Here is a 141,547-nt window from a genome sequence, read left to right on the forward strand (position 1 = left end):
AGGTGCTCAGGTGCCAGGCCCCAAGGTGCAGCTGGGCCTGGTGCTCGGGCAATGGGCCAGTGCCCGGGCTCACCCGCTGCCGAGCCTTGTGGGGAGGCGGTTGAGTGCCATGCAGAGGAACAAGATGGGGGTGCGCGAACCAAGCACTCCCCACTCTGGGTTCCTCTCTGCTCTTTGTGCTGGCGACATACTCTCACTGCCCCTTTCCACCATCTGTCTAAGCAGAAGAATCTTGCTTGGCCTCTGGCTCATTCACAGGAGTGTCCCAAGAAGGAAGGAAATAACGTCTGGGGTGTGCTCAGGTCTCTTTGGAAGATGTTTTCCTCTCAATCAAAATGCCTTTCGTGCCACATGATACGCACTGAACCCCCTGTATACAGACACCCTCCAGATGCCCACCACCCCATAAATGTGTGTTTCCTCACAGAGGGCCACGAAGCACCCCTGGCCTTAGCTAAGCTCATGTCTTCCTCTTCTGTACCGGAGAGTAGCACACAGGTCACTCCCCTGCAAACAGGGTTGGAGAGTCACCCTCAGGTGATCACATGACACTGTCAACATCACCCCCTCCCCTCCCTGAAGTGAAGCATCTTTGTGTCCAAGACATGGGCTTCTCATATTCCAGTGTCCTTCAGTCAATAGTGAGTGCTTCTAGGATGAGTGATGCCAGAGAATTAATCGGTATACTCCGATTTTGGCGTGGCGGTTAAATAGCTTTCTGATGATTCCAAAGTGTAGTTTGCAAATGGCTGTGGCTTGCTGTAGAACCAAACATAATCTCTTGGATGCTTCACCAGCAGGCACATCTGAGGAATTCGCTGAAGGCAAGAGAAGCCACGGTTGGTGGGTTAAGCATGTCGGGTTAGTGGTGCTGTGTGGTCTGGTGGTCACCTTACAGTCCATGTGGCACTGGTCCCCAATGGTCAGTGTGAGTCGTGGAAGAAGCCAGGTTTCCCGGGCTCTTTCAGACTCTTCACTTCGTGCTTGAGTTGGCATTTGCAGGTTGAGCTCGAACGAGTCCCCGTTGGCCAGCTCTCTGCACTGCCGTGGGCGTGGGAGGATCGGCAGGGAGACCCCGACATCCGTTTAAGATCATGTTCAGCGATGCTTGGGATTTCACGGCAAACATGGGGGCCAAGCGCAGTGTAGCAGCAGCCTCACATAGCAACGGCCACACCCCTTTCCCTGGGCAACTGAGCTTCCACTTAAGGAATACTCAGCTGGAAGTGCGTGGCTGGACGCTGCAGCCAGGTTAGTGGAGAACCCAACCTGAAGTGAATCGTGCTGGGATAGCCAGTCTAGGGAGGAGCCAATGCGTATTCCGTGAACTAAGAGTACACCCAGGTGTGAAGAGGATGAGTGAAGGGGATGAGGGTGATTGCAGCCTAGAGGAGGAAGTTGAAAGACGTGCAAGGCGAAGCCTGCATCTGTCCTAGGATGAAATATTGAAAGAAATGCAAGTGCGGAAGGGAGAGCCAGCCAAGGCGTTACACATCTGCAATCTCTTCTTTTCAACGGAACCAACAGCTCTTTTTCTGTAATCTTATGTATAGGCCCCTTCAGAACTGGGTCAAATTTGGCACCAATTTAACACAGACTTGGGTCCCACATCAGATTCACTTGGCTTGCACTTTCTGCAAGCCAAAAAACCTTTTCTTGTGGAAATACAGGATGGTTAGATTCATCCTTCAGTTTGGTTTCTCTTATGCAAGATAAGCGAGTTCACAGATCTCTTGCACAACATTGTGCCTAGACATGTTTTCAAAATGCTATGCCAGAACTGGAAGGAATACTACGTTACGTGATCAGTGAAACTGTGCGAGTGTAGGAAGAAGCAAACTCAAGTAGAAAAAAGAATGCTTGTGCGATGCTTCACACTGATAAATCAGAGAAGACGTACTTGTTCTTATTCTTAAACGCTCAAGATGAAACGAACCCTTCTGCCAAATATGGTAACCAAGTGCACGAATTGGAATTCTTAAAATTGATCTGAGTTAGTTTCTGGGAGAATTGGTATTGTTTAATGTAGAGCATTAAAAGTTTCCGAAATTCCATTTTGTTCTTTTCAGTGAAATTTCGCCATATTCAATTAAAGTAAGCAATTACTTATCAGGACATACCGATCAAAAGAGAGCTACCTTAATTTTAAATAACTTGTAGTCTAAAATATGAATATTTTGTGGAAGTAGAAAATCTACACACTGACACAATCAGAAGTGAAGGCATTTCTGATTTGCAAACATGGAGACATACAGGCCCCGAGAAATAGAGCTTGCAGCTTCAAGTCTACAATTTCAGCCACGGGCCAAGTGCAAACACAGAAATAATAAAACTCCCTGGTCCAGGTGTCAAATAGTTGATGTCTTCCCAGAGGGCAAGAAATGCCTCATTAGCTTGACCTGAAAATTTGAGAATCCACCAACAAGACCGACAAACAGATTCTGTGTTGGCTCCCACCCAGCAGAGAGCAGATGTCTACAAATGATCAGTCTACTTAAAGAGAGATCCAAATGGTCAGATCATGAAACAAATTCTCAGAACATGACCAAGCAATTGCACTTTTAGGTCCATACACAAGACAGTTGAGGTGATGTGCTCACGGAAAACCCTGCACACACATGTTCATAGCAGCATTATTTATAATAGCCAAAAGGAGGAAATGATCCAAATGTCCACCAACTGATGAATGTAGAAACCAAATGGGATGTATGCGTACAATGGACTATTTTAGAGTCATAAAAATGAATGAAGTACTGATACACACTATAATCTAGATGAACCTTGAAAACGTTATGCAGAGGGAAAGAAGCTAGATGCAAGGTGCAATGTGTTGCATGATCCAATTTATAAAAAATGTCTAGAAGAGGCATACCTACACAGACGTTGAGTAGATTAATTTTCGCCAGGGGCCAGTGGGAGGAGAGAATACGTTTGGCTGCTTAAGAGATATGAAAGCTTTTTCGGGGGTGGGGGGTTGAGGAAATTATCTTGGAATCGGATAGTGATGATTGTTTCACAAGATTGTGAATGTAATGAACAAGAAGACTGAATTGTACACTGAAAATGGTTCATGTGGAAATTTTCATATTACGTGAACTTTACATGAATGAAAAAAAGTGAAGCCCAAACCAAATTTCCAACCATGGTTATCCACACTGATTAATAAGTTATCGGCTGTAAACGAACCGTAAACAAACCAGGAACTCTAAATTAGTAAAGAGGCAAAGACAAATTATTAAAACATTACCAAGTACCATCGGTGCATTGGACTCACACAGGAGAGCCAGGGAAAAGGCATGCTTGGGCTTGGATCGTGCATGTGGTTCAATTCTGTCATTGAAGGTGATGTGGCTCTAGTAGGACATATAAGCGCATCTTCCAAATCAGGTAGACAGAATTACCAAAGAAGCATAAAATCGTGACGCTCATACAGATATGAATAACATGTTATAATATTTATTAGGTAAGGAAATTGACAAATATCCTAACCAGTTCAAAGTACAATCCAAAGTACAGAAACAGGATTACTGAGATGTATATGTAAACGGAGGCAAAAGAGGTTTGATTACGGTGTCAGAGGGCAATAAGTGAGCCTCTGCTGGAGGTTGTGCATGACTATCAGGGACCTACAACTTAGAGAGGGATAGAAAAGAGCTCAAAGAAAATGCAAGACTGGAATCAGATGGAAAACCTGGAGTGGTGTTGTATAGAGTAGGACAAGTTTTCCATTCCAACACAAACTTTTTGCTAGAAGGTGAAAGCGAGGGAGCAAGTTAGAGTTTGGTCAACAAGAGGGCCCCGTCACTAGCTGACCAGGTTGCTATCATGGGCATTTCTAGGCTGAGGACTGCTGAGTGGGCAGCCATGACATCACAAAGTCTAGGTTGTCACAAAGGCAGCTCCCTGACCCATGAGGGACTGCAGCCTGGGCCTACAGTGGGCCATAATAAGCACTGGTATGTTGAGAGACCCAGGCCAGTGGGAAAATCAAGCTGTGCCAATAGAAGCAAAATCTAGCAACCATCATGGCTGGGAGTAAAGTCAGCAGGAAATCCAAAGGACATAGGGGGCGGACCCTCTCCCGCTCCTCAAGAGCAGAGTTGCAGTTCCCGGTTAGCCGTGTGGATCGCCTCCTGCGAGAGGGCGGCTACTCCCAGCGCCTGAGCTCGTCCGCATCTGTTTTCCTGGCAGCAGTTCTCGAGTACCTGACAGCCAACGTCCTGGAGCTGGCGGGCAAGGAGGCCGACAACTGCCGCAGGAAGCGCATCAGCCCACAGCACGTGCAGAGGGCATTGGACAGCAACCAGCAGCTCCAGAGCCTCTTTCAACATGGTACCGAACCTCAGGTCAAGGAGATGCCTAAACGCAAGAAAAAGTAGCGCTCGCTGGATACCAAGGCATGGCGGGACCTCATCAACAGCCCCATCCCACCTCCAAAACTCCCCTAGAGGAGGAGCCAGTGCTGCTGCCACCAGGAAATGCTAATAAATAATGTAAATCCTGGGCAGTGCTCCTGACTCCTCTGATTTTGTCTTTTGAGATGGAGGGGTCCCTAAGACATCGAGCGGGAGCTGTCCCCCTGAGAGTTGCAGGGTGGAAGGTGTGGTCGGTGTGGGGTGTTTGAATCATTGATTTCAGAGGAGCCGTGTCTGATGGTGACAGTGCGGAGCGTGGCCCTGGAGGGACGAGCTGGCGGGGCTAAAGGGGAGAGAAGTGGTCCTCACGGGCCTCGTGGGGCCAGGAATTTGGCGGGAGGCTCCTAGGCAAGTTGATTTCCCACCACGTCGCGAGGAACTGGGGTGGAGCTGAAGACTGTGACTGGGGTGGGGAAGGATTTGTTCCCAATAGGGAAGGTCTAAAGTCAGAAGGCAATGGCAATGGCGTGGGCAGGAGAGGGTGGCACACTGGTTGGCACGAACTTGGTGGGATGGGGCTTTTCCACGGAGATTGAAGAGTGATGGGAAACCACGAGGAAATAAACAAAAGGGAATCGTGGTCAGGTTGATTTCATTTCTTATTGATTTGTAACCTGCACATTCCAAAAGAGGACTTGGCACGCGGATTGGGGGCTAGTGCTGTGATCCTTTGTGTGGTATGGATACGGATCCTCCTGTCCTCTTGTGAACACTGGTGAATTCAGTAGGAATGTTATATCAAAGCTACTGTCTGGCCTCAAACAGGCAACTCAAGCAGGTCTTCCTGCTTAGGAATGATTAATGAATTGACTTCTCTGTTAACGTGTTCCATCACGAACACGATTATCGATCCCATTCTCAGATGAAACACCTAAGCTGTCTAAGATCGTGTATTTCTTAGAACAGCATAGATCTCTCAGTAGCTGAATACGCTGCGAGAGAGGCATAAGTATACGCTGTGTAAATTTTGTCCCAAGGGATGGACCCGCGACTCTTTTTAAAACTTTCATTGTGCTGTTCTACGTTAGAAATAGATGCCACACGAAGTCCTCTAGCAATCTGTCCGCTCGCCTGTGGGCTCCCTGTTCATGGGGCCCAAGAGGGCCTTCCTCTGCTGCCTGCTGGCCTTTCATAGACGGTTAGTCCCAGGCTACCAAGCGACTTCAACAACAGGTCAGAGGACCTGGGTTTCAGATCCCAGTTCACCTCTTTCTTGTCATGTGATCTTCGGCATTGTTCATCTATTCCCTCTGAGCAGCGGTTTCCTCATATGGAAGAGGGTAGTAAGACTCCCTCCATCGCTGGGTTTTCCCAGAAATTAAGGCCACGTGTGCTATAAACTGCTGCTTTGCATGGCTTAGGGCCCAGGGCAGAACTTCATCAGCAGCGGCGTCAGTGTCCTCCACTTACACCAGGTGCTCAGGTGCCAGGCCCCAAGGTGCAGCTGGGCCTGGTGCTCGGGCAATGGGCCAGTGCCCGGGCTCACCCGCTGCCGAGCCTTGTGGGGAGGCGGTTGAGTGCCATGCAGAGGAACAAGATGGGGGTGCGCGAACCAAGCACTCCCCACTCTGGGTTCCTCTCTGCTCTTTGTGCTGGCGACATACTCTCACTGCCCCTTTCCACCATCTGTCTAAGCAGAAGAATCTTGCTTGGCCTCTGGCTCATTCACAGGAGTGTCCCAAGAAAGAAGGAAATAACGTCTGGGGTGTGCTCAGGTCTCTTTGGAAGATGTTTTCCTCTCAATCAAAATGCCTTTCGTGCCACATGATACGCACTGAACCTCCTATATACAGACACCCTCCAGATGCCCACCACCCCATAAATGTGTGTTTCCTCACAGAGGGCCACGAAGCACCCCTGGCCTTAGCTAAGCTCATGTCTTCCTCTTCTATACCTGAGAGTAGCACACAGGTCACTCCCCTGCAAACAGGGTTGGAGAGTCACCCTCAGGTGATCACATGACACTGTCAACATCACCCCCTCCCCTCCCTGAAGTGAAGCATCTTTGTGTCCAAGACATGGGCTTCTCATATTCCAGTGTCCTTCAGTCAATAGTGAGTGCTTCTAGGATGAGTGATACCAGAGAATTAATCGGTATACTCCGATTTTGGCGTGGTGGTTAAATAGCTGTCTGATGATTCCAAAGTGTAGTTTGCAAATGGCTGTGGCTTGCTGTAGAACCAAACATAATCTCTTGGATGCTTCACCAGCAGGCACATCTGAGGAATTCGTTGAAGGCAAGAGAAGCCACGGTTGGTGGGTTAAGCATGTCGGGTTAGTGGTGCTGTGTGGTCTGGTGGTCACCTTACAGTCCATGTGGCACTGGTCCCCAATGGTCGGTGTGAGTCGTGGAAGAAGCCAGCTTTCCCGGGCTCTTTCAGACTCTTCACTTCGTGCTTGAGTTGGCATTTGCAGGTTGAGCTCGAACGAGTCCCCGTTGGCCAGCTCTCTGCACAGCCGTGGGCGTGGGAGGATCAGCAGGGAGACCCCGACATCCGTTTAAGATCATGTTCAGCGATGCTTGGGATTTCACGGCAAACATGGGGGCCAAGCGCAGCGTAGCAGCAGCCTCACATAGGACCGGCCACACCCCTTTCCCTGGGCCACTGAGCTTCCACTTAACGGATACTCAGCTGGAAGTGCGTGGCTGGAGGCTGCAGCCAGGTTAGTGGAGGACCCAACCTGAAGTGAATCGTGCTGGGATAGCCAGTCTAGGGAGGAGCCAATGCGTATTCCGTGAACTAAGAGTTCACCCATGTGTAGAGAGGATGAGTGAAGGTTATGAGGGTGATTGCAGCCTCGAGTAGGAGGTTGAAAGATGTGCAAGGTGAAGCCTGTGTCTGTCCTAGGATGAAATATTGAAAGAAATGCAAGTGTGGAAGGGACAGCCAGCCAAGGCGATACACATCTGCAATCTCTTGTTTTTAAAGAAACCAACAGCTCTTTTTCTTGTAATCTTATGTATAGGCCCATCATGACTGTGTCAATTTTGGCAACAATTTAACACAGACTTGGGTCCCACATCAGATTCTCTCGGCTTGCACTTTCCGCAATGAAAAAATGTGTTCTTGTGTAAATAGAGGACGTTTAAAATCTTTGTTCCGTTTGTTTTCTATTATGCAAGGTAAACAAGTTCAGAGATTTGTTGTAGAACATTGTGCCCATAGTTATTTTCATAATGTTATCAAAGAACTGGATGTAAGTCTACTTTACATGATCAGCGAAACTTTGTGAGTTTTCGACGACACCTAGTCAAGGAGAAAAAAGAATGCTTGTGTTATGCTTCTGTGTTTAAAAACCTGCCAGACATAATGCATAACGTGGAACGTCATTAATGTTCGCTCATCTCTCCTTATAATTGTTTCCTATTGGCTTTCCTTCAACCCACCTCTATTGGTGACAGCCGTAGGTGTCATTTATTCAATGAAGAAATAGTTTTTGACTCTAATTTAATAAGTCTGGCTTCTAGTTGTTGCTGTAGCACTAAGTGACCTTGAGAAAAGGTCACTTTCTTTCTTTTTTCCTGTTCTGTTGTCATTTCGCTTGTAAAATGAGCATGTTGAGATGGATTACTAGAGCTCAATCCTTTTGTTGCCACAGACACATTTTATAGTGTGGACCCTTGCCATTCCAGAGATATATGTCCTGAAAACTTTGCAAACACACACATTTATAAATATCTAATGTGGCATGTAGCTTTTTCTCACTAAATGCAATAAAGTGTAACAGGAAGATTCATATGACCCATTTAGAGGCTTGATGATTCTGAAATACAGGACTAAAGTCACTTGCAAAATCATTAAAATAAATGCGGGAGCTAAAATAAATTCAACTGCATTAGGTTACATCATTACTCTGGTAGCACGGACAGTGCATGTCCCGTACTCTGTTTGATACACAAGAGTAGGCATTTAAAAAAAAAAAAAAAAAACTAATTTCACAAAGACTCCTGAATAGGTGACTTTGAATAAAGAACAATGCTTTTGCAGCACAGGTATCGTTCTTCACTCAGCTTTGCAGTGTACACCATAATGTGTATGCTTCAGCAAAATTACACATTCTAGAATGAATCTGGGTGGTAATTCTCCAGTATGTATATTAAAACGAAGGTTCTGCTAGATCCTGTGTTTTCAAAGATTTAATCTCTCAAACCGTATTTATTAATAATTCATTTCTTTTCCCAATTGTGTTTGGCAAAGACATACATCGTTGCTGACTTGTTTCTTATCAGTGCACAATAATTAGCATTCCCATGATGAAATTATATGGGTCCTATCAAAAGCAAAGAAAGCTAACATTCATTTTTTAAAAAAATTAAGCAGACATATTGTGGATTCCATTAGGTCTGGTTAGGAGCCAACCGATTAAGAAGTTTTTCAAGGTCCCTTCCATGTACCATTCTGTGATCCAGACTACAGGAAGAGGTCCTTTCATTTTGGCTGGAACCACAGAATCAATACTTATTAAGCTGTCTGGGGCTAATGGCCTGGTATAGCAATTAAACCTTCTCAGCCTGTCTTCCTTCCACATCTCTTATCTCCCCCACAGTGTCGGCCTGTGCTGGGGTGAGAAATGAGGCATTATAGGGTCAACAGACATTTTTGGAGCCCTTGCCATGTGCCAAACACCATACCACAGACTAGGGGAACAAAAGTGAACAAGATACAGTTCCTGCTGTTGGGTTGTTTGCACTATCCTAGGGGAGGCAAACATGGAAATAGATCATTTAACCTGATTCTGTATAAGTGCTGAGGTTTGTATTGGGAGTGATGGGAGCTCAGGGGAGGGATTCCCAGTGCTACTTCCAGGTTCAGGGAAGGCTTCCTGGAGTAGGCAATGCCTAAGGTCAGTTAGGCCAAGAAAGGTGGGAAGCTTGTTCCAAGAAGAGTGAACCACATGGTCAGTCAGAGGCATGGAAGCCCTGCAGATGGTTTGGCTTTACTGAAGTGAAAAGCTTCAAGCAGGAAATGGGGGAGAAGAGGTGGGAGAACAGTAGGAGCTGGGTCACAGAGGGCTTTCTGTGTCATGCTAAGGCATCTGGGTATTAGGGAACCATTTAGCAATTTAAGCGGGGGAGTGAAATGGTCAATGTGATTTTATGGCCTTTCTATGATTTTAGAAAGGCCACTCACTCTGCTACAGAATGAATTTAAGGCATGGCAGTCCTGAGGGCAGGAGGCTATAGCAGTCATACAGAGAGGATGACTAGAGCCTGAAGGAGGACAGCAGAGGCAAGGCCTACCACATGTCCGTCCTTCCCTAAGCTGGAACACCTCCCTCTCTAACATGCTCTTTGCTGGGGGTCTAGAAGGAGGGCCTGCTCTCAGAAGAAAACTGTTATGCAAAAACAGGTTGAATGTCATTACACAAAACTAAAAACCAACCAATCCACAACAAAAACACTTCTATTGGTTCCCTATTGCTTACAGAATACGGTCCAAGCTGCCTAACTGGATTTGTGAAGCCATCTATAACCTGAACCCAGTCTCCCTTCTCCCCCACTGGCTTGTTGGTTAGAACCCTGCCCCCCTGGCCTTCATGTGCTTTCTTCCTCTTGACTCCAAATCTTCGCCCCTGCTCATCTTGGTGCCGAGAACACTCTCCCTACGTCACCTTGGGCCTGCGGTTTCCTATGCATACTACAAAGTCCTGAAAAAGCCCTAGTTCCATCAAAGGCATTGCCTGATTGTCTCCCTCAGGAAACTTCTACTTTTCTGATCCCTCTGGCATTGTTGATAGTGCCATTCATTTTATGTCCCAGTGGCATTATGAACTACATGTCCTACTGTGTATGAGTCACACGTGCATACGAGGATACTTCAAAAAGTTCAGGGAAAAATGGATTGAAAGGTGATACGAATCTTTCCATGAACTTTTGGAACACCCCTTGTATTTTTATCTGCCTTTTGAGACAGTGCCTTTTTGAAGGGCAGGAGCCATGTTTGGCATTTATTTTATATCACCCAGGGCCAGGACTGGCTACATAATTTGGGGGCTCAGTGCAAAATAAAAACGCAGGCCCTTTTTAGAAAAATTATTAAGAACTTCAAGATGGCAACAACAGAGCATTAAACACAGCATGGGACCCTTTTAAGGGTTGTCGACTGTGGGCCTGCACAGGAGGCATGCCCATGAAGCTGGCTTTTCCTAAGGCTGTGCATACAGTATCAATGACCACTTTCAAATGAATGGATATAGTCAATGAATGAATGTAAATTTTAAAAGGTTAAATACTTTAAAAATCATCCTTTAGTTTGTAGAAGATACTTTGTTCCTGAAACTGAAGGAGGACAATGCTATAGATAACTGTTGTCAGTGTTTGACTGGAAAACTTTGGCTGAGCAGAGCCTGTTGCTATGTAAGTGTTAATTACAGAGAGTATTAAAGGATAACTTTCAAAAGAGGAACAAATCATGACTCTCATACAAATATAAAATGAACCTATGTCAAACATTTTAGCTCATTAATATTTTTATTTTAATTTATCAATACACAATGTAGTTGATTTTTGTGTCCATTTACCAATTCCTATTTTTGCTCACCCTCTCCTCCCTCCCCCATTAACATCATACATGTTCACTTATTTTAACAAGTTCAAGGAATTGTTGTGATTGTTCTGTCTTCTTTTTTCCCCCCTCCCATTTATTTCTTTGTATAACTATTTATTTATTTTTATTAGCTCCCACAGATGAGTGAGAACAACCAGTATTTCTCTTTCTGTGCCTGGCTTATTTCACTTAATATAATTTTCTCTAAGTCCATCCATGTTGCTGCGAATAGTAGTATTTCGGGTTTTTTTTTTTTTTTCATAGCAGAGTAGTATTCCATTGTGTAGATATACCACATTTTCCTTATCCACTCATCTGATTATGGGCCCTTTGGCTGGTTCCAACTCTTGGCTATTATAAATAGCCCTGCAATAAACATGGGAGTACAGGTATCCCTTCCACATGATGATTTCCATTCCTCTGTGTATATACCCAGCAGTGGAATAGCTGGGTCATATGTTAGATCCATCTGTAATTGTTTGAGGAAACTTCATACCATTTCCAAAAAGGCTGCGCCATTTTGGAGTCCCACCAATAGTGTAGGAAGTTTCCTTTTTCTCTGCATCCTTGGTAGTACTTGTTATTCTCAGTCTTTGTGTTATTAGCCATCCTAACTGGAGTGAGATGGTATCTCAAAGTGGTTTTGATTTTCATTTGCCAAATGCTGAGTGATGTTGAGCATTTTTTCACGTGTCCGTTGGCCATTCACATATCTTCCTTTGAGAAATGCCTATTCAGTTCCTTTGCCCATTTTTTAATTGGGTTACTTGTATTTTTGCTGTTAAGAGTTCTTTGTATGTTCTGGTTATTAACTCTTTTTCAGACGTATATTTTGCAAATATTTTCTCCCACTTTGTAGGTTGTCTTTTCTCTCTGTTAATTGTTTCTTTTGCTGCACAGAAGCTTTTCTGTTTGATATAAACCCATTTGTTTATTTTTCTTTTGGTTGCCTTTGCTTTAGGGGTCGTATTCATAAAGACTGTGCCCAATCCTACTTCTGGGAGTGTTTCACCCTATGTTTTCTTTCAGGAGATTTATTGCTTCAGAATGTACATTTAATTCTTTAACCCATTTTGAGTTGATTTTGGTATATGGTGTGAGGTACAGGTCTAGTTTCATTCTCCTACATATGAATGTCCAATTTTCCCAGCACCATTTACTGCAATCTCTTCCCCAGTGTGTACTCTTAGTACCATTGTCAAAGAACAGATGGCTGTAGGTGCATGGGATGATTCCTGGATTCTCTATTCTGTTCCATTGGTCTGTGTATCTGTTTTATGCCAGTACCATACTGTTGTGGTTACTATAGCTTTGTAGTATAGTTTAAAGTCAGGCAGTGTTATGCTTCCAGCTTTTTTTTTCCCTCAGGATTGCTTTGTCCATTTGTGATCTTTTGTTCTTCTATGTGAATGCTAGGATTGTTTTTTCCAATTCAGAGAAAAATGTCAATGTAATTTTGATGGGGATTGCATTGAATCTGTAGATTACTTTGGGTGCTATGGACATTTTCACAATGTTAATTCTTCCAATCCAAGAGCATGGGATATCTTTCCATCTTCTTGTGTCCTCTTTAATTTCTCTCAACAGTGATAAATAGTTCTCATCATAGAGATTTTTCACACCCTTGGTTAAATTTATTCCTAGGTATTTTATTTGTTTGGTGACCATTGTAAATGGGCTAGCTTTCTTGATTTCTCTTTCTGCTACTTCATTGTTGCAGTATAGAAATGCTACTCATTTTTTCATGTTAATTTTGTATCCTGCAACTTTGCTGAAATCATTTCTCAACTCTAAGAGCTTTCTTGTAGAGTCTTTAGGCTGTTCTAGATATAGGATCATATCATCTGCAAACAAGGACAGTTTGACTTCATCTTTTCCAATCTGGATGCCCTTTATTCCTTTCTCTTCTCTGTTACTCTGGCTAGTACTTCCAACACTATGTTGAATAGGAGTGATGAGAGTGGGCATCCTTGTCTTATTCTTGTTCTTAAGGGAAAAGCTTTCACCTTTTCCCCATTCAGAATGATATTGGCAGTAGGCTTGTCACATATGGCTTTTATTGTGTTGAGATACTTTCCTTCTATACCCTATTTATAGGGAGTCTTTATCATGAACGAATGTTTAATTTTGTCAAATGCTTTTTCAGTGTCTATAGAGATGATCATTTGATTTTTGTCTTTGATTTTATTGATGTGGTATGTCAGATTTATTGGTTTGCATATGTTGAACCAACCTTGCATCCATGGGATGAATTCCACTTGATCATGGTGTATAATTTTTTGTATGTGTTGTTGTATTCTATTAGCTAGTATTTTATTGAGGATTTTGGCATCTGCATTTATCAAAGATATTGGCCTGTAGTGCTTTTTGTTGCTGTTGTTGTTTCTTTGTCTGGTTTTTGGTATCAGGGTGATGTTTGCCTCATAGGAAGAGTTTGGGAGAATGGCCTCTGTTTCAATTTTTTGGAATAGTTTGCAGAGAATTGGTATTAATTGTTCTTTAAAGGTTTGGTAGAATTCTGCAGTGAAGTCATCCGGTCCTGGGCTTTTCTTTGTTTGGAGACTGATGATAACAGCTTGAATCTCTTTGATTGTTACTGGTCTGTTCTGATTTTCTACGTCTTCTGGGCTCAGTCTTGGTAGTTTGTGTGTGTCCAATAATTAATCCATTTCCTCCAGGTTTTCAAATTTGTTGGTGTATAGTTGTTTATAGTAGTCTCTAATGATTTATTTTATTTCAGAAGTATCTGTTGTAATATCACCTTTTCCATTTCTAACTTTTGTTATTTGTGTCTTTTCTCTTCATTTTTTAGTTAGCCTTGCTAATGGTTTGTCAATTTTATTTATCTTTTCAGAAAACCAACTTTTTGTTTCATTTATCAGTTGTATCATTTTTGAGGTCTCTATTTCATTTAGTTCTGCTCTGATTTAATTGTTTCTTTCCATCTACTAACTTTGAGTTTGGATTGTTCTTTTTTTTCTAATTCTTTAACATAAAGCATGAGGATGTTTACTTCCATTGTTTCCAATCTCCTGAAGTAAGCATGTAATGTGATAAATTTCCTCCTTAGTACTGCTTTTGCAGTATCCAACAGGTTTTGGTATGATGTGTCATTTTTTTCATTATTTTCAACACATTTTTTGATTTCCTGTTTAATTTCTTCTTGGACCCATATATCACTAAGTAGAATGTTGTTTAACTTCCATGTATTTGTATAGTTTCCAGACTTTGTTTGTTATTGATTTCCAGTTTTAATCCATTGTGGTCTGAAAAATACATGGAATAATTCCAATGATTTTTAATTTGTTGAGACTTGATTTGTGACCTAACGTGGTCTGTCCTGGAGAATGTTCCATGTGCTGATGAAAAGAATGAATATTCTTAGGTTTTTGGATGAAATGTTCTATAGATAATTTGCTAGGTGCAATTGGTCTTAAGTATTGTTTAGGTCTTGTGTTTTTCTGTTGATTTTCTGCCTAGATGATCTGTCCAATGTTCAGAGTGGTGTGTTCAGGTCCCTTACTATTATGGTATCAGTGTCTATCTCTTTCTTTAGGTCTGATAGTGTTTGCTGTATAAATCTGGGTGCATATATATTTATGATTGTTATTTCTTCTTGTTGCATAGATCCTTTTATCATTATATAGTGGCCTTCTTTATCTCTTTTTATGGTTTTTGGTTTAAAGTCTGTTTTATCTGATATAAGAATAGCTACTCCAGCTCGTTTTTTGTTTCTATTTGCTTGGTTATCTTTTTCTTTCCTTTCACTCTTAGTCTATGTGTGTCTTTACAGGGGAGTTGAGTCCTGAAGGCAGCATATTGTTGGGCCCATCTTTTAATCCAGTCAGTCGGTCTGGGTCTTTTGAGTGGGGAGTTCAATCTTTTTACATTAAGAGTTATTATTGAAAGGTGTTGATTTACTCCTGGCATTTTATTGATTTTGTTTGGATGTTTTAAATATCTTTTGTTCCTTACTTTCTGATTTGATGTTTGTCTTCTGTGTTTGTTGGTTTCTTGGGATGGTTTTGATAAACTTCTTTTTCTCTTTGTTGTTAGCATTTTTATTCTACTGGTGGGTTTTGTTCTTTCTTGATTATTCATGGTAGTGATGGTTGTTTTTCAGGTACCAGACACAGTACTCCCTTGAGAATTTCTTGTAAGGCTGGTTGTGTGTGTAGTAGTGAACTCCCACACTTTTGGTTTGTCTGAGAAAGATATTATTTGACCTTCATTTCAGAAGGATAGCCTTGCTGGGTAAAGTATTCTTGGGTGGCAGTTTTTCTCTTTTAGTATTTTGAATATATCATTCCATTCTCTTGTGGCTTTTAGAGTTTCCAATGAAAAGTCTGATGTTAGTCTGATAGGGGCTCCCTTATAGGTGACTTGACACTTCTTTCTTGCTGCTTTTAAGATTCTCTCTTTCTTTTTGAATTTTGCCCATTTGACTATGATATGTCTTGGAGAGGACCTTTGTGGGCTGAATATGTTTGTGGATCTTTGAGCCTCCTGATTATGAAGATCTGTATCTCTCCTGTACCTGGGATGTTTTCTGCTATTATTTCACTGAATATATTTTCAATGCCATTTCCTTTTTCTTCCCCTTCTGGAATATCCATGATTTGGATATTTGAGTGCTTAATGTTGTCTGTTATCTCTCTTAGATCTTCTTCAATTTTTAAAATTCTTTTTTCTTTCTTTCTTTCTTTCTTTTTTTTTTTTTTTTTTTTTTTTTTGTCCGCCTGTGTTATTTTGAACAGGCCATCTTCAAGGTCAGAAATTCTCTCTTCTGTTTATTCTAGCCTGCTAGTTAACCTCTCTGTTTTGTTTTGTATGTCATTGAATGAATCCTTCAGCTCAACAAGCTCTGCTACATTCTTTTTCAGGGCATTGATTTCTTTCTGCATTTCCTCTTTCAGCTCCTACGTATTTTTTCTCATTTCATCTTGTTGTCTAACTGAGTCTTCTTGTATCTCATTTAGTTTCCTTAGAATTGTTTCTTGAAATTCCTTGTCAGTCATTTCAAGGACTTCCTGCTCTATAGGATCTAGAACTTGAGAATTGTTATGTTCCTTTTGTAGTGTCGTAAATTCTTGTTTTTTCATATTTCCAGTTTCTCTCCACTGGTGTTTATTCTTTGTGGCGAAGGCTTTCATGATTCACTTGTTCTACCCTGGTATCTGCAGCAGTGGCAGGGAGTTTTGCTGTCACCCAGCTGCCTGTTGCTGCCTCAGGGCCAGGTTGTTGTCACTTCAGGCCTCCTCGGGGCAAGGACTCACCTAGCCGGGATCCTGAAGGGGCTGACATGTTGGAGCTGCTGCCTCGGGGCCTGAGGGTCATCAGTTCTAGCTCAATAATTAATGAGTTGACCAGAAGGGTGTTACAACTGGTCCAAGGTAAAATATAAAGAGCAGACACATTTATATAGGTTATTAGGAATGCCGAAATGAATGAAATGTAGTGCAAAACTGGCTTCTTCCACAAAGGCAGAGAAAAGTCAGTTTAGCCTCTACCAGTCAGAATGTGACTTTCTAGGGACAGGGATTATTTACATTACTACAAGTTTTCCACCAGGTAATTTCTAACTCTACAGAACTGTAAAATAGCCTAGTCAAAGCAATGAAAGGTGAGATAAACCTGATGAATAAGCTAGTCAAGTTACCACATTTCAGTTTTTCCCAGTTTTTACACAGGACAAAGGTAGGCTACAAAGGAGAGAAAGTGAGCTTGTATTACTAATCTCCTCCCTGAATATGAACAGCTGGAACTTGTGGAAAATTGTTTCTATTAATAGCTATCTTGTCTCTTTGTTTCTGTTCCTGCATTTATAATTGATACTTGTTGTGTTGACAAGTTTTGAAGGAATATATTTTTTCCTTGGAACAAGCAAGTTGGGAAGGACTCACTTCACAGCTCGAGTAGAAGTCTTGGCAAAGTTGTTTGGGAACATTGTTGTTCTGGGAAAGACTCCCAGTTTTGCTCTTCAGAAAAGGTATATAGTTATGAGTACTTAAACATTACAAATTCTGAACCTTGGTAGGGGAATGGGTAAGCTGTATAAACATTTGGCCATTCTAAATAGCTGTATATGTACAATGCTCACCAGAGTACGCATCATTAAATATTAACCCATTTGTAAAATAAATTATGGGTTTTATCAATCTGTGTACTTATTTCAATTAAAACGCTGCTCTTTCTCTAGAGGCCAACCCTGTAATACAATTAAAACAAACTAAATCCCACAGGGAAGATAGGACTTCCCCCCCTTGTATAACATTCTATATAGCCTTGCTACTCAAAGTGTGGTCCCCAGAAGGGTGCTCGTTAGAAATGCAGTATCGGAGGCCCCACCTCAGATCTATCATATTAGAATCTGTGTTCTACCAATACTCAGGTGATTCCTGAGCCTTTTACACTTCGAGAAGTTATTCTTTATATTATTAAGCCCTGAAAGTCACCTCTAATGTCTTTGATATTTTCACAGTAATTGCGTATCTGTTTGCCAAAGCTAATCTGGTTTCCAAGAAACCACAATACCTAGACACATGCATCCGGTGTGGGGAATTCATGTGGCGGAAGGGCCTGCTGAAGAAGGGGCCAGGGATTTGCCATGGCATAGCTGGCAGTGCCTATGTCTTCTTGCTGCTGTACTGGCTCACGGGAAACTCTAAATACATCTACCAAACACAAAGGTCAGCTGTTCTTCATTTTGTTTTTTTCCAAAATTTTAATCTAATTAATGTTCTGAATTGATATAGTCATAGGGTCTTTAAAAGTGCAAAAAAGAACACATCCATGTGCCCTTTAGCCATGTAATTGACTTCCCTGCAGACAATCAGCATTACCAGTTTCCTGGTTATCTTCCCAGAAATACTCTGCACATACAAGGGTACTTCAAAAACTTTATTGAAAAATGGAATTAAAAGATAATACAAATCTTTCCATGAAATTTTTGAAGTACCCTCACATATGTATACACACATAAGTAATATGTGTGTATATGTATATTTTCATAGGCTCTTACTATTTTGTATGTATAACAGTACTATGCATACTGTTTTCAGCATATAACTTTAAAATTATTTTTTAATTGGCACATATTAATTGTGCATATTTATGGGGTACAGAGTGATATTTTGATACATGTATATTATGTGTGATGATCAAATCATGGTAATTAGCATCACTTTGAACATCTATCATTTCGTTGTGCTGAGATCATTCAAAATCTTCTCTTCTAGTTATTTGAAAATATGCAATAAATTGTTTGTAATTATGGTCACCTAACCGTACTATAGAATACTAGAACTTATTCTTCCTATGTAGCTGTATGTTTGTATCCATTAATCAACCTCTCCATTACCCCACTACCCCACACCTCCTCTACCCACTACTTTTCCCGACCTCTAGTAACCACACTTCTGCTTTCCAATCTATGAGCTCAATTTTTTAGTTTCACATGAGTGAAAACATTCAGTATTTGTCATTCTGTGCCTGACTTATTTCACTTAACATAATGTCTTCTAGGATGATCTATGTTGTCACGAATGACAGGATTTCATTACTTTTTTATGGCTGGGTAGTGTTCCACTGTGTATATATACTACATTTTTAAAAAATCCATTCATCTATTGATGGACAGTTAGGTTAATTCTATATCTTGGCTATTGTGAATAGTAATTGCAGCTTACAATTTTAAATGAAAAATTTTTAAGGGACATTCTTCATTTCAATTTGTATAGATCTATGTCATTGTTTTAAATGTCTGTGCATTCAGAGGGGGGAGACTTGCGGCCAGGGAGGCGGAGACTCGACAGAAACCACACACCCGGTGGGGTCGCCACTGCACGATCTAACAGCCTGGGCCAGAGCACACGGAACGGGGAGAAGTCCTGTACAGAAAGTGAAAGCTCAACAGAGATCACACACCCTGTGGTACGTGATCCACCAGCCCAGCAGAGTACAAGCTGACCAGAAAGGTGGATCCCCGGAGAAGCCCAAGACCCGAGGCAACCACACACACAAGACACTAGAGGCCAACTGAGCAGTCACGGCGGGAGCCATACCAAATTGGCAACCACAGCAACATCCTAGTTAGTCATTAGTCTTAAACCGGTGGACTGTGAAACCCCCTGCCACAATGAATAAACACCAAAAAAAAGACACCAGAAATACAAAAAATCAAGAAAGTACACCACCAAAAGTTAATAAATCTCATACTCTAGATCCTATAGAACAAGAAGCCCTTGAAATAACTGACAAGGAATTTCGAGTGATAATTCTAAGGAAACTGAATGAGATACAAGAAAACTCAGCTAGACATCATGATGAAATGAGGAAAAGTATACAGGATCTGAAAGAGGAAATATACAAGGAAATCAATGTCCTGAAAAAAAATGTAGCAGAACTTGCTGAACTGAAGAAGTTATTCAGCGAAATAAAAAACACAACGGAGAGTTTAACCAGCAGGCTTGTCGAAGTTGAAGAGAGAACCTCTGAACTTGAAGATGGGCTGTTTGAAATAACACAAGCAGACAAAAAGAAAGAAAAAAGAATCAAGGACATGGAAGAAAATCTGAGAGAGATATCAGACAACCTCAAGCGCTCAAATATCCGAGTCATGAGTATTCCAGAAGGGGAGGAAAATGGAGATTCCATTGAAAACATATTCAACAAAATAGTGGCAGAAAACTTCCCAGGTATAGGAAAAATCACAGATCTTCAGATCCAGGAAGCTCAACGATCTCCAAACGTATTCAACCCAAAAAGGCCTTCTCCAAGACATGTCATAGTCAAATTGGCAAAACTCAGAGACAAAGAGAGAATCTTAAAAGCTGCAAGAGAGAAGCGTCAAATCACCTATAAGGGAGCCCCAATCAGGTTAACATCAGACTTTTCATCACAAACCCTAAAAGCTAGAAAGGAATGGGATGATATTTTCAAAATACTAAAAGACAAAGATTGCCAGCCAAGAATACTCTACCCTGCAAGGCTATCCTTCCGAAATGAGGGGCAAATAGTATATTTCTCAGACAAACAAAAACTGCGGGAGTTCACTACCACAAGACCACCCTTACAAGAAATCCTCAAGGGAGTACTGGGTTTGGTTCCTGAAAAATAACTACCACTGCCATAAAAACCTAAGAAAAATCTTAACCCGCTAGTACAATAAAAATGGCATTCATGAAGAGAAAACAAGCTAACAAAAACACTATCTACAACCTAAGGAACCAACAAACAAAGAAACCAAACAGTAAATCAGAAAGCAAGGAACAAAAGACACCTAAGACAACCAAACAACCAATAAAATGCTAAGAATAAATCAACACCTTTCAATAACAACTCTTAATGTTAAAGGCTTAAATTCCCCAATTAAAAGACACAGACTGGCTGACGGGATCAAAAAGCAGGACCCAACTATATGCTGCCTACAAGAGACCCACCTCACCCATAAAGATTCACACAGACTAAGAGTGAAAGGATGGAAAAAGATTTACCATGCAAACAGAAAAGAAAAACGAGCTGGAGTGGCTATTCTTATATCTGACAAAATAGACTTTAAACTAAAAACCATAAAAAGAGACAATGAGGGACACTACTTAATGATAAAAGGACTGATCCATCAAGAAGGCATAACAATCATAAATATGTACGCACCCAATGTTGGAGCAGCCAGATTTATAAAACAAACTCTATTAGACCTAAAGAAGGAAATAGACACTAATACCATAATAGCAGGGGACCTGAACACTCCACTGTCAATATTAGACAGATCATCTGGGCAAAGAATCAGTAGAGAAACACAAGATCTAAACAAGACTCTAGACCAATTGGAATTGGCAGATATCTACAGAACATTCCACCCAACAACCTCAGAATATTCATTCTTCTCATCAGCACATGGATCATTCTCCAAGATAGATCACATATTAGGTCACAAATCAAGTCTCAATAAATTCATAAAAATTGGAATTATCCCATGTATCTTCTCAGACCACAATGGATTAAAACTAGAAATTAATAACAAACAAAACTCTGGAAACTATACAAACACATGGAAATTAAACAGCATTCTACTTAATGACATATGGGTCCAAGAAGAAATCAAGCAGGAAATCAAAAAGTTTATTGAAACTAATGAAAACAATGATACATCATACCAAAACCTGTGGGATACTGCAAAAGCAGTATTGAGGGGAAAATTTATTGCATTAAATGCTCACTTCAGAAGAATGGAAAGATGGCAAGTGAACAACCTAACACTTCACCTTAAAGAACTAGAAAAACAAGAACAATCCAATCCTAAAGTTAGCAGACGGAAAGAAATCATTAAGATCAGAGCAGAACTGAATGAAATTGAAAACCAAAAAACAATTCAAAAGATCAACGAATCAAAAAGTTGGTTTTTTGAAAAGATAAATAAAATTGACAAACCATTAGCATGGCTAACAAAAAAAAGAAGGGAGAAGACTCAAATAACAAAAATTAGAAATGAAAAAGGCGATATTACAACTGATTCATCTGAAATACAAGGAATCATTCGAGACTACTATAAACAACTATACGCCAACAAATTTGAAAATCTGGAGGAAATGGATAAATTTCTGGACACACACAAGCTCCCAAAACTGAACCGTGAAGACGTAGAAAATTTGAACAGACCAATAACAATAAAGGAGATTGAAGCTGTTATCAGAAGGCTCCCAACAAAGAAAAGCCCAGGACCAGATGGATTCACAGCAGAATTTTACCAAACATTCAAAGAGGAATTGACACCGATTCTTTACAAACTATTCCAAAAGATTGAAACGGACGCAAATCTCCCAAACTCATTCTATGAAGCAAACATCATCCTGATACCAAAACCAGGTAAAGATATAACCAAAAAAGAAAACTACAGGCCAATATCCTTGATGAATATAGATGCAAAAATCCTCACTAAAATACTAGCAAACAGAATACAGCAACACATACGAAAAATTATTCATCACGATCAAGTGGGATTCATCCCAGGGATGCAAGGTTGGTTCAACATACGCAAATCAATAAATGTGATACACCATATTAATAAACTCAAACACAAGGACCATATGATCATCTCTATAGATGCTGAAAAAGCATTTGATAAAGTTCAGCACTCATTCATGACAAAGACCCTCTATAAGTTAGGTATAGAGGGAAAGTATCTCAACATAATTAAAGCCATATATGACAAACCCACTGCCAATATCATCCTGAATGGGGAAAAGCTGAAAGCTTTTCCTTTAAGAACAGGCACCAGACAAGGATGCCCACTCTCACCACTCCTATTCAACATAGTGTTGGAAGTACTAGCCAGAGCAATCAGAGAAGAGAAGGAAATAAAGGGTATCCAGATTGGAAAAGATGAAGTCAAACTGTCCCTGTTTGCAGATGACATGATCCTATATATCGAACAGCCTAAAACCTCTACAAAAAAACTGTTGGAATTGATAAATGATTTCAGCACAGTAGCAGGATACAAAATCAACACACAAAAATCAGTAGCATTTCTTTTCTCCAATAGTGAACATGCAGAAGGAGAAATCAAGAAAGCCTGCCCATTTACAATAGCCACCAAAAAAATAAAATACTTAGGAATTGAGTTAACCAAGGAGGTGAAAAATCTCTATAATGAGAACTACAAACCACTGCTGAGAGAAATTAGAGAGGATACAAGAAGATGGAAAGATATTCCATGCTCTTGGATTGGAAGAATCAACATAGTGAAAATGTCCATACTACCCAAAGTGATATACAAATTCAATGCAATCCCCATCAAAATTCCAAAGACATTTTTCTCAGAAATGGAAAAAACTATTCAGACATTTATATGGAACAATAAAAGACCACGAATAGCCAAAGCAATGCTGAGCAAAAAAAATAAAGCTGGAGGCATAACACTACCTGACTTTAAGCTATACTACAAAGCTATAATAACCAAAACAGTATGGTACTGGCATAAAAACAGACACACTGACCAATGGAATAGAATAGAGAATCCAGAAATCAACCCACACACTTACTGCCATCTGATCTTTGACAAAGGCACCAAGCCTATTCACTGGGGAAGGGACTGCCTCTTCAGCAAGTGGTGCTGGGATAACTGGATATCGATATGCAGGAGAATGAAACTAGATCCATACCTCTCACCGTATACTAAAATCAACTCAAAATGGATTAAGGATTTAAATATACACCCTGAGACAATAAAACTTCTTAAAGAAAACATAGGGGAAACACTTCAGGAAATAGGACTGGGCACAGACTTCATGAATACGACCCCAAAAGCACGGGCAACCAAAGGGAAAATAAACAAATGGGATTATATCAAACTAAAAAGCTTCTGCACAGCAAAAGAAACAATTAAAAGAGTTAAAAGACAACCAACAGAGTGGGAGAAAATATTTGCAAAATATACATCTGACAAAGGATTAATATCCAGAATATATAAGGAACTCAAACAACTTTACAAGAAGAAAACAAGCAACCCAATTAAAAAATGGGCAAAAGAGCTAAGTAGGCATTTCTCTAAGGAAGATATCCAAATGGCCAACAGACATATGAAAAAATGCTCAACATCACTCAGCATCCGGGAAATGCAAATCAAAACCACATTGAGATACCATCTAACCCCAGTTAGGATGGCTAAAATCCAAAAGACTATGAACGATAAATGCTGGCGAGGCTGCGGAGAAAAAGGAACTCTCATACATTGTTGGTGGGACTGCAAAATGGTGCAGCCTCTATGGAAAATGGTATGGAGGTTCCTTAAACAATTGCAAATAGATCTACCATACGACCCAGCCATCCCAGTGTTGGGAATATACCCAGAGGAATGGAAATCATCAAGTCGAAGGTATACCTGTTCCCCAATGTTCATCGCAGCACTCTTTACAATAGCCAAGAGTTGGAACCAGCCCAAATGCCCATCATCAGATGAGTGGATACGGAAAATGTGGTACATCTACACAATGGAATACTACTCAGCTATAAAAACGAATGAAATACTGCCATTTGCAACAACATGGATGGACCTTGAGAGAATTATATTAAGTGAAACAAGTCAGGCACAGAAAGAGAAATACCACATGTTCTCACTTATTGGTGGGAGCTAAAAATTAATATATAAATTCACACACACACATACACACATACACACACAAACCGGGGGGGGGGGGAAGAAGATATAACAACCACAATTATTTGAAGTTGATACAACAAACAAACAGAAAGGACATGGTTGGGGGGAGGGGGGGAGGGAGAAGGGAGGGAGGTTTTGGTGATGGGGAGCATTAATCAGCTACAATGTATATCGACAAAATAAAATTAAAAAAAAAATAAAAATAAAAAAATAAAAAAATAAAAAAATAAAAAAAAAAAAAAAAAAAAATTAAATGTCTGTGCATTTATTCACTATGGAAGTACTGTAATAAATTTAACCAAACTTTAAATAATGGACACATGATATGTGTGCAGTCTTTACTAATATGACCAAAATTGCTCCAAATATCCAATATGTACATTTCTGATCGATTGCATAAATGTTTTTGTCAGAGAAATTTTAGAACTGAAATTATTAGGTCCACAGGTATTTTTTGGTCTATAACTAGCCTGTCTTTGTCATTTGCCTATTTTTTTCTGATTGTGATGTTTATATTAAGAATTGCAACTCTTTGTCAATATATGCTATAAATAATTTCCTACTTTGCCATTTTTCTTTCAACTTTGTTCATAGTCTTTTGAAGTTTTGAGAATTTTTCTTATCGAAGTTGTCAACATTTCCTTTAAGATTTCTAGGTTTTGTGTTAATGCTAAAAAGACCTTTCCCACTCCAACATTAAAAAAACATCAATTTACATTGATATTAGTACTTTTTAAAAAAATTCTGACATTTATTTTTTTTTAATTTTATTTTGTCGATATACATTGTGGTTGATTATTGTTGCCCCTTACCAAAACCTCCCACCCTCCTCCCTCTCCTCCCTCCCCCCCAAAAATGTCCTTTCTGTTTGCTTGTTATATCAACTTCAAGTAATTGTAGTTGTTATATCTTCTTCACCCCCCAGTTTTTGTGTGTGTGTGTATGTGAATTTATTTATTAATTTTTAGCTCCCACCAATAAGTGAGAACATGTGGTATTTCTTTCTGTGCCTGACTCGTTTCACTCGTTTCCATCCATGTTGATGCAAATTGCAGTATTTCATTTGTTTTTATAGCTGAGTAGTATTCCACTGTGAAGATGTACCACATTTTCCGTATCCACTCATCCGATGATGGACATTTGGGCTGGTTCCAAATCTTGGCTATTGTAAAGAGTGCTGCGATGAACATTGGGGAACAGGTATACCTTCGACTTGATGATTTCCATTCCTCTGGGTATATTCCCAGCAGTGGGATAGCTGGGTCGTATGGTAGATCTATCTGCAATTGTTTGAGGAACCTCCATACCATTTTCCATAGAGGCTGCACCATTTTGCAGTCCCACCAACAATGGATGAGAGTTCCTTTTTCTCCACAACCTCGCCAGCATTTATCGTTCAGAGTCTTGGATTTTAGCCATCCTAACTGGGGTTAGATGGTATCTCAGTGTGGTTTTGATTTGCATTTCCTGGATGCTGAGTGATGTTGAGCATTTTTTCATATGTCTGTTGGCCATTTGTATATCTTCCTTAGAGAAATGCCTACTTAGCTCTTTGGCCCATGTTTTAATTGGCTGCTTGTTTTTTTCTTTAAAGTAGTTTGAGTTCCTTATATATTCTGGATATTAATCCTTTGTCAGATGTATATTTTGCAAATTTTTTCTCCCACTCTGTTGGTTGTCTTTTAACTCTGTTAATTGTTTCTTTTGCTGTGCAGAAGCTTTTCAGTTTGATATAATCCCATTTGTTTATTTTTCCTTTGGTTGCCCGTGCTTTTGGAGTCATATTCATGAAGTCTGTGTCCAGTCCTATTTCCTGAAGTGTTTCTTCTATGTTTTCTTTAAGAAGTTTTATTGTTTCAGGGTGTATATTTAAATCCTTAATCCATTTTCAGTTGATTTTAGTATATGGTGAGAGGTATGGGTCTATTTTCATTCTCCTGCATATGGATATCCACTTATCCCAGCACCATTTGCTGAAGAGGCAGTCCCTTCCACAGTGAATAGGCTTGTTGCCATTATCGAAGATCAAATGGCAGTAAGTGTGTAGGTTGATTTCTGGATTCTCTATTCTATTCCATTCATCAGTGTGTCTGTTTTTATGCCAGTACCATACCGTTTTGGTTATTATAGCTTTGTAGTATAGCTTAAAGTCGGGTAGTGTTATGCTTCCAGCTTTATTTTTTTTGCTCAGCATTGCTTTGGCTATGCGTGGTCTTTTATTATTCCATATAAATGTCTCGATAGTTCTTTCCATTTCTGAGAAAAATGTCTTTGGAATTTTGATGGGGATTGCATTGAATTCGTATATCACTTTGGGTAGTATGGACATTTTCAATATGTTGATTCTTCCAATCCAAGAGTATGGGATACCTTTCCATCTTCTTGTATCCTCTCTAATTTCTCTCAGTAGTGGTTTGTAGTTCTCATTATAGAGGTTTTTCACATCCTTCGTTAAGTCTATCCCTATGTATTTTAGTTTTTTGGTGGCTATTGTAAATGGGCAGGCTTTCTTGATTTCTTGTTCTGCTTGTTCACTATTGGAGAAAAGAAATGCTACTGATTTTTGTGTGTTGATTTTGTATCCTGCTACTTTGTTGAAATCATTTATCAATTCCAAGAGTTTTCTTGTAGAGGTTTTAGGCTGCTCGATATATAGGATCATGTCATCTGCAAACAGGGACAGTTTGACTTCATCTTTTCCTATCTGGATGCGCTTTATTTCCTTCTCTTCTCTGATTGCTCTGGCTAGTACTTCCAATGCTATGTTGAGTAGGAGTGGTGAGAGTAGGCATCCTTGTCTAGTTCCTGTTCTTAGAGGAAAAGCTTTCAGCTTTTCCCCATTCAGGATGATATTGGCAGTGAGTTTGTCATATATGGCTTTAATTATGTTGAAATACTTTCCCTCTAAACTTATAGAGGGTCTTTGTCATGAATGAGTGCTGAATTTTATCAAATGCTTTTTCAGCGTCTATAGAGATGATCATATGGTCCTTGTGTTTTAGTTTATTAATATGGTGTATCACATTTATTGATTTGCGTATGTTGAACCAACCTTGCATCCCTGGGATGAATCCCACTTGATCGTGGTGAATAATTTTACGTATGTGTTGCTGTATTCTGTTTGCTAGTATTTTAGTGAGGATTTTTGCATCTATATTCATCAAGGATATTGGCCTGTAGTTTTCTTTTTTGGTTATATCTTTACCTGGATTTGTTATCCGGATGATGTTCGCTTCATAGAATGAGTTTGGGAGATTTGTGTCTGTTTCAATCTATTGGAATAGTTTGTAAAGAATCAGTGTCGATTGCTCTTTGAAAGTTTGGTAAAATTCTGCTGTGAATCCATCTGGTCATGGGATTTTCTTTGTTGGGAGCCCTCTGATAACAGCTTCAATCTCCTTTATTTTTATTGGTCTGTTTAAATTTTCTACGTCTTCATGGTTCAGTTTTGGGAGCTTGTGTGTGTCCAGAAATTTATCCATTTCCTACATATTTTCAAATTTTTTGGCGTATAGTTGTTTATAGTAGTCTCGAATGATTCCTTGTATTTCAGATGAATCAGTTGTAATATCGCCTTTTTCATTTCTAATTTTTTTATTTGAGTCTTCTCTCTTCTTTTTTTTTGTTAGCCATGCTAATGGTTTGTCAATTTTATTTATCTTTTCAAAAAACCAACTTTTTGATTCATTGATCTTTTGTATTGTTTTTTGGGTTTCAATTTCATTAAGTTCTCCTCGGATCTTAATGATTTCTTTCCGTCTGCTAAATTTAGGTTTGGATTGTTCTTGTTTTTCTAGTTCTTTAAGGTGAAGTGTTAGGTTGTTCACTTGCCATCTTTCCATTCTTCCGAAGTGAGCATTTAATGCAATAAATTTCCCCCTTAGAATTATCACTCGAAATTCCTTGTCAGTCATTTCAAGGGCTTCTTGTTCTATAGGATCTAGAGTTTGAGATTTATTAACTTTTGTTGGTGTACTGTCTTGATTTTTTGTATTTCTGGTATCTTTTTTTTGATGTTTATTCATTGTGGAAAGGGGTTTCACTGTCCACCGGTTTGAGACTATTGACTAACTAAGATGTTGCTGTGGTTGCCAATTTGGTATGGCTACCTCCGTGACTGCTCAGTTGGCCTCTAGTGCCTTATGTGTGTGGTTGCCTTGGGTCGTGGGCCTCTCCGGGGAGCCTCCTCTCTGGTCAGCTTAGACTCTGCTGGGCTGCTGGATCACGGGGCAGTACCGCAGGGTGTGTGTTCTCTGCTGAGCTTCCACTTCCCGTGCAGGACTTCTCCCTGTTCCGTGTGCTCTGGCCCAGGCTGCTGGATCACACAGTGGCAGCCCCACAGGGTGTGTGGTTTCTGTCGAGTCTCCACCTCCCTAGCCAGGTGTCTCCCCACTCTGTGCGCAGTAGGCTGGGCTGCTGGATCTCGCAGTGGCGGCCCCGCAGGGTGTGTGTTTTCTGCCGAGTCTCCGCCTCCCTAGCCGGACATCTCCCCATTCTGTGCGCACTGGGCTGGGCTGGGCATGTCTTCTGCAACCCTCGTCTATCAGCCGGGCCTTCAAGACCCTGCTTGGCACCGCCTCACCCAGGAAGTCTACCAGGTTTCTTCTAGGCGCAGATGACCAGCTGCTCTGGGTGCCTTTGTAGCACTGTGTAGATCTTTCTCAGGACTTATTACCTTCCTCCTGGTATCGCGGTTATTTGTGTACTTGTCTTATCTCCTACACCAGATCGTGAGCTCCTCGGGGGAGGAGCCCACAGCACATGGTTCACCTTTGAATCCCCCCAGCACGGACCGACTCTGGTGCCCACCCGCAGTTAGCTCTCTGGCAGGTTCAAGCGAACTCAGGAACGCTCCAACCACACTATTCCTAACCAGAAATCGGTTAGGCGTTTTTCCAAACTGGTGGCCGCAGAGATGGTATCTGCCTCTCGGTAACAGGAAGTTTACCAGGGGCCGGAACCCAGGGTGCAGTGGAGTGACAGTTGGCCTGACCCACACTTCCCTGCCTTCCCGACACTGGCTGGGGATGCCCCACGCCACCAGCCCTGACAGAGAACCACAGAGGGAGTGGAAGGGGAGGCTGGCCCGAAGGCCCCTTGAAGCCCCATGCTGGGGCAAGCAAGTGGGAAGGCTCAGTGAGGAGCCTAGCCAGGTGAGGAGGACATTCCTGGTCGAGCCGGGCCGGAGCTGCCACCACCCAAGAAAATGGAGGCAGCCCCGGGGCCGGTGAGTGGCCCTGTGGGGCAGGCAGAAGCCTGGCAGGTGTCTGCCCCCAAGCAGGGCCGGGCCAGGGGTCACTCACGGGGCTGGGCTGGGCCGGGCAGCTCCCTCTCTCCCTCCACGTCATCACCGTCCCCGTCCTCGGCTGCCGCCGCCTCAGGCTGCTCACTCGGTCCTGTGGCGTGGCTCGGGCGCTCCCAGGAATCTGCTTTTATGCCAGCCTGAAACCTCGAATCCTGAATAGGGCAGCTGGCCACCTTCAGCGTGGCCCAGCCTCCGGGATCCTGGCAGCGTCGACAGCAGCCCCAGCACCGTGTTCCCTGTTTAGAAACTCGCTTTTGCAGCTAAGAAACAGTTCTTTTCCTGTTCCACACTTCAATGCTGTTGCCTGTAAACGAGGCAGCCTCTCCTGCCAAGGGCAAAGTGGTGGTCAGCCCCCACGACTGGCCACCAGCAGCGGTCCTCCCTTAAGAGACGGCAAGAGGAAGGTCCACAAGTTTCCCGGCTGCCTAAGGCCCAATGGCCGCCTTTCTGATATTAGTACCTTAATGATTTTTTTTTAACATTTAAATTTTTGATTCATCTAAAATGTACTTTTTAAAATGGTGTCTCACGGGTATCTCTGTTTACTGAAAAAGAAAAAAAATGTAATAGCATCTATTGCCTACCCCCATGATTTGAAATTCCAATTTTATTGTAAACTGGATTTATATGAATATATGAGTTTGTTTCTGGACTGTCTTTTGTTCCACGTATCTAGTTATATATTTCATTATTCATTTATATCTAATTTTTCTTAGTTATTCTCTGTCAATTATTCTTCCAGTTGTATGTTAGAAGCAATTTGTCAAATTTTAAAATATCCTATGGAAATTTGATTAGAATATCATTGAATTTACAGATTACTGAGAATTATAATCTTTAAGAGGTTTTCTATTCAGGAACATGGTATACCTTTAAGGTTTTAAAAATGTCATTTAGTAAAGTTTTGATCTTATGAAGAAGGTCTTGTATGTTTCTTATTAATTTTATCCCTTGTTATTCATGTTTTCAGGTTTATTGTGAGTGGAATTTTTTCTTCCACTATATTTCCAGGTTGTTTATCACTGGTATTTATGAAGGCTCTTTGAAACATGCATATTATTGCAGTTTATTAATTCTAAGATGTACTTTTTCATATAAATCTTAAAAGTATCTTAGTTTTCATAAATATAATAATATGTCTAGCCACCTTAATGAACTCCATTACTGTTTCTGTTAGTTTTTCATTAGATTCCATTGGATTTTCTAAATAAACACACATGATCTGCAAATAATTATGATTCTGTTACTTCCTTCCTCATATGTATACTTTTTTTTTGTTTGTTTCCTATTGCATGAGTCCTCTATGCGTGCATCCCCAAAGTGTTCAGTATGAAGAGGAATAGTAAACATTCTTGGCTTTATGATTATTTTATTAAGAATGCTTTTATGTTTTGCCGTCATCTTTTATATTAGCTTCTTATAATGTATATTATGTCAGATTGTGACAGTCTTCTGTTAAGGGAATTCAATGGCTTCCCATATGACTCAAGGCAAATGTCAAAGTCTCTTCTATGAATGAGTGTCCTACAAGACCTAGCTTCCTATTATCTCTCTGATCTCATCCCCTACTCTTCTTCCTCCTGGTTCTCTCTATCACAATGGGCTTCTTTGTAATTCTACCAGTGTGCCAGGTAACTTACAGCCTTAAGGCCTTTGAAGTTTTGGTTCTTTCACCTATAATGCTCACTTTCTACATGTATCTCTTAGCTCCCCATTTCATTCACACCTTTACTCAAAAGTCATTTTCTCAGAAAGGCCTTGCCAAGCCAACTTATCTAATATTCAATATTGAAAAGAAACCATAACATATCTTTTAAGATATTTGCATGTATGCACTGAAGGAGAAATGCTAACATATGTAAGTCCTCTATTTGGAGCTCTATTTTTTAGGAATCCTGTTAATATATTTGATTCATGGCTCTGTAATCTGTTTAGGTGGAAGCTTGACCTGTTGTTGCCCAAATGTAGCAAAAGAAAGTCATTTTGGATTTTATCCAGGCCAATGGGATTTTACCTTTGAGATAAATTTCATCAGTTTCTCATGCCCTAGAAAGTCTATTAGAAAAGATCGGAACAACCCCTCTATTTTCTGACAGGCCAGTCCTAGCTTACAGAGTCTTGGTTATAGGATTCTGGAGCACAGGGCCCTTTGGACAATTTAAATTTCACACTAAGAGGCAGAAGACTAAAAATGTGCAGATAATATCTGAGTATTGTTTGGGCATTGCATTTCATTGCTTAGAGCACTAAAATTTCCACTTCATTATTATTTAAAGTTAAAAAATGATATGGCCCAAATTGGGTAGGCTTCCTTAATTTTGGCAGTTCCTGAAACAGTAATGTCAAACAGTATGTACCTCCATGGAACAAAAATCACTTGGTCACTACCTATTATTCTTTTAACAGACAGTTGGAATTTATGGCTGCAGAAAAATATTTGATTCCCTTTTCATTTTCTTCTATGAGTATTCAGTTATTCAGGTTTTCTACCTGTTTTATTTAGGTAGTGAATATATTTCTTTAAAACTATCTAGTTGGTATGGATTTTCACATTTTTGACATAGAGCTCTAATAGTATAGTTCTGTAATATTTTTAATTTCCCATATCTGTGGTCGCATGCCTTTCTCATTCCTAATGCTTTTCCTTCTTGTTTAGATGCACTAGCATTTTTTCTATCTGTTCATCCTTTCAAGGAACTGGCTTTTGGTATTGTTTATTAATGATTTTTGTTTTTCTCTTTTGATACATAATTTATTTTGTGCCTTTATTTTGGCTTTCCACTGTTCCTTTCCTTTATTTTGTTATTTTCTAGAGTTAAAGAAATGCTTAATTACAAAACCTTTTATCTTTCTATTAAAAATAATAATAACTCAGAAATCTATCAATTTTCCTCAGCATTCAGTTTTGGTCGTAATCAAGAGGGTTTGATCTGTACTATTCTCAGTGTCTTTGATTCTTTTTACTTCTTTACCATTTTGACTTTCATTTTGATGGAGAATTTTTTTTAGAAAAGTACATTTGTTAGTTTGATTTTTGCACCTTTGGGCAGATTTTTTAAACAGTCATTTTCTCTTTAATATCAACAACATTTTTCAGAAATGATAACACACAGTAAAGGTCAGAATACAAGGAAACTGCTACTCTCGTACATTATTGGTACTATTGGAAATTGCTGTGTATTTGTTAGGAAAATGGAACAATTTGTTCAGGCTCCCTGCGCCTCGGAGCCGGTTCAGGGTGGTTCAGTAAGCATTGCGTTTGTGGGTGGAGTAAGTGCGCCTGCAAGGCAGCACTGCTTTGGTTGGTGTTTTACTGCCTTGGACACCTACCCTGCGTGGCCATGTTTTTCCAGACCTGCAGCTTCCAAGGATTGTGTGGCTGGTTACCTAGCTCAGAGACCTGGGTGTGTGGGGTCTGGTGACCTAGCCTGGTGTGGAAGGGTCTGGTGACCCAGCTTGGTGTGTGAAGGGTTTGTGAACCAGTCTGTGAATGGGCTTGAGGGGTCTGGGAGCTCCAGACCCAGCCCTAGCTCAACCATCAGCCCAGTCAGTGCAGGATTGCTGGCAGGTAAAAGAGCCGTGACAACTAGTGTGGTTGCCTTGCTTAATGATTGGCGTCACAAATGGGATTAAGAGCTAGACAGCTGGTGCTGTGAGCAGGATAAGCAACATCAGCCTTAGCCTTAGCCTGACAGTAGCCAGACAGTATTTTTTAGAAATTATTTTGGACAGCACAAAAAATATTTATCATATTTTTTAAGTGAAAAAAAATTCATGACACCAGATTGTATACATTTTAATAATATATAATAATCTAATAAATCAGTCAATGCTTATAGGAAAAAAGGTCAGAAAAAGAACAAGCAAAATTAACTGTGGTTTTCTATTATAGTATGGTAGAATGGTTTTCTCTAATTTGCAAATATTCTGTCATGATATGCTTATGTGGAAAAATATTTTCCATTTATCAAATGGTTGCTATATGCTCAGAGCCTATCTTTAATCTTTACAGATAATCTTATGCAAATCTGCAATGTCACCATTTTGAAGTCAAGTGAAAAATTTGCTAGAAGTCATGTAACATGAAATTATCAAATTTGGGTATCTCAACTCAAAGCCCTTCCTTTTCCTACTATGCCAGCAGTTCTTTATCTAGGGTTCATGAACTTGAGAAAAAGATTACATCTCAAACTGCAATATAGCATTTTCTTCAATTCTGAATATAGGTAAAAAAAAAAATACAATAGAAAATACAAATTTTTTTAAAACGTCACAGAAGCATTACCAGTAGCTGTGACTCTGCAACCAATAAAAGTCATATTCTCATGTCATATTACTCTTGTTGCAAATGTTGTGAAATACATTTTACTCCCATCAGTATTTTAAAATGTCAGCAATTATTAGAACCACTACTAGTTCTTGTTATTTATTGTTTATTAGGAATATGTGTTATTGTATTACAAATTTGGTTTTAAAAATTTTGCTAACTGTGCTTTATATAAGTAATTTCCTTCAGAATCTTGTGTATGTTATTCTATGCATTTGAACACTTTTTCTGAGAAGAGGTCTAGACTACCAAATGATACATAGCACTAGAAAGGTTAAGACCCCCTACTGCCCCCGCCAAAACTATAGGTGCTGACTTCATTACATGACTACAAATTTTGAATTAACTAGTAAGATGCAATATTATTCTAATATTGAAAATGCAAAATTCCATTTAAAAATTGTTGCATATTCAGAAAAACAGTTGATAGAAAAATTATACTAAAAAGAATTGCAATCTGTTTCCTGCTGATTTATTTTAAGTTTCCATTAATAATTCCAAGAGCCCTAAAAAGAACAAATAAGTAAATACTCTTCATAGGATACCCTATGTAGTAGCAATAATCTAAATTTACAGCATTATCAGCCCTCACACCTTACCAAGCTATGAGTTCCAGCCTCTGAATTGATTATTTTGTTGTTGATGGGAATGAGTAGAGCAAATTGGTAAAAAGATGAGGTAGGTGATAGCACTTTAAAAGTTGTAAACTACTATAAAATTGTTATTCATTATAAATAATAAGTTTTGAGGCAAATGTAGGTAAGAGAAAATAGGTCTTTAACAGATAATTTAGAGACCTGTGAGTTATTTTTAAGATTGATGACTTAAAAATAATCTTATAGCTGAGTTTGCTATTTGATGTTATGATTATTGCTTTTTTTATGAGTTATTGCTATTTTTTATTGCATAAAACTCATTGCTTTCCTTTTCTCATTCATCTTATTTTTTTGTTTGCCTAAAGCACAGATTATATAAGATCTTGTCCATTTATTTTCAGTCTCTGTTCCCTCTGTCACCTATAAATAAAACCTAGCTCAGAAATAATATGTCTATAGAAATACAGCATATTTACTTTTTAAAAAGCAACAGTCTTATATCAATTTGCTTCTATTCAAGATAAGTAGAAATAGGGCAATTTATCTGTCTTTTTTATGTTTTGAAAATACCCAAACTGCTTTGTTTTGCAAACTCTGAAAATAGTTGGTTTTGCTTGCCAACACAATTTGCTGTGAAACATTCACACTTACATAACAGATCCTCACTTTTGGTTTTTTTTCTTACAAAGAAAAAGCCTTTCTTTAAAAAAGAAAATAATGCTAAAACTTTGATTTAGCAGGAGAGGAAGAAGCAACCCCAAGGCCAATAATATGAAAACACTCATGCTAAAACTGTTCATATTTTCTTCTTTTTCTCTTAGGTTTGCTCAATTCTTATTTACTGAGGAATTCAAGGCTGGTTCTCGGGTCCTTGAAAGTATATACAGCTTGTACAAGGCTTCTCCGGGACGGTGTGCTTTCTCATTGATCTGCTACAGCCCAATCAGGCTGAATTCCCTCTCTTCAGCATCTTTGTTTAGAAGGATCCATCTTCCACTGGGGCCCTGCAGAAGTCCCCTAAGATTTCCTGAGCCTATCTAAGGCAGTTTCCGCATAAGCCACATTCAATGGTATCACAACCAGGAGCCTTAACATTGCCACCAGAAGGAAGACAGCAGGCAGGAGAAGGCAACGTGACACCAGACTTGAGAGAGAACCTACAAAATAAAGACACCCCAACTCACCTAAAAACAGTAGAGATTTAATATTTCAGGGAATAGATTTGAAACCAGAGATAAGAAAAAAAAAAAAAAAAAGAAATGATCACTTTTTCATTTATGACATAGAAAACAAAACTGAAATGAAAACTATAGCAATAAAATGCTAACACCTTCACAGTCAGAGAGAGAATTTGACCATTTGTGGGTGCCCTCCAACCCTAAATTCAGAAATAAAGACAATCAAAAACTAATGTAGTTGCCCAGCCAAAAACTGCTAGGAGGGATAAAGTGTCAGGATGAAGTGTCAGGTTGCTGCAGGACATAAAGGAAACTCTTGGTTGTCCTATGCTCTTACTGATAGAAATTCATGATTTTTACTGAATGGAGATAGATATTTACATATTAATGTATTTTTTAATCATTACCCATAGTTTAAACACTGAAATTCAAAGTTTCCTTAGGCCTTAGAACATCTCTTTTCCTGTTTCCATTTTCTTTCCTAAGCTTAATTAGAATAGTAAAATTCATAGGCTAGCAAATACTGTAGCAAATGTTGTTGTCAAGTGTTTTTCTCAATTTGAATTGTGTGGTATATATTGTCTATTGTTAGTAATTTTTAAAATGCTTTTATGTACATAATCACTATGAGGCTATTAGCCAAGCTGTAAAATATACTCTTGGTAAAAATCATTCATCTTAAATATCACGGTAACCAGTACAAAGGCATGTCATTCCTGCCTGTGATGGAATACTGTCTTCCCTGGGGCAGGCAGACACAGGCTGAGAAAGGCAACAGTGATTGTGGAAAGAATGCTGCTCCATTTCATATGATTAGATTAAGAGATGAGTGAGCTCCCTGGCTGCTCACCTTACCTTCCTAGACACAGGGTCCACTAGAAATTGGCTACAATACTCATTGAACTAGGTTGTCATATCAAATTCAACCCTGCTATGTATATACACATAGAAGCTGTGAAACTGCTTTAAGTAAACAGTAGTTTGCAGAACACTGTAGGAGAATCTGTCACTTCAATACGCGGAACGTGAGTTTACCTGTTCCTAGAATTTGGGCACTTGGCAATTTCATACATCAGACTAACCAGGAAATTGTGTACTGCATAAGATTTAATTATTTTAAGTCATAAATATTTGGATAAATATGTGTGTATCTATATGTACGTGTGTGTAATTGAAAGAAGAGGAAGGGGCATGCTGACATAGCAGAGTAAAAAGTGAAATCCTACCCCAGCTTGGTGGTGGATGCACGCCAATACACTTGCATTTTGAAAAGCATCCGTGTGGTCTGGTTATTTTTAAACGACCGAAAACGCTGGCCTTTTGAAGAGGGGTTCAGGCGTTTCATCGGCCCAGAAAATAGTGACTGGACTGGAAAGGCATCCAGACCCCAATTCTGGGCCCTATGGGTCGCAGTTTTTCAAGGAGATACGAATGGTTTCCGGGGAGAGCACCAGAAAGGGACTCTAGGACCCAGCAGCTACGCATTGGGCCAGCAGGGCCCGCTGTACCGCTTTGGACCCCGGCGTGGCGCTAGCCGTCTTAGGGCGCGCGTTCGCGGCCCGCCTGGGGACAGTTGCCGCAGAGACGCCGCGGGCACTAGGGCGCGCCAGCGGTGCACTGAGCGCGTGGCCGTGTCCTGGAGGGGCCGCGCTGCTCGCCCCACCCCAGCCGGGTCAATCGCCCCCAGGCCCAGTTCCAGCGTCCCGGCCTGAACCGGGCCCGCGTGCCTTCGGCGGGCTGCGCAGAGCGCGGGAGCAGGTCCGGAACGGGCTTGCCGGGAGCCCCTCTGGTACCCGCCGCCGCCCCCGCCCCCGCCCCTGCGTCCGTCCCCGGTGCGCGCCGCTGACGCGCGGAGATGAAATTCCCGGCCTCCGTGCTGCCGTACCTGTTCCTGTTCGTGGCCGAGATGACGGCGGCGCTCTACCTGAGCAGCACTTACCGCACGGGAGGGGACCGCATGTGGCAGGCGCTGACGCTGCTTTTCTCGCTGCTGCCCTGCGCGCTGGTGCAGCTCACGCTCCTCTTCGTGCACCGCGACCTGAGCCGCGACCGTCCGCTAGTGCTGCTGCTGCATCTGCTGCGGCTCGGGCCCCTCCTCAGGTGCGTGGGGAAACCCAGAGCTAGCCCCTGGCCACAGCCTTCCACTTGCCGAGCGGAGGTGGGTGGCCTTCCGGGAGGGACAGGTGGCTGCACTCAGGGCTGGGCACAGGGACAGCCCGCCCCGCCCCTCGGCCCCACATTCCAGTCACAGGAATGAGACAGAATGCTGGCATAATGGTGATAAAGCTGCATTCCGGTTAGGTGCCATCATATGAAATTGCCAACAATCAGCTGAATTTGACCAACGGAAATAGCATTTTCATGTAGTTCATCCTCGTAAAATACATGGCTTTCTCTGCGGTCCAGTGCGCTCTGGCAGGACTGCCTTGTGTGGTCACAAACCCCTGGGAAGTGTGTTGTAAGCCAGGCTTACAGCAAAAGCGTGTGTAGGTAATTTTATCAAACTCATGGGGCTTCCCGTGTGCCAGCCACTGTTCTAAGCGCTTTACGAATATTTATTTAATTCTCATCTAGAAGTCTAGAAATCCACGCACCATTCTTTTGTCTTGGTGGCGTCGTGTGGAAACATATGGGGTTGTAGAAATGTCATCTGGCCGTGCCTAATTTATAAACATAGTCATTAAAGCTGATACACATGAAGAGAAAAACTGGCAGTGTGTTAAGCAAAGAAAAACTTAGTGACATTTCTGGAAATTACTTTTTATTAGCACAAAGCAAGTAGAAATATGTGGTAATGAAACAGACTGGCTTATCTAAGGACCTTGAAGGAAGTTTGCAGTGTTTTGTTTTCTTATCTTTCATCTCTATAGGGAAAGCAAAACAAAGGGTGTATATCTGGATTGGAAATAAATTTATAATACTGAATTTTAGACATAGGTGACAGTGGAATTTGAAGAGCTAGAAAGGCTGGAGACACACCTCAGCTGCCCGAATATTCAGCTAGCCAGGAACCTTTCCTACCAGGAAATCAGTCGATCTCTCTCCCTCGGCCCCTCGAAAAAGAACCATCCCAGTGGACATTCAGAATACTGACTTGTAGTTTACACTCCGTCACAGCAAACTTGGTGAACAAGTTTCCCAGGCTCCAGAAGCCTCAGAATCCTAGAAAGAAAGAGAAACAGGTACCCTGGTAGGTGTGAGAAGTTGTTACTGAGGTCCTGATAGCTAGTCAGGAAAAGTAAAAGGGAAAGGGAGTGAGGGGAATTTAAAAAGCCCTGCAACCTGGAGCCATTTGGAACCGAGTAAGCCCTGGATAAGTGTAATCTGACTTTAGGCAAAGCACTCATCATTTCTTAACCTCTATGAAAAGAAAACTCATCATGTTTAAGAAGAGTGACAGGGAAAGGGAAGCTGACGTTTTTCAAAAGCTTCTTGTGCTAGGTGGTGTGGTACATAGTGTATGCTTCAGTTCATTGAATCCTCACCACGAGGTAGATGCAATTGTCCCCATTTTATAGATGAGGAAAATGAGATCCCAGACCACATTCCCAAGGCTTCTTAAAAATTGAGTTGGGTTAATTATGTACCCTGTGGTCTGTGAAAGAAAGCAGAGAAGCAGGTAGTGCATCTTATCAGTAGTTCCATCTTAAATTAAGAAAAAGCTTGGTCATCTTGGCAAAATTAAAAAAATAAATACAACCTCACTTGCCATCCAAGTAAATGATAATACCCTATCATTGCTGCCATTAAAAGTGTTTCTAAACACTAGGAGTAACACAAGATAAAGCCAATGACATAATATTATATATAATAAAAGGATTACAAGAATAAACCTGAGCTTAAGGCATACATTATGATGTTAAGAGCAGTAATTTCTGGATGGTGGGGTTATGGGTGATTTTAATTTTGAAAAATATAGAAAAGTATGTACTTTTCTCCTTTATTATATAATTTTATATATTCTTCAGTTTTTACCATAAAAGTATTTTAATTTTATTAAGAAAATAAAAAGTTCGGTGCTTTGAAGAGAGAACTTCTCAGTTATATTGAGAGTTTCAACACTGTAAAATGACCTATTTCCATAAAGTTCTGAATGGGTTGTGTTTCTGAGGAAAACCAGCATAAAAAATTTAAAAAACAACAATAAGCAACTCCTTTCCATCAACACGGAGTCTCTCATTCTTTTTTTTTTTTTTAGTAGACTTTTATTGTTATAGCAGTTTTAGGTTTATAGAAAGTCCAGATAGTTCCCATTACCCTCCCCCCCTCACACACACCCCCATACACAGTTTCAAGAAGTCTCATTCTCATGCAGCTGATTTATTTCAAGGATACTTGGACCTATGACCTTAGAGCTGAGATACACAGAATATGGTTCTTAGCTTCCAGATGAAAAGAAAAGCAATTTGTTGTTGTGTATTAGCATGACTTAATATCTTACTGGAATTTCTTCCTGCTGACTGTTTGATTCTGTTTAACTCTAAGACATCAGCCTTACATAAAGATCAAACTTATTTCCCCCAAACAAAGGTGTTCCTTCCTCCCTTTATCAGTTAAATTTAGTACTAAATTGTTTTTGGACAGTTAGCTTTTTTTTATCTTTGGGTGGGTACTAGCCAAACTCAAGTTCTTTTTAGATAGATGCTGTTTTTGAGTTCAGGCAGGATGATGGCCCAGTTAAACTGCAATAAGTCACACTAATGATTATGAGTTAAATACTACTAATTAGGGCCTGCTGCTTATTTTCTTTAGGGAGGCTTGAGGGGGCACCATATTGTATTTATATCAGTCTTGCATTTAAAACCGTAGTTACAGTTTATATGGTTGTTTCAACTTGAGGCTGGGTTTGAATTACATGAACTTTGGGTAATGCCTTGAGTTTATTTTTCAATTTTAAGGAAAATCTTATTGTGAATTAAATATTCTGGAAAACATCTGTTACCAAAAAAATTTTTAAAAAAGAAATGTTAATACTTTTTATCATTCTTTTACAGTTATGTTAATAATTGTCATAACTTAATTGGAGAAAGTAAATATAAATGAATTACAAGTTCAGTGAATTTCTCCCATTTTTTACTGGTATAATAAGGAAGCTGTGGTTCATGAAAAATCTGGGTTTATAAAATAAAGGCTAAGAAGTTTCAAAAATTTTATAGAACATTGCAGAATTATTCACCACACTATGTATGTCTCTCTATAGTATACTTTCAAAAGAATTCAAAATAATAATATTTGAAGAGCATTTTTTTTTCATTCACAAAGTGCTTTTACATACAGTTTTTTTTTTTTTTTTTAATTTTATTTTGTCGATATACATTGTGGCTGATTATTGCTCCCCATCACCAAAACCTCCCTCCCTTCTCCCTCCCCCCTCCCCCCTAACAATGTCCTTTCTGTTTGCTTGTCCTATCAACTTCAAATAATTGTGGTTGTTATATCTTCTTCCCCCACCCCCAGTTTTTGTGTGTGTGTATGTGTGTGTGTCTGTGTCTGTGTGTGTGAATTTATATATTAATTTTTAGCTCCCACCAATCAGTGAGAACATGTGGTATTTCTCTTTCTGTGCCTGACTTGTTTCACTTAATATAATTCTCTCAAGGTCCATCCATGTTGTTGCAAATGGCAGTATTTCATTCGTTTTTATAGCTGAGTAGTATTCCATTGTGTAGATGTACCACATTTTCCGTATCCACTCATCTGATGATGGGCATTTGGGCTGGTTCCAACTCTTGGCTATTGTAAAGAGTGCTGCGATGGACATTGGGGAACAGGTATACCTTCGACTTGATGATTTCCATTCCTCTGGGTATATTCCCAACAGTGGGATAGCTGGGTCGTATGGTAGATCTATCTGCAATTGTTTGAGGAACCTCCATACCATTTTCCATAGAGGCTGCCCCATTTTACATACAGTTTTTAATCCCATCCACTCTAAAACCTTGTGAGCTAACTGTCATTATCTTATTTTTACAGTCCAGGAATTGAGGCTCAGTAAGATTAAGTGGCTTTTCAAAGGTCTGACAGCGTTTTCTATTTAACCAGTCTAGATCTTGTGTCGCCTCTCAGAGCGTGTGTGTCATATGAAGATAATGTGGCTTATAGGAAATCATAGTCCCTATTTCTTTGGAAAAAGTATCTTTATTAGGGCCAATGGTATCACAAGTTATTTGTGCTGGTACCAACATGCATGGTTTCAGCTAAGGAATAAACTCCTGCTGTGATACTTGATAAATGGTATATATGATGGTTGGAAATGGAGTAAAGTGAAAAAAAGGGATTAACCTGTTGATTATCTACATCAGGGGTTGGCAGACTGTGCCCCACAGGCCAAATCCCCCACTGCCTGTTTTTTAAAATAAAGTTTTATTGGAACACATCCACGCTCCTTGGTTTATGTGTCTACAGCTGCTTTCACGCTACAAAAGCAGAGTTGAGCAGTTGCTACAGAGACCATGGCCTGCAAAGCCTAAAATATTTACTCTTTATGAATACTTTACAGAAAAAGTTTGCTGACCCCTGGTCTCTATCATACTGAAAAACTACCTTGAATGATTTTGATGAAAGTATCTAATTTGTGGGTTTATTTAGACAACCTCTCAAGGAAAACAAAAACAGATTTGGATTAATTGGATGAGTCTTGCAGAATTCCAAAAACCGTCGTTTGTTTCTTATTATCAATTTTCTTAACCAGTAGTGGTGGAAGGTCCCGGGGCCTTTCGCAAATTTATTAAACACTTACTACGTGTAGAATTCTGTTCGAAGACAAATGTATTACCTGGGAAAAACAGTGGATTGCGGGAGGGTCTACCTGGTCTTTAGGGCTACCTGAGCCATTAGCTCATTCTGGGACCTTCTTTCACTTTCATTGATCGATCACTGAAGTTCCATTTCGTCTACAATTTTGTGAATGCTTCCTGCATTATATTGCCCCTTCCTCCGCATCAAGAGAATTGTTTTTTCTTCTGAACCATCAGTTCATTCATTCAGCTCTTGGCATGTGCTAGTGTTTTGTTTGTTTGTTTTAGTCTTTAAAAACTCTAAGCTTAATTTTATTTTGCAAGTAAAACATATTTGTTGAGATGACAGAGCCAAAAACAGATAAGCACAATGAAGAAAATAAACCTCTAATTTGACTGCATTAAGAGAACAATTCCTAATGTTCTGTTGCATATTCTTACAATATTTTTACCGTGGTGTGCTTGCAAAGTATCTGTTGGGGAAAACAAGCCCTGATTTTCAGGATTTACAGATTCTGTAACGCATGTATTCCCATCATGTCTGATCAAGCTACCAGTTGTTAAACAACTGGCTCAAAAATTTCCTGTTTAACAGTCGGCTCTCTCGAGTCAGTATGAGCCAGTTCAAGCATTCCACTGTTCATGTGTATGTGTGTGTGTAATTTGTATATATTTTTATATGTATGTGATTTTCTTTTTATAAAAAAATGAAATTTTCTATATATATTCTATTGTAATTTGCTTTTTTCTCATCAAATATGGTAAAAATATTTATATATCAGTAAGTGTATTTCTGTACCGACAGTTTTAAAGACTGCATAACATTTAATTGAATGGATATATTATGGTTCATTTAATTGTTCTTTTATTTTGGGGACCTTTAGACTATTTCTGGAAATTTGCTATTACAAATAATGCTGTGATTCAAATTCTTAACAATAGTTTCTTTCTAAGTAAGATAATATATGAGAAAATATTTTATAAACTGAGAGTTCTATATAAATATTTGTTCTTTTCATTATTTATTATCCTTATTATGTATATGTCCCATTATCCCATTTAGATTTGAGCACCTCTGAATGAGGCAGTAGTATCCTGCTGTCTTTGCCTTCCCTGTATCTTTCAGTAAAGTGCATCTTCTTCAATCATATATTTGAGAATAAAGACGATAGTCATTTTACTTTATCTTCTAATCCTTTTTGTGGTCAGTGGTTCAACGGTGTGAAGGGGCTAGGCGTCATACAGTCCTCAGTGATAAATCTGAGATTTCCTCAGAGAAAAAAAAAAAATCTCCCCCCCCTTCCTCTCACCCCTCCCTCCCAATAACCTCCTTTCTGTTCGCTTGTCCTATCAACTTCAAGGAATTGTAATTGTTGTGTCTTCTCCCCTATCCCCCACCCAGGTTATTTGCGTATTTATTCATTTTTAGCTCCCACAAATAAGTGAGAACATGTGATATTTCGCTTTCTGTGCCTGACTTGTTTCACTTCATATAATTCTCTCTAGGTCCATCCGTGTTGTTGCAAATGGCAGTATTTCATTCTTTTTTATAGCAGAGTAGGATTCCATTGTCTAATATACCACATTTTCCATATACACTCATCAGATGATGGACATTTGGGCTGGTTCCATCTCTTAGCTATTGTAAATAGTGCTGCAATGAACGTTGGAGAACATGTGTACCTTCGACTTGATGGTTTCCATTCCTCTGGGTATATTCCCAGCAGTGGGATAGCTGGGTCATATGGGAGATCTACCTGGAACTGTTTGAGGAACCTCCATACCATTTTCCATAGAGGCTATGCCATTTAGCAGTCCCACCAACAATGTGTGAGAGTTCCCTTTTCTCCAAAACCTCGCCAGCATTTATCATTCAGTCTTTTGGATATTAGCCATCCTAACTGGAGTGAGATGGTATCGCAGTGTGGTTTTCATTTGCATTTCCCAAATGCTGAGTGATGTTGAGCATTTTTTCAGGTGTCTGTTGGCCATTCGTGTATCTTCCTTTGAGAAACGCCTATTTAGCTCATTTGCCCATTTTTTAATTGGGTTACTTGTTTTTTTGCTGTAAAGTTGTTTGAATTCCTTGTATGTTCTGGATATTAATCCTTTGTCGGACGTATATTTTGCAAATATTTTCTCCCACTCTGTTGGTTGTCTTTTAACTCTGCTAATTGTTTCTTTTGCTGTGCAGAGGCTTCTTAGTTTGATATAATCCCATTTGTTTATTTTTCCTTTGGTTGCCCATGCTTTGAGGGTCTGATTCATGAAATCTATGCCCAGTCCTACTTCCTGAAGTGTTTCTCCTATGTTTTCTTTAAGAAGTTTTATTGTTTCAGGGTGTACATTTAATTCTTTAATCCATTCTGAGTTGATTTTAGTATATGGTGAGAGGTATGGGTCTAGTTTCATTCTCCTGCATGTGGATATCCAGTTATCACAGCACCATTTGCTGAAGAGGCAATCTCTTCCCCAGTATATAGGCTTGGTGCCTTTGTCAAAGAGCAGATGGCTGTAGGTGCATGGGTTCATTTCTGGATTCAATATTCTATTCCATCGATCAATGTGTCTGTTTTTATGCCAGTACCATTGCTGTTTTGGTTATTATACCTTTGTATTATAGTTTAAAGTCAGGTAGTGTTATGACTCCAGCTTTATGTATTGTTGCTCAGAATTTCTTTGGCTATGTGTGGTCTTTTGTTATTCCATATAAATGTTAGGATAGTTTTTTCCATATCTAGGAAAAATGTCAGTGGAATTTTGATTGGGATTGCATTGAATTTGTATATCACTTTGGGTAGTATGGACCTTTTCACAATGTGGATTCTTCCAATCCATGGGCCTGGGATATCTTTCCATCTTCTTGTGTCCTCTTTAATTTCTCTCAGCAGTGGCTTGTAGTTCTCATTATAGAGGTTTTTCACATCCTTTGTTAAGTCTATCCCTATGTATTTTAGTTTTTTGGTGGCTATTGTAAATGGGCAAGCTTTCTTGATTTCTCTTTCAGCATGTTCACTATTGGAGAATAGAAATGCTACTGATTTTTGTGTGTTGACTTTGTATCCTGCTACTTTGCTGAAATCATTTATCAACTCCCAAGAGTTTTTTGGAGAGGCTTTAGGCTGTTCGATATATAGGATCATATCATCTGCAAACAGGGACAGTTTGACTTCACCTTTTCCAATCTGGATGTCGTTTATTTGCTTCTCTTCTCTGATTGCCCTGGCTAGTACTTCCAACACTATGTTGAATAGGAGTGGCGAGAGTGGGCATCCTTGTCTAGTTCCTGTTCTTAAAGGTAAAGCTTTCAGCTTTTCCCCATTCAGGATGACATTGGCAGTGGGTTTATCATATATGGTTTTAATTATGTTGGGATACTTTCCATCTATACCTAACTTATAAAGAGTGTTTATCATGAACGAGTGTTGAGTTTTATCAAATGCTTTTTCAGCATCTATAGAGATGACCATATGTTCCTTGTGTTTGATTTTATTGATATGTTGAATCACATTTATTGATTTGCATATGTTGAATCAACCTTGCATCCCTGGGATGAATCCCACTTGATCGTGGTGTATAATTTTGCGTATGTGTTGCTGTATTCGGTTAGCTAGTATTTTATTGAGGATTTTTTCCATCTATATTCATGAAGGATACTGGCCTGTAGTTTTCTTTTTTAGTTGTACCTTTACCTGGTGTTGGTATCAGGGTGATGTTTGCTTCATAGAATGAGTTTGGGAGAATTGCCTCTCTTTCAATCTTTTATAATAGTTTGTAGAGAATTGATGTCAATTCCTCTTTGAATGTTTGGTAGAATTCTGCTGTTAATCCATTTGGTCCTGTGCTTTTCTTTGTTGGGAGCCTTCTGATAACAGTTTCAATCTATTTTGTTGTTATTGGTCTGTTCAGATTTTCTCCATCTTCTTGGCTCAGTATTGGTAGTTTGTGTGTGTCCAGAAATTTATCCATTTCCACCAGATTTTCAAATTTGTTGGCATATAGTTTTTTACCGTATTCTCTAATGATACTTTGTATTTCAGAGGTATCAGTTGTAATATCAACTTTTTCATGTCTAATTTTTGATATTTGGGTCTTCTCTCTTCTTTTTCTAGTTAGCCATGCTAATGGTTTGTCAATTTTATTTATCTTTTCCAAAAACCAACTTTTTGATTCGTTGATCTTTTGTATTGTTTTTTGGGTTTCAATTTCATTAAGTTCTGCTCTGATCTTCATGATTTCTTTCCGTCTGCTTCTTTGGGTTTGGATTGTTCTTGTTTTTTTGGTTCTTTAAGGTGAAGTGTTAGGTTGTTCACTTGCCTTCTTTCCGATCTTCTGAAGTGAGCATTTAATGGGATAAATTTTCCCCTTAGTACTGCTTTTGCAGTATTCCACAGGTTTTGGTATGATGTATCATTGTTTTCATTAGTTTCAATAAATTATTTGATTTCCTGTTTGATTTCCTCTGGGACCCATATGTCATGAAGTAGAATGCTGTTTAATTTCCATGTGTTTGTATAGTTTCCAGAATTTCGTTTGTTATTGATTTCTAGTTTTAACCCATTGTGGTCTGAAAAAATACATGGGATAATTCCAATTTTTTAAATTTGTTGAGACTTGATTTGTGACCTAACATGTGATCTATCCTGGAGAATGATCCATGTGCTGATGAGAAGAATGAATATTCTGAGGTTGTTGGATGGAATGTTGTGTAGATATCTGCCAGTCCAATTGGTCTTGATTGTTCTTTAGATTGTGTGTTTCTCTGCTGATTCCTTGCCTAGACGATCTGTCCAATATTGACAGTGGCGTGTTCAGGTCCCCTGCTATTATGGTATTAGTGTCTATTTACTTCTTTAGTTCTAATGGAGTTTGCTTTATAAATCTGGCTGCTCCAACTTCGGGTGCATATATATTTATGATTGTTATGTCTCCTTGATGGATCAATCTTTTTATCATTATGTAGTCGCCTGCATTATCTCTTTTTTTGGTTTTTAGATTAGTGTCTAGTTTATCAGATATAAGTATAGCTACTCCAGCTCGTTTTTCATTTCTGTTTGCATGGTTAATCTTTTTCCATCCTTTCACTCTTAGTCTATGTGAGTCTTTATAGGTGAGGTGGGTCTCTTGAAGGCAGCATATAGTTGGGTCCTCATTTTTAATCCAGTCAGCCAGTCTGTGTCTTTTGATTGGGGAAATTAATCCTATTACATTAAGAGTTGTTACTGAAAAGTGTTGGTTTACTCCTAGCATTTTATTGATTGTTTGTTTGGATGTCTTAAGTGTCTTTTGTTCCTTTCTTTCTGATTTACTGTTTGTCTTCTGTATTTGGTTGCTTGGGTTATAGATAAACTTTTTTCTTTTTTCTCTTCATTCATGGGATTTTTATTTTACTAGTGGGTTTTGATTTTTCTTGAGTTTTTATGGCAGTGGTAGTTATTTTTCAGGTACCAAACCCAGTACTCCGTTGAGAATTTCTTGTACGGGTGGTCATGTGGCAGTGAAGTCCCGCAGTTTTTGTTTGTCTGAGAAATATACTATTTGCCCTTCATTTCAGAAGGATAGCTTTGTGGAGTAGAGTTTTCTTGGCTGTCAATCTCTGTCTTTTAGTATTTTGAGTATATCATCCCATTACTTTCTGGCTTTTAGGGTTTGTAATGAAAAGTCTGATGTTAGTCTGATTGGGGCTCCCTTATAGGTGATTTGACACTTCTCTCTTGCAGCTTTTAAAATTCTCTGTTTGTCTTTGAGTTTTGCAAATTTGACTATAACATGTCTTGGACAAGACCTTTTTGGGTTGAATAGGTTTGGGGATCTTTGAGCTTCCTGAATCTTGACATCTGTGTCTTTTCCTATACCTGGGAAGTTTTCTTCCACTATTTTATTGAATATGTTTTGAATGCAATCTCCTTTTTCCTCCCCTTCTGGAATACCCATGACTTGGATATTTGAGCACTTAAGGTTGTCTGATATCTCTTAAATTTTCTTCAATGTTTTTAATTCTTTTTTTTTTTTTTTTGTCTGCCCCTGTTATTTCAAACAGCCCATCTTCAAAGTCAGATGTTCTCTCTTCTGCTTCTGCAAGCCTGCTGGTTAAACTCTCTGTTGTGTTTTTTATTTTGTTGAATGAATTCTTCAGCTCGGCAAGCTCTGCTACATTCTTTTTCAGGGCATTGATTTCCTTTACATTTCTTCCTTCAGGTCCTATATACTTTTCCTCGTTTCATCATGTTGTCTATTTGAGTTTTCTTGTATCTCATTTAGTTTCTTTAGAATTATCACTCGAAATTACTTGTCAAACATTTCAAGGGTTTCTTGTTCTATAGGATCTAGAACTTGATAGTTATTACTCTTTGGTGGTGTACTTTCTTGATTTTTCATATTTCTGGTATCTTTCCTTTGCTGTTTCGTCATTGTGGCAGGGGCTTTCGTGGTCCACTTGTTTGACACTATTGTCTGGCTAGGATGCTGCTGGGGTTGCCAATTTGGCACAGCTTCCTCAGTGTCTGCTCGGTTGCCCACTGGAGCCTCGGGTGCATGGTCGCCTCAGGTCTTGGGCCTCTCTGGGGAGGCGCCTCTCTCTTCAGCGTGGCCTAGGCCAGGCTGGGGACGGAGTCGGGCAGTGGCAGTGAGGCCTACCTGGTGGGTCATGCGCTGGCACCACAGAGCACGTGGTCTCCAGAGATCTCGGGCCTCTCTGGCTGAGCGCCTCTCTGATCAGCACACAGTTGGCCGGGCTTGGGATGGAGTCGGGTGGTGGCAGCGAGGCCTACCTGCTGGGTCCCGTGCTGGTACCGCAGGGCGTGTGGTCTCCATAGATCTTGGGCCTCTCTGGCTGAGTGCCTCTCTGATCAGCGCGCAGTTGGCCAGGATTGGGATGGAGTTGGGCCACAGCGGCAAGGCCTACCTGTTGGGTCGCATGCTGGCACCTGTTTTATATGTTTTTATGTGATATATTAAAGTGTCCTTGACCCAGCCGGACAAAATATAGTAGACAGACCTGTCTATCTCTCTGTCCTGCATTCTCTCTCTCTCACATGCACACACACACACACACACACACACACACACACACACACACACACACAACTATACTCATTATCCCAGGACCAAATGGTAATAATCACAAAATGTGTCCACTTTGTACTCACCAGAAACCTTCCCGAATTTCCTGTCTTATATCAAGCTTTATTTTGTTATTTCAAAATATGATGTATTCTCCTTGCCATCGTTGTCTGGGGGTGAGAGTATAAACTTGACAACCTTCCATAAAGTAGATGGAGCCATAAAATCTTCCGGCAGCATTATGAGGTCGTTATAAAAGTGAATGTTTACGGGGAAAATGTCCTTTAACAATTTTTAAACGGAAGGCCATTAACATTTTTCTTACTCCTAGGGAAAACCCACATTTTCCCAGCATTTTATTATGGAAATTTTCAAACACAGAGAAGAAACTTGAAACAATTCTACAGTGAACATCCAAGTACCCACCACACCTAGATTCTACAATTAACATCTTGTTCCACATCTTTCCATTTATCTATCCATCCACCAACTCATTTGTGTGTGTGCACTCAAGATAAATTGCAGACGTCAGTAGTCTTTCCCACTTCAACACCCATATTATTACCTAGAGAGGACATCTCAATTTTAAAAGCCAGCTATTCTCAGTTTGGAGAGGTTAAGGCTTAGTCTCTAGGGCAGGCTTGGACTTCCATAAATAAGACATACTTGGCAGGTCTCTAGGTGTGATTGACATTAACCTTGCCCTTTAAGGGCTTATGAGAACAGAAAGTCAGGTAATATGTTGTGGTCTTCCAGTGAAATGCTATATGGCAAGCTGCCCTGTACTGGGAAATCTTCCACCTATAGCTTCCGCTTTAACTGGGGTGGTTTGGGGATATCTGTTGGATGTGGAACACATAGGTATACTGTATTATCATCATCTTTCACAGCACTGTGTCTGCTTTGTAATTGAGGCAAAGGGTGTGGGGGAGGTGGTGTCAGCTAATATGTGTCATGAAGGAATATTGAACATTTTTCTGTGGCTCTGGAGCCTGAAACACTTTCCATTCTCTAGTAGGTTTCCTCATCTCAATGTCCTTCGGTGTCACCTCTCTATTTGTTTCTCACTCAATTTCTATTGGCCTGCTGGAGGGTCTCAAGAGGACTCCCTGCTCAGAAGTGGTCCTTGTAATGGATGATTTAGAGGAGTGACAACAGTCCAGAGTAGCCATGACAAGGCTTTGAGAATCAGGCTAAGTCTAAGCAGAGTGACTGAGAAAGGCAAAATCCTATCTGTCTCTAATTATTATGACTTTCTGATTTATTTCCAGGTGTTTTGAATTATTCTGCATCTCCTTCCAGTCAGGCCAGAGTGAAGAGCCTTATGTCAGCATCACCAAGAAGCGGCAGATACCCAAAAACGGCCTCTCAGAGGAGATTGAGAAGGAGGTGGGCCAGGCAGAAGGCAAGCTGTTCACCCACCGATCTGCATTCAGCCGGGCATCAGTGATCCAGGCTTTCCTGGGCTCAGCCCCGCAACTGACCCTGCAGCTGTATATAAGCGTCTTGGAGCAGGACGTCAGTGTTGGAAGAAGTATGTATATTTTTGATTTCTGCCTACATAGATCAAAATGGGAAGCAAAATATATAGTTTATTTTGTTTCAAGTGAAAGTTATTGATATGTGAATTTACTCCTGAGCCTATCTATGTTCCAGTCACTAAGTTCAAACTTTGTGAGTTAAAATAATAATATTTATTTTGCTATGAATCCATATTCTGGGCGGCGCTCAAAAGGGACAGCTCACGTGTGCTCCCTTGTGGATCAGTTAGGGTGACTCAAAGATGGGGGCTAGAATCCACTGCAGGCCCATTCATTCAGATGTCTTGATGCTCGCTGTTGTTGGGAGTCTCAGATATTCTCCATTTGATCTCTCTGTGTGGGCAAACTTGGACTTGCTGTCAGCATAGTGGCTGCTTCAAAAGGCAAGTGTCCTAAGAGTGAGAGAAGGCCAGGGTGAAGCCATATCACCTATTATGATCCAGCCTTGGGAATCATGGGACATAACTTCTGGTCCCTTCTGTGTTGAAACTGTCACAAAGTCCTGCTGAGGTTCCAGGGAAGGGGAAGGATGTAATCTCTGGCTCTTGTTGAGGAATGGCAGAGTTATGGAAGAGTATGTGGGACCAAAAGTAACATTGTGGCCATTTAAAAACTACACAGTTTCCCAGAGGCTGAAAATAGAGCTGCCAGAGGCTGGTCCTCTTGGAATTTCATCTCTGTCTTTCAGTGATAGTTATAGATTGGCTGAGACGGTTGTAAATGCTTCGTGGCGACAGATGGAATGAAGGCCGCTTTCCTGCCGTCTTAAAGTTTGTTCTAATAGGTATATCAGCTATGAAGTGAACACAGTTTCTAAGCTTTGGGCTGTTCTCACATCATCAAATTAAGAGCCTATTTTGGTTAAGTAAAGTTTCCTCAAAAACTTCTATTTTTATTGGACATAAGTGAAAAGCCTTCAGATGAAAAGGGGAAATAACCCCTCCCAAATAGTAACATTATGAATAAAACCAGACATTTTGGTAAGTTTTACTACAGATATGCAAAATGATTTAAAAGCCTTAAGTTGAAAAAAATACATATTTAATAAATCACTTAAATTGGAAATAAAACACTTTTATTTATTTCACTCCACTCAATTTTGTTCTCCTTCTGCCTGTATTTTAGACTGGATGGTAAAATGTTGTAATTCATGGCAGGGTGACAGGATACTTGCATATCCAGGTTACGTGACCTTGATTCTTAAGATATGAGTGAGAATCTTAAGCAGAGTTCTTGAACCTTGATGTATTAACGTTTATATGTAAATGCCTCCCACAACCCCTGGTAGAGAGTAGGTGCTCAATAAATATAGCAACATCAGTGTTCTTTAAGGACTTATGCCTGCAATGGGTTTTGACCAAGATGGGTCCCCTGCATGCCGCTATACCCTTTTCCCAGGTTGTTGTTTTTCCAAGTGGCAGGGACACAGCAAAAAACTAGATGTGGTGATACCAGTTTAATATTTTCAGGCAGGTCCAATTTTTCTCCTCAAGTTTTTGATAGTGAAGACTGTCTTATAGATGAGGGGTTGGCAAACTGCAGCCCAAGGGCCTAATCCAGGCACTGCCGGTTTCATAACATTTTTTTTTTTATTGGACACAGCCATGCTTTTTCATTTATGTATTGTCCGTGGCTATTTGGGGGCTGCAGAGACAGAGCTGAGTAATTGTAGCAGAGACCATGTGGCACAAAAGCCTAAAATATTTACTCTCTAGCTCCTTATAGAGCAAGTTTGCTAACCCTTGTTATAGTTTTTCAGACAGAATTCTCTTCAGGAAAATAAAACCTACCCCATAAATTGTCAGCATCACAAGGGATATCTATGAGATGTCCCTCAAGAACTTGGAAAAAATATAAGTCTTCTGAGAGTGAAGTGATAAATAGATATAGAAAAGGGAAGTAGACATGGTCCTGTGGAAAAGACAGATGGCTGCCATTTATGTAGGTCTTGACTAACCCCAATGACTGCCCTGACATATCTGAAGAAGGAATCCCTCACCCAGAAGGGGCAAAGCCCCTATAAATGGAGCATGGGCTAGGGTGTGTCACAGAGGCAAATGTTGGTAGTATCTATTACATGCTCAGGAATGCATTTGGTCCAAGGGACAAACACCTGACCATAGGATTAGACAACCCAGGGTTTATTTTGCTCGTTTAACAAGAAATTGGAGGTTGGTGGCATTATTTAAGCTGCTCAACAGTGGCAAAGTTGATGTCCGCACCTATCCACTGGCCTTTCACTCGTGTTGTTACTTCAGCTCCAATCATCATAGCTGCATCGAAGACAAAAAGAAGCACTGAAGAGGGAAGGATGGATCTCTTTCTCCTTTTATTGGTAAGTATAGTTTTCCCAGAAATCTCCCTAATAGACTTTAGGTCTCATTGACCAGAACTGATCACATGGTCACCGAGCTGCACGGGATATTAGGAAAGCCAGGCACAGGAGTGATTGCCAGCAATGGCTTAGACCAGTATTCCTCATACTTCCCTGATGACGACTAGAGGTATCAGGGGGCTTGCTCAATATACCTATCAACAAGACACATCTCTGGAAATTGTGATTTGCTTGGTTTGGGATGGAAGCCCAGGGTATATATTTTTATTTCTCTATTGTTTTTTAAACAAGAATTTTAGGTGATTTTATTATCAGCAAAGTTTGGGAACATTGGATCAGATTACTCATGACCTGCCTGGGGTTTGGCCTGTTGCCACCCAGAACAAAGCCCTGTTTTCTTAACAGACAGTGGGAGGAATCAATATTGAATAGGCAGCTAACAGTATCTGCCACACCATCTAAGTGCAGTCCAGACCAATAGAAATGTCTATACTCTTGACAGGAGAAGCATATGGAGTCCCTCAGAGCCTGACCCCATTCAGCATTCAAATTTTATAACCCTCATCTCACTCTCTGATTCAGTGCTCATTGAGCAAACATTGGTGAATTTGGCCTCAGCAGAGTTTGGCACGAGGAATAGAAGGTAGACATGGCTACATGGTCACTGGAGAGTTGTTTTTTTTAATTTTAATATAATTCACATCACATAAATATCACCATTTTAAGTGTACAATTCAGTAGGTTTTTGTATATTCACAATGTTGTGCAATCATTACCATCATCTAATTTTAGAACATTTTTATTATGGCAAGAAGAAATTCCCTACGCATTAGTAGTCACTCCTCATTTCCCCCGTCCCCTCAGCCCCTGGAAACCACTAATCTATTTTCTGCCTCTATAAATTTGCCTATTGTGTGTATTTCATAAAAACTTTGGGAAGTTTTCTTTGTTACAGTCAATGAATAACGGACACTGTGTCTATGAGTTTCAGTCTTGGGTGGGTTTAGCCATCCTGAGACTCCCTAAGCCTACTCAGTTCTCAGTAGGGGCTTGATCAAGTCTCTTGACCTTGGAGGATGGGTCATGCCAAACTTCAGGTGAGTACCCCAAGGTTATACTGTTCTGTGAAGGCCCCTGCAGCCTGCCATTTGGCCTTCCTGGACCTCACAGTGCCATTCTCTCATCCAGTCAAGGTGGTAATGTTGGTAGTAATAACAACAGTTTTATGAACCCTTGCTTGGTGCCAGCACTGTGAGGGGCAGTGTTGCGTTTCATTTTCAGTGCATTTCTGTGAGTTAGATGATACTATCTCCATCCTACTAAAGAGGAAACTGTGCTCACAGTCCACCAGAGGAGCCAGGCTCTGAGGTTAGATTTGTAAGGCTTCATTCACAGGCTCGATGAGTATTTATGATGTTCTGCATTTCAAACCCTGGGCTATTCTCTGTGGAAAAAGCTGGGAAAGAGGTGAGCAGGCCCCTATCATCTTGGAATAGGATAGAGAAATATGAGACAGATGATTAATCATATATTTATTCTATTTCATGTAAATCCTGCAAAGTGAAAGTTAAAGAGCCTGTATGAGGGTATATGGGGGGGATCTAACCAAGTCTGGGAGATGAAGCAAAGATGTCCAGAATTTAGGATTAAACTGAAAACTGATAGATAAGAAGGCAGGTGAAGGAAAAGCAGGAAAGAGCATCCAAGAATTTCAGCCTTTATCCCGGAAGCCACAGGAAGGCACTGATGAGTTTTAAGCAACACAGTGTCATGCTCAAATTTACTTTTGTAAACTGATTTCTCTGGAAACTGGGTTGGAAGTGAGTGACAAGAGAAACAGGAAGGCCAGTAAGGGGACTGCTACAGCTGTTAAGGTACGAATGGTAATGGCGTGAACTGGAACACTCAGAGTGGATTACTGGAGCAGTGTTAAGGATGTAGAAGGGGAACGAAGTGGGAATTGATTGGGAATGAAGGTGAGATAGAGGGAAATGTCAAGAGTGGTTCTCAAGTTCCTGACATGAGCAGTTGTAGCCATGGATCCCTATTGGTATTGGTAAATCACTCTGGAGAAGGGGACGTTTGAGGCATATGTTTTTGCTTTCAGTTTCAGACGTTTTCAAGAATAAACACGGTTTAAAGATTCTATTTAAGTCATGGGAGAACAAACAGATGTTAAAAACAGCTCAAAAGACAATCCAAAGAAGAAACATAGGAATATTGACTAGAGATATTGATATCAATATGTAAATGAAGGTAAAACTAATTTTATAACAGAGTATGAGGGGCACAATTGAAACTTATTGTACAAGACATTGAGCATGTCTGTCACTGACGTACAAGTTGCAGAGGGGTGAAAATGAGCTCACAGGCAATGCAACACTAGAATCAGAGAACCCGTAGTGATATCCAAAAGACGGGGCAGTGTTTCCACTGAAACTGTTTTTTTGCTAGAATATTCAAGTCAGGTGGAAAGTTGGAGTTTCCTCAAAAACAGGGTCCAGTACTAGGTGACCAGGTTGCTCTCCTGGGCATTTCTATGCTAAGGACTGTTCAGTGGGCACTAATGACATCACAAAGTCTAGGTTGTCACAAAGGCAGCTCCCTGACCCATGAGGGCCTGCAGCCTGGGCCTACAGTGGGCCATAATAAGCACTGGTATGTTGAGAGCCCCAGGCCAGTGGGAAAATCAAGCTGTGCCAATAGAAGCAAAATCTAGCAACCGTCATGGCTGGGAGTAAAGTCAGCAGGAAATCCCAAGGACGTAGGAGGCGGACCCTCTCCCGCTCCTCAAGAGCAGAGTTGCAGTTCCCGGTTAGCCGTGTGGATCGCCACCTGCGAGAGGGCGGCTACTCCCAGCGCCTGAGCTCGTCCGCACCTGTTTTCCTGGCAGCAGTTCTCGAGTACCTGACAGCCAACGTCCTGGAGCTGGCGGGCAAGGAGGCCGACAACTGCCGCAGGAAGCGCATCGCCCCACAGCACGTGCAGAGGGCATTGGACAGCAACCAGCAGCTCCAGAGCCTCTTTCAACATGGTACCGAACCTCAGGTCGAGGAGATGCCTAAACGCAAGAAAAAGTAGCGCTCCCTGGGTACCAAGGCCTGGCGGGACCTCATCAACAGCCCCATCCCACCTCCAAAACACCCCTAGATGAGGAGCCAGTGCTGCTGCCAGCAGCAAATGCTAATAAATTATGTAAATCCATGCCAGTGCTCTTGACTCCTCTGTTTTTGTCTTCTGAGATGGAGGGGTCCCTAAGACATCGAGGGGGAGCTGTCCCACAGAGAGTTGCAAGGTAGAAGGTGTGGTCGGTGTGGGGTGTTTGAATCATTGATTTCAGAGGAGCCGTGTCTGATGGTGACAGTGCGGACCGTGGCCCTGGAGGGATGAGCTGGCTGGGGTAAAGGGGAGAGAATGTGTCCTCACAGGCCTCGTGAGGCCAGGAAGGTGGCGGGCGGCCTCCTAGGCAAGGTGAATTCCCAGCACGATGTTGGGAACTGGGGTGGAGCTGAAGACTGTGACTGGGTTGGGGAAGGATTTGTTCATGATAGGCAAGGTCTAAAGTCAGAAGGTGATGGCAACGGGGTGGGCTGGAGAGGGTGGCACACTGGTTGGCACGAATATGATGGGACGGGGCTTTTACACGAAGATTGGAGAGTGATGGGAAACCATAAGGAAATATACAAAAAGGAATCATGGTCATGATGATTTCATTTCTTATTTATTTGTACCCTGCGCATTCCACAAGACTTGACACACGGATTGGGGGCTAGTGCTCTGATACTTTGTGTGGTACGGATCTTCCTGTCCTCTTGTGGACACTGGTAAATTCAATATTAATATTGTATCAAAGCTACTATCTGGCCTACGTCAGGCAATCCAAGCAGTTCTTCCTGGTTATTAATGATTAATGAATTGAATTATTTGTAAATGTATTCCATCATGAACACAATTATTGATCTCATTCTCAGATGAAACATCTAACCTGTCTATGATTGTGTATTTCTTAGGACAACATAGAGCTATGGGTAGCTGAATACATGTTTGGAGAGTTATAGGTATACTCTGTGTAAATTCTGTCCCAAAGTGATAGACTCAATCTGTTCGCTTGCTTGTGAGCTCACTGTTCATGGGGTCCTTGAGGGCCTCCCTCTGCTGCCTGCTGGCCTTTCACAGAGGGTTGGTCATAGTCACAGGCTGCCTCTTGACTTCAAGAACAGGTCAGAGGGCCTGGGTTTGAGGTCCCTGTTCACCTCCTTCTGGCCATGTGATGTTGTACATTCATCTCTTCCGTCTGAGCAAGTTTGCTTGTGTGTAAATGGAGTAATAAGAAACCCGCCATCGGCAGGTTTTCCTAGAAATTAAGGCCATGTTTGCTGTAAACTCCTGCTTCTCACGGTGATTGGCATAGTCTAGCCCTTAATCAGTATCTGCGTCAGTGTCCGCCCCTAAAACCAGTTGCTCAGGCACCCTTTTCCAAGGTGCAACTGGGCCTGGTGCTCAGGCGATGGCCAGATGCTTAGGCTATGGAAACCACCTCCTGCTGAGCCTTGTGTAGACATGGGAGAGTGCCATACCGAGGAAGAAGACGGGAGGATGCGTGAACCAGGCATTCCCCACTCTGGGTTCCTCTCTGCTCCTTCTGCTTGTGACATACACTCTCACTGCCCCTTTCCACCATCTCTCTAATCAGAAGGATCTTGCTCGGCCTTTGACTGATTCACAGGAGTGTCCCAAGAAGGAAGGAACTAGTGTCGGGTATACTTAGGGCTCTTTGGAAGATATGCTCATCTAAATCCAAAAAGCCTTTCTTGCCATGTGATGCCCACTGAACCTCGTATTTACAGACACCTCACTGTACAGATGTCCACTCCAAAACATGTGGTTCCTCATAGAGAGCCGTGAAGCACCTTTAGCCTTACCAAACTCATGTCTTCCTGTTCTGTTCATAGGAGCAGGACACAGGCCTCTCCCCAGCACCCTCAGCTGATCACATGACAGTGACAACATGCTCTCCCTGAAATGAAGCACCTTTGTGTCCAGGACATGGGTTTCTCATATTACAGTGTCCTTCAGTCAAAAGTGAGTATTTCTAGGATGGGTGATGACAGAGAATTAATTGGTATACTCAGATCTTCACGTAGTGGTTAAATAGCTGTCGTATGTTTCAAAACTGTGTATATTGCTAATGACTATGGCTTATTGTAGAACCAAACACAATCTCCTGGATACTTCACCAGCAGGTACATCTGAAGAATTCATTGTAGGCAAGAGAAGGCATAGTCGATGGGTTAACCATGTCGAGTTAGTGGTTCTGTGTGGTCAGTTGGACTCCTTACAGTCCATGTCGCAGTTGACACTAATGGTCACTGTGACTCCTGGATGAAGCCAGGCTTCCTGGACTCTTTCAGACTCTTTGCTTGATATCTGAGTTGGCATTGGGAGGTTGAGCTTGAATGAGTCCCCGTTGGCCAGCTCTCTGCATAGCCGAGGCCATGGGAGGATCAGAAGGAAGACCTTGCTATCCCTTTAAGCTCGTGATCAGAAGTGCTTTTGGATCTCACAGCAAACATGGGGGCCAAGACCAGCGTAGCGGCAGCCTAATGTAGTACCTGCCACAGCCCCTTCCATGTGTGCAAGGAACCCTGTGCTCAGGGGAGGTAGGGAGGTAGGCCTGATGAGAATGGTGGCCCCAGGGAGTGCACAAACCCACCTAAGCTGAGGCCTCCTGTGCGTTTCTACAACGCGGGGGTGGGGGCGGGGATGGTCAGGATGGATTCCCTCTAGTTGGGCCCTGTGGTGTGGACGCCGTTGGCGACCAGTGCCCTGTTGGGAGAAGGAAAGCTAAAACCCAATTGGGCAAGGACAGAGGCTGAGGAGGGGATGGCTGCCAGCCAGGTCTGTGATCACAAGTCTGTCAGGGCAGGGCAGGGTCAGACACAGGTCAGCATGGCAGAACACACCTGTGAAAAGAAGTGAACCCAAGCGTCGTGCCTGGGGGAAATGGAGGGTTTCATTGGCTTGGTGTTGGCATGAACACAAGGCCTGGTTACTAGGCTTTCTTCTCACTGACAGCATCCTTTGGGAGCAGAAGTGTTTTGAAGGCCCAGGTCCCCTGGTCCATGTTTGTGAAAGATCCTATAGGATATGGCCAGAGGGAGATGTCTTGATTCTTTAGAAAAGGCCCTTATGACTGCTTTAACAGGATTCTCGAAAGAGGGCACATTAAATACATCATTTTCCTAAAGCACAAATTACAAAGTGGCAGCTCCCATACCTACTCCATGCAGCAGATGGGATCGTTAGGACTGCAGTGATGTTTTTAAAAGAAAATTAATTGGCTGCCAACATTAAAGATCTAGATCTTTTTACCTGAAAAGTTCAATTTCTGGCTTCTCTTGGGAAAGCAAAATGTCTGGGAGTACACATGACTGCTGTCAACTAGAAATGATTACCTGCCTCCCTAATAAGACCAGGTCTCTAGTTTGCTACAGTCCTTACCCTTCCCTACTATATACCATTGCTGACCCTTCCAGTCATTCACAGTATCTTCCTGGCTCCTGAAGATACTTGAGTCCATTATTTCCACTGTAATTTAAATCTAAACCCATAATGTTTAGAAAAATTAATTCTTCTCATTTATTGAATTAGGACTGTGCAGTACTCCTCAAAGTATCTTTGGCCTAGGGCCTGTCTTTTCTGTTTTTCTTGTTCCATTTAATTTTGAACTGATACATGGAGCTATTGTGCATGACTAGTGTACAGCTCACCTTTGAATCATCACTAGAGTTTGACAACACCCAGACCTGGTGTACACCCTGTCCTATGACATGAAACCTGTCACTTAAATGTGTGGCAGAGTCAGATTTCTGTGAAGGTTCTTAAATGCTGGTGTTCAATTCCCATACCTGTTGGAGCCCATGAGTAACAAGCAGTTTGTGGCCATGCCCCAGTCCTGAAATTACAGTCGCATCACACTGGAATAGTGAATTTACTATATTCTATTCTTTTAGGAGTTGCATTTTAAACCTAATGGAAAGATGTGAATGGGATCTGAAATTGGTAGTGTTTTAGTGTTTGTCTTTCAAAGTTCTTCATGGTAGTAGGAGATTGGCTTTTATTTTTCTTTCTTCTTTTTAAATCTTTTCATTGATTATATATATATTTGTGGGGTACAGAATAGAATGTCAATAAATATATACAATATGTGGTGATCAAATCAGGGTAATTAGTATACTCATGTTTACAAAACATAATCAATCTCTGTGACCTTTAACTAATTTCTCACTCCCCTTGTCCCAACTCTAATAACCACAGTTCTGTCCTCTTTTTTATTAAAAGTTCAATGTATTGTTGTGATCATTCTTTCTTCCTTTCTATCTATCTTTGTTTCTTTGTTTCTTTCTTTATTTAGTTCTCACTTATGAGTGAAGACGTGGTATTTCTTTCTGTTTCTGTGCCTGGCTTATTTCACTAATAATTTTCTTAAGTTCGTCCATGTTGCTGTGAATGCAGAATTTCATTCTTTTTATGGCATTGAGAATATATACCACATTTTCCTTATCCATTCATCTGTCAATGGACATTTAGGTTGATTCCAACTCTTGGGTATTGTAAGTAGAGCTGCAATAAACATGGGAGTGCAGGTGTTCCTTTGACATAATAATTTTCATTCTTCTGGGTATATACCCAGCAGTGGAATTACTGCATCTCATGGCAGTTCCATCTGTAGTTGTCTGAGGAACCTCCATACCATCTTCCATAAAGGCTGCATTAATTTACGGTTCCACCAACAGTGGAGGAGGGCACCCCTTCTCCACATCCTTGCCAGCATTTGTTATTCTCTGTCTTTTTGTTAATAGTCAGTAAAACTGGGGTGAGATGATATCTCAGTGTGGTTTTGATTTGCATTTCCCTGATGCTGAGTGATGTTGAACATTTTTTCATGTGTCCATTGCCAATTTATATATCTACATAAAAGAAATGTCTATTCAGCTCATTTGCCCATTTATTAATTGGGTTACTTGTTTTCTTACTGTTGAGTTGTTGTAGTTCTTTGTATATTCTGGATATTATTCCCTTGTCAGATGCATAGTTTGCAGATATCTTCTCCCATTCTGTAGGTTGTCTTTTTTCGCTGTTAATTGTTTCTTTTGCTGTGCAGAAGCCTTTTAGTTTGATATAATACCATTTGTTTACTTTTTCTTTTGTTGCCTGTGCTTTTGGGGTCACATTCATAAAGTCTTTGCTTAGTCCTATATCATGAAGTTTTTCATCTATGTTTTGTTTGAGGAGTTTTATTCTGTCAGGTCTTATATTCAAGTCTTTAATCTACTTTGAGTTGATTTTGGTATATGGTGAGAGGTACAGGTTCAGTTTCATTCATCTGCATATTGATGTCCAGTTTTCCCAACACCATTTATTGAAGGCAGCCAGTCTTTTCCCCAATGTATGTTCTTGTTGCCTTTGTCAAAGATCAGTTGGCTATAAGTATGTGGGTTGATTTCTGGGTTCTCTATTCTATTCCATTGATCTGAGTGTCTGCTTTTATGCCAGTACCAAGCTGTTTTGGTTACTATAGCTTTGTAATATATAGCTTGAAGTCAGGGAGTGTTGTGCCTCCAGCTTTATTATTTTTGCTCATGATTGCTTTGGCTATTCTGAGTCTTTTGTTGCTCCATATGAATGTTAAGATTGTTTTTTTTTTCTATTTCTGTGAAGAATGTTATTGGTATTTTGAAGGGGATTGCATTGAACCTGTGGATCACTTTGGGGAATATGGACATTTTCACAATGTTAATTTTTCCAATCCAAGAGCATGGAATATGTCTTTCCATCTTTTTGTGTCCTCTTTCTCTCAGCAGTAATTTGTAATTCTTGTTGTAGAGATCTTTTATCTCCTTGGTTAAATTAATTCCTAGGTATTTAATTTTTTTGGATACTATTTTAAATGGGCTTGCTTTTCTGATTTCTTTTTCTCCTAGTTTATTATTGGAGTATAAAAATGCTACTGATTTTTGCATGTTGATTTTATATCCTGCAACTTCAATGAAAGTCCTTTATCAACTCTAAGAGTTTTTTGGGAGAGTCATTAGGTTTTCCTATATATAGGATCAAGTCATCTGCAAACAGAGACAGTTTGACTTCATCTTTTCCAGTCTGGATGCTGTTTATTATTTCTCTTGCCTCATTGCTCTGACATACTTCCAATATGTGTTAAACAGGACTGGTGATATCGGGCTTCCTTGTCTTGTTCCTATCCTTAATGGAAAAGCTGAAGGCTTTTCAGGATGATATTGGCAGTGTGTTTGTCATATATGGCTTTTAGAGGGTTGAGAGACTGTCCTCCTATACCTAATTTGCTAAGAGTCTTTATAATGAGGGATGTTGAATTTTGTCAAATAGTTTTTCTGCATCTATGGAAATAATCATGTGGTTTTTGTCCTTGATTTGGTTGATGTGGTGCATCACATTTATTGATTTGTGTGGGTTGAACCATCCTTGCATCTCTGGGATGAATCAAGGTGATCATGGTGTGTAATGTTTTCAATGTGCTGCTGCATTCTGATTGCTAATATTTTTTGAGGATTTTTTCTTCTATGTTCACTAAAGATATTGCCCTGTAGCTTTCTTTTTTGTTGTTGTATCTTTTTTCTGGTTTTGGTATCAAGGTGATGCTGGCCTAATAAAATGAGTTTGGGAGAATGGCTTCTGTTTAAAAATTTTTGGAATAGTTTGAAGAGAATTGGTAGTAATTCCTCCTTAAAAGTTTGGTAGAATTCAACAGTAAAGACACCCAGTCCTGGACCTTTCTTCATTGGGAGGCTGCTGATTACTGCTTCAAACTCATTGCTTGTTATTGGTCTGTTCAGGTTTTCTGTCTTTTTAGTTCAGTCTTCATAATTTGTGTGTCGAAAAATTTGTCCATTTCCTCCAGGTCTTCAAATTTGTTGGCAAACAGTTGTTTGTAACAGTCTCTAATGGTTGTTTTTATTTCTTTGGTATCAGTAGTAATGTCTCCTCTTTCATTTCTGATTTTTGTTATTTGGGTCTTCTCTCCCCATTTTTTTAGGTTAGCCTTGCTAATGGTTTGTGTATTTTTCTTATCTTCTCAAAAAACACTTTTACTTTTCATTGATCTTTTGTATCATTTTTGGGGTCTCTATTTCATTTAGTTCTGCTCTGATCTTAATTATTTCTTTTTGTCTCCTAATTTTGGGGTTAGATTGTTCTTGTTTTTCTAGTTCTTTGAGGTGTAGCATCAGGTTGTTTAATTGAAAACTTTCTGTTCTTTTGATATACACATTTATTGCAATAAACTTCCCTCTTGTACTGCTTCTGCTGTATCCCACAGGTTTTGGAATGATGTGTCTTTATTTTCATTAGTCTCAAGAAATTTTTTGATTTCCTGTTTAATTTCTTCTTGGATCCATAGGTTGTTCAGGAGCATGTTGTTTAATTTCCATGTGTTTGTATAGTTTCCAGAATTTTATTTGTTATTGATTTCTAGTTTTAATCCTTTGTGGTCTGAAAAGATACTTGAAATGATATTAATTTCTTTTTAAATTTGTTGTGACTTGATTTGTGACCTAACATGTGGTCTATCCTGGAGAATGTTCCATGTGCTGATGAGAAAAATGTATATTCTGTAGTTGTTGAATAAAATGTCCTGTAGATATCTACCAAGTCTAATAGGTGTGTGGTACAGTTTTAAGTCTTGTGTTTCTCTGTTGATTTGTTGCCTAGATGATTTGTCCAGTGCTGAGAGAGGTTTGCTCAGGTCCATAACTTTTAACCTATTGGGGTCTATCTTTTTCTTTAGGTATAATAGTATTTGCATTATATATCTTGGTGCTCTGGTGTTGGGTGCATATATATTTATGATTGTTATGTCTTCTTGCTAAATAGATCCCTTTATCCTTATATAATGGCCTTCTTTGTCTCTTTTCATGGTTTTTGGTTTAGTCTGTCTTATCAGATATAAGAATAGACACTCTCGCTCATGTTTGGTTTCCGTTTGCATGGTGTATCTTTTAACTTCCCTTCACTCTTAGACTGTATGCCTCTTTACCAGTGAGATGAGTCTCTTGAAGACAGCGTATATTGGGTCTAGTCTAGCTTTTTAATACAATCTCAGCCAGTTTGTGTCTTTTGAGTGGGGAACTTAATACATTTAGATTTAGTGTTGTTATTGAGAGGCTCTGTCTTACATCTGTCACTTAATTGCTTTTCCTATGGTAGATTTGAATATCTTTTGTTCCTTTCTTTCCATTTTATTGTTTGTCTTCAGTTTTCTTTTCTTTTCTTTTTTTTTTTTTTTTGAGGTGATATAGTATAGTTTCTTTCTCCTCTCATTTGCATATCTGTTCTACCAGTGGTGTTCGTTCTTTCTAGTGTATTCGTGGTGGTGATCATTGGTTTTTAGGCTCCAGGTGCAGGACTTCCTTAAGGATTTCTTGTAGAGCTGGTTGTGTGATGGTAAACTGCAGCTTCTGGTTTTCTGGGAAATACACTATTTCCCCTTCATTTCTGAAGGATAGCCTTGCTGGGTAAAATATTCTTGGTTGGCAGGTTTTTTCTTATGCTACTTTGAATGTATCATCCCAATCTCTTCTGGCCTGTGGAGTTTCTGTTGAGAAGTCTGCTGTTAGCCTGATGGGGCTTCCCTTATAGGTGACTTGATGCTTTCCTCTTGCTGTTTTTAGAATTCTCTCTTTGTCTTTGACTTTCGACAGTTTGACTTGGAGAGGACCTTTTGGGGTTGAATCTGCTCAGGGACCTTTGAGCTTCTTGGATCTGGAATTCTATATCTCTACCAATACCTGGGAAGTTTTCCATGATTGTATCATTGAATATATTTTCAATGCCTTTTCCTGTCTCCCCCCCATCTGGAACAAACCATGATATTCGAATGTGTGTGCGCTTAAGTTGATCTGCTATCTCTCAGATCCTCTTCATTTTTAAAAAATTCTATTTTCTTTTTTAGGTTTGCTGGGGTTGTTTCAAAAAGACTGTCCTCAAGATCAGAAGTTCCTGCTGCTTATACTCTCAACTGTAGTTTTTATTTCATTGAGTCTTTCAGTTCCAGGGGATCTGCTGCATTATTTTTTATGGAATTTATCTCTTGGTAAATTTCATCCTTCAAGTCCTGGATTGTTTTTCTTCTTTCATTGTCTTGTCTAACTAAGTCTTTCTGTATCTCACTAAGTTCGTTTAAGATTCACTCAACATTCCTTCTCAGTCATTTCAAGGGTTTCCTGCTCTATGGGTCTGGTACTTTAGAATTATTGTATTACTTTGGTGGTGTCATATGTCCTTTTTTTTTCATGTTTCTAGTCTCTCTATGTTGATTTCTGGTCATCCAGTTGAGCAGTTGCTCTTCCTATTACTCTGAAGTGGGCTTTGAGGAGAGAGATTTCCTCCCATAGATGTGTTTTATATTGATTGTTGAGTAGGGTGTATTAGTATTGGTTCTGGGTAGACTCAGTAGTGTTTTCTCTGTGTGGGTACTTCTGCCTTATTCAGTGTTGGAGTTGTGTGTCAATGGAGATTGGCTTTTCTTAATATTCTAGAATAAATGTCAAGAAAATAATTCTAAACTTATTCTGTTAAAGCAAAATCTACCGAAGAAAAGCTGTTAGCAGCAGGGAGGCAGGTTAGATACTGTGGCTATTGGATATTTGGGTTCTGAAATGTAGGATGAAAAGAAGGGACTCTTCATGACATGAAGGGGCAAAATAGTGAAAGGAGATGGAGGAGAACCAGGTTCTGGTCTCCTGTAGTGTAGTTGACTTGGGGGCCTCTCAGATTTCACTGCTGTAAAGTGAGGAAGGGGAAAATTATTTCACAGATCTGCTCAAGGTATACAATAACCAGACTAGGATTTTTTCCTAAGAAATGATTTCTACTGAAAGTGGGCAAATGGGGTTCAGAGGGCAGGACTTTTTTTAGAGTTTCCATTTTACAAGTGTGGCCACTGAGGCCCAGAGATGTTGCTCAGATCACTCCTGGTCACATGGTGAGTATGTAGCACGGCGGAGATGAGAGCCCAGCCCTCCTAACTGGAGTTGATGCTCCTTCCTCTACTCTATCCTGAGAAAAGAGCCTCGTGATAGAAAGTGTTTAATGTTCTCCTCTGGGAAAATGAAGCCAAAGTCTTTAATAGTGAGGTATTAGGGTCTCTTGGATTTCTAGGAAGGTACTCAACAGCAACTCTCAGGAACTTTCACCTGCGTTTTATTTGGGGAAGGCCAGACAGGTTAGGAGAAAAGGACTGATTTTAGAGTACACATCTTTGGACTTTGCAAATCTAGGTCTTGTTCTGCTGGATACTGTGTTAAACTATGTCATGAACTCAAATGATCTAAGATAAAGGGCTCTGGAAATGCTGGCTCTGTCCACTGACATCATCCTAAAAGGTGGTTATGTGATGGCATGAGAAGCCTGCACCCAAGAACCTGTTCATTGAAGTACCTGAGGTGCTGGCCTTTTTCACAGGGCTGTGAGACAGTCCTTTTGTTGAAGAGAAAGTTTCTGGCCTGTGGCTGATTGTAGGGTCTTTAGGGAAGCATCAGTGTAAATCCAGTAGCAATCTGGAGGAAACAGAGGCTTATAATGGCTGTGGTTAACTTATTATCAGTAATATATGGACACCAAATTATAGCTAGATAGGAAAAATAAGTTCTTGTGGTGTACTGTAGTGCTAGGCATCCATAATTATCCATAATATATTGTATGTTATCAAGTGGCTAGAAGAGAGGAACTCAAATGTCTCATCACAATGAAATGACAAAGTTCTGTGATGGTGAGTGTCCTAACTGCTCTGATTTGATCATCAGACATTGTATAACATATATTGAAATATAACTCTGTACCCCATAAATATGTACAATCAATTTGTTTCAATTAAAAAAATAAATTCCTTTAATAAAATTCAAGTAAAATAATGTGTTAAGGAAGTGAAAAGCCTTTGGGAGGGCATATGAAACTGAAGGTAAAATTACTTCTTTCTGTCATGCACAAAGGAAGAAAATTACAAAGTCGGAAAAGGAATTTTTGTCAAAGTGTCTGTAAGAGTAATGATTTAGCCTATTTTCAGTAAAGTATGGAGTAGTAGATGCAAATTAACATCATCAAATTGCAACCAAACTTTTACATATAATGATTGAAATTATGCCTTATAACTCTCTAGTGTTGTTGACTAATATCATCAGGGAATGTACCACCAGCACTGTATTAAGTAGAAATATATAACGGACAGTGAGGATACTCACTTATTTTGAGCCTTCCCATACGTGACAATTTCTAAAATATTTATGTTAATAATAGTTTCCCTATTCAAATTTAACCTAGTGCAATCTGAATTTCTCTTTGAATTAGACAATTTCTGTGTAACTGATATATAGTAGTCTACACAATAAATCTGTTTTTACCACCTGTCTTATTATATGGTGACAAAATGATTTTTTGTGACTTTCTAGGGCATAATGGAAAATCTCAGAGAGAGTTTTAAGTGAAAAGTATGATTTGAAGTATAATTTTGTTTTATTTCTCATTTAGGATTCCATCTGTGGAAGGCAAAGTGAAAATCGTCCGGACATGGGAACACTTAAGATAGGATTATGAAAGCCTGAAAACATGAATGGTTGTAGCTTAGCTACCTGTTACTTGAAGTGGAAATACAATAAATATTAATAAACATTAAAAAACATACAACTTTTATTTTTTCTTTTATTTTAAAGACAATAATCAGGGGAATGATAAAGTGAGAAAAATGTGTTGAAAGCTTTTCTGCTGAGATATGGAATCTCTGCTTTAGGGGCAGATTACAAAGAGCGTAGCCCATTGAAACTGATTTTTGACTTCTGAACTCCAGAACAGTAGGCAAATAAGTGTGTGCATTTTAAAAGTCACCGAGGTTTTGGTAATTTGTTACAGCAGCACAAGAAGCTAATGCATTTGAAGAGTGGCCTTTTATAATATCTCATTAAGAGCAGACCCATATTCTAACAAAACTTGGTCCCTTTTACAGAGAGGAAATCAAATTCTCAGGTAGAGTTCAGTATTCAGTGCATTCCATATTAAGCTCTTTTTGAAAATCTTATGAATTAACTCATGATATCTGAATCAGCTTTGAAAATTTTTAACAAAAACTTGTGTTTCTTTTCTTTTTTTTTTTTGTGGAATGTGGGTTTTTATTTTATTTTTATTTTGTTTACTGTGAATATTCATGAGATACAAAGCTGATTGTCACACCTTGTGCCCATGATGTGAAGGCCAAGTTCATACTGGCAGCGTACACATTACTGGAAATTGCATTTGTACCCCATGTCTCCCACCCAATTCTACACAACCTCACTCCCCCTCCCCCTTTCTCATCTATATTAGTCCATTTTCTGTTGCTATAACAGAACTATCCAAGACTGGGTAATTTATAAAGAACAGAGGTTTATTTGGCTTACAATTCTGGGACAGCTGCATCTGGCATGGGCCTCAGGCTGCTTCTACTCATCAAGAAAAGTGGCAGGCAGCCAGTGGGTACAAGCAGATCACATGGCAAGAGGAAGTAACGGAGAGAGGGGGGAGGTGCCAGGGTCTTTTGAACAACCAGCTCTCATGGGAACTAATAGAGTGAGATCTCATTCAGGACCCTCATCACCCCCCACCCCCCCTCAGGGAGAACATTAATCCATTCATGAGGGATCTGCCCCCCATGAATTAATCAGTTTCCAACACTGCCACATTAGGGATCAAATATCCACATGAATTCTGGGAGGACAAAAAAATCCAAACTTCATCACCCCTGAAGAGCTAGGGCTGAGTATAGAGCTCACAGACCCCTCGAGCCGTTCACAAGCCCTTCACATGAAGGTCTATGAGCTAGGTAACCAGCAAAAAGGTCCTTGGAGCTTTGGTTGAAGAAAGACAACATGCACACATATAATACCTAGGCAGTCCAAAGAGAAACTCAGAAACTCAACTGCTACCGGCAAAGTCCAAAACAAACAAACAAACAAACAAAAAACAAAAATAAAAACAAAAAAACTGAGCAGCTGCCAGCAGAATAAACATGCTCTATTTTTAGGCCTGAGCTCTACCGGCCAACTCTGCTTCACAAATTGCAGAACACACAATAGCAGCAAACTAAAAAGATACATGGGTGCACATGCGCACTAACTCCAACCCCACAGAACTTGTTTACAAAGAAATGTGCTGTACCATGCCCAACTGGACCTGAGTTGAGGGAGCCTGACCTAATTATTATATTTTCCCCACAACCCCTGACTCCACTTTGTAACTCAAGGAATACTGTCTCCCTCTGCAAGACCAATGCACGACTGTGGTCTTTCCTTCCTTCCTTCTTTCTCTTAGCTCCCACTTATGAGTGAGTACATGTGGTATATATCCCTCTGTGCTTTGCTTATTTCACTCAACATAAGTTTCTCCAGGCTCATCCATGTTTTTGCAAATGGGACTATTTCTTTCTTTTTTATGACAGAGTACTATTCCATGCTGTATATATACCACACTTTCCTTATCTAATCATCCATGGACGGACATTTAGGTTGGTTCAATTCCTTGGCTATTGTAAACAGAGCTGTGATGAACATGGGAGTGCAGGTATCTCTTCTACATGATGATTTCCATTGCTCTGGGTATATACCCAGAAGTGAGATTGCTGGATCGTACGGAAGATCTACCTGTAGTTGTTTGAGAAACTTCCATGTTGTTTTGCATAGTGGTTGTACTGATTTACAATCCCACAACAGGGTAGGAGTGTTCCCTTCTCTCCACACCCTGGCCAGCATTTGTTATTCACCAATTTTTATTATAGCCAGTCTAACTGGGGTGAGGTGGTATATCGATGTAGTTTTAATTTGCATTTCCCTGATGACTAGTGATGTTGAGCATTTTTTCATGTACCTGTTGGCCATCTGTATGTCTTCCTTTGAAAAATATCTATTCAGCTCTTTTGCCCATTTTTAAATTAGGTTATTTGTTATTTTACTGTGTAATTGCTTGAGTTCCTTGGATATTGTGGATATTAATCCCTTGTCAGATACATAGTCAGCAAAAACTTTCTCCCAGAACATAGGTTGTCATTTCAGTCTGTCGATTGTTTCCTTTGCTGTGAAGAAGCTTTGTAGTTTGCTATAGTCCCATTTGTTTATTTTTTGTTTTGGTGCTTGTGCTTTGGGGCTCACGTTCACAAAGTCTGGGCACAGACCTCGTTGCTGAAGTGTTTCACATATATTTTCCCTTAGTAATTTTACGTTTTCAGGTCTTATACTTGAGGCCTTAATCCATTTTGAGTTGATTTTAGTGTATGGTGAGAGATACATATCTACATTCATTCTTCTGCTTACGGATATACAATTTTCCCAGCACCAGTTGTTGAAGAGGCAGTCTTTTCCTCAATGTACACTTCTGCTGCCTTTGTCCAATATCAGATGGCTGTAAACCTGAGGGGTGATTTCTGGGTTCTCAATTCTGCTCCACTGGTCTGAGTGTCTATTGTTATGCCAGGACCATGCAGTTTTGGTTACAATAGCTTTGTAGTATAACTTGAAATCAGGTAGTGTTATGCCTCTAGCTTTATTTTTTTTCCTCAGAATTGCTTTGGCTATTCGTGGTCTTTTTTTTGTTGTTGTTCCATATGAAAGTTAAGATTGTTTGTTCCACTTCTGTGAAGAATGTTATTGGTATTTTGATGGGGATTGCACTGAATCTGTAGATCGCTTTGGGTAGTATAGACATTTTCACAATGTTGATTCTTCCAATCCAGGAGCATGGAATATCTTTCCATCCTTTCCTGTATTCTTTAATTTCTTTCAGTAGTGATCTGTGGTTCTCTTTGTAGAGGTCTTTCACCTCCTTGGTTAAACTGATCCCTAGATATTTTAAGTTCTTCATGAACTTAAAATGGGCTTACTTTCTTTATTTCTCTTTCTGTTAGTTCATTATTTGAGTATATAAATGCAACTGATTTGGGGGCATTTATTTTGTGCCCTGCAATGTTACTGAAGTTATTAACCACCTCTGGGAGTTTTTTGATAGAGTCTTTAGGTTTTTCTATATATAGTATCATGTCATCTGCAAATAGACAAAGTTTGACTTCATCTTTTTCAATCTGGATTCCATTTATTTCATTTTCTCGCCTGATTGCTCTGGCTAGTACTTCCAGTACTATGTTAAATAGAAGTGGTGAGAGTGGGCATCCTTGTCTTGTTCCTGTTCTTAAGGGAAAGGCCCTCAGTGTTTCCCCATTCAGAATGATACTGGCGGTGGGCTTGTCATACATGACTTAAGTTGTGTTGAGATATTTTCCTTCCATACCTAATTTGTTAAGAGTCTTTATCATGAAGGGATGTTGAATTTTGTCAAATGCATTTTCAGTATCCATTGAGATAATCATATGGTCTTTGTCCTTGAGTTTGTTGATGTGATGTATCACATTTATTGACTTTCATATGTTGAACCATCCTTGCATCACTGGAATGAATCCCACTTGATCATGGTGTATATTTTTCTTTATGTGTTGCTGTATTCTGATTGCTAATATTTTGTTGAGGATTTTTGCATCTAGGTTCACCAAGGATATTGGCCTGTAATTTTCTTTTTTTGTTGTGTTTTTATCTGGTTTTGGTATCAGAGTTATGGTGGCCTCATAGAATGAGTTTGGGAGAATAGCTTCTGTTTCAATTGCTTGGAATAGTTTGAGGAGAATTGGTATTAACTCCTCTTTAAAAGTTTGATAGAATTCAGCTGTAAAGCGATCTGGACCTGGACTTTTCTCTGCTGCAAGACTGTTGATTGCCGCTTCAATCTCGTTGCTTGTTAATGGTCTGTTCCGGTGTTCTATATCTTCTTGGTTTAGTCTGGGTAGTTTTTATGTGTCTAGAAACTTATCCTTATCTTCCAGATTTTCATATTTATTGTCATACAGTTGTTTAGTTTCTAATGATTCTTCGTATTTCTGTGGTATCAGTTGTAGTGTCTCCCTTTTCATTTCTGAATTTTGTTATTTGGGTCTTCACTCTTTTTTTTGTTAACGTACCTAATGGTTTGTCTGTTTTATTTATCTTCTTGAAGAACCCACGTTTTGTATCATTGATCTCTTCTATTGTTTTCTGGGTCTCTAGTTCATTTAGTTCTGCTCTGATTTTAATTATTTCTTTCCATCTACCACCTTTAGGTTTGAATTGCTGTTGTTTTTCAAGTTCTTTGAGGCATAGTGTTAGGTCATTTATTTGAAGTCTTTCTATTCTTTTGATGTAAGCATTTATTGCAATAAATTTGCCTCCTAGTACTCCTTTTGCCATATCCCACAGGTTTTGGTATGATGTACCTTTATTTTCTTTGGTTCCAGGAATTTTTTTGATTTCCCACTTAAATTCTTCTTGGACTCATAGGTCATTCAAGAGCCTATTGTTTAGTTTCCATGTATTTGTATAGTTCCCAGAATTGTGCTTATTATTAATTTCCAGTTTTAGTCCATTGTGGTCTGAAAAGATACTTGGAATGATTTCAATTTTTAAAAAATTTCCTGAGACTAGATTTGTGACCTAATATGTGGTCTATCTTGGAGAATGTTGCATGAGCTGATGAGAAGAAAGTATATTCTTTAGTTGTTCAATGAAATGTTCTGTATATATCTGCCAGGTTCAGTTGTTCTTGTTCTAAGGTATAGATTAAATTCTGTCTCTGTTGATTTTTTGCCAGGAAGGAAGATGTGTCACACACTGAGAGAGGGGTGTTCTTATCACCTACTGTTATCATATTAGGGCCTATTTCTTTCTTTAGGTCTAAGAGTGTTTGCTTTATATATCTGGGTGCACCAGTATTGGGTGCATACATGTTTATGATTGTTATGTCTTCTAGCTGAATAGATCCCTTTATCATTATATAGTGGCCTTCTTTGTCTCTTTTCATGTTTTCTGTTTTAAAGTCTATTTTGTCCGATATAAGAATAGCTCCTCCTGCTTGTTTTTGGTTCCCTTTTGCACGGTGTCTTTTTCCATCCCTTCACTTTTAGTGTTGGTGTGTCTCTACAGGTGAGGTGGATCCCTTGTAGGCAGCATATACTTGGGTCTACCTTTTTAATTCAGTCAGTCAGTCTGGCTTTTGAATGGGGAGTTTAATCCATTCACATTTAGGGTAGTTTTTGACAAGTGTTGCTTAATTCTTGTCTTTGAATTGCTTCCTTTTTAGATGGTTTAAACATCTTTCGATCATTATTTCCTGTTTTATTTCTCTTCTTCAATGTTACAAAAATGCTAGCAAGAAAGAGAAAGAAGCTAAATCATCCCACCCTATATTTCCAACTAACACTGTCTGTCTTTTCAAATTCTATTTCTGAGACCTTTCTAGAGCTTTCTGTATCTGCTCGGTTTTGTTTTTCATCACCCTCTTTTTTTTATCCTGGACCAAAAACACACTTACTTCACATTTGAAACACTCATTTTTTTTCCTTAGTCACCAAAATATATTGCATTATCTTGAAACTCCTGGTAGAGTCTCATTCGTGCATATTAATTGTGACTTTTCTATTTCACAGAGAAGACCAGGTTTCAATAATTGTCTTCTGTCACTGATTTCATCAAGCAAGCTAATGAATACACCTATCCAGCTTTATTCAGTTACACACTTCCGTTATACAACTTGTCAGCATGGCAGAAATTAACATCTCCATTGACATACCCTACAAATTAGCATCTTTGTAGCATGAATAAATACTAAGCAAAAATATATAAAGTAAAATTATGCTTAGTAATCAATGTGTCAGTCTTTAATCTTACTTATAAGTGATGAAGCCATACATTGAATGTACAGTAACTCACTGTAATACATCCAAGATTTTCAATTATCTAATGATTTTAGAAATGTTCTCAAGCTGAGAAACTACAAGATCTTATTACTATGGAACAACAAGTTAGAAAAATAATTCCATTTAGCTAAACAAACTTACGATTTTCAAATCTTAAAATTTTGGTAGAAGTAATTCTAGCTTATTCGATCAATAAAATCGTTTAAGTTTAGGGAAAAAAATACCCAAGAAACATAAAAGTGTATGCTTGCATTCTACTTAACACCAATAAATCAGAGAAGACATTTTTCTTTACATAAAACCTGTATTAGGGTTCTTTAGAGAAGTAGAACCAATAGAAGATACACATACACACACACACACACACACATATATATATATTTATAATAAAGATTTATTATAATAATTTGATCACTCAATTATGGAGGCCAAGAAATCCCACAATCTGCAAGCTGTAGAATGAGGAAAGCTGGAGCTATTATACTTAACACCAATAAATCAGAGAAGACATTTTTCTTTACATAAAACCTGTATTAGGGTTCTTTAGAGAAGCAGAACCAATAGAAGATACACACACACACACACACATTTATAAAAAAGATTTATTATAATAATTTGATCACTCAATTATGGAGGCCAAGAAATCCCACAATCTGTAAGCTGGAGAATGAGGAAAGCTGGAGCTATAATCCAGTCTGCGTCCAAAGGCCTGAGTAGGGAAGGAGAAGTGGAGTGATGGTGTCAGTCTGGGCCCAAGCCCATAGGCCCAAGAACAGGGAGTGCTGAAGTCCGATGACAGAAGTTAAATGTTTCAGCTCAGAGAGAGCAAATTTGCCCTTCTTTCACCTTTTTGTTTTATTTGAGCACTCAATGGATTGGATGATGTCAACCCACATTGGTAAGGGCAATCTTGTTTACTCAGTCTACTGATACAAATATTCATCCTTTCCAGAAACACCCACACAGACACACCTAGAAATGATGTTTACTAGCTCTCTGGGCATCCCTTACCCCTGTCAAGTTGACACATAAATTAACCATCAAGAAACTCAAAATATTAAACTAGTCATGTTTGCCAAAGATTTACATAAGCGAATTTAAATTCTTAAAATAGTTGTGAGCTGGTTTCTGGGAGAATATATGTTGTTTAAATTGAGGTAATTTAAAGTATCACAGTTCGAATTTTTTTTTCAGGGAATTGTAGGAATATTCAATTTATATAATCAATTATTTATTAGATATTTCAATCAGAACAGGGCTTCTTTGAATTCAGAGATTTTATGATCTCATATATGAGCATCATCCAGACACAGGAAAACGATACACATTTGCACAATCAGAGGTGAAGCATTTCTGCATCACAGACACAGAGACATCCAGGCACAGAGAAATAGAGCTTATAGCTTCAATTCTACAATTTCTGCTGTGAATCAAGAGTAGACACAGAAACAGACACAGAAAAAACTCACTGGTTCAGATATCAAAGAACCCTTCTCCTCTTAGAGGATACGAAATTGTTAATTGATTTAAGCTCAAAAATATGCAAACAAACAAACAAAAAGACTGACAAACCAGATTCTCTGTTGTTACTTACCCAACAGAGATTAGATATCTATAAAACATGAATCTATTTAGAGTTGTCTCCATATCATCAAACTCTAAAATCAGATTCCCATCCATTTTTGCCAAAATTGAGGCATAATTTATGGGATATAATTGTACCTAAGATAAAACAAACAAACAGGAAGTTAGTAGATCAGAAAATGAAAACTAGGAAAACAGTCACTAGTGTTCTACTAGTGATTTATATTTTCCTTGAAGAGCCAAGGAAAGACAAAGCTGGACTTAAACTGTGACTGAGGTGCATTCGTCTGTCGTTGAAATTTGTCTGGCTCTGGTAGGTGAATGTATTGGGCATTTTGGTTTGACCACTAAAATGATTAAAAGGTAATTTTTAGAACAGGGTTAAATCATGATGTTCATACAGATATGACATGAACAAATGTTAAAAGATTTTATTTAACTCATGAGGCAATCAGAAGATGTTATAACTGTTTTAAAGAAGAATCCAAAGAACAGAAGCAAGAATATTGATCACTAAAATTGAAATGGATCCAAAGCTCAAAGCCACAGGCCATAGTGTAGAGCCTCTGTCCCAAAGGCTTGGAGGGCAGAGATTTCAACCATGGTGAATAATTTTCAGGCCTTGAAACCTCATAGAACTTGAAGTTGCTTGGGGCTGCTGACTTTTCTTTTCTTTTCCCCCCTTGTGGAATCAGGCTACCTATAACTTTTATTCTATGGTTATCCCACCATTGTATTTTGAGAGTAGATAACTTGTTTTCTAGTTTTACCGGTCCACATGTGGAGAAGAATTTTGACCCAAGATGGATCATACTTAATTTAGATGATGAGATTTTGGACTTTCATTTAGTACTAAAATGGGTTGAGACTTTTGGGGTCGATGGGATGGGGTGAACGTATTTTGCATGTAGGATCGGCATGAATTTCTAGGGGCCAGAGCTTGGACTTTGGTAGGTTGGATAATGGCCCCAAAAGATATCTAGGTTCTAATCCATAAATCTAATAATGTTGCCTTATAAAGCAAAAAGAATTTGCAGATGTGATTAAGTGAAGGATTTTGCCATGGGGAGATTATTTTGGATTAGATGGATGGGTAAAAATTGCAATCACAGGTGTCCTTGCAAAAGAAGCGAGAGGGAGCTTTTATTTGACACAGAAGAAGAAGACAATTTGACCAATGAAGCAAGATGGTACTTTGGCTTTGAATACAGAGGAAGGGGCCACAAGACAAGGAACACAAGAAATACAGATCCAGGAGCTGTAAAAGGCAAGAAAATAGATTCTCCCTTAGAGCCTCTGGAGGGAGTATGGCCCTTCCAACACCCACACTTTAGCCCAGTGAAAATGATTTCAAACTTCTGACTTCCAGAACCATAAAACAATAAATATGTATTGTGTTAAGCTATCAAGATTGTGACAATTTGTTACAGAGGCCACTGGAAACTAATTCACTTCCCAAATTAAATATTTCCACCAAATCCTTGCTTTAGCATCTGCTTCTAAAGGAACTCAAATGAAGACACCCGGTAAGAATGAAGGTGCAGTGGCAAACTAAATTATCTCCTCTCTTCTGAATGCATATGGTTATTTTTTATTCTTATTTTTTTGTGTATGTGTGGCTGGCCAGTACGGGATCCAAACCCATGACCTTGAGGTTTTAAGGCTGTACTCTAATCGACTGAGCTAACCAGCCAGCCCTACATGGTTATGCTTTGACTGGGGTTAAAATTGTGAAAGACTGTTTAAGTCTGGCCAGGGTAAATGAGTTTCTTATGGCACTTAAGTCTGGTCAAAAATGAATCCACTTGGGAGACTTTCACTCTGACTATAATGGAGTAACTGTCACTAGACTAGCCCTTCTGCCATGAATTACCACAAAACAGGGAAAAAAAATATATGAGCTGACTATTTTTAGGCATTGTACAATGAGAAGCACAATCCAGTGATTCCAGAGAGAAAAAATAAATAAACTTAGAAGGTGTCTCAACCATCCCTCCAGAGCTCTGCCTGTGGAAAATTTTACAGTGGTACAGTGAGCTGGATTCCAGGCAGAAGACAGTGGTACTGCTGAGCTGAGGAGGCAGAAATCAGTGTTTAACAGATCTGCAGAAGCTGGAATTCACAAAATACAACATCAGAGGGAGGGAGGTATGCAAAGGAAGTTCTTCAAAAGTCCACTTAGGTTTTTCAAGAATCTTTTTTTGATATAATCCCATTTGTTTATTTCTTCTTTTGTTGCCTGTGCTTTTGGGGTCTTATCTATAAAGTCTTTGCCCAGTCCTACATCCTGAAGTGTTTCCCTTATGTTTTCTTTTAAGAGTTTAATAATTTCAGGTCTTATATTTAAGTCTTTAATCCATTTTGAGTTGATTTTGGTTTATGGAGAGTGTTACAGATCTAGCTTCATTTTCCTACTTATGGATGTTGTTTTCCCAGCACCATTTTCTTTTCCCCAATGTATGTTCTTCTTGCCTTAGTCAAAGATCAGTTGGTGACAAGTATGTGGGTTGATGTCTGGATTTTCTATTCTGTTTCTTTCATCTGGGTATCTGTTTTTATGCCACTACCATGCTGTTTTGGTTCCTATAGCTTTGTAGTATAGTTTGAAGTCAGGAAGTATTATGCCTCTGGCTTTATTTATTTATTTATTTATTTTTTGCTCAGTATTGCTTTGGCTATTCGGGGTCTTTTTTTCCTCCATATGAATGTTAAGATAAACTAAAAGGCTTCTGAACAGCAAAAGAAACAATGGAGCAAATAGACAACCTACAGAATGGGAGAAAATATTTGCAAACTATGCATCTGACAAGGGATTAATATCCAGAACATAGAAAGAACTCAAACGTCTTAACAGTAAGGAAACAAGTAAACTGATTAAAAAATAGGCAAAGTAACTGAATAGGCATTTCTCAAAGGAAGACATACAAATGGCCAACAGACACATGAAAAAATGTTCAACATTGCTTAGCATCAGGGAAATGCAAACCAAAACCAAAGTGAGATATCATGTCACCCCAGTTAAGCTGGCTATTACTAAAAAGAGAGAGAATAACAAATGCTGGCAAGGATGTAAAGAAAGGGGAACCCTCCTCCACTGTTGGTGGGAGTAAATTTCTGCAGCCATTATGGAAAACAGAATGGAGATTCCTCGGACAACTACAGAGAGAACTACCATATGATCCGGCAATCCCATGGCTGTGTCTATACTCGAAAGAATGGAAATCATCATGTAGCAGGGATACCTGCACTCCCATGTTTATTGCATCTCTATTTACAATAGCCAAGAGTTGGAACCAACCTAAATGCCTATCAACAGATGATTGGATAAGGAAAATGTGGTATATATGCTCAGTGGAATATTACTCAGCCATAAAAAAGAATGAATTTCTGCCATTATCAGCAGCATGGATAAACTAAGAGAAAATTATGTTAAGTGAAATAAGACAGGCACAGAAGGAGAAATACTGCATGTCTTCACTCATAGGTGGGAAAGAAAGAAAGAAAGAAAGAAAGAAAGAGAGAGAGAGAGAGAGAGAGAGAGAGAAAGAAAGAAAGAAAGAAAGAAAGAAAGAAAGAAAGAAAGAAAGAAAGAAAGAAAGAAAGAAAGAAAGAAAGAAAGAAAGAAAGAAAGAAAGAAAGAAGAAAGAAAGAAAGAACAATCATAAAAATACATTGTACTTTTAATAAAAAAGAGAACAGAACCATGGTTATTAGGGTTGGGACAAGGGGAGGAGAGGAGGGGTTAATGAGAAATTGATTAAGGGTCATAAAAAGTTATAATGTTGTTTAAACATTAGTATACTAATCATCCTGATTTGATCACCACATATTGTACACAGGTATTGGTATTCAAATCTGCATCCCACAAATATGTATAATCAATTGTCTCAATAAAAAAACTAAAAAAAAAAAAAAAAAGACACTTTGGCTCAGGGCTGGGCTGCATATCCACAGGAGAAGACTAACTGAGACTGACAAGAGAGTGTTTGCTGCAGGATTAGAAGAGGAACAGAAATATTACCATTTGACCAATGTTGGGGGATGTTGGAACTTCCACCCAGCATGAGTGATGAGACTTTGTTAATACCTCATTAATGTCCTGGGCATCCAGCTAAGACTCCAGAAGGCTTAGGAGTAAAGACCATGCCCTAAAGTAAGACCTATAACTGGCCCATACTTAAAAATCCTAAAACTCAGCCCTTACAAGATATTCAAGGGAGACAGAATTTGGAGGTTGATATCCTAAAATTAGTCAGGCTTAGGCAAGACTATAGGTCTCTGTGTGTCTATATCAGCAAAGCATAAAACCAAACCAATTGGACTACCTAATGGAACAAAAATTAACACTCTGCAGAGGAAGATAGCAGAACTCAATCTATGCAATGTATCATCTACATTGTCCAATATACAATAAAATTACTCAATATGCAAAGAAACAGGAAAATATCATGTATAGTCAAGGAAAAATGTCAATAGAAACAGATCCAAATATGCCCAGTTGTTGGACTCTATAAAAACTTTGGAGCAAATATTTTATGTTCAAAGAATGAAAGGAAAATATGTTCAAAGAATGAAAGGAAAATACAGTCTTATATAGATAGTGATTTTTTCCAGAGAAATGGAAACTATAAAAAAAATCACATGGAAATTTTAGAATTTAAAATTATGATAATTGAAATAAAAAAAACACACTAAGTGGGCTTAACATCAGTTTAGAAAGGGCTGAAGAGTCAGTGAACTTGAAGACAGACCAATACGAATTGTACAATATAAAAAGCAGAGTGAAACATACATCTTTGAGGCTTTTTAAAGATGTTGTATTGGCTTCTCTTGTATGACTTTTTGAACATAACAAAGTAATAACTTTCTTAGTACTTTAAGCTAGACTCATACTTTCAGTTCACCAGGATTCCACCTTTGGGGTCCTCCACTGCAACTAAAAAGTGACCTGGCTATGGTAACATAAATGAATAACCATCTTGAAGAAATAATCTTCCAAAATTTTACTTACTTCTACTCAAAATGCAGTATACTACAAGCACTAAGAAAATCTCATTCATTATCTAATATTCAGCTGAGCAGCCACGTCCTGTTACACAATTATCTTCTAAAAGTCATGTGTGCACAGTGTAGTGTCTTGGTTAAATGCATGGACTATGGTGCTGGAATGCTTGGGTTTAGCTTCTTCCTCTACCATTTACTAATTGGGTGACTATGGGCAAACCACTTAGCTTGTTCATTTGTAATATGGGGATAATAATAGTACTTACCTAATAAGTTTTGGGAATTGTAGGAGATGATATATGTAAAGCACTTAAAACAGTGTCTGGCACATGTGTCAGCTGTTATCATTACATAATTTTTTTTTCTCAAATCCTTTGAAAATACAGTTTTTCAGGGGTAGAAGAGGATACTAAAAGAATGAATCACCTTTAAAACACTGATGTAAAAAGTATCTCAGGACAAAAATATTCTTGTGTGCTTTTGAAGATGAAATCTATTACCTTTCCCCTGCTGATCAAAAGAGGCAGGTATTCCTTTTTGAAAGCTCAGCTGTGGAGATACTGCCTGCTTCTTTGAATAGCTGTCTACCACAGCTACTGGGTAAATAGATTGTAGGAACATGAGAGGTTGGTTTTTCAAGTTCCTGTTACCAGAACTTCATGACTGTCAGGAAGTCAGCATTCTACAATTTGTGTGTCTGAAAGAAAAGTAAGCCCACAAAACCATTCTAACCTTCAGAGTGAGGTAAGAATAATGTGTTTATGGCTCTCCAGAATGATATCTGCTTTCCTGATTTTTGTGTTTTGTGTGTGTTGGGAGGTTGGTGTTTGCTACTCTGGAAGAAAGTGACTCCTACCATTTGATACTGGATTTTACAATAAAAAGAGACAGGGAAGAATGTATACAGAAGGGACATTTTTGCGATTGCACTGCTGTAAGTTGATGGATTAAGGAGGGAAATATAAGTATCTTCTTGTTATTAGCACTTAATTTAATCTACAAAGTGAAGCATTGCACAAGATCTCTGTGAACAATGAATGTCCTCAGGAACAAATATGCATCCTAGTGACGTAAATAAATCAAGTTCACAGCAGACATACTGTGTCATTTTACCAAAAACTTCTCATACCTCTGTGTATAAGACAGACAGTCCTCTTTCTCTGAATTTCTTTCATTCATCAGATGTTTCATTTAGCATTATAGAATTGTTTTTTGCATTCAGTCTCACTTTTGGTATGGACAAATATCTAGTATGTATATACATTCAGTAGAAGGATTGCTAAAGTCTGAAAACCCTGGAATAATTTCAACATGAATGTGATATTTTTAAAGCATGAAGAAATGAGGTATTGACTCTGAATATGAATATATGCTGGAAAGATATATCAGGGTTTTTAAATTTCTCATCAATATAGATTGTTTAGCAATATTTTCCCAAACGTATCAAACTATGTATTTGGAGAAAACAGAAGTTATATATTTAAAGCATTCAAAATAGTGAGTAGAAAATATTACTTACATATGATAATGCATTTAAAAATACTACTTAAATATTAGCCTTCTTTAAAAGTCTTTGAAGTCAGAAAAATGTTTTTTTCATTTTATAATAAATTATTTGTATGTTGTTCAGACAACAACTTAAACACAAGACTGTTACAATTCGTACTCCTTGACTTAAGTGCATGAAGCCATTCAATTGGACTGTAGGGAAATCCTTAAATATGTCCCCACTTCCCTCAGTATATATACACACATACTCACAAATTATATATATATATTATATATTAAATATATATTATATATATATTTACATATGGGCAACTAATATTAGGGAAACGGATAAGGGAAAAGGTGATAAAAATGTCTTATTGGTCTTTTCATTTTTGAATCACATTTTTTTTCTATGTATTTATGATTTCCTAAAATTCTCTGCTCACCTAAGTTTGGGGATTAGCTGTGTTGTCCTTCTATTTATTCAAGTTTGATAAAGTCTTCTAGTAGGTTCAATGAATAAAATTATTGGGTTTCTACCTCTCTTTTTCCTAAAGGCACATTTAGTATTTTTGTTGAAACTACTTTCATATAATTATTTAGTATGTTAAGGGAAGGGAAAGCTTTAATATGTGAAATGAGCAGTTTGTTTTACCCAAGCTCTGTTACACAATGGCATATGCTATAACTATTTTGCCAGCATATGTAAACACTTAGCTCATTGTCTTTAATGCTTTCTATTTAGAATTTACTTGTAACTATGGTTTTGTACACTCCATATGTTGCTTGTGTGTGCTCTCTCACTGTTTCTATCTCACCCCTCCCCCCACACACACATTCACACATTTTCATTGATTTCACAGAACTCTTTAACTTCTCTCCATCCTGGTTCCATTACTAGTTATCTCTTTTTGTGGATAGTATCATTTCCTTTGACCTCTGTTCTTCCACATCTTCTGTTTTCTTCACATCTCTCGTCATGCTTAAACCATGGACTTCTGATTCTGCTGAAGACAGCAATAAAGCTTCTGTCACTTGTAGAGCTGGCAACTGTAGTGACTACCTTAACTTCCAGAAGATCATCTGGAAGTAGAGCAGAGCTCTTAGAGGAACAATATGTGATAAATATGCAGTGTACTAGGATAGGAAGTTTACTTAATCTGAATTCTTTCTCAGCAAAATATTTCTCCAAGAGGCAGTTAATAAAACATGCCTCTGATGCCTTACGTTTTCTTTTAAAATCTTACTTTCTTTTAAATTCTCCCATGACATGAAGTCTGTCTTGCTCAGTTTATTGGCACTGTACTTCTGAGGGTCACCTGTAGTGCTGTTGGGAAATCCAATTACACTCACTTATTTATTCATTCATTAGTCCATTCAACAAATATTTATTTAGTGACAGCTATACACCAGGCACTGCTAGGCTCTGGAATTACAGTAGGGAACAGTTAGGTCTGCCTTTTTGTACTTCCAATCTAGAAAGGTGTTAATTTACTTAAATAATTCATTACAATTGTGTAAGTGCTATGAACAATACTTTTCCAAATCCTCATTTCATTTGTCTTCTTTGCTTTATGTGACACTCATAATCAATTTCTACCTCTAGAATTTTCTCCTTCCTTGTAGTCCATGAACTGAATACTATTCAACTACTTTTCTACCACCTTCCCTCTTGTCTTTTTTTCCTGTTCTCTTTTCTAAGCACAAGTTTCCCCCAAAAGTTTAGTGTTAGGCTCATAATCCATTACTTTTTCTCTTTGCCTGTGACTTCTCATCAACCAGTAGTTATAAATATCATCTCTGAGTGGATTACTCCAATATAGACATTTTCAGATCTTATCTTTCCATCTACTATCTACTTTCCCACTTGTATGTACAACTGTCACCTAATATTCAGCATGATTGTAGCCAAACTCACTGTCTTTTGTGTCAAACCACTGCCCCTTTCATTCATGTTTCTGCTAATGGCATTGATGATCTCCTGGTTTCTCATATTTGAAACTTTGGAGACAATTTTGCTTCTAAGTTTTCATTTGCTCTTAATACCCAAACCACTACCAAGTCCTTTCACTCATTTCATCGTAAGATATCTGGCAGCCATTTTCTCCCCATCTCTTTTTTCTGTTAGTTTTCTATTTTGTTCTCTATTTTCACATCATTTCCTCCCTCAGTCCAAGAGCTACAAAGAAGTCAAGTTTGTGGTCAGACTCCACCTTCATCGGAAAGTACACACCTCATGGATATCTTCGTTTTTTAAACCCTGAGAACAGAATTATGGGGGTGGTGAAATGAACACTGCCAAAGACACAGGTTCAAGATCTGATTTGACAATTTACTGCCTCTTGTGTACTCTCTGTGAGCATCAGTTTCCCTATACTCATCTTATCTCACACAGTGGTCATAAGGAACAAATAAGATCATGGAGGTGAAATCGTTTTGAACTGTGAAGCACTATATAAATATTACACTAGGATTTGTCATTAGAAGCATAACTCAAGAGCAGGGACCAAGGCCCGGGGTCATAAATACTGAGGTTATATAGTGTAGGCGTTGAGAGCATGGACTCTGCAGTCAGATGGCCTGTGCTCGAATCCCAGCTCTGCTACTTATGAGCTGTACGAAACTGAGAAAATTTAGTTAATGTTTCTGTTCCCGAGTTTCCTCATCTGTAAAATGAGAGTAGTAATAGTTTTTATTCATGTGTTATAGCATTAAAAGAGTTAATAGCAGAGGTGAGACATGGAGACCCCTCCCCCAGTGGACCCAGAGGGAAGCACCAGCACTGCCTCATGCCCCACCAACGTGAGCTGAGGAGACCCGCATGGTGCTAAGACTCATTCTATGGCCACAGATTCTGGAACAGGACCCAAAGTGGTGTAATATAGCCACTGCCACACCTACTGTCAAGCAAAGACAATTCACCACCACAGTAGCAACAAGGGCCACTCTACACATAACCTACTGCTCACTTGACTACACCAGTAAACCTTGCAAATACAGGAAGAAATCTTTATTCTCATAGCCAAATTCAGTGTAATAGAAGAAGGAAACTCTCTACCAAAAGACCAAACATCAACGAAAAAATATTAGAACTACAAAAAAACAAGAAGATATGACACAACAGAAGGAATAAATTAATGCTCAAATTTCAGGCCCCATGGGACAGGGAAACTTTGAAATGTATGAAAAAGAATTCTGAGCAATGATCTTAAGAAAACTAGAAGAACTAAAAGAAGACTCAATTAGAGAACAAAATGGAACAAGAGAAAATATCCAGAATATGAAGGAGGAAATTTAAAAAGAGTTTAATACCTTATAAAACAGTATAGCAGAGCTCCTAGAAAAGAAAGTTTCACTCAGTGAAATGAAAAGAACAAAAGAGAGTTTGAGCAGCAGGGTAGAGCAAGGAGAAGAAAGAGTTTCAGCTCTCAAAGATGGCGTTTTCAAAATAACCAAAGCAGACAAAAAAAAAAAAAAAAAAAAAGAATGAAAGAAAAGTAATGAGGAAAATCGAAGAGAGATAGCAGACAACCACAAAAGCTCTAACATCTGAATTGTGGGTATTCCAGAAGGGGAGGATTAAGGAAAAGGTATTGAAAACCTATTCAGGGAAATAGTAACAGAAAACTTCCCAGGGGAAGGGAGAGATACAGACCTACAGATCTATCACAAATAAGAAAGAATGAGTAAAACTCAACATTAAAACAAAAATGACAGCAATAAAGAGAAAGAAGCTAAATAATGCCACCGTAAATTTTCAACTATCATAGAAGAGGAAAAATAAAACGGGAAATAATGATCGAAAGATGTTTAAACCATCTAAAAAGGAAGCAATTCAAAGACAAGAATTAAGCAACACTTGTCAAAAACTACCCTAAATGTGAATGGATTAAACTCCCCATTCAAAAGCCAGACTGACTGACTGAATTAAAAAGGTAGACCCAAGTATATGCTGCCTACAAGGGATCCACCTCACCTGTAGAGACACACCAACACTAAAAGTGAAGGGATGGAAAAAGACACCGTGCAAAAGGGAACCAAAAACAAGCAGGAGGAGCTATTCTTATATCGGACAAAATAGACTTTAAAACAGAAAACATGAAAAGAGACAAAGAAGGCCACTATATAATGATAAAGGGATCTATTCAGCTAGAAGACATAACAATCATAAACATGTATGCACCCAATACTGGTGCACCCAGATATATAAAGCAAACACTCTTAGACCTAAAGAAAGAAATAGGCCCTAATATGATAACAGTAGGTGATAAGAACACCCCTCTCTCAGTGTGTGACACATCTTCCTTCCTGGCAAAAAATCAACAGAGACAGAATTTAATCTATACCTTAGAACAACTGAACCTGGCAGATATATACAGAACATTTCATTGAACAACTAAAGAATATACTTTCTTCTCATCAGCTCATGCAACATTCTCCAAGATAGACCACATATTAGGTCACAAATCTAGTCTCAGGAAATTTTTTAAAAATTGAAATCATTCCAAGTATCTTTTCAGACCACAATGGACTAAAACTGGAAATTAATAATAAGCACAATTCTGGGAACTATACAAATACATGGAAACTAAACAATAGGCTCTTGAATGACCTATGAGTCCAAGAAGAATTTAAGTGGGAAATCAAAAAAATTCCTGGAACCAAAGAAAATAAAGGTACATCATACCAAAACCTGTGGGATATGGCAAAAGGAGTACTAGGAGGCAAATTTATTGCAATAAATGCTTACATCAAAAGAATAGAAAGACTTCAAATAAATGACCTAACACTATGCCTCAAAGAACTTGAAAAACAACAGCAATTCAAACCTAAAGGTGGTAGATGGAAAGAAATAATTAAAATCAGAGCAGAACTAAATGAACTAGAGACCCAGAAAACAATAGAAGAGATCAATGATACAAAACGTGGGTTCTTCAAGAAGATAAATAAAACAGACAAACCATTAGGTACGTTAACAAAAAAAAGAGTGAAGACCCAAATAACAAAATTCAGAAATGAAAAGGGAGACACTACAACTGATACCACAGAAATACGAAGAATCATTAGAAACTAAACAACTGTATGACAATAAATATGAAAATCTGGAAGATAAGGATAAGTTTCTAGACACATAAAAACTACCCAGACTAAACCAAGAAGATATAGAACACCGGAACAGACCATTAACAAGCAACGAGATTGAAGCGGCAATCAACAGTCTTGCAGCAGAGAAAAGTCCAGGTCCAGATCGCTTTACAGCTGAATTCTATCAAACTTTTAAAGAGGAGTTAATACCAATTCTCCTCAAACTATTCCAAGCAATTGAAACAGAAGCTATTCTCCCAAACTCATTCTATGAGGCCACCATAACTCTGATACCAAAACCAGATAAAAACACAACAAAAAAAGAAAATTACAGGCCAATATCCTTGGTGAACCTAGATGCAAAAATCCTCAACAAAATATTAGCAATCAGAATACAGCAACACATAAAGAAAAATATACACCATGATCAAGTGGGATTCATTCCAGTGATGCAAGGATGGTTCAACATATGAAAGTCAATAAATGTGATACATCACATCAACAAACTCAAGGACAAAGACCATATGATTATCTCAATGGATACTGAAAATGCATTTGACAAAATTCAACATCCCTTCATGATAAAGACTCTTAACAAATTAGGTATGGAAGGAAAATATCTCAACACAACTTAAGTCATGTATGACAAGCCCACCGCCAGTATCATTCTGAATGGGGAAACACTGAGGGCCTTTCCCTTAAGAACAGGAACAAGACAAGGATGCCCACTCTCACCACTTCTATTTAACATAGTACTGGAAGTACTAGCCAGAGCAATCAGGCGAGAAAATGAAATAAATGGAATCCAGATTGAAAAAGATGAAGTCAAACTTTGTCTATTTGCAGATGACATGATACTATATATAGAAAAACCTAAAGACTCTATCAAAAAACTCCCAGAGGTGGTTAATAACTTCAGTAACATTGCAGGGCACAAAATAAATGCCCCCAAATCAGTTGCATTTATATACTCAAATAATGAACTAACAGAAAGAGAAATAAAGAAAGTAAGCCCATTTTAAGTTCATGAAGAACTTAAAATATCTAGGGATCAGTTTAACCAAGGAGGTGAAAGACCTCTACAAAGAGAACCACAGATCACTACTGAAAGAAATTAAAGAATACAGGAAAGGATGGAAAGATATTCCATGCTCCTGGATTGGAAGAATCAACATTGTGAAAATGTCTATACTACCCAAAGCGATCTACAGATTCAGTGCAATCCCCATCAAAATACCAATAACATTCTTCACAGAAGTGGAACAAACAATCTTAACTTTCATATGGAACAACAACAAAAAAAAGACCACGAATAGCCAAAGCAATTCTGAGGAAAAAAAATAAAGCTAGAGGCATAACACTACCTGATTTCAAGTTATACTACAAAGCTATTGTAACCAAAACTGCATGGTCCTGGCATAACAATAGACACTCAGACCAGTGGAGCAGAATTGAGAACCCAGAAATCACCCCTCAGGTTTACAGCCATCTGATATTGGACAAAGGCAGCAGAAGTGTACATTGAGGAAAAGACTGCCTCTTCAACAACTGGTGCTGGGAAAATTGTATATCCGTAAGCAGAAGAATGAATGTAGATATGTATCTCTCACCATACACTAAAATCAACTCAAAATGGATTAAGGCCTCAAGTATAAGACCTGAAAACGTAAAATTACTAAGGGAAAATATATGTGAAACACTTCAGCAACGAGGTCTGTGCCCAGACTTTGTGAACGTGAGCCCCAAAGCACAAGCACCAAAACAAAAAATAAACAAATGGGACTATAGCAAACTACAAAGCTTCTTCACAGCAAAGGAAACAATCGACAGACTGAAATGACAACCTATGTTCTGGGAGAAAGTTTTTGCTGACTATGTATCTGACAAGGGATTAATATCCACAATATCCAAGGAACTCAAGCAATTACACAGTAAAATAACAAATAACCTAATTTAAAAATGGGCAAAAGAGCTGAATAGATATTTTTCAAAGGAAGACATACAGATGGCCAACAGGTACATGAAAAAATGCTCAACATCACTAGTCATCAGGGAAATGCAAATTAAAACTACATCGATATACCACCTCACCCCAGTTAGACTGGCTATAATAAAAATTGGTGAATAACAAATGCTGGCCAGGGTGTGGAGAGAAGGGAACACTCCTACCCTGTTGTGGGATTGTAAATCAGTACAACCACTATGCAAAACAACATGGAAGTTTCTCAAACAACTACAGGTAGATCTTCCGTACGATCCAGCAATCTCACTTCTGGGTATATACCCAGAGCAATGGAAATCATCATGTAGAAGAGATACCTGCACTCCCATGTTCATCACAGCTCTGTTTACAATAGCCAAGGAATTGAACCAACCTAAATGTCCGTCCATGGATGATTAGATAAGGAAAGTGTGGTATATATACAGCATGGAATAGTACTCTGTCATAAAAAAGAAAGAAATAGTCCCATTTGCAAAAACATGGATGAGCCTGGAGAAACTTATGTTGAGTGAAATAAGCAAAGCACAGAGGGATATATACCACATGTACTCACTCATAAGTGGGAGCTAAGAGAAAGAAGGAAGGAAGGAAAGACCACAGTCGTGCATTGGTCTTGCAGAGGGAGACAGTATTCCTTGAGTTACAAAGTGGAGTCAGGGGTTGTGGGGAAAATATAATAATTAGGTCAGGCTCCCTCAACTCAGGTCCAGTTGGGCATGGTACAGCACATTTCTTTGTAAACAAGTTCTGTGGGGTTGGAGTTAGTGCGCATGTGCACCCATGTATCTTTTTAGTTTGCTGCTATTGTGTGTTCTGCAATTTGTGAAGCAGAGTTGGCCGGTAGAGCTCAGGCCTAAAAATAGAGCATGTTTATTCTGCTGGCAGCTGCTCAGTTTTTTTGTTTTTATTTTTGTTTTTTGTTTGTTTGTTTGTTTGTTTTGGACTTTGCCGGTAGCAGTTGAGTTTCTGAGTTTCTCTTTGGACTGCCTAGGTATTATATGTGTGCATGTTGTCTTTCTTCAACCAAAGCTCCAAGGACCTTTTTGCTGGTTACCTAGCTCATAGACCTTCATGTGAAGGGCTTGTGAACGGCTCGAGGGGTCTGTGAGCTCTATACTCAGCCCTAGCTCTTCAGGGGTGATGAAGTTTGGATTTTTTTGTCCTCCCAGAATTCATGTGGATATTTGATCCCTAATGTGGCAGTGTTGGAAACTGATTAATTCATGGGGGGCAGATCCCTCATGAATGGATTAATGTTCTCCCTGAGGGGGGGTGGGGGGTGATGAGGGTCCTGAATGAGATCTCACTCTATTAGTTCCCATGAGAGCTGGTTGTTCAAAAGACCCTGGCACCTCCCCCCTCTCTCCGTTACTTCCTCTTGCCATGTGATCTGCTTGTACCCACTGGCTGCCTGCCACTTTTCTTGATGAGTAGAAGCAGCCTGAGGCCCATGCCAGATGCAGCTGTCCCAGAATTGTAAGCCAAATAAACCTCTGTTCTTTATAAATTACCCAGTCTTGGATAGTTCTGTTATAGCAACAGAAAATGGACTAATATAGATGAGAAAGGGGGAGGGGGAGTGAGGTTGTGTAGAATTGGGTGGGAGACATGGGGTACAAATGCAATTTCCAGTAATGTGTACGCTGCCAGTATGAACTTGGCCTTCACATCATGGGCACAAGGTGTGACAATCAGCTTTGTATCTCATGAATATTCACAGTAAACAAAATAAAAATAAAATAAAAACCCACATTCCACAAAAAAAAAAAGAAAAGAAACACAAGTTTTTGTTAAAAATTTTCAAAGCTGATTCAGATATCATGAGTTAATTCATAAGATTTTCAAAAAGAGCTTAATATGGAATGCACTGAATACTGAACTCTACCTGAGAATTTGATTTCCTCTCTGTAAAAGGGACCAAGTTTTGTTAGAATATGGGTCTGCTCTTAATGAGATATTATAAAAGGCCACTCTTCAAATGCATTAGCTTCTTGTGCTGCTGTAACAAATTACCAAAACCTCGGTGACTTTTAAAATGCACACACTTATTTGCCTACTGTTCTGGAGTTCAGAAGTCAAAAATCAGTTTCAATGGGCTACGCTCTTTGTAATCTGCCCCTAAAGCAGAGATTCCATATCTCAGCAGAAAAGCTTTCAACACATTTTTCTCACTTTATCATTCCCCTGATTATTGTCTTTAAAATAAAAGAAAAAATAAAAGTTGTATGTTTTTTAATGTTTATTAATATTTATTGTATTTCCACTTCAAGTAACAGGTAGCTAAGCTACAACCATTCATGTTTTCAGGCTTTCATAATCCTATCTTAAGTGTTCCCATGTCCGGACGATTTTCACTTTGCCTTCCACAGATGGAATCCTAAATGAGAAATAAAACAAAATTATACTTCAAATCATACTTTTCACTTAAAACTCTCTCTGAGATTTTCCATTATGCCCTAGAAAGTCACAAAAAATCATTTTGTCACCATATAATAAGACAGGTGGTAAAAACAGATTTATTGTGTAGACTACTATATATCAGTTACACAGAAATTGTCTAATTCAAAGAGAAATTCAGATTGCACTAGGTTAAATTTGAATAGGGAAACTATTATTAACATAAATATTTTAGAAATTGTCACGTATGGGAAGGCTCAAAATAAGTGAGTATCCTCACTGTCCGTTATATATTTCTACTTAATACAGTGCTGGTGGTACATTCCCTGATGATATTAGTCAACAACACTAGAGAGTTATAAGGCATAATTTCAATCATTATATGTAAAAGTTTGGTTGCAATTTGATGATGTTAATTTGCATCTACTACTCCATACTTTACTGAAAATAGGCTAAATCATTACTCTTACAGACACTTTGACAAAAATTCCTTTTCCGACTTTGTAATTTTCTTCCTTTGTGCATGACAGAAAGAAGTAATTTTACCTTCAGTTTCATATGCCCTCCCAAAGGCTTTTCACTTCCTTAACACATTATTTTACTTGAATTTTATTAAAGGAATTTATTTTTTTAATTGAAACAAATTGATTGTACATATTTATGGGGTACAGAGTTATATTTCAATATATGTTATACAATGTCTGATGATCAAATCAGAGCAGTTAGGACACTCACCATCACAGAACTTTGTCATTTCATTGTGATGAGACATTTGAGTTCCTCTCTTCTAGCCACTTGATAACATACAATATATTATGGATAATTATGGATGCCTAGCACTACAGTACACCACAAGAACTTATTTTTCCTATCTAGCTATAATTTGGTGTCCATATATTACTGATAATAAGTTAACCACAGCCATTATAAGCCTCTGTTTCCTCCAGATTGCTACTGGATTTACACTGATGCTTCCCTAAAGACCCTACAATCAGCCACAGGCCAGAAACTTTCTCTTCAACAAAAGGACTGTCTCACAGCCCTGTGAAAAAGGCCAGCACCTCAGGTACTTCAATGAACAGGTTCTTGGGTGCAGGCTTCTCATGCCATCACATAACCACCTTTTAGGATGATGTCAGTGGACAGAGCCAGCATTTCCAGAGCCCTTTATCTTAGATCATTTGAGTTCATGACATAGTTTAACACAGTATCCAGCAGAACAAGACCTAGATTTGCAAAGTCCAAAGATGTGTACTCTAAAATCAGTCCTTTTCTCCTAACCTGTCTGGCCTTCCCCAAATAAAACGCAGGTGAAAGTTCCTGAGAGTTGCTGTTGAGTACCTTCCTAGAAATCCAAGAGACCCTAATACCTCACTATTAAAGACTTTGGCTTCATTTTCCCAGAGGAGAACATTAAACACTTTCTATCACGAGGCTCTTTTCTCAGGATAGAGTAGAGGAAGGAGCATCAACTCCAGTTAGGAGGGCTGGGCTCTCATCTCCGCCGTGCTACATACTCACCATGTGACCAGGAGTGATCTGAGCAACATCTCTGGGCCTCAGTGGCCACACTTGTAAAATGGAAACTCTAAAAAAAGTCCTGCCCTCTGAACCCCATTTGCCCACTTTCAGTAGAAATCATTTCTTAGGAAAAAATCCTAGTCTGGTTATTGTATACCTTGAGCAGATCTGTGAAATAATTTTCCCCTTCCTCACTTTACAGCAGTGAAATCTGAGAGGCCCCCAAGTCAACTACACTACAGGAGACCAGAACCTGGTTCTCCTCCATCTCCTTTCACTATTTTGCCCCTTCATGTCATGAAGAGTCCCTTCTTTTCATCCTACATTTCAGAACCCAAATATCCAATAGCCACAGTATCTAACCTGCCTCCCTGCTGCTAACAGCTTTTCTTCGGTAGATTTTGCTTTAACAGAATAAGTTTAGAATTATTTTCTTGACATTTATTCTAGAATATTAAGAAAAGCAAATCTCCATTGACACACAACTCCAACACTGAATAAGGCAGAAGTACCCACACAGAGAAAACACTACTGAGTCTACCCAGAACCAATACTAATACACCCTACTCAACAATCAATATAAAACACATCTATGGGAGGAAATCTCTCTCCTCAAAGCCCACTTCAGAGTAATAGGAAGAGCAACTGCTCAACTGGATGACCAGAAATCAACATAGAGAGACTAGAAACATGAAAAAAAAAGGACATATGACACCACCAAAGTAATACAATAATTCTAAAGTACCAGACCCATAGAGCAGGAAACCCTTGAAATGACTGAGAAGGAATGTTGAGTGAATCTTAAACGAACTTAGTGAGATACAGAAAGACTTAGTTAGACAAGACAATGAAAGAAGAAAAACAATCCAGGACTTGAAGGATGAAATTTACCAAGAGATAAATTCCATAAAAAATAATGCAGCAGATCCCCTGGAACTGAAAGACTCAATGAAATAAAAACTACAGTTGAGAGTATAAGCAGCAGGAACTTCTGATCTTGAGGACAGTCTTTTTGAAACAACCCCAGCAAACCTAAAAAAGAAAATAGAATTTTTTAAAAATGAAGAGGATCTGAGAGATAGCAGATCAACTTAAGCGCACACACATTCGAATATCATGGTTTGTTCCAGATGGGGGGGAGACAGGAAAAGGCATTGAAAATATATTCAATGATACAATCATGGAAAACTTCCCAGGTATTGGTAGAGATATAGAATTCCAGATCCAAGAAGCTCAAAGGTCCCTGAGCAGATTCAACCCCAAAAGGTCCTCTCCAAGTCAAACTGTCGAAAGTCAAAGACAAAGAGAGAATTCTAAAAACAGCAAGAGGAAAGCATCAAGTCACCTATAAGGGAAGCCCCATCAGGCTAACAGCAGACTTCTCAACAGAAACTCCACAGGCCAGAAGAGATTGGGATGATACATTCAAAGTAGCATAAGAAAAAACCTGCCAACCAAGAATACTTTACCCAGCAAGGCTATCCTTCAGAAATGAAGGGGAAATAGTGTATTTCCCAGAAAACCAGAAGCTGCAGTTTACCATCACACAACCAGCTCTACAAGAAATCCTTAAGGAAGTCCTGCACCTGGAGCCTAAAAACCAATGATCACCACCACGAATACACTAGAAAGAACGAACACCACTGGTAGAACAGATATGCAAATGAGAGGAGAAAGAAACTATACTATATCACCTCAAAAAAAAAAAAAAAAGAAAAGAAAAGAAAACTGAAGACAAACAATAAAATGGAAAGAAAGGAACAAAAGATATTCAAATCTACCATAGGAAAAGCAATTAAGTGACAGATGTAAGACAGAGCCTCTCAATAACAACACTAAATCTAAATGTATTAAGTTCCCCACTCAAAAGACACAAACTGGCTGAGATTGTATTAAAAAGCTAGACTAGACCCAATATACGCTGTCTTCAAGAGACTCATCTCACTGGTAAAGAGGCATACAGTCTAAGAGTGAAGGGAAGTTAAAAGATACACCATGCAAACGGAAACCAAACATGAGCGAGAGTGTCTATTCTTATATCTGATAAGACAGACTAAACCAAAAACCATGAAAAGAGACAAAGAAGGCCATTATATAAGGATAAAGGGATCTATTTAGCAAGAAGACATAACAATCATAAATATATATGCACCCAACACCAGAGCACCAAGATATATAATGCAAATACTATTATACCTAAAGAAAAAGATAGACCCCAATAGGTTAAAAGTTATGGACCTGAGCAAACCTCTCTCAGCACTGGACAAATCATCTAGGCAACAAATCAACAGAGAAACACAAGACTTAAAACTGTACCACACACCTATTAGACTTGGTAGATATCTACAGGACATTTTATTCAACAACTACAGAATATACATTTTTCTCATCAGCACATGGAACATTCTCCAGGATAGACCACATGTTAGGTCACAAATCAAGTCACAACAAATTTAAAAAGAAATTAATATCATTTCAAGTATCTTTTCAGACCACAAAGGATTAAAACTAGAAATCAATAACAAATAAAATTCTGGAAACTATACAAACACATGGAAATTAAACAACATGCTCCTGAACAACCTATGGATCCAAGAAGAAATTAAACAGGAAATCAAAAAATTTCTTGAGACTAATGAAAATAAAGACACATCATTCCAAAACCTGTGGGATACAGCAGAAGCAGTACAAGAGGGAAGTTTATTGCAATAAATGTGTATATCAAAAGAACAGAAAGTTTTCAATTAAACAACCTGATGCTACACCTCAAAGAACTAGAAAAACAAGAACAATCTAACCCCAAAATTAGGAGACAAAAAGAAATAATTAAGATCAGAGCAGAACTAAATGAAATAGAGACCCCAAAAATGATACAAAAGATCAATGAAAAGTAAAAGTGTTTTTTGAGAAGATAAGAAAAATACACAAACCATTAGCAAGGCTAACCTAAAAAAATGGGGAGAGAAGACCCAAATAACAAAAATCAGAAATGAAAGAGGAGACATTACTACTGATACCAAAGAAATAAAAACAACCATTAGAGACTGTTACAAACAACTGTTTGTCAACAAATTTGAAGACCTGGAGGAAATGGACAAATTTTTCGACACACAAATTATGAAGACTGAACTAAAAAGACAGAACACCTGAACAGACCAATAACAAGCAATGAGTTTGAAGCAGTAATCAGCAGCCTCCCAATGAAGAAAGGTCCAGGACTGGGTGTCTTTACTGTTGAATTCTACCAAACTTTTAAGGAGGAATTACTACCAATTCTCTTCAAACTATTCCAAAAATTTTTAAACAGAAGCCATTCTCCCAAACTCATTTTATTAGGCCAGCATCACCTTGATACCAAAACCAGAAAAAAGATACAACAACAAAAAAGAAAGCTACAGGGCAATATCTTTAGTGAACATAGAAGAAAAAATCCTCAAAAAATATTAGCAATCAGAATGCAGCAGCACATTGAAAACATTACACACCATGATCACCTTGATTCATCCCAGAGATGCAAGGATGGTTCAACCCACACAAATCAATAAATGTGATGCACCACATCAACCAAATCAAGGACAAAAACCACATGATTATTTCCATAGATGCAGAAAAACTATTTGACAAAATTCAACATCCCTCATTATAAAGACTCTTAGCAAATTAGGTATAGGAGGACAGTCTCTCAACCCTCTAAAAGCCATATATGACAAACACACTGCCAATATCATCCTGAAAAGCCTTCAGCTTTTCCATTAAGCATAGGAACAAGACAAGGAAGCCCGATATCACCAGTCCTGTTTAACACATATTGGAAGTATGTCAGAGCAATGAGGCAAGAGAAATAATAAACAGCATCCAGACTGGAAAAGATGAAGTCAAACTGTCCCTGTTTGCAGATGACTTGATCCTATATATAGGAAAACCTAATGACTCTCCCAAAAAACTCTTAGAGTTGATAAAGGACTTTCATTGAAGTTGCAGGATATAAAATCAACATGCAAAAATCAGTAGCATTTTTATACTCCAATAATAAACTAGGAGAAAAAGAAATCAGAAAAGCAAGCCCATTTAAAATAGTATCCAAAAAAATTAAATACCTAGGAATTAATTTAACCAAGGAGATAAAAGATCTCTACAACAAGAATTACAAATTACTGCTGAGAGAAAGAGGACACAAAAAGATGGAAAGACATATTCCATGCTCTTGGATTGGAAAAATTAACATTGTGAAAATGTCCATATTCCCCAAAGTGATCCACAGGTTCAATGCAATCCCCTTCAAAATACCAATAACATTCTTCACAGAAATAGAAAAAAAAAACAATCTTAACATTCATATGGAGCAACAAAAGACTCAGAATAGCCAAAGCAATCATGAGCAAAAATAATAAAGCTGGAGGCACAACACTCCCTGACTTCAAGCTATATATTACAAAGCTATAGTAACCAAAACAGCTTGGTACTGGCATAAAAGCAGACACTCAGATCAATGGAATAGAATAGAGAACCCAGAAATCAACCCACATACTTATAGCCAACTGATCTTTGACAAAGGCAACAAGAACATACATTGGGGAAAAGACTGGCTGCCTTCAATAAATGGTGTTGGGAAAACTGGACATCAATATGCAGATGAATGAAACTGAACCTGTACCTCTCACCATATACCAAAATCAACTCAAAGTAGATTAAAGACTTGAATATAAGACCTGACAGAATAAAACTCCTCAAACAAAACATAGATGAAAAACTTCATGATATAGGACTAAGCAAAGACTTTATGAATGTGACCCCAAAAGCACAGGCAACAAAAGAAAAAGTAAACAAATGGTATTATATCAAACTAAAAGGCTTCTGCACAGCAAAAGAAACAATTAACAGCGAAAAAAGACAACCTACAGAATGGGAGAAGATATCTGCAAACTATGCATCTGACAAGGGAATAATATCCAGAATATACAAAGAACTACAACAACTCAACAGTAAGAAAACAAGTAACCCAATTAATAAATGGGCAAATGAGCTGAATAGACATTTCTTTTATGTAGATATATAAATTGGCAATGGACACATGAAAAAATGTTCAACATCACTCAGCATCAGGGAAATGCAAATCAAAACCACACTGAGATATCATCTCACCCCAGTTTTACTGACTATTAACAAAAAGACAGAGAATAACAAATGCTGGCAAGGATGTGGAGAAGGGGTGCCCTCCTCCACTGTTGGTGGAACCGTAAATTAATGCAGCCTTTATGGAAGATGGTATGGAGGTTCCTCAGACAACTACAGATGGAACTGCCATGAGATGCAGTAATTCCACTGCTGGGTATATACCCAGAAGAATGAAAATTATTATGTCAAAGGAACACCTGCACTCCCATGTTTATTGCAGCTCTACTTACAATACCCAAGAGTTGGAATCAACCTAAATGTCCATTGACAGATGAATGGATAAGGAAAATGTGGTATATATTCTCAATGCCATAAAAAGAATGAAATTCTGCATTCACAGCAACATGGACGAACTTAAGAAAATTATTAGTGAAATAAGCCAGGCACAGAAACAGAAAGAAATACCACGTCTTCACTCATAAGTGAGAACTAAATAAAGAAAGAAACAAAGAAACAAAGATAGATAGAAAGGAAGAAAGAATGATCACAACAATACATTGAACTTTTAATAAAAAAGAGGACAGAACTGTGGTTATTAGAGTTGGGACAAGGGGAGTGAGAAATTAGTTAAAGGTCACAGAGATTGATTATGTTTTGTAAACATGAGTATACTAATTACCCTGATTTGATCACCACATATTGTATATATTTATTGACATTCTATTCTGTACCCCACAAATATATATATAATCAATGAAAAGATTTAAAAAGAAGAAAGAAAAATAAAAGCCAATCTCCTACTACCATGAAGAACTTTGAAAGACAAACACTAAAACACTACCAATTTCAGATCCCATTCACATCTTTCCATTAGGTTTAAAATGCAACTCCTAAAAGAATAGAATATAGTAAATTCACTATTCCAGTGTGATGCGACTGTAATTTCAGGACTGGGGCATGGCCACAAACTGCTTGTTACTCATGGGCTCCAACAGGTATGGGAATTGAACACCAGCATTTAAGAACCTTCACAGAAATCTGACTCTGCCACACATTTAAGTGACAGGTTTCATGTCATAGGACAGGGTGTACACCAGGTCTGGGTGTTGTCAAACTCTAGTGATGATTCAAAGGTGAGCTGTACACTAGTCATGCACAATAGCTCCATGTATCAGTTCAAAATTAAATGGAACAAGAAAAACAGAAAAGACAGGCCCTAGGCCAAAGATACTTTGAGGAGTACTGCACAGTCCTAATTCAATAAATGAGAAGAATTAATTTTTCTAAACATTATGGGTTTAGATTTAAATTACAGTGGAAATAATGGACTCAAGTATCTTCAGGAGCCAGGAAGATACTGTGAATGACTGGAAGGGTCAGCAATGGTATATAGTAGGGAAGGGTAAGGACTGTAGCAAACTAGAGACCTGGTCTTATTAGGGAGGCAGGTAATCATTTCTAGTTGACAGCAGTCATGTGTACTCCCAGACATTTTGCTTTCCCAAGAGAAGCCAGAAATTGAACTTTTCAGGTAAAAAGATCTAGATCTTTAATGTTGGCAGCCAATTAATTTTCTTTTAAAAACATCACTGCAGTCCTAACGATCCCATCTGCTGCATGGAGTAGGTATGGGAGCTGCCACTTTGTAATTTGTGCTTTAGGAAAATGATGTATTTAATGTGCCCTCTTTCGAGAATCCTGTTAAAGCAGTCATAAGGGCCTTTTCTAAAGAATCAAGACATCTCCCTCTGGCCATATCCTATAGGATCTTTCACAAACATGGACCAGGGGACCTGGGCCTTCAAAACACTTCTGCTCCCAAAGGATGCTGTCAGTGAGAAGAAAGCCTAGTAACCAGGCCTTGTGTTCATGCCAACACCAAGCCAATGAAACCCTCCATTTCCCCCAGGCACGACGCTTGGGTTCACTTCTTTTCACAGGTGTGTTCTGCCATGCTGACCTGTGTCTGACCCTGCCCTGCCCTGACAGACTTGTGATCACAGACCTGGCTGGCAGCCATCCCCTCCTCAGCCTCTGTCCTTGCCCAATTGGGTTTTAGCTTTCCTTCTCCCAACAGGGCACTGGTCGCCAACGGCGTCCACACCACAGGGCCCAACTAGAGGGAATCCATCCTGACCATCCCCGCCCCCACCCCCGCGTTGTAGAAACACACAGGAGGCCTCAGCTTAGGTGGGTTTGTGCACTCCCTGGGGCCACCATTCTCATCAGGCCTACCTCCCTACCTCCCCTGAGCACAGGGTTCCTTGCACACATGGAAGGGGCTGTGGCAGGTACTACATTAGGCTGCCGCTACGCTGGTCTTGGCCCCCATGTTTGCTGTGAGATCCAAAAGCACTTCTGATCACGAGCTTAAAGGGATAGCAAGGTCTTCCTCCTGATCCTCCCATGGCCTCGGCTATGCAGAGAGCTGGCCAACGGGGACTCATTCAAGCTCAACCTCCCAATGCCAACTTAGATATCAAGCAAAGAGTCTGAAAGAGTCCAGGAAGCCTGGCTTCATCCAGGAGTCACAGTGACCATTAGTGTCAACTGCGACATGGACTGTAAGGAGTCCAACTGACCACACAGAACCACTAACTCGACATGGTTAACCCATCGACTATGCCTTCTCTTGCCTACAATGAATTCTTCAGATGTACCTGCTGGTGAAGTATCCAGGAGATTGTGTTTGGTTCTACAATAAGCCATAGTCATTAGCAATATACACAGTTTTGAAACATACGACAGCTATTTAACCACTACGTGAAGATCTGAGTATACCAATTAATTCTCTGTCATCACCCATCCTAGAAATACTCACTTTTGACTGAAGGACACTGTAATATGAGAAACCCATGTCCTGGACACAAAGGTGCTTCATTTCAGGGAGAGCATGTTGTCACTGTCATGTGATCAGCTGAGGGTGCTGGGGAGAGGCCTGTGTCCTGCTCCTATGAACAGAACAGGAAGACATGAGTTTGGTAAGGCTAAAGGTGCTTCACGGCTCTCTATGAGGAACCACATGTTTTGGAGTGGACATCTGTACAGTGAGGTGTCTGTAAATACGAGGTTCAGTGGGCATCACATGGCAAGAAAGGCTTTTTGGATTTAGATGAGCATATCTTCCAAAGAGCCCTAAGTATACCCGACACTAGTTCCTTCCTTCTTGGGACACTCCTGTGAATCAGTCAAAGGCCGAGCAAGATCCTTCTGATTAGAGAGATGGTGGAAAGGGGCAGTGAGAGTGTATGTCACAAGCAGAAGGAGCAGAGAGGAACCCAGAGTGGGGAATGCCTGGTTCACGCATCCTCCCGTCTTCTTCCTCGGTATGGCACTCTCCCATGTCTACACAAGGCTCAGCAGGAGGTGGTTTCCATAGCCTAAGCATCTGGCCATCGCCTGAGCACCAGGCCCAGTTGCACCTTGGAAAAGGGTGCCTGAGCAACTGGTTTTAGGGGCGGACACTGACGCAGATACTGATTAAGGGCTAGACTATGCCAATCACCGTGAGAAGCAGGAGTTTACAGCAAACATGGCCTTAATTTCTAGGAAAACCTGCCGATGGCGGGTTTCTTATTACTCCATTTACACACAAGCAAACTTGCTCAGACGGAAGAGATGAATGTACAACATCACATGGCCAGAAGGAGGTGAACAGGGACCTCAAACCCAGGCCCTCTGACCTGTTCTTGAAGTCAAGAGGCAGCCTGTGACTATGACCAACCCTCTGTGAAAGGCCAGCAGGCAGCAGAGGGAGGCCCTCAAGGACCCCATGAACAGTGAGCTCACAAGCAAGCGAACAGATTGAGTCTATCACTTTGGGACAGAATTTACACAGAGTATACCTATAACTCTCCAAACATGTATTCAGCTACCCATAGCTCTATGTTGTCCTAAGAAATACACAATCATAGACAGGTTAGATGTTTCATCTGAGAATGAGATCAATAATTGTGTTCATGATGGAATACATTTACAAATAATTCAATTCATTAATCATTAATAACCAGGAAGAACTGCTTGGATTGCCTGACGTAGGCCAGATAGTAGCTTTGATACAATATTAATATTGAATTTACCAGTGTCCACAAGAGGACAGGAAGATCCGTACCACACAAAGTATCAGAGCACTAGCCCCCAATCCGTGTGTCAAGGCTTGTGGAATGCGCAGGGTACAAATAAATAAGAAATGAAATCATCATGACCATGATTCCTTTTTGTATATTTCCTTATGGTTTCCCATCACTCTCCAATCTTCGTGTAAAAGCCCCGTCCCATCATATTCGTGCCAACCAGTGTGCCACCCTCTCCAGCCCACCCCGTTGCCATCACCTTCTGACTTTAGACCTTGCCTATCATGAACAAATCCTTCCCCAACCCAGTCACAGTCTTCAGCTCCACCCCAGTTCCCAACATCGTGCTGGGAATTCACCTTGCCTAGGAGGCCGCCCGCCACCTTCCTGGCCTCACGAGGCCTGTGAGGACACATTCTCTCCCCTTTACCCCAGCCAGCTCATCCCTCCAGGGCCACGGTCCGCACTGTCACCATCAGACACGGCTCCTCTGAAATCAATGATTCAAACACCCCACACCGACCACACCTTCTACCTTGCAACTCTCTGTGGGACAGCTCCCCCTCGATGTCTTAGGGACCCCTCCATCTCAGAAGACAAAAACAGAGGAGTCAAGAGCACTGGCATGGATTTACATAATTTATTAGCATTTGCTGCTGGCAGCAGCACTGGCTCCTCATCTAGGGGTGTTTTGGAGGTGGGATGGGGCTGTTGATGAGGTCCCGCCAGGCCTTGGTACCCAGGGCGCGCTACTTTTTCTTGCGTTTAGGCATCTCCTCGACCTGAGGTTCGGTACCATGTTGAAAGAGGCTCTGGAGCTGCTGGTTGCTGTCCAATGCCCTCTGCACGTGCTGTGGGGCGATGCGCTTCCTGCGGCAGTTGTCGGCCTCCTTGCCCGCCAGCTCCAGGACGTTGGCTGTCAGGTACTCGAGAACTGCTGCCAGGAAAACAGGTGCGGACGAGCTCAGGCGCTGGGAGTAGCCGCCCTCTCGCAGGTGGCGATCCACACGGCTAACCGGGAACTGCAACTCTGCTCTTGAGGAGCGGGAGAGGGTCCGCCTCCTACGTCCTTGGGATTTCCTGCTGACTTTACTCCCAGCCATGACGGTTGCTAGATTTTGCTTCTATTGGCACAGCTTGATTTTCCCACTGGCCTGGGGCTCTCAACATACCAGTGCTTATTATGGCCCACTGTAGGCCCAGGCTGCAGGCCCTCATGGGTCAGGGAGCTGCCTTTGTGACAACCTAGACTTTGTGATGTCATTAGTGCCCACTGAACAGTCCTTAGCATAGAAATGCCCAGGAGAGCAACCTGGTCACCTAGTACTGGACCCTGTTTTTGAGGAAACTCCAACTTTCCACCTGACTTGAATATTCTAGCAAAAAAACAGTTTCAGTGGAAACACTGCCCCGTCTTTTGGATATCACTACGGGTTCTCTGATTCTAGTGTTGCATTGCCTGTGAGCTCATTTTCACCCCTCTGCAACTTGTACGTCAGTGACAGACATGCTCAATGTCTTGTACAATAAGTTTCAATTGTGCCCCTCATACTCTGTTATAAAATTAGTTTTACCTTCATTTACATATTGATATCAATATCTCTAGTCAATATTCCTATGTTTCTTCTTTGGATTGTCTTTTGAGCTGTTTTTAACATCTGTTTGTTCTCCCATGACTTAAATAGAATCTTTAAACCGTGTTTATTCTTGAAAACGTCTGAAACTGAAAGCAAAAACATATGCCTCAAACGTCCCCTTCTCCAGAGTGATTTACCAATACCAATAGGGATCCATGGCTACAACTGCTCATGTCAGGAACTTGAGAACCACTCTTGACATTTCCCTCTATCTCACCTTCATTCCCAATCAATTCCCACTTCGTTCCCCTTCTACATCCTTAACACTGCTCCAGTAATCCACTCTGAGTGTTCCAGTTCACGCCATTACCATTCGTACCTTAACAGCTGTAGCAGTCCCCTTACTGGCCTTCCTGTTTCTCTTGTCACTCACTTCCAACCCAGTTTCCAGAGAAATCAGTTTACAAAAGTAAATTTGAGCATGACACTGTGTTGCTTAAAACTCATCAGTGCCTTCCTGTGGCTTCCGGGATAAAGGCTGAAATTCTTGGATGCTCTTTCCTGCTTTTCCTTCACCTGCCTTCTTATCTATCAGTTTTCAGTTTAATCCTAAATTCTGGACATCTTTGCTTCATCTCCCAGACTTGGTTAGATCCCCCCCATATACCCTCATACAGGCTCTTTAACTTTCACTTTGCAGGATTTACATGAAATAGAATAAATATATGATTAATCATCTGTCTCATATTTCTCTATCCTATTCCAAGATGATAGGGGCCTGCTCACCTCTTTCCCAGCTTTTTCCACAGAGAATAGCCCAGGGTTTGAAATGCAGAACATCATAAATACTCATCGAGCCTGTGAATGAAGCCTTACAAATCTAACCTCAGAGCCTGGCTCCTCTGGTGGACTGTGAGCACAGTTTCCTCTTTAGTAGGATGGAGATAGTATCATCTAACTCACAGAAATGCACTGAAAATGAAACGCAACACTGCCCCTCACAGTGCTGGCACCAAGCAAGGGTTCATAAAACTGTTGTTATTACTACCAACATTACCACCTTGACTGGATGAGAGAATGGCACTGTGAGGTCCAGGAAGGCCAAATGGCAGGCTGCAGGGGCCTTCACAGAACAGTATAACCTTGGGGTACTCACCTGAAGTTTGGCATGACCCATCCTCCAAGGTCAAGAGACTTGATCAAGCCCCTACTGAGAACTGAGTAGGCTTAGGGAGTCTCAGGATGGCTAAACCCACCCAAGACTGAAACTCATAGACACAGTGTCCGTTATTCATTGACTGTAACAAAGAAAACTTCCCAAAGTTTTTATGAAATACACACAATAGGCAAATTTATAGAGGCAGAAAATAGATTAGTGGTTTCCAGGGGCTGAGGGGACGGGGGAAATGAGGAGTGACTACTAATGGGTAGGGAATTTCTTCTTGCCATAATAAAAATGTTCTAAAATTAGATGATGGTAATGATTGCACAACATTGTGAATATACAAAAACCTACTGAATTGTACACTTAAAATGGTGATATTTATGTGATGTGAATTATATTAAAATTAAAAAAAACAACTCTCCAGTGACCATGTAGCCATGTCTACCTTCTATTCCTCGTGCCAAACTCTGCTGAGGCCAAATTCACCAATGTTTGCTCAATGAGCACTGAATCAGAGAGTGAGATGAGGGTTATAAAATTTGAATGCTGAATGGGGTCAGGCTCTGAGGGACTCCATATGCTTCTCCTGTCAAGAGTATAGACATTTCTATTGGTCTGGACTGCACTTAGATGGTGTGGCAGATACTGTTAGCTGCCTATTCAATATTGATTCCTCCCACTGTCTGTTAAGAAAACAGGGCTTTGTTCTGGGTGGCAACAGGCCAAACCCCAGGCAGGTCATGAGTAATCTGATCCAATGTTCCCAAACTTTGCTGATAATAAAATCACCTAAAATTCTTGTTTAAAAAACAATAGAGAAATAAAAATATATACCCTGGGCTTCCATCCCAAACCAAGCAAATCACAATTTCCAGAGATGTGTCTTGTTGATAGGTATATTGAGCAAGCCCCCTGATACCTCTAGTCGTCATCAGGGAAGTATGAGGAATACTGGTCTAAGCCATTGCTGGCAATCACTCCTGTGCCTGGCTTTCCTAATATCCCGTGCAGCTCGGTGACCATGTGATCAGTTCTGGTCAATGAGACCTAAAGTCTATTAGGGAGATTTCTGGGAAAACTATACTTACCAATAAAAGGAGAAAGAGATCCATCCTTCCCTCTTCAGTGCTTCTTTTTGTCTTCGATGCAGCTATGATGATTGGAGCTGAAGTAACAACACGAGTGAAAGGCCAGTGGATAGGTGCGGACATCAACTTTGCCACTGTTGAGCAGCTTAAATAATGCCACCAACCTCCAATTTCTTGTTAAACGAGCAAAATAAACCCTGGGTTGTCTAATCCTATGGTCAGGTGTTTGTCCCTTGGACCAAATGCATTCCTGAGCATGTAATAGATACTACCAACATTTGCCTCTGTGACACACCCTAGCCCATGCTCCATTTATAGGGGCTTTGCCCCTTCTGGGTGAGGGATTCCTTCTTCAGATATGTCAGGGCAGTCATTGGGGTTAGTCAAGACCTACATAAATGGCAGCCATCTGTCTTTTCCACAGGACCATGTCTACTTCCCTTTTCTATATCTATTTATCACTTCACTCTCAGAAGACTTATATTTTTTCCAAGTTCTTGAGGGACATCTCATAGATATCCCTTGTGATGCTGACAATTTATGGGGTAGGTTTTATTTTCCTGAAGAGAATTCTGTCTGAAAAACTATAACAAGGGTTAGCAAACTTGCTCTATAAGGAGCTAGAGAGTAAATATTTTAGGCTTTTGTGCCACATGGTCTCTGCTACAATTACTCAGCTCTGTCTCTGCAGCCCCCAAATAGCCACGGACAATACATAAATGAAAAAGCATGGCTGTGTCCAATAAAAAAAAAAATGTTATGAAACCGGCAGTGCCTGGATTAGGCCCTTGGGCTGCAGTTTGCCAACCCCTCATCTATAAGACAGTCTTCACTATCAAAAACTTGAGGAGAAAAATTGGACCTGCCTGAAAATATTAAACTGGTATCACCACATCTAGTTTTTTGCTGTGTCCCTGCCACTTGGAAAAACAACAACCTGGGAAAAGGGTATAGCGGCATGCAGGGGACCCATCTTGGTCAAAACCCATTGCAGGCATAAGTCCTTAAAGAACACTGATGTTGCTATATTTATTGAGCACCTACTCTCTACCAGGGGTTGTGGGAGGCATTTACATATAAACGTTAATACATCAAGGTTCAAGAACTCTGCTTAAGATTCTCACTCATATCTTAAGAATCAAGGTCACGTAACCTGGATATGCAAGTATCCTGTCACCCTGCCATGAATTACAACATTTTACCATCCAGTCTAAAATACAGGCAGAAGGAGAACAAAATTGAGTGGAGTGAAATAAATAAAAGTGTTTTATTTCCAATTTAAGTGATTTCTTAAATATGTATTTTTTTCAACTTAAGGCTTTTAAATCATTTTGCATATCTGTAGTAAAACTTACCAAAATGTCTGGTTTTATTCATAATGTTACTATTTGGGAGGGGTTATTTCCCCTTTTCATCTGAAGGCTTTTCACTTATGTCCAATAAAAATAGAAGTTTTTGAGGAAACTTTACTTAACCAAAATAGGCTCTTAATTTGATGATGTGAGAACAGCCCAAAGCTTAGAAACTGTGTTCACTTCATAGCTGATATACCTATTAGAACAAACTTTAAGACGGCAGGAAAGCGGCCTTCATTCCATCTGTCGCCACGAAGCATTTACAACCGTCTCAGCCAATCTATAACTATCACTGAAAGACAGAGATGAAATTCCAAGAGGACCAGCCTCTGGCAGCTCTATTTTCAGCCTCTGGGAAACTGTGTAGTTTTTAAATGGCCACAATGTTACTTTTGGTCCCACATACTCTTCCATAACTCTGCCATTCCTCAACAAGAGCCAGAGATTACATCCTTCCCCTTCCCTGGAACCTCAGCAGGACTTTGTGACAGTTTCAACACAGAAGGGAGCAGAAGTTATGTCCCATGATTCCCAAGGCTGGATCATAATAGGTGATATGGCTTCACCCTGGCCTTCTCTCACTCTTAGGACACTTGCCTTTTGAAGCAGCCACTATGCTGACAGCAAGTCCAAGTTTGCCCACACAGAGAGATCAAATGGAGAATATCTGAGACTCCCAACGACAGCGAGCATCAAGACATCTGAATGAATGGGCCTGCAGTGGATTCTAGCCCCCATCTTTGAGTCACCCTAACTGATCCACAAGGGAGCACACGTGAGCTGTCCCTTTTGAGCGCCGCCCAGAATATGGATTCATAGCAAAATAAATATTATTATTTTAACTCACAAAGTTTGAACTTAGTGACTGGAACATAGGCTCAGGAGTAAATTCACATATCAATAACTTTCACTTGAAACAAAATAAACTATATATTTTGCTTCCCATTTTGATCTATGTAGGCAGAAATCAAAAATATACATACTTCTTCCAACACTGACGTCCTGCTCCAAGACGCTTATATACAGCTGCAGGGTCAGTTGCGGGGCTGAGCCCAGGAAAGCCTGGATCACTGATGCCCGGCTGAATGCAGATCGGTGGGTGAACAGCTTGCCTTCTGCCTGGCCCACCTCCTTCTCAATCTCCTCTGAGAGGCCGTTTTTGGGTATCTGCCGCTTCTTGGTGATGCTGACATAAGGCTCTTCACTCTGGCCTGACTGGAAGGAGATGCAGAATAATTCAAAACACCTGGAAATAAATCAGAAAGTCATAATAATTAGAGACAGATAGGATTTTGCCTTTCTCAGTCACTCTGCTTAGACTTAGCCTGATTCTCAAAGCCTTGTCATGGCTACTCTGGACTGTTGTCACTCCTCTAAATCATCCATTACAAGGACCACTTCTGAGCAGGGAGTCCTCTTGAGACCCTCCAGCAGGCCAATAGAAATTGAGTGAGAAACAAATAGAGAGGTGACACCGAAGGACATTGAGATGAGGAAACCTACTAGAGAATGGAAAGTGTTTCAGGCTCCAGAGCCACAGAAAAATGTTCAATATTCCTTCATGACACATATTAGCTGACACCACCTCCCCCACACCCTTTGCCTCAATTACAAAGCAGACACAGTGCTGTGAAAGATGATGATAATACAGTATACCTATGTGTTCCACATCCAACAGATATCCCCAAACCACCCCAGTTAAAGCGGAAGCTATAGGTGGAAGATTTCCCAGTACAGGGCAGCTTGCCATATAGCATTTCACTGGAAGACCACAACATATTACCTGACTTTCTGTTCTCATAAGCCCTTAAAGGGCAAGGTTAATGTCAATCACACCTAGAGACCTGCCAAGTATGTCTTATTTATGGAAGTCCAAGCCTGCCCTAGAGACTAAGCCTTAACCTCTCCAAACTGAGAATAGCTGGCTTTTAAAATTGAGATGTCCTCTCTAGGTAATAATATGGGTGTTGAAGTGGGAAAGACTACTGACGTCTGCAATTTATCTTGAGTGCACACACACAAATGAGTTGGTGGATGGATAGATAAATGGAAAGATGTGGAACAAGATGTTAATTGTAGAATCTAGGTGTGGTGGGTACTTGGATGTTCACTGTAGAATTGTTTCAAGTTTCTTCTCTGTGTTTGAAAATTTCCATAATAAAATGCTGGGAAAATGTGGGTTTTCCCTAGGAGTAAGAAAAATGTTAATGGCCTTCCGTTTAAAAATTGTTAAAGGACATTTTCCCCGTAAACATTCACTTTTATAACGACCTCATAATGCTGCCGGAAGATTTTATGGCTCCATCTACTTTATGGAAGGTTGTCAAGTTTATACTCTCACCCCCAGACAACGATGGCAAGGAGAATACATCATATTTTGAAATAACAAAATAAAGCTTGATATAAGACAGGAAATTCGGGAAGGTTTCTGGTGAGTACAAAGTGGACACATTTTGTGATTATTACCATTTGGTCCTGGGATAATGAGTATAGTTGTGTGTGTGTGTGTGTGTGTGTGTGTGTGTGTGTGTGTGTGTGTGTGCATGTGAGAGAGAGAGAATGCAGGACAGAGAGATAGACAGGTCTGTCTACTATATTTTGTCCGGCTGGGTCAAGGACACTTTAATATATCACATAAAAACATATAAAACAGGTGCCAGCATGCGACCCAACAGGTAGGCCTTGCCGCTGTGGCCCAACTCCATCCCAATCCTGGCCAACTGCGCGCTGATCAGAGAGGCACTCAGCCAGAGAGGCCCAAGATCTATGGAGACCACACGCCCTGCGGTACCAGCACGGGACCCAGCAGGTAGGCCTCGCTGCCACCACCCGACTCCATCCCAAGCCCGGCCAACTGTGTGCTGATCAGAGAGGCGCTCAGCCAGAGAGGCCCGAGATCTCTGGAGACCACGTGCTCTGTGGTGCCAGCGCATGACCCACCAGGTAGGCCTCACTGCCACTGCCCGACTCCGTCCCCAGCCTGGCCTAGGCCACGCTGAAGAGAGAGGCGCCTCCCCAGAGAGGCCCAAGACCTGAGGCGACCATGCACCCGAGGCTCCAGTGGGCAACCGAGCAGACACTGAGGAAGCTGTGCCAAATTGGCAACCCCAGCAGCATCCTAGCCAGACAATAGTGTCAAACAAGTGGACCACGAAAGCCCCTGCCACAATGACGAAACAGCAAAGGAAAGATACCAGAAATATGAAAAATCAAGAAAGTACACCACCAAAGAGTAATAACTATCAAGTTCTAGATCCTATAGAACAAGAAACCCTTGAAATGTTTGACAAGTAATTTCGAGTGATAATTCTAAAGAAACTAAATGAGATACAAGAAAACTCAAATAGACAACATGATGAAACGAGGAAAAGTATATAGGACCTGAAGGAAGAAATGTAAAGGAAATCAATGCCCTGAAAAAGAATGTAGCAGAGCTTGCCGAGCTGAAGAATTCATTCAACAAAATAAAAAACACAACAGAGAGTTTAACCAGCAGGCTTGCAGAAGCAGAAGAGAGAACATCTGACTTTGAAGATGGGCTGTTTGAAATAACAGGGGCAGACAAAAAAAAAAAAAAAAGAATTAAAAACATTGAAGAAAATTTAAGAGATATCAGACAACCTTAAGTGCTCAAATATCCAAGTCATGGGTATTCCAGAAGGGGAGGAAAAAGGAGATTGCATTCAAAACATATTCAATAAAATAGTGGAAGAAAACTTCCCAGGTATAGGAAAAGACACAGATGTCAAGATTCAGGAAGCTCAAAGATCCCCAAACCTATTCAACCCAAAAAGGTCTTGTCCAAGACATGTTATAGTCAAATTTGCAAAACTCAAAGACAAACAGAGAATTTTAAAAGCTGCAAGAGAGAAGTGTCAAATCACCTATAAGGGAGCCCCAATCAGACTAACATCAGACTTTTCATTACAAACCCTAAAAGCCAGAAAGTAATGGGATGATATACTCAAAATACTAAAAGACAGAGATTGACAGCCAAGAAAACTCTACTCCACAAAGCTATCCTTCTGAAATGAAGGGCAAATAGTATATTTCTCAGACAAACAAAAACTGCGGGACTTCACTGCCACATGACCACCCGTACAAGAAATTCTCAACGGAGTACTGGGTTTGGTACCTGAAAAATAACTACCACTGCCATAAAAACTCAAGAAAAATCAAAACCCACTAGTAAAATAAAAATCCCATGAATGAAGAGAAAAAAGAAAAAAGTTTATCTATAACCCAAGCAACCAAATACAGAAGACAAACAGTAAATCAGAAAGAAAGGAACAAAAGACACTTAAGACATCCAAACAAACAATCAATAAAATGCTAGGAGTAAACCAACACTTTTCAGTAACAACTCTTAATGTAATAGGATTAATTTCCCCAATCAAAAGACACAGACTGGCTGACTGGATTAAAAATGAGGACCCAACTATATGCTGCCTTCAAGAGACCCACCTCACCTATAAAGACTCACATAGACTAAGAGTGAAAGGATGGAAAAAGATTAACCATGCAAACAGAAATGAAAAACGAGCTGGAGTAGCTATACTTATATCTGATAAACTAGACACTAATCTAAAAACCAAAAAAAGAGATAATGCAGGCGACTACATAATGATAAAAAGATTGATCCATCAAGGAGACATAACAATCATAAATATATATGCACCCGAAGTTGGAGCAGCCAGATTTATAAAGCAAACTCCATTAGAACTAAAGAAGTAAATAGACACTAATACCATAATAGCAGGGGACCTGAACACGCCACTGTCAATATTGGACAGATCGTCTAGGCAAGGAATCAGCAGAGAAACACACAATCTAAAGAACAATCAAGACCAATTGGACTGGCAGATATCTACACAACATTCCATCCAACAACCTCAGAATATTCATTCTTCTCATCAGCACATGGATCATTCTCCAGGATAGATCACATGTTAGGTCACAAATCAAGTCTCAACAAATTTAAAAAATTGGAATTATCCCATGTATTTTTTCAGACCACAATGGGTTAAAACTAGAAATCAATAACAAACGAAATTCTGGAAACTATACAAACACATGGAAATTAAACAGCATTCTACTTCATGACATATGGGTCCCAGAGGAAATCAAACAGGAAATCAAATAATTTATTGAAACTAATGAAAACAATGATACATCATACCAAAACCTGTGGAATACTGCAAAAGCAGTACTAAGGGGAAAATTTATCCCATTAAATGCTCACTTCAGAAGATCGGAAAGAAGGCAAGTGAACAACCTAACACTTCACCTTAAAGAACCAAAAAAACAAGAACAATCCAAACCCAAAGAAGCAGACGGAAAGAAATCATGAAGATCAGAGCAGAACTTAATGAAATTGAAACCCAAAAAACAATACAAAAGATCAACGAATCAAAAAGTTGGTTTTTGGAAAAGATAAATAAAATTGACAAACCATTAGCATGGCTAACTAGAAAAAGAAGAGAGAAGACCCAAATATCAAAAATTAGACATGAAAAAGTTGATATTACAACTGATACCTCTGAAATACAAAGTATCATTAGAGAATACGGTAAAAAACTATATGCCAACAAATTTGAAAATCTGGTGGAAATGGATAAATTTCTGGACACACACAAACTACCAATACTGAGCCAAGAAGATGGAGAAAATCTGAACAGACCAATAACAACAAAATAGATTGAAACTGTTATCAGAAGGCTCCCAACAAAGAAAAGCACAGGACCAAATGGATTAACAGCAGAATTCTACCAAACATTCAAAGAGGAATTGACATCAATTCTCTACAAACTATTATAAAAGATTGAAAGAGAGGCAATTCTCCCAAACTCATTCTATGAAGCAAACATCACCCTGATACCAACACCAGGTAAAGGTACAACTAAAAAAGAAAACTACAGGCCAGTATCCTTCATGAATATAGATGGAAAAAATCCTCAATAAAATACTAGCTAACCGAATACAGCAACACATACGCAAAATTATACACCACGATCAAGTGGGATTCATCCCAGGGATGCAAGGTTGATTCAACATATGCAAATCAATAAATGTGATTCAACATATCAATAAAATCAAACACAAGGAACATATGGTCATCTCTATAGATGCTGAAAAAGCATTTGATAAAACTCAACACTCGTTCATGATAAACACTCTTTATAAGTTAGGTATAGATGGAAAGTATCCCAACATAATTAAAACCATATATGATAAACCCACTGCCAATGTCATCCTGAATGGGGAAAAGCTGAAAGCTTTACCTTTAAGAACAGGAACTAGACAAGGATGCCCACTCTCGCCACTCCTATTCAACATAGTGTTGGAAGTACTAGCCAGGGCAATCAGAGAAGAGAAGCAAATAAACGACATCCAGATTGGAAAAGGTGAAGTCAAACTGTCCCTGTTTGCAGATGATATGATCCTATATATCGAACAGCCTAAAGCCTCTCCAAAAAACTCTTGGGAGTTGATAAATGATTTCAGCAAAGTAGCAGGATACAAAGTCAACACACAAAAATCAGTAGCATTTCTATTCTCCAATAGTGAACATGCTGAAAGAGAAATCAAGAAAGCTTGCCCATTTACAATAGCCACCAAAAAACTAAAATACATAGGGATAGACTTAACAAAGGATGTGAAAAACCTCTATAATGAGAACTACAAGCCACTGCTGAGAGAAATTAAAGAGGACACAAGAAGATGGAAAGATATCCCAGGCCCATGGATTGGAAGAATCCACATTGTGAAAAGGTCCATACTACCCAAAGTGATATACAAATTCAATGCAATCCCAATCAAAATTCCACTGACATTTTTCCTAGATATGGAAAAAACTATCCTAACATTTATATGGAATAACAAAAGACCACACATAGCCAAAGAAATTCTGAGCAACAATACATAAAGCTGGAGTCATAACACTACCTGACTTTAAACTATAATACAAAGGTATAATAACCAAAACAGCAATGGTACTGGCATAAAAACAGACACACTGATCGATGGAATAGAATATTGAATCCAGAAATGAACCCATGCACCTACAGCCATCTGCTCTTTGACAAAGGCACCAAGCCTATATACTGGGGAAGAGATTGCCTCTTCAGCAAATGGTGCTGTGATAACTGGATATCCACATGCAGGAGAATGAAACTAGACCCATACCTCTCACCATATACTAAAATCAACTCAGAATGGATTAAAGAATTAAATGTACACCCTGAAACAATAAAACTTCTTAAAGAAAACATAGGAGAAACACTTCAGGAAGTAGGACTGGGCATAGACTTCATGAATCAGACCCTCAAAGCATGGGCAACCAAAGGAAAAATAAACAAATGGGATTATATCAAACTAAGAAGCCTCTGCACAGCAAAAGAAACAATTAGCAGAGTTAAAAGACAACCAACAGAGTGGGAGAAAATATTTGCAAAATATACGTCCGACAAAGGATTAATATCCAGAACATACAAGGAATTCAAACAACTTTACAGCAAAAAAACAAGTAACCCAATTAAAAAATGGGCAAATGAGCTAAATAGGCGTTTCTCAAAGGAAGATACACGAATGGCCAACAGACACCTGAAAAAATGCTCAACATCACTCAGCATTTGGGAAATGCAAATGAAAACCACACTGCGATACCATCTCACTCCAGTTAGGATGGCTAATATCCAAAAGACTGAATGATAAATGCTGGCGAGGTTTTGGAGAAAAGGGAACTCTCACACATTGTTGGTGGGACTGCTAAATGGCATAGCCTCTATGGAAAATGGTATGGAGGTTCCTCAAACAGTTCCAGGTAGATCTCCCATATGACCCAGCTATCCCACTGCTGGGAATATACCCAGAGGAATGGAAACCATCAAGTCGAAGGTACACATGTTCTCCAACGTTCATTGCAGCACTATTTACAATAGCTAAGAGATGGAACCAGCCCAAATGTCCATCATCTGATGAGTGTATATGGAAAATGTGGTATATTAGACAATGGAATCCTACTCTGCTATAAAAAAGAATGAAATACTGCCATTTGCAACAACACGGATGGACCTAGAGAGAATTATATGAAGTGAAACAAGTCAGGCACAGAAAGCGAAATATCACATGTTCTCACTTATTTGTGGGAGCTAAAAATGAATAAATACGCAAATAACCTGGGTGGGGGATAGGGGAGAAGACACAACAATTACAATTCCTTGAAGTTGATAGGACAAGCGAACAGAAAGGAGGTTATTGGGAGGGAGGGGTGAGAGGAAGGGGGGGGAGATTTTTTTTTTTTCTCTGAGGAAATCTCAGATTTATCACTGAGGACTGTATGACGCCTAGCCCCTTCACACCGTTGAACCACTGACCACAAAAAGGATTAGAAGATAAAGTAAAATGACTATCGTCTTTATTCTCAAATATATGATTGAAGAAGATGCACTTTACTGAAAGATACAGGGAAGGCAAAGACAGCAGGATACTACTGCCTCATTCAGAGGTGCTCAAATCTAAATGGGATAATGGGACATATACATAATAAGGATAATAAATAATGAAAAGAACAAATATTTATATAGAACTCTCAGTTTATAAAATATTTTCTCATATATTATCTTACTTAGAAAGAAACTATTGTTAAGAATTTGAATCACAGCATTATTTGTAATAGCAAATTTCCAGAAATAGTCTAAAGGTCCCCAAAATTAAAGAACCATAATATATCCATTCAATGAAAGATTATGCAGTCTTTAAAACTGACGGTACAGAAATACATTTACTGATATATAAATATTTTTACCATATTTGATGAGAAAAAAGCAAATTACAATAGAATATATGTAGAAAATTTCATTTTTTTATAAAAAGAAAATCACATACATATAAAAATACATACAAATTACACACACACGTCCACATAAACAGTGGAATGTTTGAACTGGCTCATACTGACTCGAGAGAGCCGACTGTTAAACAGGAAATTTTTGAGCCAGTTGTTTAACAACTGGTAGCTTGATTAGACATGATGGGAATACATGCGTTACAGAATCTGCAAATCCCGAAAATCGGGGCTTGTTTTCCCCAACAGATACTTTGCAAGCACACCACGGTAAAAATATTGTAAGTATATGCAACAGAACATTAGGAATTGTTCAAATGTAGTCAAATTAGAGGTTTATTTTCTTCATTGTGCTTATCTGTTTTCTACTCTGTCATCTTAACAAATATGTTTGACTTGCAAAATAAAATCAAGCTTAGAGTTTTTAAAGACTAAAACGAACAAACAAAACACTAGCACATGCCAAGAGCTGAATGAATGTATTGATGGTTCAGAAGAAAAAACAATTCTCTTGATACTGAGGAAGGGCAGTATAATGCAGGAAGCGTTCACAAAATTGTAGATGAAATGGAACTTCAGTGATCAATCAATGGAAATAAAAGAAGGTCTCAGAATGAGCTAATGCCTCAGGTAGCCCTAAAGCCCAGGTAGACCCTCCTGCAATCCACTGTTTTTCCAAGGTAATACATTTGTCTTAGAACAGATTTCTACACGTAGTAAGTGTTTAATAAATTTGCGAAAGGCCCCGGGACCTTCCACCACTACTGGTTAAGAAAATTGATAATAAGAAACAAACGACTGTTCTTGGAATTCTGCAAGACTCATCCAATTAATCCAAATCTGTTTTTGTTTTTGTTTTCCTTTCTAAATAAACCCACAAATTAGATACTTTCATCAAAATCATTCAAGGTAGTTTTTCAGTATCATAGAGACCAGGAGTCAGCAAACTTTTTCTGTAAAGTATTCATAAAGAGTAAATATTTTAGGCTTTGCAGGCCATGGTCTCTGTAGCAACTGTTCAACTCTGCTTTTGTAGCGTGAAAGCAGCTGTAGACACATAAACCAAGGAGCGTGGATGTGTTCCAATAAAACTTTATTTTAAAAACCAGGCAGTGGGGGGATTTGGCCTGTGCGGCACAGTCTGCCAACCCCTGATGTAGATAATCAACAGGTTAATCCCTTTTTTTTCACTTTATTCCATTTCCAACCATCATATATACCATTTTTCAAGTATCACAGCAGGAGTTTATTCCTTAGCTGAAACCATGCATGTTGGTACCAGCACAAATAACTTGTGATACGAGAGGCCCTAATAAAGATACTTTTTCCAAAGAAATAGGGACTATGATTTCCTATAAGCCACATTATCTTCATATGACACACACGCTCTGAGAGGCGACACAAGATCTAGACTGGTTAAATAGAAAACGCTGTCAGACCTTTGAAAAGCCACTTAATCTTCCTGAGCCTCAATTCCTGGACTGTAAAAATAAGATAATGACAGTTAGCTCACAAGGTTTTAGAGTGGATGGGATTAAATACTGCATGTAAAAGCACTTTGTGAATGAAAAAAAAATGCTCTTCAAATATTATTATTTTGAATTCTTTTGAAAGTATACTATAGAGAGAAATACTGTGGTGAATAATTCTGCAATGTTCTATAAAATTTTTGAAACTTCTCAGCCTTCATTTTATAAACCCAGATTTTTCATGAACCACTGTTTCCTCATTATACCAGCAATAAAAATGGGGGAAATTCACTGAACTTGTAATTCATTTATATTTACTTTCCCCAATTAATTTATGAAAATTATTAACATAACTGTAAAAGAATGATAAAAAGTTTTAACAGTTTTTTTTTAAAAAAAATTTTTGGTAAGAGATGTTTTCCAGAATATCTATTTAATTCACAATAAGATTTTCCTTAAAACCGAAAAATAAACTCAAGGCATTACCCAAAGTTCATATAATTCAAACCCAGCCTCAAGCTGAAACAACCATACAAACTGTAACTACGGTTTTAAATGCAAGACTGATATAAATACGATATGGTGCCCCCCCAAGCCTCCCTAAAGAAAAGAAACAGCAGACCCTAATTAGTAGTATTTAACTCATAATCATTAGTGTGACTTATTGCAGTTTAACTGGGCCATCATCCTGCGTGAACTCAAAAACAGCATCCATCTAAAAAGAACATGAGTTTGGCTAGTACCCACCCAAAGATAAATAGAGCTAACTATCCAAAAACAATTTAGTAAACTTAACTGATAAAGGGGGGAGGGAACACCTTTGCTTGGGGAAATAAGTTTGATCTTTATGTAAGGCTGATGTCTTAGAGTTAAACAGAATCAAACAGTCAGCAGGAAGAAATTCCAGTAAGATATTGTCATGCTAATACACAACAACAAATTGCTTTTCTTTTCATCTGGAAGCTAAGAACCATATTCTGTGTATCTCAGCTCTAAGGTCATAGGTCCAAGTATCCTTGAAATAAATCAGCTGCATGAGAATGAGACTTCTTGAAACTGTGTATGGGGGTGTGTGGGGGGGGAGGGTAATGGGAACTATCTGGACTTTCTATAAACCTAAAACTGCTATAACAATAAAAGTCTACTAAAAAAAAAAGAAAGAGACTCCGTGTTGATGGAAAGGGGTTGCTTATTGTTGTTTTTTAATCTTTTATGCTGGTTTTCCTCAGAAACACAATGACCCATTCAGAACTTTCTGGAAATAGGTCTTTTTACACTGCTGAAACTATAACTGAGAAGTTCTCTCTTCAAAGAACCAAACTTTTTATTTTCTTAATAAAATTAAAATACTTTTATGGTAAAAACTGAAGAATATATAAAATTATATAATAAAGGAGAAAAGCATATACTTTTCTATATTTTTCAAAATTAAAATCACCCATAACCCTACCATCCAGAAATTACTGCTCTTAACATCATAATGTATGCCTTAAGCTCAGGTTAATTCTTGTAATCCTTTTATTATATATAATATTATGTCATTGGCTTTATCTTGTGTTACTCCTAGTGTTTAGAAACACTTTTAATGGCAGCAATGATAGGGTATTATCATTTACTTGGATGGCAAGTGAGGTTGTATTTATTTTTTTAATTTTGCCAAGATGACCAAGCTTTTTCTTAATTTAAGATGGAACTACTGATAAGATGCACTACCTGCTTCTCTGCTTTCTTTCACAGACCACAGGGTACATAATTAACCCAACTCAATTTTTAAGAAGCCTTGGGAATGTGGCCTGGGGCCTCATTTTCCTCATCTATAAAATGGGGACAATTGCATCTACCTCGTGGTGAGGATTCAATGAACTGAAGCATACACTATGTACCACACCACCTAGCACAAGAAGCTTTTGAGAAACGTCAGCTCCCCTTTCCCTGTCACTCTTCTTAAACATGATGAGTTTTCTTTTCATAGAGATTAAGAAATGATGAGTGCTTTGCCTAAAGTCAGATTACACTTATCCAGGGCTTACTCGGTTCCAAATGGCTCCAGGTTGCAGGGCCTTTTAAATTCCACTCACTCCCTTTCCCTTTTACTTTTCCTGACTAGCTATCAGGACCTCAGTAACAACTTCTCACTCCTACCAGGGTACCTGTTTCTCTTTCTTTCTAGGATTCTGAGGCTTCTGGAGCCTGGGAAACTTGTTCACCAAGTTTGCTGTGACTGAGTGTAACCTACAAGTCAGTATTCTGAATGTCCACTGGGATGGTTCTTCAATACAAGGTGCAAAAGTTTTATAGTAGGGCTTTGTAAAATCTATCTTGCTATTCCACTTTTTGTGTGTGTGTGTGTGTGTGTGTGTGTGTGTGTGTGTGTGTGTGTGTGTGTGTGTGTGTGTGTGTGTGTGTGTGAGAGGGGCGGGGGGGAGGGAAAGGGGGAAAGAGGGAGAGGAGGAGAGGAGGGGAGGGGCCGAGGGGCCGAGAGAGAGAGATCGACTGATTTCCTGGTAGGAAAGGTTCCTGGCTAGCTGAATATTCTGGCAGCTGAGGTGTGTCTCCAGCCTTTCTAGCTCTTCAAATTCCTCTGTCACCTATGTCTAAAGTTCAGTATCATAAATTTATTTCCAATCCAGATACACACCCTTTGTTTTGCTTTCCCTATAGAGATGAAAGATAAGAAAACAAAACACTGCAAACTTCCTTCAAGGTCCTTAGATAAGCCAGTCTGTTTCATTACCACATATTTCTACTTGCTTTGTGCTAATAAAAAATAATTTCCAGAAATGTCACTAACAGTTTTTCTTTGCTTCACAAACTGCCAGTTTATCTCTTCATGTGTATCAGCTTTAATGACTATGTTTACAAATTAGGCACGGCCAGATGACATTTCTACAACCCCATATGTTTCCACACGACGCCACCAAGACAAAAGAATGGTGCGTGGATTTCTAGACTTCTAGATGAGAATTAAATAAATATTCGTAAAGCGCTTAGAACAGTGGCTGGCACACGGGAAGCTCCATGAGTTTGATAAAAATTACCTGCACATGCTTTTGCTGTAAGCCTGGCTTACAACACACTTCCCAGGGGTTTGTGACCACACAAGGCAGTCCTGCCAGAGCCCATTGGACCGCAGAGAAAGCCATGTATTTTATGAGGATGAACTAAATGAAAATGCTATTTTTGTTGGTCAAATTCAGCTGATTGTTGGCAATTTCATATGATGGCACCTAACCGGAATGCAGCTTTATCACCATTATGCCAGCATTCTGTCTCATTCCTGTGACTGGAATGTGGGGCCGAGGGGCGGGGCGGGCTGTCCCTGTGCCCAGCCCTGGGTGCAGCCACCTGTCCCTCCCGGAAGGCCACCCACCTCCGCTTGGCAAGTGGAGGGCTGTGGCCAGGGGCTAGCTCTGGGTTTCCCCACGCACCTGAAGAGGGGCCCGAGCTGCAGCAGATGCAGCAGCAGCACTAGCGGACGGTCGCGGCTCAGGTCGCGGTGCACGAAGAGGAGCGTGAGCTGCACCAGCGCGCAGGGCAGCAGCGAGAAAAGCAGCGTCAGCGCCTGCCACATGCGGTCCCCTCCCGTGCGGTAGGTGCTGCTCAGGTAGAGCGCCGCCGTCATCTCGGCCACGGACGGCAGCACGGAGGCCGGGAATTTCATCTCCGCGCGTCAGCAGCGCGCACCGGGGACGGACGCGGGGATGGGGGCGGGGGCGGCGGCGGGTACCAGAGGGGCTCCCGGCATGCCCGGTCTGGACCTGCTCCCGCGTTCTGCGCAGCCCGCCGAAGGCACGCGGGCCCGGCCTAACGGCCGGGACGCTAGAACTGGGCCTGGGGGCGGTTGACCCGGCTGGGGTGGGGCGAGCAGCGCGGCCCCTCCAGGACACGCCCACGCGCACAGTGCGCCGCTGGCGCGCCCGAGTGCCCGCGGCGTCTCTGCGGCAACTGTCCCCAGGCGGGCCGCGAACCCGCGCCCTAAGATTGCTAGCGCCACGCCGTGGTCCAAAACGGTACAGCGGGCCCTGCTGGCCCAATACGCAGCTACTGGGTCCTAGAGTCCCTTTCTGGTGCTCTCTCCGGAAACCATTCGTATCTCCTTGAAAAACTGCAACCGATAGGGCCCAGAATTGGGGTCTGCATGCCTTTCCAGTCCAGTCCCTATTTTCTGGGCCGATGAAACGCCTGAACCCCTCTTCAAAAGCCCAGCGTTTTCGGTCATTTAAAAATAACCAGACCACACAGATGCTTTTCAAAATGCAAGTGTGTTGGCGTGCATCCACCACCAAGCTGGGGTAGGATTTCACTTTTTACTCTGCTATGTCAGCATGCCCCTTCCTCTTCTTCCAGTTACAGTGGTGTGAAGCATTGCTTCCAATGGCGAAAGAGCTCCAGAGATAATCTCTAGGATCCAATACCTTCCTTCCCAGAAAAACTGCTTACAAAATCTGTTTCTCTATTATAACTGTGACTAACTCTGGGCAAAGATCAGGGCCTAATAAGGAAGCAGTTTTCTAGCCCAAGGTATCGTCTGCTTGTCTGCGTGCCAACCCCAAGACTATTCCTTTTCAACCATTGAACTTTTGAGTACCTTCTAGACATCAGGATGGACTCGGCTCACCCTTGTCCCTCAGACCCTGCTCAAGCCATTGTACCTCTCGAAAACTCAGTTTTTAACAGGCTCCATAAAGGAATTAGACTTTAACAATTATAAGATCCCTTTCTCTGGTGAAATTCGGTCATTTCAATCTTCAGGCATCTCCGGCATTTTTCTTTTTAGGAAAATAATGTAAACAGAAATAGAATGTGAAGATTCAAAAGGAACAAAGACAAAAAATGTAGAGGGAGAGAACATGATGGGCTGTTTTTCTTGGTTCTTGTGTGGCGTGGGAAACTATTTATAAGGGTTGAGGGGAGGATTCAGCCAACAGCTGAGAGGTACCAGGCCCTTTCTCTAAAAGGATTACTAATGTCTATTTATGGAACCCAGCAGGCCATGTCCTGGATCAAGATACATACTGTCACAAATACAGAATCAGCAGCAATGCTCCACAGAGTATTTGTGTAATATTTTATTGACATCGTGGTTAGATGTCAAGGGAAAATTAATTAGTAGCTTAGAGTTATTAATTAGGACACAATCAATATTTAGCATTAGATTTTATTTTAAGGCAAAGGATTATCACAGGTTTTACCTTTTTAAGTGGACTATACATAAATGTGTAGCGAGGGAGGGGGCAATAAGCCAATAAATAGCATCACTTTAAACACTATAAAGTCCCGTTTATAGCGAGTTATTTTCTACAGTACAAAACTAAATACAGAAAACACAATTGGAAAGATCACAGTGTTTCGAACATTGTAACAGCAGTTTTAAAAATAGAAAGGTGCATCGCTAAGCTTCTGGTTCAATCTTGCTTCTAAAGAGATATTATACCATGCAGTGGGCTATGGGTAAATCCCCTACTTGAAGGGGAAGCAACATTAACTACTGTACCACTTCCCCCTCCAGGAACAACCAATAACAAAAGCTAACATCTGATGAGCATTTGCAAGTTGATCTTTCAAGGTCTGCACACCAGCTAACTTGCCCCTATAATCATGCCTTTCTGTATTATCATTTGCTATTTGTCCTTGAGAACAATGTGTACATTACAGCTTATGATTGCTAGCTTCCCTGCCAAACACCTCAATGGATTTTAACTAAAGATCCATTTAATGTCATGTATTACATTATTCTTTCTCACTAGGACAAAATACCCATTATTTTTTAAAATATTATAAACACAATAACAGACTTATAGAAAGTTATACATTGGTATAATAATATGTAACATATCAGAACATTTGAGAATTTGGTTTTATTATAAAATACAGTAGTATGACATTTTGTGATATAGTAAATTATCTGGCAGAATGCTCTGTTCTAAATTTAGACCTAATTGCTACAGATATGTCTTTGAAAGCGCCTCAAAGTACCCCTAAGGAAATATAGTAATTAGCAAGAAGTCCTAGAACCTGTTTTGGCAAAAAGGCATTTTTTAAAAAGCCTCTCATTTTGTGTACAAGTCTTTCAAAATTTTAGTTATATACAACAGATAAATGGCATTGGACTTAATGCTTATGGAAATTAGTAGGATTTTAAAGTATTAATAGCTAATCTCTATTTGGTGTTTTTTCTTATAATTTTGTTTTTAACTCTGCATTTTTTTCTGAGGCAAATATATTGCAAAGGGTACAATTTTATTAATAATGTTGTAGGGCAAACGCACTGAGGAATTCAAAACTGGCGTCAGGGTTGTAGTTTTATAGGTCTTTATTTTAGTGTTGCAGCTTTTTGTTCATTGTTATAGCGCTTTATTGCTTGCAAGCAAGGACGACACTGGAGGGCAGAAAACTCCCAAGCCAGTGTCTCCCAGAACAAAAGAAATGACCTCCTTATATAGCCTAAATTCCCCCCCTTCTTTCTCCTATTTTCTCATTCAGGTCCTCTTATGTAAATGAGAGATGCTGTCCTGTTAATTTAGATTGGCTGATTGTGGGACACAGTCCCTTGGTCACTTTAGAAGCCTAATTTGCCTCTGGCCCCTGGGGGAGGGGTGTGAGGCTGCTGTTATCTCACAGAAGGCGGGCCCAAGAAGCAAGCAGGGTAATGGCAGGGGCTCGAGTTTCCAGTGGAGCATAGAGTTTCTAAAACAGTTTCTCAAGTGGAAAAGGGAAAGGCTCAACAATTAAAAATACTTAGAGTTCCCTGCAACAATAACACTAATTCATTGAGCAATTCTTCAAAATTCAATAGTACTTTAAATAATAGTACTTAGTCATTCCTAGATACAATTAGGAATAACCAGTTATACTATATTAACAGATTATTCCTTCGTACCCCCCCCCCCAAATAATTAAGGGATTGCACCAATTTGCTGCTTGTGAATTGTATCATTAAGGTGAGATTTTTTTTTTCCTCCAATGATAAGTCACATTTCTGTAAGTATTGTGAATTGTACAAAAAAAGCTTTTTGGTGAAGTAAATTCTATTCACTTGGGAAATGCACATGCACAGTCCAAAACTAACTTGTGGTACTTGACTATTCCCCAGTAGATGGCTTTGCAAAGTGTCCCCCCTAATTCTACAAAATTCTTCAAAACCATTTTTTTTTAATATTTCTTAATTTAGTGCCATTAAATCCAAGAGATTAAAATTCAGACTTCTCTTCTAATCAGAGCTCCCCAAGATGTTCAAATTTGGGAAAGCTGTTACCTTTTTAGAGAATGGGCTGCTTTCCTTATGAGATTCTAACATCAAACTTTTGCACTTAGAATATTCCACTTCTACTCTTGGAGAGTCTATATAAAACTCATGTTACACTTTGCATTTTCAAGAGCAAAGGGATTCTACTGCTGGTACAGTTTTCAGAAGGCATCTCTAATATTGAAGTACTGAAATCCTAAGAAACAGACACAAAACTGATCATTTAAATCAATCTGGTTATTTGAATACATCCACTTATAAAGGTTACTGCAGTCAACTTGAACCAAATTCAGTGGCAGAATTGATTTTATTGGTAATTGCCACTTAAACACAGATCTTAAAATAAAACTTACGGGAAGAGCATCAGAGGCCCCACTAAAACCGAGCTGCAAAAAGATCATTTGCTAAATATTGACAGTAATCAAGTATAGTCTGTATCTGATTGCTATATCACAGCTACTTCATAAACATTACAAGAATAATACACATTAAAGCATGTAAATTAACACCACACACAAAATATTAAAAGAAGGCATCAACAGAACTGTATATATCCTGTTTACACATATACACATTTAAATATTTCTCCCATCTTTATAGAGTGTTCATCATTTCTGAAAGAATAAGAGGAAGGTGTGTATTTGGGTACTTTCTGAAAATCTTTGTCCACGTGCAAGACCTTAAAGCCATCTGCTGGTTTCAATTTAGTAAGTGGTTATTCTAGAACAAAAGAGAGAATCTTGACTCTTGGGTGATTCTGAATACATACATAAGGAGAGATGGGCTCCAGAAAGAGTGGAAAAGGAAAGGAGAACACAAAGATATTTTTTAAAGTAGAAACACTTGTGGCAATTCCTAGAATTCTGATACACACTGAACTCAACCACTCAACAACTTCGAACAGGATTCTTCACCCAGGAGTGTTTACTCAGAGTCTTTACTATGTTAATGAACCATGTAATCTCCAAAAGTGGGTAAAAGAATAGAACTTTCCCAACTTATTTAAACACAGAATTTATTTTTCCACGGGGCAGCTGTTGGTACTGGTGTGCCATGTTTGGGGAAATATTGCGATACTCATATAACATGCAGTGTTGTTTCCATTTTTTCTTGTAACAACAAAAAATATATAAGTGGTAGGAAGACCTTAGCAATACTGGGAAACAGGAGGGGGATGCTAGCCCTGCACTGTCCAATATGGTCGCCAACCTACATGTGGCTGTTGTACACTTGAAATGTGGCTAGCCCGACTTAAGATGTGCAGTAAGGGTTAAATACACACAGGATTTTGAAGCCTCAGTACAAAAAATGTAAGATATCTAATTAATATTTTTATAACAATTGCATAAGGAAGTGATAATATTTCAGATAAACTGGGTTGTCAGCACCACTCTCAGCCAGTGAGCAAACCAGCCATCCCTATATAGGATCCGAACCTGTGGCCTTGGTGTTATCAGCACCGCACTCTACCGAGTGAGCCACGGGCTGGCCCCAACTGGGTTGTCAAGTATGTTATTAAAATCAATTTTACCTTTTTACTTTTCTTATGTCGCTACTAGAAAATTTAAAATTATGTATTTGTTCACATGTGTGGCTGACACTACTGCTGTGGTTGTGAAACTCACAGCTGTTATCTGCTGCAAGTGGCTACTAATGGCTTTAACATGGCAGAAGTTTTAATAAAAACAAACACTTAAGATGGATGACTGGAAGTGTACCTAGGGTCCTCATTAATTACATGCTCATTTATTAGAGAGCAGTTAGCACATAATTAAGACCCATTCATTAATCAAATTATGCTGGAACATACCTGTTCAGATTTTATTTCATAGGTGATCCTGACTTTCTTTCTCTCTCTCTCTCTCTCTCTCTCACACACACACACACACACACACAAATTACTACAGGGACAAAGGAAAACCAACAAGGAAGCATCAGAACTAGGATGAAATATTGTAAGAAATGCCAGTATGGAATGTGAAGCCAGCCAAGGCATTACACATCTGCAAACTCTTCTTTTCAAAGGAACCAACAGCTCTTTTTCTGTAATCTTATGTATAGGCCCATCACAACTGGGTCAAATTTGGCAACACTTTAACACAGACGTGGGAACCACATCAGATTCGCTTGGCTTGCACTTTCTGCAAGCCAAAAAACCTTTTCTTGTGGAAATACAGGATGGTTAAAATCATCATTCAGTTTGGTTTCACTTATGCAACATAAAGGAGTACAGAGATCTCTTGTACAACATTGTGATTATACATATTTTCAAAATGCTATGCCAGAACTGGAAGTGATACTACGTTACGTGATCAGTGAAACTGTGTGAGTTTAGGAAGAAGCAAACTCAGGTAGAAAAAAGAATGGTTGTGCGATGCTTCACACTGATAAATCAGAGAAGACGTAGTTGTTTTTATTATTAAACGCTCAAGATTAAACGAACAGTTCTGCCAAATATTGTAACCAAGTGCATGAACTGGAATTCTTAAAATTGATCTGAGTTAGTTTCTGGGAGAATATGTATTGTTTAATCGAGAGCATTAAAAGTATCCGCAGTTCCATTTCCTTATTTTCAGCGAATTTTAGCGACATTCAGATAATGTAAGCAATTACTTATCAGGAAATACCGATCAAAGAGAGCTCCCTTAATTTTAAATAACTTGTAGTCTAAAATATGGATATTTTGTGGAAGTAGAAAATCTACACACTCATACAATCAGAAGTGAAGGCATTTCTGAATTGCAAACCTGGAGACATACAGGCACCGAAAAATAGAGCTTGGAGCTTCAATTCCACAATTTCAGCCACGGGCCAAGTGCTAACACAGAAATAATAAAACTCCCTGGTCCAGGTGTCAAATAGTTGTTGTCTTCCCAGAGGGCAAGAAATACTTCATTAGCTTGAGCCAAAAAAATGAGAATCCAACAAAAAGACTGACAAACCAGATTCTGTGTTGGCTCCCACCCAACAGAGAGCAGATCTCTATCAACTATCCATCTACTTAAAGGGATATCCAAATGGTCAGATCAGGAAACAAATTCTCACAACACGACCAAGCAATTGCACTTTTAGGTCCATACCCAAGACAGTTGAGGTGATGTGCTCACGGAAAACCTTGCACACACATGTTCATAGCAGCATTATTTCTACTAGCCAAGAGGTGGAAATGATCCAAATGTCCACCAACTGATGAATGTATAAACCAAATGTGATGTATGCATACGATGGACTATTTTAGAGTCATAAAAATGAATGAAGTACTGATACACACTATAATCCGGATGAACCTTGCAAACATATGGCAGAGGGAAAGAAGCTAGACGCAAGAGGCTACGTGTTGCACCATCCAATATATAAAAACTGTCTAGAAAAGGCATACCTACACAGACTCTAAGTAGACTAATTTTCGCCAGGGGCCAGCGGGAGGGGAGAATAAGTTTGGCTGCTTAACAGGTATGAAATTTTTTTGGGGGGGTGGGGGCAGTGTGAAGAAATTATCTTGGAATCTGATAGTGATGATTGTTTCACAAAATTGTGAATGTACTTAACCAAAACACTGAATTGTACAGTTAAAATGGTTAAAATGGAAATTGTCATGTTATGTGTACTTCAGATGAATGAAAAAAATAAAGCCAAAACCAAATTTCCAACCATGGTTATCCACAATGATAAATAAGTCATCAGCTGTAAATGAACCAAAAACAAACCAGGAACTCTAAATTAGTAAGGAGGAAAAGACAAATTCTTAAAACATAACCAAGTAACATTGGTGCTTTGGACTCACATAGGACAGCCAGGGCTAGGCATGCTTGGGCTTGAATCGTGCATGTGGTTCAAGTCTGTCATTGAAAGTTATGTGGCTCTAGTAGGACATATAAGTGCATCTTCCAAAGCAGGTAGAGAGACAAACCTGAAGTATTTTCCTAGAAAGTTTCCCATTTAAAGTTTTCTTCAAGTATACTTAATATAAATCTTAAATATCCAAGGTAAGCTTAGGATATGTGCTCCGTGTCTCCTAAGAGAACATAACATAATTATTGAACAAAAACTCAAAAAGAAGAATTGCTCCAAACTAACAAAATAAATAAATAGAAAGGGTTGACTGTAAAGCTATCATATCTTTAGCCAGGTACGCAACATCTTGTAATTTTGTTTCTTTATCTGTAAATAAAATTAGGGCTATGGTGATTTTAACTAAAATGATAAAATGCTTAGTTTGGTTTTCGGCTGGTAATGAACAATCCCAAGAATATGGTTGTCATTATTGTCAGGTTAGGAAATTAGCAAATGCCTAGTATTTGGAACAGATTAGAATGTTTCCTTTTGTAAAAAGTGTAAATGTTGTGGTAGATGGTAAGTCAGTTTGAACCAGGAGAGTGGAAATACCACAACATTGGTAATAGACTCTGACATTGCATTAAGTGAAAGTATGGTGTTTTCATAAAAAGAAATAATTGTTTTAAATTACACAATAACATATCATCTAGAGGAGTTAGTTCTGGAAGCATTATTGTACAAAGAACCTAAACAAACTATAGCAATGGTGAAGAAGTGGAGCAACTGACAAATTGATTTGAAAAAGAGATGCTAGTCTTCAAATATATAAAGAGTTTGTATGTTTCAGAGAAGAAATAGATTAGCATTAAGTGGAGAAAGTTATAGGAATTGTATTTTTCACAAATATATGGACAAATATTAAGAAGTAGATCTGTCTGAAAATTCATGGGGATGTTTTAGGGAGTATTCTCTTTTTTGGCCAGCTTTTAAAGATCTTTAATTTATGCTAGATGTGGGTGACAAATACACAGCATGCTTGTCACCAGGGTCCCATCCTGAACCTATGGCATATATTTTCAATCAGCCAAGGGCCTTTCTCACTGGACTGATAGGTAGCCTCAGAATCCTTCAGATTGCATGTCACATAGCCACTGCCAATCAATTGGTGTGTCATTCTTGTCTAGATGATCTCTAAGGTCCTATAAATTTTAATTCTTCATAATATTAAAATTGGAATTACATTTCATCATATAGAATATTGGGCATTTTTCCTCCATTTACTTACATAAAAGTAAAGAAAGCAAAATTTTCAACCAATGCTGTAATGTCTATCTCTAACGATAAATGATGTTGAGATAATCCTCACATCTCAGTAGAATCACCAGATGGTGTGTTTTCTAGACAAGTCAAATTTACAATAATGTATTTTTGCATTTTGCAATAAACATAAAGCCTAATAATAAAATCTGAATTCTGCAAATACTAGACAAATCTGCAAGTATAACATTCTTCTCTCCTCGTAAACATCCTGTGAATTCATAAATATTTACATATTACAAGTTATAATTATATAGCAGTGGGGAAAAGGGAAAATGTAACTGTATATTTATATCCTACAAGAATATAAAAGAGCATTCATAAATTACAAATGTGCATTGTTCTAAGAAGGGTACCTACTGAGCTTTTGTTTCTTAAGGCCAATATATGACAAGTTTCTACATCCCCCTGTCAGTAGAATAAAAAATTATAATTGTAAGTTTGAATGACTATTGATTGCTTATTATAGTTTCTATTAATAGTTATAAATAATTATGTATGAGCACATCATCATAGGTATTTGGTAATGTAGAGGAGAAAGTTTGTATTGCTACAGGGATAATCCTCCTTAAGAAACTGACAAGCATGATCATAAAAATACTGCAAAGTATGCATTTGCTTTAAAACAATTGCCTAAAATAGTACAGTTAAATGCTATCTTGTTATTACTTTTCAAATTAGTTGGCTTGCCCCAGTAAATTCTATATCATGGATTAATCTGGAAACTAATAAAGGTCTGCTAAACACCAGAGAAATTAAGTTTAGAAATCTGTAGTGCATATGTTACTTTTGAATTATCCCAAAGCTTTAAAAAATAAAAATTTACATTTTGTTTTCTAAAGAAATTATTATCATTTAGATTTATTTTATTATTTATTTTTATATTCTTATTTTTTTATTATTTTCACTACAAAATATTCCAACAGTTTAATTACTTTATGACTACATTTCATGCATATCTCTGCAGGTATATTTATATATTAGACTAAATTCAACTCTTAAACATTCTAATCTCTGATGTTGACAGCACTTATGTAGCAGTGACCTCCAGTCATCTGACCAAATTTTGGGTTACTTACTGGCTATGATCAAATACGTTCTCATCTCTTATTTGAACAAATCATACAGAAATTGAATACAATTTTTTATGAACACTAGCAATATGTTCACTTCTCTGATAATTTTGACATTAAAATTCCATCTTAATAATACCATCCTTCAGGCTTTGAAGACTCTTAAGGTATTAAAGCAAAAATTATCCTAAGCAGTTCGATTATAATATATTTAAAGATTAGACATTTCATGTTGAATATTAACTGCTCCACTTCCCAGGAAAAGAAAACTATGTTGATTTTCTTCTTTTATAATTTATGTATTTCAAAGGCTGGCTATCCAAGTTTCAAACGATGGTCATAGGAAAACATACTTTAAATGGACTTATATGCTACATAGAGTTTCAAAAGCATATCTAATGGCATATTTAGATAAATTGGAAATATTTGCAAGAGTTATTTAATTTTATTTCTACATAACAGACTACAGAATTATTAAAAATTAAATATGGCAAATGCTTTACATATAGCAGAATAATTAACTAAAATAGTTAACTCCTGTATGGAAAAAAGTGACTCTGCACTCTATTAACCCTAGGTAATAAGTAAGATACTTATTAATATACCCTTTATTATGTGGATGAGAGAAATTAAAGACAAATATGAATTAGCAGATGAGAAGATGACCTATTGTGTTGTTTCTCAGGCTTAAAGGGACAATAAGATATCATCTCTTATATTCTACTTCAGGGAGGCTAACGTGATTGTTCATAAAGATGAAAGCCAGTGCTATTTTGATATTTCTCCAAGGAAGACTTTGAGCCTATTCATACATTTCAAAAGCAATAACTTAAGGAAAAATATTTTTTTCTAAACCTTGCTTACTTTTTATGGCCATGTTTCTGTAAGACATGATCCTTCAGTATGACGAACTTTTATTCACACAGTTTAAAGAAAGAAGGTTTGCAAATTCATAAAAAGTATGTTTTCAATAATCGGATCCTGCTTTTACTACTCTTGATGAAAAGGGAGTGACAAGAATAACTTAAAAATAGATGGAGATCTCTACAACGAACACTCTTTGCACAGTATATGATGATGTCATTATTTTATTTTGTACACATCGACACATAACTTCTATTCACCAAGCTCTATTTCCCTCAAATAAAAAATTCAAAACTCTTCACAGTGTGTAGGGGAGGAGGATCGTGGGGTGGGAGTGTGTGTGTGACAATTAGATCACATAAAATCATTTTGTTTTATCCTGATTTGACTTTATTTTAACTGTCGATTATACTGTTTTGGATTGGGCTCCCCTAAAAGTAAATTCTGAAACTAGATTTAGAGTGCAGACTGTTTATTTGGGAGGTTGCCACAGGAAGCACCTGCACATGAGTGGAAACGTAAGAGCATGAAGAGAGGTATTTTAGTTTTCTGCTACTGTGCAATAAAACACTTCAAAATTAGTGGCTCAACGTGACAACAATTTATTATATCTAACAATTTTGTGTGTTGCCTGCAATCAGCTTCGTGTTTTTTTCAGTTGGTCTGACTGGGGATCTCTCACAGGAGCGTAGCTGATAGTGTCTGGGGCTGGCACCTTAGAAGGACGGCTGGATATGCAAAGACTGGAATGTGTGCTCTCCATCTCTCTCTCACTGAATGTGTGTATGCATGCAAAATTTTAAGACCTCTTCTGTATCCTCTCTGCATAATCTTTCAGCATGATCTTTCCAGCAGTTGTATAGCATATAGTCAGGCATCTTACATGGCATCTCCAAACTTCCAAAAATGCTAAAAAAAGGAAGTGGCCAAGTCATTGTAAGTTGTAGGCTTGGAACTGCACAGTGCCACTTCCACTACATTCTTTTGGTTAAAGTAAATCACAGGGACAACCCAGATTCAAAGTCAGAGGAGGCTACTCAAGGGATTTGTCTTAGTTCATTTTCTGCTGCTGTAACAGAATACCACAGATTGGGTAATACATAAAAAATAAAGAAAGAAATTTATATCTCACAATTCTGGAGGCTGGGAAGTCCAAGAGCATGATACCAGCTTCTAGGGAGGGATGACCTATGTCCCATGGCAGAAGGGCAGAGGATAGAATTGAGCAAGTGAGACAGAGAGAAGAACTGGGACAGACTCTCTTTATGACAATCCACTCCTGTGATAACTAACCAGCTCCTACAATAACAACATTAACACATTTGTGGTGCTGCCCTCATGATGCAATCACCTCTTGATAGGCCCCACCTCCCAAGATTGTTGCATTGGGGATTAAGTTTCCAACACATGAACTTTTGAGGGATATATTCAACCCACAGTAGTTATGAACACTGGGAAGCCTGGTTCATTGGGAGCAGTGTGGGGAGCCTAGTAGCCACAAGAAGAAAGCAACACATTGTAGGTAAATGAACTGTGATAAATGGTTTAGATCCTGCCAGAGAAAGCTAGGAAAAGGACAGAATTTCCTCAGAATTATCTCACTTGAGAGGTGTGGAAACTGAGCTATGTATCAATCAACTCCTACCTGGCAATGTTAAAGTGATGCTTTTGCAGGAATAAACTTCCTGGCCCCTCAGGCCCATCAGACATGTGGGCAGAGCACACAGTCCAGGCTAGAGAACCCCCTCACAAACAGACTTGCGGGAACTGCAATAGGAAGCTCACAGAATGACAGGAATAAAGAGTACTAAGGGAATGTTGGACACGTATATAAATCTATTTGTACATCTTACAAAAATAACAAAATAAACACTAAACCCAAGGGAATAAAACAAACAAACAAACAAACAAAAAAACTATCAGTATCTTAAGTCCTCCTGTTCCTTTCTCCATTCATGTTATCTCCCCGCCCATGGAATAGCCGCTGTGTTAAATTTTGTTGTAATCACATCCTTGATTTTTTAAAAATGGTTTCTCCTTTGAGGTTTGTATCTGTGAAAATACATTGCTTCAATTTTATCTGTTTTGGAAATGTATACAAATCAATGATAACTGTATGTATTCTGCAACTTGCCGGTTCTTGCTTGAAACTGGAGTCTATGTGTTTTATCTGCTTTATAGTATTTCATTATATAAATATGGTACACTTAATCCATTTTACTGCTGAACAACATTTTGCTGGATTCTGTAGGAAAAGGAAAAGCTTGCATGCTACCGCTTTATTGGGGTGCCAGGTGGGGATGGGATTTAATCCCATGACAGTAGAGTAAGGAAAGGAGGAAAGGGACACCGGAAAAGAGTGAAAGCAAGTAAAGTTGGGGCAATATTGATCAAGTCAGAACTTCAAAAGAAAAGTCACATAGGATGTTTCTAGGCAGGTTGAAAGTCTTCACTACACCTCTGAATGATCTGATGGGGAATGAAATGGAACAAATAATTGATCTGCCACCTCCTTCCTATTATATTTATCATTGTTAAAAATTTGCCTCATGAGACACTACTTCCCTAGCATTTCTGAGTTGGGTCCCTGTCCCCTACAGAGAGATGCTGAGGAAGACTGATTGCAAACTCTGCAGTGCAAGAATCCATAGATGTTCAAAAATGTTGCTAGAGCCCAGACCCACCATGGGTTCTCTCAGATGGAAATTCGATATTGGAGATTTTGTATTACTTATTAAATAAATGCTTGCAGCAGGTTGTTAATAGATCACTTTTATAAAGTTAAAGTTAAGGAATTTTCTGTGTATTTGCAGTTTGCTAAAATTTTACCATGAATGTATGTTCAGCATTATTGAGAAGTTTTATCTGTTGGGAAACCGTATGGTTTTTCTCATTCAATTTGTTGATATGATAAGTTACATCATTCTATTTTTAACTATTTGAACAACCATGCATGTGTGAGGTAAAGCCAATTTGGATATATATTTTATCACTTTTACTCACAATTGGATTTAGATTGCTAATATTTTAAGATTATTGAATCTGTGTTTATGAATGAGATTAGTTTGTAACTTTTTATTACTGTTATCATATCTGATGTTAAATTATGTTAGCCTCATAAAAATGAGTTGATCTAGTTTTTTTTTTCTATTACTATTAAATTTGTTAGACTGACTCCTAAATTTATTTAAGCCTCGGTGTTTTCTTGTGGGAAGATTCTCTAACTACTGATTTAATTGATTTAACAGATAGGAGACTACTCAGGGTTGTATTACTTCTTAACACAATTTTGGTAAATTGTATACTTTAAATTATCAATCACCCTATTTTCATTTTTATTTTGTAAATCTCATATTACTAAATTTATCTCTGTATCTTCTTTAGTTATCAAACCTCTTTATTGGTAATATTGCTTAATTTTTCTATTTTTTAAGTTGGAATTGTAAAGTTTCACTTTAAGTCTTTGAAGGAAACATTTATTATTATTTGATATTTTTAGTTTTGTATTTCATTTCATTAAGAATTTTTATTACTTTCTTCTACTTGTTTTTTGGCTTTATTCTGCTGTTCATCTTAAAATATAAAGAAATGTGTTGTTTATTTTTTTCTGAATATTTCATCTTTTCTAATCTAGGCTTTTAAGACAATAAATTTTGTTCTAACATCTGCGTTAGCAATATTGCACACATTTTAATCATAGTATTATTGTAACTGTTAGTTCAAATTAATTTCTAATGTATATAATTGTTCTTATTGGAATTGTAATTTTTAGGACCATGTTTTTACTTTTCTTAACATATGTGTTTAATTATGTTGTTTTTTAATTTGTTTTTTAATGTGATTATCCAATAGTTGAGTGAGTTATCCAATAGTTGAATTATCCGATAGTTGAGTGTACTGTTCTATGAGTGTCCATTTTATCATGAGTATTCATTGTACTCTTCAGCTTTTCTTTATTCTTACTCATTTTTAATCAATTTGTTTTATCAGTTATTGAGGGACTGTGCTAACATTTATTGTGATGGTTATAATTCTTATAACATCAATTTTTGCTTTGTATTTTTAAAATTTACATTATTATGAGTATACAATTTATAATTATTACAACTTCAATTAAATTTAATATTTTATCATTACATAAGGTCCCTCTTAGTCTCTGACAATGACTTTTTTCCATAAGTCAATTTATCTGATGTTCATACAGCTTCCCCATTTTCTCAGAATTGCCTGATGTATCTTTATCAATCCTTTGACTCAATCATTTTGGGTTCTTATGTTTTAGCTGTGTCAAACCTTCCTTTTTTAACTGGAATGTTTATCCATTTACATTACTTGTTTTTATTTTTTTATTTTTTTCTGTTTTTGAGAAAATAGAGTAAAGTTTTTAAACATTTTTTAATTCAATTTTTTTTTTTTTTTGTCTTTTTTGTGACCGGTAAGGGGATCGCAACCCTTGGCTTGGTGTCGCCCACACCGCGCTCAGCCAATGAGCGCACCGGCCATCCCTATATAGGATCCGAACCCGCGGCGGGAGCACCGCTGCACTCCCAGCGCCGCACTCTCCCGAGTGCGCCACGGGGTCGGCCCTTTTAATTCAATTTTATTTATATTTATTTTTGTGGGGTACAGTGTTGTTTCAATACATGCTCATCCTGCACAATGATTCACTGAGGGTAGACAGCATAGTTTTATCTCATTAGTTCACCCCAATCTCTCCCCTTCCATACCCCTCCCAGTCTCTGGTACCCATTATTCTACAATCTACCCCCCCCTTTTTTTAAGCACACAAAGATTAATATCCTTATTGCAAAAAGAACTCTTAAAAATGAATTAGAAAACCTTAAGGAGAAATTTGGTGAAGGACATGAGCAGATAAGTCACACACCCCAAAGAAACATACATGGTTAATAAGTCCATTCTAGGATCTGGTTTCAGTTGAGGTGCAGCTGTCCTGGCCTTGTCTTAGGACCCCAAGCATTGGCTGGCTCTGTTACTGTCCTAGATGTGCAGTGGGGGTAGGGCTCAGGCCTATGCCCCCATCTCTCAGGGCCTCCAAGTGGGAGATGGGCTGGCTCTATTGATGGCCTGGATGTGTGGCAGTGGGGACAGGACTGAGATCCCCAGCCCCTGTCTCTCAAGAACCCTGGGAGTCAGGCTGGCTCTGTAACTGGCTAGCAGCCTACATTACTTTTGACTACTAAAATATTTGGATGTAATAACATAAAATTACTATGTATTCGCTATTTGCCTTGTATTTGTGCTTCTTTTTGCCACCCCCCTTCCCCCGTTTTAATCTCTTTTGGACTAATTCACTTTTTTTTTCCTCTTTCAACTTTTTCTTTACTTTGTGGAAGTTGGATAAACTATCTTTGTGTAATTACTTATTTGTGAAACATACTTTAGCATGTTTAAATTAATCTATGTATACCTGTTGAGGCTTTTCCAGAGAAACCAAAACAATAGGAGATTGTTATATATCTATATTTATATAAAATAAGGAATTGACTCACATGATTATGGGGCTGATAAGGCCCTAAAATCTGCCCTAGCAAGCTGGAGACCCTTGAGTCAATAGTATAGTTTTAGTCCAAATCCAAAGGCAGAAACCAATGTCCCAGTGTGAAGACAGTCTGAAAGGCAGAGAGAGCAAATTCTCCCTTACTGAAAATTTTGTTCTCCTCAGGCCTTCATCGGATTGGATGAGGCCCACCCACACTGAGGAAGGCAATCTACTTTACTCAGTCTACCGATTCAAATGTTAATCTCTTCCACTAACATCCCCACAGACACACCCAGAATAATGTTTAACCAAATTTCTGGGTACCTGGTAGCCCAGTCAAGTTGGCATAAAAATTAATCATCACAATACCACTACCTAAATGATATAAGGATCTCAGAACACTTTACCTAAGAGTATCCAACTCCTAATACATGTGTAACTCTAGTCCATAATTTATCTGCATCCCTCTTTTACTTTAAAGACAGATATTTTTATTATTATTTTAAATAGAGTTTATTTAAGTTTGTTCACACATTTGCCAATAGCACCATTCATTTCTTCCTAGTTCATCTGGGCTCATTTATCTTTCTTTATTTCTTTGTTTTTATTTTTGTTTTTGGCCTGTGGTCCCCCTTTCCATGAGGATAGGAATCGTGCTCTGTGTTATTCTCTGTGTTGTTCAGCACTTGCACACTCCGAATCCAGGTGCAGCTTTAAGTACCCACCAGGAATAGTCATAAAGATTTATAAACAAATTAAAATTTATGGAAACCAGTACATGTCTTAGATTCTTGCCAATTAAAGGAGTTTTATGGAATCATATAGATATATATATATTTGAAGCAAAAAAATTAATTTCATGTTGTAAATAATTACAGTGTAAAAGTTTGGAGTTTGATTTATTTCAAGTTTAATGCAATACTAAAACATACATTCATGACAAAATCTATTTCAAACAGGTTTCACTAAACAAGACATTGTATTCAATATACATTTATTTAAAGTAAAAACAATTCAATTTTAATACATAATTAGACCTTCAGAAATTAAGTATGTCTTAGCATGTCTTTTCTATATCATGCCATGTATCAAGAAATAATTACCTTTAAAATATTAGAGATAATTTTAAAAATCCTCAGTATGTCTACATACTAAGTCTCACAGAGGAAGAATTGTTGAAACTGTGACATTGAATGTAAACTATCACCAAATAAAAGGATGATCACATTTGACTATGAGAACACTATTTAGGACTATCTATAAATGTCAACATTTTGGAGATATATTTTGCTTTTGATCATATTAAAATTCATCAAATATGATTAAAGAGAACTTTTTCATGTTTATTTCCTTTTACATGTATTGCTATAGGTAAAGTGATAATTTTTCCTATGATTTTAACCAGTACATATTGAAAGTAATTTTTAGGCTGATATTTAAGAAAATGAAAGTGTTGTGTTTTATACAATTTGAGCTCTGTTCCTATGTACTGTGAGTTGATCTGGGCCACATCAAATCATAACTGAGGAATTACTTTCAAATATAATAGTTTATCCTAGAGCTTATGATTTAGTAGTAAACCTACAACAAATAGTTTTGCCACCATTTTTAAGACTGAAAATGAAAATTGTGTTATTTGTATTAATTTTTCTTTTGACTTCTATAAACATAAAGTATAATGTCAGTTCAATTCATAATGTGACTTCCTTTTGCCTGAAAATATTTCTTCATTCAGTGCCTACTTTAAGGATAGTGGTTTTGTAAATTCCTTTAAATTCCTGAGCATAAAGTATCGTCTACTGAGATTTCTTTATTTATTAATTCTTTCTTCCTTTATGACAGTTTCATTACTTTGCTGTAAAGGTTTTTATTATATTTATTTTATTATATAGATTTCACTTCATTAAATAATTGTTTGCAAACTGGTGGGTTAGTTTAGAATGAAGATTCTGATATTGACTCATTCGCTACTTGGTACCAATGACTTCATCATTTTTGTCTCTATCTTGGGTAAAGAAGTCTTTCATTCTAGACTGTTGAGAGACTTGGGATGTGAGTAAGAATGGATGATTAGAGTGGAGTCCCTAGTTATTCCTCTCACCAAAACGATAAATGCCTTTTTATGCTTGACAGTGGTACGTGATAATCTGGTATATGTTTGATTGACTTTACCAAGGGTTTGTAACAAAAACAGAATGCATCTCTCCTCCTGTGGGGACAGGAGGCATTTCCCCATCATCATCTCTACCCTCCTGTTGTTCAGATAATACAGGGGCTATGCTTGCAGATGGGTGTAATTGAAAGCTAAAATGAAGTTCTCTAAAGATTTTCTGAGTCACTTTCCCAGGTCAGAAGTTAGTAGCCACTTAGGTTTATGATGCAGGCACACAAACTTTCCAAGGGAAACTCAATGATATCTAACACACTCACCTTCCATTCATTCTTGGCAAACGTGTGCTCCAACACAAAACAGCTTTATTTGTACTTTGTGTCAAATAACTTTTTTTTAAAACAATGATCTTGTGTTTATTATATAAATACAGGAAGAACAAAAGATGACAATGTTCTCAAGAATTCTGCTTTATGTACTCGTGTGTGTTATTTCATTTAATTTAAACCTCACAACCGTTTTGAATAAAATGATTTCTAAACCCATGACCATAATTAAAATTTGTGGTGTGCGTATGACTTTTACAGTTTTAAATTTACATGGTGTTCATGGCAGCCAATATTTTCTTGGGTTGTCTGATTTTCTAGTAGGAAAAAAAACAACTATGGCTGTGTGCCCATTTAACACATTCTTTCTTGGTTGTAACTCACGATTCCCCATTTTTACATTTCGTTAATGCATATCCAGTTTTAACATACACACACACTAATTTATGTGTGTTGCAGTACTCCTTTCACCCTTCTCTGCTATTTGCCTATGCAGTGACACTTTATAGAGATAAGAATACTGCACATTTCAGTGTCAAGAGATATGTCTTTTTAATATTCTTAATAGGTTCTAACTTCCCAATAAAACTAGAATAACTGTGGCCACAACACAGTTTTTTTTTTTAATCTCTTGGATTGATCACACAAAGGGAATTCCCCATAAACTAGTATCGAAGTTATTGCTACCTTGTGTTAGAATGTACTGTATATGTACCACCTTTTGTGAATATATTCTGGATACTTAGTTATAAAGCAATTCTTATCCAGTTCACAAAAGGAAGGCCATACACACACACACACACACACACACACACACACACACACACACACTATATATATATATATATATAGCATATACACTCAGAATATATATATATAGGGCCGAGCCCGTGGCGCACTCGGTAGAGTGCTGCGCTGGGAGCGCAGCGACGCTCCCGCCGCAGGTTCGGATCCTATATAGGAATGACCGGTGCACTCACTGGCTGAGTGCCGGTCACGAAAAAACAAAAAAACAAACAAAAAAAAGAATATATATATATATATATATATATATATATATATATATATATATATATGGACAATATATACGATCAGGAAATATATTTTGAAAGCATGCTGCCAGTTATATCCAGAAATAAGGTGGTGATGACCTTGTCTAACACATAAGAAAGATCTTCCTACAGAACTCTTTTTAGAGCATATATGGGCACTCTCCCCTAGAGCCCTGTAGCCTCATAATTGTGGCCCCACAGTGCTAACAGTTTTGGAAGGGCACTGCGAATGAACATTGTCAGACATTGTAAAAAGGCTTTCTCTTTAGCCTTTCCCTGGGGAAATCAGGAAACAAAGTGTACAGTCTGTTGCTGGTCCACATCTACATATACAGTTATGTATTTTAGACTCTATGTTCTGTGAAGCAAGGACAATGACTTTCCCATCCTCTCCTTTCTGGTTTGGCCTTTGCATACACAAGTAGCATTTGTTGAATGAATGACTAAATGAATGTTATATAATCAGAGTTAGTTTAATACC

General features: G+C 39.0%; 2 protein-coding genes and 1 long non-coding RNA gene across 8 annotated transcripts; 2 read left to right on the top strand and 1 right to left on the bottom strand.

Moving 5' to 3' along the window:
• The first annotated feature begins 37,383 nt into the window (after positions 1-37,383).
• On the top strand, positions 37,384-48,967 carry LOC134367991 (endoplasmic reticulum membrane adapter protein XK-like). The gene is made up of 2 exons (XM_063084622.1): positions 37,384-37,628; positions 48,865-48,967. The coding sequence occupies exons 1-2, from the start codon at positions 37,384-37,386 to the stop codon at positions 48,965-48,967; spliced, it is 348 nt and encodes a 115-aa protein (XP_062940692.1).
• A 1,636-nt stretch (positions 48,968-50,603) lies between these two features.
• Positions 50,604-67,879, top strand: LOC134367346 (uncharacterized). The gene is made up of 3 exons (XR_010022406.1): positions 50,604-50,861; positions 58,156-58,285; positions 67,763-67,879. It is a non-coding gene; the product is annotated as an uncharacterized LOC134367346 (long non-coding RNA).
• Positions 52,994-121,696, bottom strand: LOC134367344 (endoplasmic reticulum membrane adapter protein XK-like). 6 transcript variants are annotated; one of them, XM_063084066.1, is made up of 5 exons: positions 121,230-121,689; positions 108,471-108,733; positions 106,133-106,209; positions 101,051-101,180; positions 91,457-91,573 (listed from the first exon to the last, which is right to left on the bottom strand). In XM_063084066.1, exons 1-4 carry the CDS (start codon positions 121,460-121,462, stop codon positions 101,112-101,114), a joined length of 642 nt encoding a protein of 213 aa, XP_062940136.1. In that variant the 5' UTR covers positions 121,463-121,689; the 3' UTR covers positions 91,457-91,573; positions 101,051-101,111. The 6 variants fall into 6 exon arrangements, with proteins under 6 accessions (XP_062940140.1, XP_062940136.1, XP_062940137.1 ...); XM_063084067.1 differs by lacking the exon at positions 91,457-91,573 and adding an exon at positions 94,097-94,146 and having other exon boundaries at positions 121,230-121,690; XM_063084070.1 differs by lacking the exons at positions 91,457-91,573; positions 101,051-101,180 and adding an exon at positions 52,994-53,141 and having other exon boundaries at positions 121,230-121,692.
• Positions 121,697-141,547: the final 19,851 nt, after the last annotated feature.

This window comes from Cynocephalus volans, chromosome X (assembly GCF_027409185.1).
Source record: "Cynocephalus volans isolate mCynVol1 chromosome X, mCynVol1.pri, whole genome shotgun sequence".
Classification (NCBI taxonomy): domain Eukaryota; kingdom Metazoa; phylum Chordata; class Mammalia; order Dermoptera; family Cynocephalidae; genus Cynocephalus; species Cynocephalus volans.

Excerpts from the sequence above, each read along its gene's own strand:
- LOC134367344 (XM_063084066.1), bottom strand. The coding sequence starts at position 121,462 with ATGAAATTCCCGGCCTCCGTGCTGCCGTCCGTGGCCGAGATGACGGCG. Across the intron at positions 106,210-108,470 it reads GGACGTCAGTGTTGGAAGAA|CTCCAATCATCATAGCTGCA; the intron begins GTATGTATATTT and ends TTGTTACTTCAG. Across the intron at positions 101,181-106,132 it reads ATCTCTTTCTCCTTTTATTG|GAGCAGGACACAGGCCTCTC; the intron begins GTAAGTATAGTT and ends TTCTGTTCATAG.
- LOC134367991 (XM_063084622.1), top strand. The coding sequence starts at position 37,384 with ATGAAATTCCCGGCCTCCGTGCTGCCGTACCTGTTCCTGTTCGTGGCC. Across the intron at positions 37,629-48,864 it reads CGGCTCGGGCCCCTCCTCAG|GCTGGGGACGGAGTCGGGCA; the intron begins GTGCGTGGGGAA and ends GGCCTAGGCCAG.